Source organism: Salvelinus sp. IW2-2015, linkage group LG32 (genome assembly GCF_002910315.2).
Source record: "Salvelinus sp. IW2-2015 linkage group LG32, ASM291031v2, whole genome shotgun sequence".
Lineage (NCBI taxonomy): Eukaryota > Metazoa > Chordata > Actinopteri > Salmoniformes > Salmonidae > Salvelinus > Salvelinus sp. IW2-2015.
The window spans coordinates 18,889,960-19,017,103 of NC_036871.1; the positions used below are offsets into that span (position 1 = coordinate 18,889,960).

Sequence of the window (127,144 nt, forward strand, 5' to 3'; positions counted from 1 at the left end):
ACAACAAAGTCAAGAAGGTATTGGAGTGGCCATCACAAGCCCTGACCTCAATCCCATAGAAAATATGTGGGCAGAACTGAAAAAGCGTGTGCGAGCAAGGAGGCCTACAAACCTGCCTCAGTAACACCAGCTCTGTCAGGAGGAATGGGCCAAAATTCACCCAACCTATTGTGGGAAGCTTGTGGAAGGCTACCTGCAACGTTTGACCCAAGTTAAACAATTTAAAGGCAATGCTACCAAATACTAATTGAGTGTATGTAAACTTCTGACCCACTGGGAATGTGATGAAAGAAATAAAAGCTGAAATAAATCATTCTCTCTACTATTATTGTGACATTTCACATTCTTAAAATAAAATGTCGATCCTAACTGGCCTAAGACAGGGAATTTTTACTAGGATTAAATGTCAGGAATTGTGAAAAACTGAGTTCTAATATATTTGGCTAAGGTGTATGTAAACTTCCGACTTCAACTGTAGATTGACGCACCGGTGCTTCAATCGACTCTAGGGAGTTTTAACTAAATGCAATCTATTATCTTCTAAAATGTAAGTAGGTACAGTACCAGTCATTCCAGGGTTTTTCTTTATTTTTACTATTTTCTACATTGTAGAATAATAGTTAAGACATCAAAACTATGAAATAACACATATGGAATCATTTAGTAACCCAAAAAGTGTTAAACAAATCAAAATATATTTTATATTTGAGATTCTTCAAAGTAGCCACCCTTTCCCTTGACAGATTTACACTCTTGGCATTCTCTCAAACTGAGATTGGACTATATGTGAAAACACCTTAGGCAGTGTGAAGCAGAGGCAAAAACAAAATCCAGAGCTGCACATTAAAACATACATTTTCGATTGAAAAGTATGTGAACCCTTGGTTTTAAAAACTGGTTGACCCTCCTTTGGCAGCAATAACCTCAACGAAATGTTTTCTGAAGTTGTGGATCAGACCTGCATAACGGTCAGGAGGAATTTTGGACCATTCCTCTTGACAAAACTGTTTCAGTTGAGCAATATTCTTGGGATGTCTGGTGTGAACCACTCTCTTGAGGTCATGCCACAGCATCTCAATCGGGTTGAGGTAAGGAGGTCAGGACTGGGCCACTCCAGAAGGCGTATTGTCTTCTGTTGAAGCCATTCTGTGTTTGATTTACTTCTGTGTTTTGGGTCGTTATCCTGTTGCATCACCCAACTTATGTTGAGCTTCAATTGGCGGACAGATAGCCTTAAATTCTCCTGCAAAATGTCTTGATAAACTTGAGAATTCATTTTTCCGTCAATGATAGCAAGCTGTCCAGGCCCTGAGGCAGCAAAGCAGCTCAAACCATGATGCTCCTTCCACCATACTTTACATTTGGGATGAGGTTTTGATGTTGGTGTGCTGTGCCATTTTTTTTCTCCACAAATAGTGTTGTGATTCGTCTTCACCTCATTAAGCATTCTGCACTGTGATCTTTCAGTCATCTTTGCAGGACGGCCACTCCGAGGGAGAGTAGCAACAGTGCTGAACTTTCTCCATTTATAGACAATTTGTCTTACCGTGGACTGATGAACATCAAGGCTTTTAGAGATACTTTTGTAACCCTTTCCAGCTTTATGCATGTCAACAATTCTTTATCTTGGGTTTTCTGAGATCTCTTTTGTTCAAGGCATGGTTCACATCAGGCAATGCTTCTTGTGAATAGCAAACACAAAATTTGTGAGTGTCTTTTATAGGGCAGGGCAGCTCTAACCAACATCTCCAATCTCGTCTCAATGATTGTACTCCCGGTTAACTGACTCCTGACTCCAATTAGCTTTTGGAGAAGTCATTAGCTTAGGGGTTCACATATATTTTCCAGCCTACACTGTGAATGTTTAAATGATGTATTCAATATAGACAAGAAAAATACAATAATTTGTGTGTTATTAGTTTAAGCAGACTGTGTTTGTCTGTTGTTGTGATTTCGATGAAGATTTTATGACCAATTTATGCATAAATCCAGATAATTCCAAAGGGTTCACATACTTTTTCTTGCCACTGTATATTATGTGACTAAACTCAACAAAAATAAGAGAATGCATTATGAAGCCAAGATGAATGATGGAAAAAAAACTTTGCAGAACTTTAAATTAAATTATGGGCAGAAAGACTTTCAACTCCATATTTCATTGAATCAGATGGCATTTTCATCACAACCATTTGATGTTGAGAATTATTTTAATGATTACTTAATTGGGAAAGTGGGCACACTTAGGCAGGAAATGCCAACAACGAACAGTAAGCCATCATACTCATGCATAAAGAAAAGCATTGAACATTTTGTAAAGTTTTGTAAAGTGTGGGAGAGGGGGAAAAATTGTTATCGATCAATAATGACAAACCTCCTGGCATTGACAACTTAGATGGAAAGCTACTGAGGATGGTAGCTGACTCTATAGCCATTCATATCTTTAATCTGAGCCTAGAGGAAACTCTTTGTCCTCACGCCTGGAGGGAAGCCAAAGTAATTCTGTAAGCAAATGAACAACTTTGAGCATGCTTATAGAGAAGGGCTCTCCAAATGTACTTTACTGACACAAATGACTGATTGGTTGAAACAAATTGACAATAAGAAGATTGTGGGAGCTGTACTGTTAGATTTCAGTGCAACCGTTAATATTATTGACCATAAGTTATGTGTTATGGCTTTTCAACCTCTGCCATATTGTGGATTCAAATCTATTAGAACTGATGGTTTTCTTTAGTGGAAGCTTCTCTAATGTCATACATGTAAAGTGTGGTGTACTGCAGGGCAGCTATCTAGGCCCTCTACTCTTTTCTATTTTTATCAATGACCTGCCACTGGCAATAAACAATACATGTGTGTACATGTATGCTGCTGATACAACCATATACACATCAGAAACCACATAAAATGAAGTCACTGAAACCATTAACAAAGAGTTGCAGTCTATTTTAGAATGGGTGGCCAGTAATAAACTGGTCCTGAACATTTCTAAAACTAGGAGCATTGTATTTGGTACAAATCATTCCCTAAGTTCTAGACCCCCAGCTGAATCAGGTAATGAATGGTGTGGCTGTTGAACAAGTTGAAGAGACTAAATTACTTGGTGTTACCTTAGTCTGTAAACTGTCATGGTCAAAACATGTAGATTCAATGGTTGTAAAGATGGGGAGAGGTCTCTGCTTTTTTGACACCACACTCCAAAAAGTCCTGTAGGCTCTAGTTTTCTTATTTTGATTATTGTCCAGTTGTGTGGTCGAGTGCTGCAAGGAAAGACCTAGTTAAGCTGCAACTGGCCCAGAATATAGTGGCACGTCTTGCTCTTCAATTGTAATCAGAGGGCTAATATAAATACTATGCATGCCAGTCTCTCTGGCTAAGAGTTGCAGAGAGCCTGACTGCATCACCTCTTTTTATAAGAAATATGAACGCGTTGAAAATCCCAAATTCTTTGCATAGTCACTCACCCCACCGGACATGCCACCAGGGATCATTTCACAGTCCCCAAATCCAGAACAAATTCAAGAACGCGGACAGTATTATATACAGTGTATTTCGAAAATATTCAGACACCTTGACTTTTTCCACATTTTCTTACATTACAGCCTTATTCTAAAATTGAATAATTTGTATTTTTCCCTCATCAATCTAAACACAATACCACATAATGATAAAGCTGAAAAATTAACTATCACATTTACATAAGTATTCAGACCCTTTACTCAGCACTCAGTGATTACAGCCTCGAGCTTTCTTGGTTATTTACATTTACATTTTAGTCATTTAGCAGACGCTCTTATCCAGAGCGACTTACAGTAGAGTGCATACATTTTATTACATTTTTATTTATTTATTTATTTTTTACATACTGAGACAAGGATATCCCTACCGGCCAAACCCTCCCTACCGGCCAAACCCTCCCTAACCCGGACGACGCTATGCCAATTGTGCGTCGCCCCACGGATCTCCCGGTTGCGGCCGTCTGCGACAGAGCCTGGGCGCGAACCCAGCCCAGCCTGGGCGCGAACCCAGAGACTCTGGTGACGCAGCTAGCACTGCGATGCAGTGCCCTAGACCACTGCGCCACCCTGGTTATGACACTACAAGCTTAGCCACCTGTATTTGGGAGTTTCTCCCATTCTTCTCTGCAGATCCTCTCAAGTAGCGTTGCTGCATAGCTATTTTCAGGTCTCTCCAGAGATGTTTGATCGGGTTCAAGTCCGGGCTCTGAATGGGCCACTCAAGGACATTCTGAGACTTGTCCCAAAGCATCTCCTGCGTTGTCTTGGCTGTGTGCTTAGGGTTGTTGTCCTGTTGGAAGGTGAACCTTCGCCCCATCTGAGGTCCTGAGCGCTCTGGAGGAGATTTTCATCAAGGATCTCTCTGTACCTTGCACCATTCATCTTTCCCTCGATCCTGGCTAGTCTCCCAGTCCCTGCCGCTTGAAAAACATACCCACAGCATGATGCTGCCACCACCATGCTTCACAGTAGGGGTGGTGCCAGCTTTCCTCCAGACATGACGCTTGGCATTCAGGCCAAAGAGTTCAATCTTGGTTTCATCAGACCAGATATTGTTGTTTCTCATGGTCTGAGAGTCCTTTAGGTGCCTTTTGGCAAACTCCAAGCGGGCTGTCATGTGCCTTTTACTGAGGAGTGGCTTCTGTCTGGCCACTCTACCATAAAGGCCTGATTGGTGGAGTGCTGCAGAGATGGGAGAACCTTCCAGAAGGACAACCATCCCTACAGAGGAACTCTGGAGCTCTGTCAGTGATCATAGGGTTCTTGGTTACCTCCCTGAACAAGGCCATTCTCCCCTGATTGCTCAGTTTGGCAGGGTGGCCAGCTCTAAGAAGAGTCTTGGTGGTTCCAAACTCCTTCCATTTAACAATGGAGGCCACTGTGTTTTTGGGGACCTTCAGTGCCTTGACCCAATCCTGTCTCGGAGCTCTACGGACGATTTCTTTGACCTCATGGCCTGGTTTTTGCTCTGACATGCACTGTCAACTGTGGGACCTTATATAGACAGGTGTGTGCCTTTCCAAATCATGTCCAATCAATTGAATTTACCATAGATGGACTCCAATCAAATTGTGGAAACATCAAGGATGATCAATGGAAACAGGATGCACCTGAGCTCAATTTCAAGTCTCATAGCAAAGGGTCTGAATACTTATCTAAATAAGTTACATTTCTAAAAACCTGTTATCGCTTTGTCATTATGGGGTATTGTGTGAGTATAGTGTTGAGAATTGTTTTATTTAAACCATTTTAGAATAAGGCTGTAATGTAACAAAATGTGGAAAAAGTCAAGGTCTGAATACTTTCCGAATGCACTGTACGTTCCATTTAAACGTGCTTAACTCTGGTCTTAACCGCCCCCCTGATGGAAAAAAAAAAGTTTTTTGCTAACATATGATGGGGGTCCCTGGGCAAGAAAAGGTTTCGTAGTATGGAACATTAAAGGTGCAATATGCAGAAATCGCTCCGCCATTTCCAGGTTGCTAAAATTCAAATAATTTGCCTAATTTCAGTTTGTGACAAAACAAGCAATGTATAGCGTAGAGAATCATTGTACCATCTAAACTGCTGTAAAATATCCTTCCAGCAACCAAAATATTGTATTTCCAGCTGTTTGAAGCTGGTGTACGAAAACCGAAAGTAAAAGATGCAAAAACAAAACTTAAGAACATGAAGCATAGAAATAGCGCACACAGAACAGCTCTTCCGCTTCTTAGACTTGCTTTCAATAAGTGTCGGATCTATAACTCACAATTCTATGAGAATTTGGTGATGTCGCCCAAAAAGTTTACATATTGTAGCTTTAAGGCGAAGCAAAGATTGTTTATTATATTGACCAGATAGTCAAGTGCCGCTCTAACAATAGAAATATGTCCTCAGGTGAGACCCTTCTAGCCAATGAGAGGGCAGATACGCATATGAACAACAAGCCATAGAGATGGATAGGGGACTCATCTTTGTATCTTTGCCATTATAGCAATCGTTGATAGTATGGGCAGCGCCATTGAGGCTATCTCCATTTTGAAGCTGTCAATTTTCTTCATTGGCTGATTGCTCCCAACTCATAGGAATCCCGACTCAGTTTACTACTTTTAAATTATGGAAGTCCTCGATGACAATGTCCATGCTAAAACGGGTTATGTACATGATGTCCGCTATGACAACATGCACAACGCCTATACGTTTTTTTTTCTTTCAAAGTTGTCAAAATGCCACGTGCGTCCACTTTTATCAGTGCATTCGTAACAACCTATCCATTATGGAACTTCTATTTGATCAAGTAAGCCTTACTTAGCAAATTGGCAATTACATTTTAGCACTCATTGACCTCCATACAAAAATTCCTCACTTCGTGGGTCTGTTTTTGTGGAGTAAAACCTCTCTCTTCACCGCTTACTCTCTTGGGAAAGTGGTGATTCTGGGGAAATGAATCAACTCAAGCTAGGAGGAACCCTAGATTGTCAGCAGCATGATAATCTGTGATAGTGGTGTTGCAGTAAGTGTAATAAATGTGGCATAGTAAAGCAGACCTAATTTAAATAGGTGTACGCTGTAAGCTTCACCTTCGTGAAAATAGTGTACAACCTCACTTATGTCTACTCAAGTAGAAAACCAAGGATTGGTCAGTAACATGAAATGTTCGTTCTATTCAGCTTCTCCCTCAGCCCCAACTGAAGCTCACCAACAACCACATTCATGATAACCACGGGTATGGCGTGACCATTCTTGTTCCTGACAATCTGTACAAAGTGAGTGAGGACCTGGAGCAGACAGCCAGTGGGGACAAGAACGAGACAGATCATCTTTCCAAGGCCCTGCAGAAACTCAGCTTGGAGATCACCACCAACAAACTGGAGTACAACACCAAGGGCGATGTAGGCTTGCTGCACAAAATGTGGGTGGATTCCTGAGTCTAGGATTGCAGCGTAAATGTGTTGTACACAATGGTTAAAACAAGTTGAAGTAACCAGACCTTTGACAGGCAATTCACTATTGAATGTAGCTGTTTGCTCAGTATCTTGCCATGTAACAGCTGTTACTACTTAAGTCTATTTTTCTTGTGTTCATGTCCATTTCAATGTAAAGTTAAACGCTTTCTTTATGCACTGGCCCCATAACGTGCACTTTATATGAACAATTAATTAAATCGTTTTTTCAAAATTGTGCTCATTTTTGTACCTTCAGAGGAAATGCAAAGGAAATCTGGCGGTGTTGGAGAAAAGTATTTTATTGAATTGATTTCTTTAATGATCATCTTTAAGTTATAAATCACTGACAAAATGAAGCTCATGAAATATTTAACGCTAACAAATACAAACTAATCCAATGAGTCAGTCTAAAAGATAATACAGAGAATGGATGATCTATATATCAAAGACTTAAAATTGTTCATTTATTATATGTGGGCCAATAACCTTGACTTCAAAGTGGTGGTGGTGGGGGGGGGGGGGGGGGGGGGGGGGGGGGGGTCACACAATGCACAACTAAAACAAAAACATCCTTAGACATTTTTCAAATATTACAGTCAAATAAACAAACATCATATTATGCATTTTTATATACAACATCCAAAAAGTTACATGGTCTAATATCCCTGACACCCCCTGTATCCACCACCTCCACGGTATCCGCCACCACTTCCTCCTCCTCTGTACCCTCCTCCACTTCCATCAAACCTGCCCATTTTAGGAGGACGTGGACCATCGCCAAAACTGATAAAGACAGAAAAACATGTAAACCAGCTGTATTTGGTATTCAAAACAGACATATTTCACTAATGAAAAAAGTTATATGCTGTACTATTACTCACTGAGTGGAGTAGATCATACTGTGCACAAATGTTGATAACCTACACCGAATAAACTAATCCAATAATGCCACTACAAGTATGTATGGTATGTCATGTTTATCGGACTATGGCTGCTAGAGCTTTGGTCAAAAGTAGTGCACTATGTAGTGAAAAGGGTGCCATTTGGGACAGAATCTCGATATTTTCCACCTACCCTGAGCTGAGAGGTCAGTCGTGTTGATCTTACCGTAGATTGTTGACCATGAGGTTAAGCCCGGCTGCGGAGGGCTTGGCGATTTGGCGGATGATGTTGAGCAAACGCTCGTTTGTGGGGTGCAGCTGTCTGATGTACTCAGGGTCTTTGATGACTTCCACAACAAGGGCCTCCATTCCAGCCCTCAATGCAGCCAGCCACGTCATGAGGTATCTTCAGTTTGATCCTGTAAATACAGATGGTGGTTTTATTTGCTTGACCCCACAATTTATGCTTAATCTAAAACCCTTTTTAGTATTCTAAGTAAATATGCAGGAAAAACCATGTTTCCACTATTGCACCACTTTAAAGATGGTAGCTACACTCACCAATCATCCAGCTCAATGATTTCTCCGTTTGATGTGATTTTCTTGGCGGCAAATAAGATCAGCTGGAGTGGGCTGACTAGTGTCATTCCTTTGGCGGAGATGGCTCGAGTCCGGATCTGGGGGAAAACAAAAGACGAGTGGTCATGAATTGTAGCAGTAGTGTTAACGGGTTGCGTGCAGTCAGACTGAATTGTACACCAATTTACAATCATAGATTGTCATCGAACACTGACAGGGTGACCCCGTTAGCTCACATTTAAGTGTATAAATAACCGGTACACAACCTATAGCATAGTAAAACCTATGACACATCAGTATATTCATATTATGTAGACATTGATAACTTTTAATTTGAGATCATACCTTTTCGCTAAAGACAAAGAACAGTGATGGGTAGGTCATGTCCTGGCTGCTGAAAGGGCAGTTGACGGAGCATTTATGGATGAGGGCATTGCGCCCCGCAGTGGTGAGAATCTTCCTCTTCTCCTTGTGGTAGCACACGTTGGGATAGGAGCCGTATGTCAGGAGAGAGATGACCACGTCAAGGTTGTTGTCAGGTCCAACGTTGTTGAACATCTGTCATCAAGCACTCTTATAAAAAGACAAAAAAACAGTAAACTATTTCAGATGTGATTGTAAATGACGCCAATACAGCTACACAAATTGTGTTGTTCACATAGCACCCTATTCCCAATAAAGTGCACTACTTTTGCCCAGGACCCATAGGGCATTTGAGACAGACAATTTACCCTCATGGAAGCCAGAGTTGATGAGGATCTCCTTCAGCTGCACTTTGGCCTCCCAGGTCATCCTCAGTGTGGACATGTTGAGCCTCTTGTGTTCACAGAATCTGGACTCCGCATCCTCACCTCCCATTCTACAATGAAGTTAACAAGCCTTTCTAACCTTCATTTTCCAGGTAGTGAGAGAGAATAGGAGTGTTTCATTCTAATCCATAAGAGGGGATTGGTTGTTTTCTAGATGTACATGTTGCATGTTTATATGAAGCCAGGACTCACCTCACATCGTCCCAAGCCTGGAAGACTGACAGCAGTGCCACGTGGTCTGTGAAGCGGGTGCCAGCATAGTTACGGTGCACGTAGCGCAAGCGCTTGCCATCATTGATGAAGGGCTCTGGGAAGCATGATGCTGCATGAGATGGTGCACACTGCATCTCCAACACTAGAAAGCAGAGCAGAGAAAGCACCAACTACTGAAACCATTTCTCATTGGAAACATAAAACAGTGTATGTGTATAGCGATTTGTCAATATGGAATAGTATCTTAGGGAAGGATTTTACTAAATTCATGCATGACTTCTGATGCAGCACTCACTTGAATATGCAGCCCATAATCATCATCTTTCCCAGCCGTGGCTGGGAACAAATGGTGGAATGGTGGAACAAACTCCCCCACGACGCCAGGTCAGCGGAATCAATCACCACCTTCCGGAGACACCTGAAACCCCACCTCTTTAAGGAATACCTAGGATAGGATAAAGTAATCCTTCTAACCCCCCCCCCCCTTAGMGYTAGATGCACTATTGTAAAGTGGTTGTTCCACTGGACATCATAAGGTGAATGCACCAACTTGTAAGTCGCTCTGGATAAGAGCGTCTGCTAAATGACTTAAATGTAAATGTAAATGTGGCTCGATTGGAAGCTTTGCAAGGAGTCAACTCGTCATTTGTGTCCAAGGCATCCAGTTCTAGTGGAAAAATATTGAAGAACCGTAAATGCCAACACTATTCAAGGTTGTTGGTAATGCTTACAACAATAGGCCTCATTTAGAAATGGAGTAAAAAACGAAATCTATTAAAGCTAGAACCTCAATAGAAACAATAAAGCGGTTACCCCGCCTCTGTTGGAATAAAGCTGATGGATGGGCCTGGAGAAATGTAACCGCTCAAATTCATAGACAGAGCTATGGATGCATCCATGATGTCAACATTATAGTTTTATTCTGTAAGAATCAATGTGTTTAATATACATTCATTTATCAGTCCAAAAATGGATGTAGCAACTAAGGGTTCTAGCTTTAAGGTCAAAGCTAAAATACTAACCTTTCAGTGTGTGTTCTGCCTCGATAACTGCGTCCAGGGGAGGGGGCTCGATGGCCTTGGAAAGGAAATGGCCAATGGATCCTAGTCTCAGCAGCTTGATGCTCAGGGCTACCTCGTGGAGAGGAGTACGGAATATCTCAGGGGTCATATGGGTCTCCAGTCTGGAATGAAGAAAAGGGTAAGCACAGAAGCAGAGGCATACATTCTTCACTTGTGTTTTTCAAATCAAACTCATAGTTTGACATACAAGTAAGGGTAAGAGTGAATAAACAGGGCCCATATCCATAAAGCAGCTCAGAGTTGTAGTGCTGATCAGTTTAGCCTTTTATATCATAATTAATATGTTCACATGGAAGGGGGGACCTGATCCGAGATCAGCACTCCTACTCTGAGAGGCTTTTTGAATACAGGCCCAGACGTTTGGCATCTCTTCAATTCAATGAAGGTTGCGGTTCAGAGACGTACTTGTCAAAGCGTGCTCTGCTACACAGATAAAAGCAGAGGCCAGCCCGGACGCGGCCGGCCCGACTCTTCCTCTGCTCCAGGTTGGTTTTGGAGCCCCAGACCATGGCGTAGTTGGGCATGTTGTTGTGAGACGAGAACAGCTTCACTTTCTGCCTAAGAGAAAACACACCATCATGGGCGGTCATTAGTAGGGTTGAATATTTTGCCGGTATTTTACAAACGTTCCATTCTGAGAATAAATCACTTTTCTCCCAGGTAACCCGGTATTTCCTACCAAAACCGGAAGTGTCATTCAAAAGTATTATAAAGTGGTCCCGTGTGGTTCAGTTGGTAGAGCATGGAGCTTGCAAYGCCAGGGTTGTGGGTTCATTCCCCACGGGGGGACCAGGATGAATATGTATGAACTTTCCAATTTGTAAGTCGCTCTGGATAAGAGCGTCTGCTAAATGACTTAAATGTAAATGTAAATAAAGCATATAAAATTGGCCTGGGTCTGGAGGTTGTTAGAGCTTTGATAGAAAATGTAACCCTGACACTAACTGAGCCATACATTAAATACATTTAATGAGCCCAAGCCCCAAAAATACCAAATGATTGTGCCATTATCTGTCACACGCACGCTACTGCACATTACGCACGACAGAAACATTAAATCCCATAGACGTAGCTAACTACAGTGCATTCGGAAACTATTCAGACCCCTTCACTTTTTCCACATTTTGTTACAGCCGTATTCTAAAATGGATTAAATTGTATTTTTCCCTCATCAATCTACACACAATACCCCTTAACGACAAAGCAAAAACWGTTTTTTTTTCACACTTACATAAGTATTCAGACCCTTTACTCAGTACTTTGTTGAAGCACCTTTGGCTGTGATTACAGCCTCGAGTCTTCTTGGGTATGACTCTACAAACTTGGCACACCTGTATTTGGGGAGTTTATCCCATTCTTATCTTCAGATCCTCTCAAGCTGTCAGGTTGGATGGGGAGGTCTCTCCAGACATGTTTGATCGGGTTCAAGTCCGGGCTCTGGCTGGGCCACTCAAGGACATTGAGAGACTTGTCCCAAAGCCACTCCTGCGTTGTCTTGGCTGTGTGCTTAGCATCATTGTCCTGTTTGGAAGGTTGAATATTCGTTCCAGTTCGGCAAACTCCAATCTGGCTGTCGTGTGGCTTTTACTGAGGAGTGGCTTCTGTCTGTCCACTCTACCATAAAGGCCTGATTGGTGGAGTGCTGCAGAGATGGTTGTCCTTCTGTAATGTTCTCCCATCGGGTACTTGGCCACCTCCCTGACCAAGGCCCTTCTCCCCCGATTGCTCAGTTTGGCAGTGTGGCCAGCTCTAGGAAGTCTTGGTGGTTCCAAACTTCTTCCATTTAACAATGAAGGCCACTGTGTTCTTGGGGACCTTCAATGCTGCAGAATCTTTTGGGTACCCTTCCCCAGATCTATGCCTCGACACAATCCTGTCTCGGAGCTCCACGGACAATTCCTTCGACCTCATGGCTTGGTTTTTGCTCTGACATGCACTGTCAACTGTGGGACCTTATATAAACAGGTGTGTGCCTTTCCAAATCATGTCCAATCAATTGAATTTACCACAGGTGGTCTCCAATCAAGTTGTAGAAATATCAAGGATGATCAAAGGAAACAGGATGCATCTGAGCTCCATTTCAAGTTTCATAGTAAAGGGTATGAATACTTACGTAAATAAGAGTTCGTTTTTTTGTGTGCAATTTTTTCACTCTGTCATTTTGGAGTATTGTGTGTAGATTTAGGGAAAACATTTATTTAACCAATTTTAGAATAAGGCTGTAACGTAACAAAACGTGGAAAAAGTCAATGGGTCTGAATACTTTCGGAAGGCACTGTATATGCTGTCTTGGGTAAATAACTGAAACTAGCTCCAGTAGGCTAATCCTTTTGAGTGGGAACTGTATTACTGTAATGTATTATATGGACTGGAATATGCACATTGTTCAAACCTTGATATAGGAGGGAGAGAACATGTGATTCTGGTGCAGCACATGCGGCCTACCTAGTTAGGCTAGTTTGATTTGAATTTTAAAATATAGTACCAGTCAATTTGATTTTCATTTTGAAATACAGTACCAGTCAAAAGTTTATACACACCTACTCATTCCAGGGTTTTTCTGAATTTTTTACATTGTAGAATAGTGAAGACATCAAAACCATGAACTAACACATATGGAATAGTGTAGTAACCAAAAAATTGTGAAACAAATCAAAATATATTTGAGATTATTCAAAGTAGCCACCCTTTGCCTTGATGACAGCTTTGCACACTCTTGGGATTCTCTCAACCAGCTTAACAGGTGTGCTTTGTTCAAATTTAATTTGTGGAGTTTCTTTCCTTCTTAATGCGTTTGAGCCAATCAGTTGTGTTGTGACAAGGTTGGGGTGGTATACAAAAGATAGCCCTATTTGGTAAAAGACCAAGTCCATATTATGGCAAGAATAGTTAAACTAAGCAAAGAGAAACGACAGTCCATCATTACTTTAAGACATGAAGGTCAGTCAATCCTGAAAATGTCAAGAACTTTGAAAGTTTCTTCAAGTGCAGTCGCAAAAACCATCAAGCGCTATGATGAAACTGGTTCTCATGAGGACCGCCACAAGAAAGGAAGACCCAGAGTTACCTCTGCTGCAGAGGATAAGTTCATTAGTTACCAGCCTCAGAAATTGCATCGCAAATAAATGCTTCACAGAGTTCAAGTAACAGATACATCTTAACATCAACTGTTCAGAGGAGACTGCGTGAATCAGGCCTTCATGGTCGAATTGCTGCAAAGAAACCACTACTAAAGGACACCAATAAGAAAAAGAGCCTTGCTTGGGCCAAGAAACATGAGCATTGGACATTAGACCGGTGGAAATCTGTTCTTTGGTCTGATGAGTCCAAATTTGAGATTTTTTGGTTCCAACCGCTGTGTCATTGTGAGACTCAGAGTAGGTGAACGGATGATCTCCGAATGTGTTGTTCCCGCCGTAATGCATGGAGGAGGTGTGACGGTGTGGGGGTGCTTTGCTGGTGACACTGCCTGTGGTTTATTTAGAATTCAAGGCACACTTAACCAGCATGGCTACCACAGCATTCTGCAGCTATACGCCATCCTATTTCGTTTGTACTTAGTGGGACTATCATTTGTTTTTCAACAGGACAACAACCCAAAACACACCTCCACGCTGTGTAAGTGCTATTTGACCAAGGAGAGTGATGGAGTTGGACTGCAGTGTGAAGGAAAAGCAGCCAACAAGTTGCTTCAGCATATGTGGGAACCCTTCAAGACTGTGGAAAAGCATTCCTCATGAAGCTGGTTGAGAGAATGCCAAGAGTGTGCAAAGCTGTCATCAAGGCAAAGGGTGGCTACTTTGAAGAATCTAAAACACCTTTTTGTTACTACATGATCCATATGCATTATTTCATAGTTTTGATGTCTTCACTATTATTCTACAATGTATAAAAATAGAGATAAAGAAAAACCCTTGGATGAGTAGGTGTGCCCAAAATGTATGTATGTATGTACAGTGGGGCAAAAAAGTATTTAGTCAGCCACCAATTGTGCAAGTTCTCCCACTTAAAAGATGAGAAGGCCTGTAATTTCATCATAGGTACACTTCAACTATGACAGACAAAATGAGAAAAAAAATCCAGAAATCACATTGTAGGATTTTTTATGAATTTATTTGCAAATTATGGTGGAAAATAAGTATTTGGACACCTACAAACAAGCAAGATTTCTGGCTCTCACAGACCTGTAACTTCTTCTTTAAGAGGCTCCTCTGTCCTCCACTCGTTACCTGTATTAATGGCACCTGTTTGAACTTGTTATCAGTATAAAAGACACCTGTCCACAACCTCAAACAGTCACACTCCAAACTCCACTATGGCCAAGACCAAAGAGCTGTCAAAGGACACCAGAAACAAATTGTTGACCTGCACCAGGCTGGGAAGACTGAATCTGCAATAGAGTAAGCAGCTTGGTTTGAAGAAATCAAACTGTGGGAGCAATTATTAGGAAATGGAAGACATACAAGACCACTGATAATCTCCCTCGATCTGGGGCTCCACGCAAGATTTCACCCCGTGGGTCAAAATGATCACAAGAACGGTGAGCAAAAATCCCAGAACCACACAGGGGACCTAGTGAATGACCTGCAGAGAGCTGGGACCAAAGTAACAAAGCCTACCATCAGTAACACACTACGCCGCCAGGGACTCAAATCCTGCAGTGCCAGACGTGTCCCCCTGCTTAAGCCAGTACATGTCAGGCCCGTCTGAAGTTTTCTAGAGAGCATTTGGGATGATCCAGAAGAAGATTGGGAGAATGTCATATGGTCAGATGAAACCAAAATATAACTTTTTGGTAAAAACTCAACTCGTCGTGTTTGGAGGACAAAGAATGCTGAGTTGCATCCAAAGAACACCATACCTACTGAAGCATGGGGGTGGAAACATCATGCTTGGGCTGTTTTCTTGCAAAGGGACCAGGACGACTGATCCGTGTAAAGGAAATATTGAATGGTGAGATTTTGAGTGAAAACCTCCTTCCATCAGCAAGGGCATTGAAGATGAAACGTGCTGGGGTTCGTTCAGCATGACAATGATCCCAAACACACCGCCCGGGCAACGAAGGAGTGGCTTCGTAAGAAGCATTTCAAGGTCCTGGAGTGGCCTAGCCAGTCTCCAGATCTCAACCCCATAGAAAATCTTTGGAGGGAGTTGAAAGTCCGTGTTGCCCAGCAACAGCCTCAAAACATCACTGCTCTAGAGGAGATCTGCATGGAGGAATGGGCCAAAATACCAGCAACAGTGTTATCATTACAATTAGGACCAACAGCATGTATATGGCAGAAACACGGGAGATTTGAGACTAAAATGACGATGCATTTGTTGATATCAATACAAATACCTTGACCAATAGCATTTTTTATGGTAGAACAAGGGACTAGTAGCGAGAATACACACCAAAGTGTGGGTTAATCTCCAGGTGTTTCTGCATGGAGTAGATGAGGTTCCAGCCGGGCAGGAAGATAAGCACGGCCCCGGCCACCTGGAGGGTCTCAATGTACTTCAGCAGGGCCTCCACCAGCCCAAAGGGAGTCTCCTTCTCATTCATCTGGGCCATGGAGCGCTTTGTCTTTGGGGTGTAATCTGGCCCACATATCACATTACAGTCGGCCTGTGACAAACAAGAGGAAGTCAAACATATACAAAGACAACACTTCCATTGAACAAGAAACTGTGGTTAAATGAAATGGTCATCTGTGCTCAATACGGAGGGCAAATTATTGTCCAATACCTCTTCATCTCCTCGTTCCTCATCCTTTCTCTTTCTATCAGTTGGAGGAGGAATAAAATGAGTCATCTGAATGCAATCTTCTAAAAAAGTACTTTGGAAAAGATTGAAACTTTGTTAGAAACACCTTAGACCTGTCCATTACAAGCCCATAAACTAGATGTTAGATTGATTTAAGAAAGTGTGCAAGCTCCATTTGACTGAGCTCTCCTACCTTGTACTGGGAATGTGCGGCCGAACACCTCGATGACGGGGAAGTTGAAATAGTACTCTCTGAACATGGTGGTTTCGATGGTGGCGGACATGAGGATGATGCGCACTTCTGGGTATGTCTGGACCACGTCCTTCAGCACCACCATGAGGAAGTCAGTCTGTGAAAAGTAAACAGTTACTCTATATATAGTACATCGAGGGCTGATTTCCCAGACACAGATCAAGTCTAGTCCTGGACTACAAAGAATTATCAATGTAGATTCTCCATTTAGTGAACCTTTTAGTCCAGGGCTAGGCTCAATCTGTATAAGGGGAAACTGCCCCTAAGGATTCTGATTTTGGGGATCATCAGCTATACGCACATTGAGGTCTCTCTCGTGGTTTTCACCCACAATCACATGGTTGATCCCACGAATACCTGTTTCCAGCTTCCGCAGTAACACACCTAGATATAGAGCAATATAGATCAATTTACGCTACACAGTGCCTTCGGAAAGTATTCAGACTTCCCTTTTTGCACACTTTGTTAAATTACAGCCTTATTCCAAAATGGATTAAATCAAAACTCAGCAATCTACACACAATGCCCCATAATGACAAACCAAAAACAGGTTTTTAGAAATGTTAGCAAATTTATTAAAAAAACAAAAACAGAAATACCTTATTTACATAAGAATTCAGACCCTTTGCTATGAGACTCGAAATTGAGCTCAGGTGCATCCTGTTTCCATTGATCATCCTTGAGATGTTTCTTCAACTTTATTGGAGTCCACCTGTAGCAAATTACATTGATTGGACATGATTTGGAAAGGCACAACTGTCTATATATATATATATACAAAAACCAAGCCATGAGGTCGAAGGAAAAGTCCGTAGAGCTTCGAGACAGGATTGTATCGAGGCACAGATCTGGGGAATGGTACCAAAAATTGTCTGCAGCATTGAAGGTCTCCAAGAACACAGTGGCCTCCATCATTGTTAAATGGAAAAAATTTGGAACCACTAAGACTCTTCCTAGAGCTGTCCGCCCGGCCAAACTGAGCAATCGGGGGAGAAGGGCCTTGRTCAGGGAGGTGACCAAGAACCTGATGCTCACTCTGACAGAGCTCTAGAGTTCCTTTGTGGAGATGGAAGAACCTTTCAGAAGGACAACCATCTCTGCAGCACTCCAGCAATCAGGCCTTTATGGTAGAGTGGCCAGACAGAAGCCACTCCTCAGTAAAAGGCACATGACTGCCCACTTGGAGTTTGCCAAAAGGCACCTACAGACTCAGAACATGAACATTTTTTATATTTTTTTTTACACACCTTTATTTAATCTTTATTTAACTAGGCAAGTCAGTTAAGAACACATTCTTATTTCAATGACGGCCTAGGAACGGTGGGTTAACTGCCTTGTTCAGGGGCAGAACGACAGATTTTTACCTTGTCAGCTCGGGGATTCAATCTTGCAACCTTACAGTTAACTAGTCCAACGCTCTAACCACCTGCCTCTCATTGCACTCCACGAGGAGCCTGCCTGTTACGCGAATGCAGTAAGCCAAGGTAAGTTACTAGCTAGCATTAAACTTATCTTATAAAAAACAATCAATCAATYATAATCACTAGTTAACTACACATGGTTGATGATATTACTAGTTTATCTAGCGTGTCCTGCGTTGCATATAATCGATGCGGTGCGTATTCATGAAAAAGGACTGTCCTTGCTCCAATGTGTACTTAACCATAAACATCAATGCCTTTCTTAAAATCAATACACAGAAGTATATATTTTTAAACCTGCATATTTAGCTAAAAGAAATCCAGGTTAGCAGGCAATATTAACCAGGTGAAATTGTGTCACTTCTCTTGCGTTCATTGCACGCAGAGTCAGKGTATATGCAACAGTTTGRGCYGCCTAATTTGCCAGAATTATACGTAATTATGACATAACATTGAAGGTTGTGCAATGTAACAGGAATATTTAGACTTATGGATGCCACCCGTTAGATAAAATACGGAACGGTTACGTATTTCACTGAAAGAATAAACGTCTTGTTTTCGAGATGATAGTTTCCGGATTCGACCATATTAATGACCTAAGGCTCGTATTTTTGTGTGTTATTATGTTATAATTAAGTCTATGATTTGATAGAGCAGTCTGACTGAGCGATGGTAGGCACCAGCAGGCTCGTAAGCATTCAATTCAAACAGCACTTTCGTGCGTTTTGCCAGCAGCTCTTTGCTGTGCTTCAAGCATTGATTGCGCTGTTTATGACTTCAAGCCCTTCAACTCCCCGAGATTAGGATGGTGTAACCGATGTGAAATGGCTAGCTAGTTAGCGAGGTGTGCGCTAATAGCTTTTCAAACGTCACTCGCTCTGAGACTTGGAGTAGTTATTCCCCTTGCTCTGCATGGATAACGCTGCTTCGAGGGTGGCTGTTGTTGAGGTGTTCCTGGTTCGAGCCCAGGTAGGGGCAAGGAGAGTGATGGAAGCTATACTGTTACACTGGCAATACTAGAGTGCCTATAAGAACACCCAATAGTCAGAGATATATGAAATACAACTTAAACTTAAACGTTAGCTTTCTTACATGGCACATTTTGCACTTTTACTTTCTTCTCCAACACTTTGTTTTTGCATTATTTAAACCAAATTGAACATGTTTCATTATTTATTTGAGGCTAAATTGATTTTATTGATGTATTATATTAAGTTAAAATAAGTGTTCATTCAGTATTATTGTAATTGTCATTATTACAAATAAATACATTTATAAAAAATAAAAAAATAAAAAAAGATTCGGCCGATTAATCGGTATCGGCTTTTTTGGTCCTCCAATAATCGGTGTCGGTATCGGTATTGGCGTTGAAAAATCATAAAAATCATCGGTCAACCTCTAGTCACGTCTGGAGGAAACCTGGCGCCATACCTACGGTGAAGCATGGTGGTGGCAGCATCATGTAGTGGGGATGTTTTTCAGCAGCAGGGACTGGGAGACTAGTCAGGATCGAGGCAAAGATGAATGGAGCAAAGTACAGAAAGATCCTTGATGAAAACCTCCTCCAGGACCTCAGATTGGGGTGAAGGTTCACCTTCCAACAGGACAATGACCCTAAGCACACAGCCAAGACAACGCCGGAGTGGCATCGGGACAAGTCTCTGAATGTCCTTGAGTGGCCTAGCCAGAGCCCGGACTTGAACCCGATCAAATATCTCTTGAAAGACTTGAAAACAGCTGTGCAGCGATGCTCCCCATCCACCTCAGAGCTTAAGAGAATATGCAGAGAAAAATGGGACAAGTCTCTGAATGTCCTTGAGTGGCCTAGCCAGAGCCCGGACTTGAACCCGATCAAATATCTCTTGAAAGACCTGAAACCAGCTGTGCAGCGATGCTCCTCATCCACCTCAGAGCTTAAGAGAATATGCAGAGAAAAATGGGAGAAATTCCCCAAATACAGGTGTGCCAAGCTTGTAGCGTCATACTCAAGAAGACTCGAGGCTGTGATCGCTGCCGAAGGTGCATCAACAACGTACTGAGTAAAGGGTCTGAATGCTTATGTAAATGTAATATTTCCATTTTTTTATTTCTAAAAAAACCTTTTTTGCTTTGTCATTATGGGGTATTGTGCATAGATTGATGAGGGGAAAAAACGATTTAATCCCTTTTAGAATAAGGTTGTAACGTAACAAAATGTGGAAAAAGTCAAGGGTTTGAATACTTTCCGAAGGCACTGTATATTAACATGACAATATCAAAACAATTCAATGTGTCTTCTGCTTAGGGCCGACCCTATTTAGTCGACTGATCGATTGTTTGGTCGATAGGCTGTTGGTCGACCGAGATTTCTTTAGTCGAGCAGTAGCAAAAAATAAAATCATGGTGTACAAGACACCTGTCTGATTCGTGCCCATCTGAGTGGACTGATCCATTGTGTAACCATGGGGATGGTACAGTCCATCAGTCTAAGACATGTGCTACTGAAATTGTATATGGTTATATTATGTAAGAAACGTGAGGAGAGAGTAAACCCCAACTTAATTCTCTGGTATTAATTTTATTTTATTTAGTATCGTTTACACCGTTCCAAATAAGAAAAGGATATATATAACAATAATAATAACCCTAGTTTTTCCCTTGATCTACTTCTTGTTAATATTACTATTACTATCATCATCATCATTATAATAATAAGTAATGTTATTATCATTAGTAAGCTTAAAGCTTAGTATAGCAGCCTTGTATAACCATCGAGCTGTAGGCCTCAGAGCGCGTCCTGTTTAGTATTAATACCGTAACTTACTTAAGCCTATATTTCAATACATATATAGGCTACTGTATCAATCTTTTATTCATTCATGTCATCACACAGTATACGAGTCAATCATGATTTGAAATGCAATCAAGAATTTTATTTTTAAAGTAAAATAAACCGACCATTGAATAATTAGTGTACACAATAAATAGGGCAAAAGCGCTCCATTTCGGATATTGCATTCACAAATGAATGCAACTGTTTTTGATCTTTGCTGTAATAAAGGTTTTACATCAGACTCTCTGGTATGCATTGAATGTATTTGGTGTTTACATTGTTCGAACCGATCAGGAAAATTATATTGTAATCTAACAGCACTTGTTTGGCACAGATAATATGCACGCAGTATTTGCTCCTTACGTCTTTCTTGATCTCCAGTATTTTCCACAACTAGTCAAATTTATTCCACACATCTGACTTCCCTTTACCTCCTGAGCAACCAGTAAACATTCCCCCGTTTTGAGTTTATTTGTCACGTCCTCTGCATCCAATTTTTATGTCACATGTGTTACAGTGTTCAGAGTTTGTTATAACCTATTTATTGATGTAATTATGAAAGGCTAAAAGGTCAGGCCCTATTGGTTACATGCATGAGATGCGTACATGTGTCATGTAAAGAGAGCAAGGCTTGAGGGAATAGGGAATGTTTTTCCGAAACAAATTAGGGATTTCGGTAACAGAACTTTTCAGTCAGAAATGGCTGTAATTATGTTGCAGCTTCAGCAACACGGACAGCGCGATACAAACGGTTGGTGTATCGTGGTGGTCGCTGCAGCAGGGAATAGAGAGAAAAAACAGGTACTAGTCACCCAGTCACTCGCTGTCTGAGCCAGGCCCGGCACAATCAAATCACTTGCGGTCAGACTCCCTCTAGTCATTTGTGTGTCTTAATTATTTCATCAGACAATTTGCTTAAAGCATCAGACAAACAGTGCATATAGTTGATTTGATTAAAACACATAGGATGCGTCTATATATGAAAAAATACACATTTAAACATTTCACAAGAACAGACGACTCTTGGTCGACCAAGATTTTATTTTGTCTGGGACAGCCCTACTTCTGCAATGCTTACATCCAGGCTGTATTTGCTACACACAAACACCTAATGTATGAATGAGAAATGAGGATAAGAGAGATACTTACCAACAGTGCAGAACATGATGCTGGCATGGGGCCATGGAAGGATGGATTCAAAGCGGACACTGTACCCACAGCTCTTACCGACATCCTCTCCTCTCTCGTAGGAAACACGCTCTGCAACAGACACTGCACTGATACGCCGGGGCTTAGGAAGAAGGGAAGGAGGACACTGTGATAAAGCAGTCAGTCATTCAGCCATCTGCACTTTTACATTCTATGTACATTCATGTCACAGAACATGTCCTGGACCTGTGTTTCTGTTTGTAATGTCTTTTAACGTTTACACACTGCCAAACAACATTTCCCAAGGAGACAAAGTCATTATCTTATCACAAACAAGGAAGTCCATGCATATTTAATTTTGAATCTTACCTGGGTTACAATAATGTTACATGCGGACGCCCTCCCACTCTTGATGAACTGATCCAGGATGTACTGGGGAACCTGGGTGGTTTTGCCACAGCCAGTCGCCCCTCGAATGATCACCACTGAGTTACCCTGAACAGCAGACATGATCTCTCTCTCAAAATTCTTCACTGGAAGCCCATCTCGCTCCCCAATGACCTAGGAGACAAGTTTTTGCATGTCAGTCAGACATAACAGACCACCATTTAACACTAAATCAAGATAATAGCAAGTAAATCAAGGCAACAACACCTTCTGTTTGGCTTTGATCTTGTTTCAATTGACAGGTCAGCTCATGTTGGAGGTCAGCGCTGATTTGCTCTGGGGTGCACTAGGGGGAAATGGGAATGATACTTTTAGATGGGATGGCAGGTCCACCATGACAAAATAGACTGCTTTACTTTAGAGAAAGTAAGGACACATTATGAAGAGAATAACCACAGAAAATACAGATATATTGTTGCATTTCTTTTAGTAAACGTACAGCTAGAAACAAGTCTGTCTCACAAATGCTAGTGGGCCCTTTTCAATATTGCTGCTGGTCCAGGGGTTCCAGTTGACTTGCGGAGGGGACCAGGGCACTACCCCGGCCAAGCTCTTTCTCTGGGAGGGCTCAAACAGAGCCATCTTTCCTTGGACTAGGGACACTGGGGTACTTGGATCAGGTGGCTGGGGACAGGCAAATTGTTTAACTCATAATCCTCATATTCAAAGTCATACTCATATCAATCACATACAGTACCTTGCTTTTCTGTGCAACAGGTCGGATACTAATTGAAACTGTATAACGGTAAATAAAGGTCACCATATAAATGAGACTTACTGGAGGTGGAATTACAACACCCAGGGCAATACTCTTTAGCTGATGTTGCAGATCATCCACCACATTCACCTCAAAAGCTTCCAACTGTGAAGACACCAAGGTTCAACCCTAGGTTAAAAAGACTTGCTGCATACTTTGTTGTAACCTTGAGACAGATGTTGAAATAAGGTGAACAAACACAAAGCATACAACATGAAGACGTCGTATTATTAAACAAATGTACTAACTCCAAAAAGTGAAACAATTTTTTTCAGCAGTAAAACACGTTTTTCCCCCTCTTTCTTCTTAGTAATGCCAGTATAAGGCTCAATGACACCCAGATGGTAAAGTTGACGGACGATAGACAGCGCAGAGGACTGGGCCGCCAGCTTCCTGTTAGAGCCATGCTCGCGGGCAATTATCTCTACAAAACAAATTCAAATGTATTTCTTACTCGGTATGTGAAGTCATACTTGTCATCTCCAGAGAGGTACTAAACTATTTTGTCATCGTTTACATTGTTCTCCAGAACTTGGAAATATCGAATATTTCTGAGACTTATCTACAAACATTTAAACAAAGCAGTTTACGTCCGATAGACAATTCAGTTTGAGTTGACTGAAAAAGTCGGTACTTACTTCTACCAAGCTGTCTAACAAATAACTGCATCTCAGCAAAAAAGCTCCTAAAGTAGAAGTGAAAAAATTCCATCATCCATAATGTTACTAAGCCTAATGTATCTAATGTATCTGAATTCAGAATGATGTGTAACTGTCATGCTTTTACAGTTGATAAAACATGTATCAAACATTGGACCAACTGACCTCGGAGCTTGACAAGTCCATTGTCCACTCAGATGAGAACTTGAGGGAGCCAGTATGTTTTTCTGCCAGACTTCAAACAACAATCAACCTTATCACCACAGCCAGACTGTCCCACCCCTAGTGGAACAAGTGACACCAGAAATCAAAACCACACAATACTCTGCCCATTCCATCCCCCATTGTGGATGCAACCATGTGACAACTTTAGTGCAGCCTAAAGGATACCATATGTCATGACAAGTAAGGTTGTGAATTCTGGTATCACATGTCCACTTCTTTTTATATTAAGAATTACTTAGTCCAGTTAAATTCAAATAGTACAATATTGATCCTAGGTATTGGTTGAGGTCATAGAAATCCTATAACTAATTATTGGATTATAGAATCTCTATGGTTGAAGTATAAATAGTTCCAAAATGACTTTGGCGAGATCTCTCAGGTGTTAACCGCACACCCATGAGGGCTCTGTCTACATAGCAGTCCAGCAGAAAAACATACAGTCCACATAACTAATGTATGTCTACGGCTCAGCTCTTTGGTTTGTCATGAATGCGTTGGAGCAATACTCCTGATAAACTAGGTTACTAATGAATCTATAGAAAATCTCAATAACTGAAGGGTTGCATCGTTGCCTGGTGTGGCGGCTGCTCGGCCTCTGACCACAAGGCACTACAGAGGGCCGGGCTTCCTGCCATCCAGGACCTCTGTAGCGGGCGGTGTCAGAAGCCCCCCCCCCCCCACGCTGCTGCTACTACTCTCTGTTATTATCTATGCATAGTCACTTTAATAACTTTACCTACATATACATATTACCTCAATACCGGTGCCCCCGCACATTGTACTGGTACCCGCTATTATATAGCCCCGCTATTGTTATTTACTGCTGCTCTTTAATTACTTGCTATTCTTATCTCTTACTTTTTTAGGTATTTTCTTTAAACTGCATTGTTGGTTAAGGGCTTGTAAGTAAGGGCAACACCTGTTGTATTCGGCCATGTGACAAATACAATTTGATTTGATCACTAGCCAATTGGAACCAGCCTGGTACACCAGAGTTCAGGCTGGTTCCACCAGATAGAAGCACGGTGGCTAGGAAAAACATCCTAGAAAGGCCAAAACCTAGGAAGAAACCTAGAGAGGAACCAGGGGTGCCAACCCCCCCCCCCCCGATTCTTCTCCTTCTGGAAAAACTGGTTCATACGGGCTTTGGCATTCTCTAAAGTCCAGTTGCCATGGAGTCCTGCATTCAGATCTACCTCCTCAGACTCCAGAGTCTTGAACGGGAAAATAAACATGTCAAAGGTTAAAATACAACATGTGTGAAGACCATGACTTACTACAAATGCATTGCCTATTAAATATATTTCAGCATAAACATAGCTAATGATAGACATGAAACCACAACACTTTATAAATATTGTGAATTGACAGGTCCTACCGCCTGTGCCTCTTGCTCATCTCTCTTTGAGTAGTAGTCCTTCAGATTGGCCCCACGATCCCACGGAGCATTGCTGTTTCCAGCACCTCCAGAATAATTGCCTCCACCATCACCTCCCGAATATCCCAAACCAGTGACACCTGGGACTGGTCCAGAAGGTGCATTTGCTGAAGCAACAGTTAAACATCAAGATAAGTTATGACACCATATAAAGAGAGTTCACAAAACAGACTATACAGGCATTTGGTGAAGTCAGCAAGTAGCCTAGTGGTTAGAGCGTTGGGCCAGTAACCGAAAGGTTGCTAGATCAAATCCCAGAGCTGACAAGGTAAAAATCTGTCGTTCTGTCAGAAGAAGTTCTGTCAGTTAACTCACTGTTCCTAGGCCGTCATTGTAAATAACAATGTGTTCTTAACTGACTTGCCTAGTTAAATAACAACTAAAACAATACCTTGCTCAGCTTTCACAACCAGGTGAGGTGGGACAGGTCCACTTGGAGGAAGACTTCCAAAGCTGACGTTGCCTTTATCACCCCCTGCTCCCCCACTGAAGTCAGGTACACTTACCTATAAATATGAAAAGTATTTTTAATACGTTATCACCACACGTGCATGTTTTATCTTGAATGATAAAAAAACATTAGGTGTAATATGTTAATAGCTGACCCCAAGGGCTTGGACTTCAGCTGCATTCATTTCTCCATCTCGGACAAGATAATTGACTAAGTCTCTGGCAGAATTTGCCTGGGCATTCTTCTTATTGGTGGAGTTTCCCATTCCAGTGTAGTTGAATTCCTCAATACGAACTTTGGAAGAGGAACATAGGTCAAAATATGAATGTTATTTACCAGATCATTGCTGATGCAGACACATTTTAAAGAATACAACTGACCTCACACAGAAACTTCTGCCGGTTTTTGTTTCCAGCCCGTCGAATGTCATAGCTGGGTGTAAGTTTCTTCTTCCCACACCAAGCATACAGGAAGTTCTTGATGTCTGCCATGGCGGATTTGTGGGTATCTGTTGGAGCAGGGTTAATTGGCCGTGACTGACCTACAAATAATAATGAGTTTTTTATTGTTCTATGTAAATCAGTCAGTCGGCAGTAGCCTGCAATGTCGAACACTGACTTTATCACTGTCTATTATATTGACCGCTCTAATAATGGAAATATGTGTTCTCAAATATGGAAGGCAGACGAGAGAGGGGGAAGCGAGATCAGGTGGGACCATTCTAGCCAGTCAGAGTACAGATAAACGTGTGAATGGGCACATTGATGAAAGCACCAGAAAATCCAAGCTCAGGATGCTATTTTAGCTAGCTAGTTGACTAACAATATCACCGATGTGGGGACTCTGTTAACGTGTATTCATTTATTCGACGCAGGCTAAATCAAAATGCATGTATAGATAGTTAGGTCAGACCAAAAAAACTTTCTTCAAACGAGCCGGCTAGCAAAAACAAACCATTCAGACGGCAGACATGTCATGAGCACGAACTGGGGCCAGAGAGGAAGAGGAGATAATCGTTGTCTGGGGCGCATACGTGGCTAGGACTACTGGAGACAGCCAGCCAAAGAGAGCCCCCTGGCAGTAGGACCACATAATTAGTCATTAGGATCTATATGGGCAGAACGATGACTAGTTGCCAGACTCAAAATCGCAGACCTAGAGCAATGTGGGTAGCAACCAATGCTGTGGCAGTCTGTCTGTCTAGGCTTAAATCTACCACATTTGATCGGTCATTGAGGCCTTCCAATCAAGCTGACAAGTATTTTTGTCGTACCCTGTTCTACTAACTAGTTCACTAATCAAGTCACATTTTACAAAGTAACAACAACAAAATCTTTATTAAGTGGATTTATGTAACGACTCCACAAATATGCAGTTTGACTTGGACTGAAATAGGTGCCGGTAATCATTTTGGGTGCAAGGAATATTTTAGGTGCAGAAGCTCAAGCAGTAGCACAAGCACTGCCCAAGTCGAGCACTGCAAATATGCATGTGCTTCAGCAGTAGTTGAATTACAAACCATATTAAAAGTCACGAATGCAAAACATCCACAATGTTACAGGCAGTTTTTATTCTCAACAACTGACAGATAAGCTATCATTGACATTCACCAGTTCATAGATTTTTGTGCAACAAAAAAGTGTGAGCCTAGGGGAGGTTGGATGGGTGAGAACACAAAACAAACTCTTAATAAACAGTAGTTATTGACATGAAATAGAAAATTGTACAAAGTCAGGAGGGCTGTCATGTTGAAAATCTTCTCTTGGGATCTTGAAGGCGTGCCAGTAGAAGGTACAGAAATAAATAACATTTGCTATTCTGTGGCAAGGTGGGAGTGAGCAGACACTTTTTTTGAAGATCCAGTAGGCCGTAAGAACCTGAACTCAAAGGCCTATGGTTTCAGCTAACAATGGGCAAGCAGCAGTCCCAATATACTCAAAATCAGCCAATCAAAACCAATGCAACCCCTAGTTTAAGACGACAAAAACAGAAGTTAAAAATATTTTTTTAAAGTAGGGTTAGAAAAACAGTGCATAAAATGTTTTTTTTTGGTTTATTTTGCTATCATGACTATGTTTTTAGAGCTATAACTGCTCACTATGTGCTTATTTATTGAAACAAACCCCATTGATATGTACATCTCAATATATCATCTCTTAATTAGAGAATACTTCAAATCTATTTAAAACTGCATTTGTCTGCATATGGGAATGTCATTTATAAAACAACAATTCGCTATTTCATGACAACAGTTGATCCCCTTGTTCACGTCTTCAAAAGACATGTCTTTCAGTATCATCTCTGTACACAACCAATACAAGATACAAGCTATTTACATTAATATCTAGACATTCTTTGTAGAGCCACAGGTAATTGGTCTGTGTGCATGGAGAGAGTGTGACCATAACACCATCTCACACTGTCCGACTAAATCAGCAGCTGCTGTTTTTGAACTCTCCGTTCTCAGTGATCGACAGTTTTGTGGGGTTGGTTGGCGAGAGGCCGTTGCGCAGGTTCTGCATGCTATAGCGCTCCTTCACCTGTGTCAGGGCACTCATCAGCCGAGAGTTGGCTGCATCCAGGGAGCTTATCCTCTTCTCCTGAAAAAAGAAAGAGAGAAGGGAAAGAGGGAGGGAGTGAGAAAGAGAGGAAAACATTCACTTTACATTGGAGAATGAATTAGCAGGATAAGCTAAAGGATGATTACTACTCTGTAGATGGTGAAATTCAAATATCACAAGTGAAGTCTGAAATATACCTCACTGAAATAGTTTTTGTTTAGCAGCCAAAATTATAGATAAAACAAACTCATATCCAAGCATTGCATCATGTTTGTTTTTAAAACGAAAACATATTTTTTATATATACAGTACCATTCAAAAGATTGGACACACCTACCCATTCCAGGGTTTTTCTTTATTTTTTTAAACTATTTTCTACATTGTAGAATAATAGTGAAAACAAACTATGAACACATATGGAATCAAGTAGTAATCAAAAAACTGTTAAACAAATACAAATATGTTATGAGATTCTTCAAAGTAGCCACTCTTGGCCTTGATGACAGCTTTGCACACTCTTTGCATTCTCTCAACCAGCTTTCTATCATCATGTTAAATGTGCAACCAGAGGGAAAAGAACTCTGGACCACCTTTACTCCACACACAGAGACGCATACAAAGCTCTCCCTCGCCCTCCATTTGGCAAATCTGACCATAATTCCCTCCTCCTGATTCCTGCTTACAAGCAAAAATTAAAGCAGGAAGCACCAGTGACTAGATCACTAAAAAAAGTGGTCAGATGAACCAGATGCTAAGTTACAGGACTGTTTTGCTAGCACAGACTGGAATATGTTCCGGAATTCCTCCAATGGCATTGAGGAGTACACCACATCTGTCATTGGCTTCATCAATAAGTGCATCGATGATGTCGTCTCCACAGTGACCGTACATACATACCCCAACCAGAAGCCATGGATTACAGGCAGCATCCGCACTGAGCTAAAGGCTAGAGCTGCCGCTTTCAAGGAGTGGGACTCTAACCCGGAAGCTTATAAGAAATCCCGCTTTGCCCTCCGACAAAGCATCAATACAGGACTAAGATAGAGTTGTACTACACCGGCTCCGACGCTCGTCGGATGTGGCAGGGCTTGCAAACCATTACAGACGACAAAGGGAAGCACAGCCAGGAGCTGCCCAGTGACACGAGCCTACCAGACGAGCTGAACTACTTCTATGCTCGTTTCGAGGCAAATAACACTGAACCATGCATGAAAGCACCAGCTGTACAGGAAGATTGTGTGATCCCGCTCTCCGCAGCCAATGTGAGTAAGACCTTTAGACAGGTCAACATTCACAAGGCCAGACGGATTACCAGGACGTGTACTGTGAGCATGCTCTGACCAACTGGCAAGTGTCTTCACTAACATTTTCAACCTCTCCTTGTCTGAGTCTGTAATACCAACATGTTTTAAGCAGACCACCATAGTGACTGTGCCCAAGAACACTAAGGTAACCTGCCAAAATGACTACCGAGACGTAGCACTCATGTCTGTAGCCATGAAGTGCTTTGAAAGGCTGGTCATGGCTCACATCAACACCATCATCCCAGAAATCCTAGACCCACTCCAATTTGCATACCACCCAAACAGATCCACAGATGATGCAATCTCTATTGCACTCCACACTGCCCTTTCCCACCTGGAAAAAAGGAACACCTATGTGCGTGCTCAGCCCTCTCCTGTATTCCCTGTTCACTCATGACTGCACGGCCAGGCACGACTCCAACACCATCATTACATTTGCCGATGACCCAACCGACAACAATGAGACAGCCTATAGGGAGGAGGTCAGAGACCTGGCAGTGTGGTGCCAGGACAACAACCTCTCCCTCAACGTGAGCAAGACAAAGGAGATGATTGTGGACTACAGGAAAAAGAGGACCGAGCACGCCCCCATTCTCATCGACGGGGCTGCAGTGGAGCAGGTTGAGAGCTTCAAGTTCCTTGGTGTCCACATCACCAACAAACTAACATGGTCCAAGCACACAAGATAGTCGTGAAGCGGGCACAACAAAACCTATTCCCCCTCAGAAGAAAAAGATTTGGCATGAGTCCTCAAATCCTCAAAAGGTTCTACAGCTGCACCATCGAGAGCATCCTGACTGGTTGCATCACTGCCTGGTATGGCAACTGCTCGGCCTCCGACCGAAAGACACTACAGAGGGTAGTACGGCCCAGTACATCACTGGAGCCAAGCTTCCTGCCATCCATGACCTCTATACCAGGCRRTGTCAGAGGAAGGCCCTAAAAATTGTCAAAGACTCCAGCCACCCTAGTCATTGCCTGTTCTCTCTGCTTCCGCACGGCAAGCGGTACCGGCGCGCCAAGTCTAGGTCCAAGAGGCTTCTTAACAGCTTCTACCCCCGAGCCATAAGACTCCTGAACCTTAGTCAAATGGCTACCCAGACTATTTGTCATCTATGCATAGTCACTTTAATAACTCTACCTACATGTACATACTACCTCAACTAACCAGTGCCCCTGCACATTGACTCTGTACCAGCAGCCCCCTGTATATATTGTTATTTTTTTACTGCTGCTCTTTAATTACTTGTACTTTTCTCTCTTATTCTTATCCATATTGTTTTGAAACTGCACTGTTGGTTAGGGGCTCGTAAGTAAGCATTTCACTGTAAGGTTGTATTTGGCGGTTGTATTTGGCGGTTGTGACTAATACAATTTGATTTGAGGTAGTCACCTGGAATGCATTTCAATTAACAGGTGTGCCTTGTTAAAAATGTATTTATGGAATTTCTTTCCTTAATGTGTTTGAGCCAATCAGTTGTGTTGTGAGAGGGTAGGGTTGGTATACAGAAGATAGCCCTATATGGTAAAAGACCAAGTCCATATTATGGCAAGAACAGCTCAAATAAGCAAAGAGAAATGACAGTTCATCATTACTCATGAAGGTCAGTCAATCCGGAAAATGTCAAGAACTTTGAAAGTTTCTTCAAGTGCAGTCGCAAAAACCATCAAGCGCTATGATGAAACTGGCTCTCATGAGGACCGCCACAGGAAAGGAAGACCCAGAGTTACCTCTGCTGCAGAGCATTAGTTGTCTGCCTCAGAAATTGCAACCCAAATAAATGCTACAGAGTTCAAATAACAGACATCTCAACATCAACTGTTCAGAGGAGAATGCGTGAATCAGGCCTTCATGGTCGAATTGCTGAAAAGAAACCACTACTAAAGGACACCAATAAGAATAAGAGACTTGCTAGGCTCAAAAAACACGAGCAATGGACATTAGACCGGTGGAAATCTGTCCTTTGGTCTGATGAGTCCAAATTTGAGAAATTTGGTTCCAACCGCCGTGTCTTTGTGAGACGCAGAGTRGGTGAACGGAGGATCTCTGCATGTGTGGTTCCCACCGTGAAGCATGGAGGAGGAGGTGTGATAGTGTGGGGGGTGCTTTGCTGGTGACATTGTCAGTGATTTACTTAGAATTCAAGGCACGCTTAACCAGCATAGCTACCACAGCATTCTGCAGCTATACGCCATCCCATCTGGTTTGCACTTAGTGGGACTATCATTTGTTTTTCAACAGGACAATGATCCAACACGCCTCCGGGCTGTCTAAGGGCTATTTGACCAAGAATTCGAGTGATGGAGTGCTGCATCAGATGACCTGGCCTCCACAATCACTCGACCTCAACCCAATTGAGATATATTGGGATGAGTTGGACTGAAGAGTGAAGGAAAAGCAGCCAACCAGTGCTCAGCATACAGCGGCAGGCAAAGTATGTGAACCCTTTGGAAATACCTGGATTTCTGCATAAATTGGTCATAAAATTTGATCTGACCTTCATCTAGGTCACAACAGTAGACAAACACAGTCTGCCTAAACTATTAACACACAAAACAGTTATACATTTTCATGTCTTTATTGAACACACCGTGTAAACATTCACAGTGCAGGGTGGGAAAAGTATGTGAAGCCTTGGATTTAATAACTGGTTGACCCTCCTTTGGCAGCAATAACCTCAACCAAACGTTTTCTGTAGTTGCGGATCAGACCTGCACAACGGTCAGGAGGAATTTTGGACTATTCCTCTTTACACAACTGTTTCAGTTTAGCAATATTTTTGGGATGTCTGGTGTAAACTGCTCGAGGTCATGCCACAGCATCTCAATCGGGTTGAAGTCAGGACTCTGACTGGGCCACTCCAGAAGGTGTATTTTCTTCTGTTGAAGCCATGCTGTTGTTGATTTACTTCTGTGTTTTGGGTCATTGTCCTGTTGAATCACCCAACTTCCGTTGAGCTTCAATTGGTGGACAGATAGCCTAACATTCTTCTGCAAAATATCTTGATAAACTTGGGAATTCATTTTTCCGATGATGATGGCAAGCTGTCCAGACCCTGAGGCAGCAAAGCAGCCCCAAACCATGATGCTCCTTCCACCATACTTTACATTTGGGATGAGGTTTTGATGTTAGTGTGCTGTGCCTTTTTTTCTCCACACATATGTGTTCCTTCCAAACAACTCAACTGTAGTTTCATCGGTCCACATAATATTTTGCCAGTAGCGCTGTGGAACATCCAGGTGCACTTTTGCAAACTTCAGACGTGCAGCAATGGTTTTTTTTGGACAGCAGTGGCTTCTTCCATGGTGTCCTCCCATGAACACCATTCTTGTTTAGTGTTTTACGTATCGGAGACTCGTCAACAGAGATGTTAGCATGTTCCAGAGATTTCTGTAAGTCTTTAGCTGACACTCTAGGAATCGTCTTAACCTCATTGAGCATTCTGCGCTGTGCTCTTGCAGTCATCTTTGCAGGACGGCCACTCCGAGGGAGAGTAGCAACAGTGCTGAACTTTCTCCATTTATAGACAATTTGTCTTACCGTGGACTGATGAACATCAAGGCTTTTAGAGATACTTTTGTAACCCTTTCCAGCATGTCAACAATTCTTTATCTTGGTTCTTCTGAGATCTCTTTTGTTCGAGGCATGGTTCACATCAGGCAATGCTTCTTGTGAATAGCAAACACAAATTTTGAGAGTGTTTTTTCTAGGGCAGGGCAGCTCTAACCAACATCTCCAATCTTGTCTCAATGATTGTACTCCTGGTTAGCTGACTCCTGATCCAATTAGCTTTTGGAGAAGTCATTAGCCTAGGGGTTCACATATATTTTCCAACCTACACTGTGAATGTTTAAATGATGTATTCAATATAGACAAGAAAAATACAATCACTTGTGTTATTAGGTTAAAAACACTATGTGTGTCTATTGTTGTGACTTAGATGAAGATCAGATCAAATTTGATGACCAATTTATTCAGGTAATTCCAAAGGATTCGCATACTTTTTCTTGCCACTGTATGTGGGAACTCCTTCAAGACTGTTGGAAAAGCATTCCTCATGAAGCTGGTTGAGAGAATGCTAAGTGTGTGCAAAGCTGTCATCAATGCAAAGGGTGGCTACTTTGAACAATCTAAAATATATTTTGAATTGTTTAACAATTTTTTGGTTACTACATGATTCCATGTGTGTTATTTCATAGTTTTTATGTCTTCACTATTATTCTACAATGTAGAAAATAGTAAAAATAAAGAAAAACCCTTGAATGAGTAGGTGTCCAAACTTTTGACTAGTACTGTATCTATCCATTCACAAGGCCTACATGTCAATAGTGGCATGGCTTTCAACTGAAAACAATTGTACATTTATATTGTGTAAACACATTATTTGTATTCAACTATCATTTCATTGTTTTACTGAAATCCCAATTCTATGTCTAACCCTTGGACTGAACTATCCTCTACACTATGTATTTGATTGTTCTCCCCAATGACCACCACTGTGATGCCATCCTAGATGGAGGAAAACTGATTCAGTTTGCTCTCCTTGAAATCAGCAACAAAATAAAGTTGTGTCACCAGCCATGGGCAACCTCATCTAGCCAGGTCATGGCACTGTTCCTGCAGAACTGAGTGAGAGGAGGGAAAGGGAAATGGGTTTTTGGGAGTGACAGTAGCTAAATTAGGAAGGCAGGGTGAAAAGCAGCCAAAGCTATCATCTGCTAAGAGCGCAACTCACAACACACATTCCTGGAGAAACAGAAATGTTGAACATCAATGTAGCTGCTTAATATTTACAGCCCTAATTCCATCTCGTGACAGACATTCTCATACTATAATATTGTTGATTATTAGCTATGAGCGCCACTTTGTGTCTGAGATGATATTGACATCGGACATGGAGAAACATTAAGTGTAGCAGCAGGGGCGTACTCAAACTGCAAAAGTAATGAAAATGTATTAGATGATGTTTTATATTTATATAGTGACTGATGAGGAAATCCAAAAGCAATGCCAAACAACAACAGCATCCTCTAGTCTGCACACGAATAAGGACTAATTTGGCAGGGAGGGCAGGAATGGGTGTCAAGTGTGGTTGCGCTCATACAAGGCTTGCCGGCATTTTCCAAAACCTGAGGACTGACTGGTTTACTTGCCTGCTTGGATTACCTCTGTTGCTTTATTGACCTGGAATTCAGTGGAACATAGTGATAGTGAGCACGTCAACAGGTTCTCTGCTCCAATACAGAGTACAAGAACTCCATCCCCCTCCAAAGCTTGAAAAGTGTTGTTTGGATGGGATTATAGAATTAACTGCATGTCAAGTCTATACTTTTATATTTAGTGTCAATTATATCACCCCTGACCAAAAGATAACATTGTAAAGAAAGTAGACATTTTTAAAAGTCAAAGCATTTAAAATATGTATTTTGATGGAGCAATAATAGTTAACATTGATCCTATTTTTTTCTCCCCTTTCCCTGCTTGGTATTGAAGATCTGTTGACGTAAAGTATGACCTTCTCAAAGAGTGTTCAGAGGCAACGAGCTGATAAACAGGCCCTGTTAAAAGCCCAAAAAGCGAGAGCAAATGTTATGTGCCTCTAGTGAGACTATCTATGGCATTTCCAGGTTGCTCTGAAAAGCTGCCAAGGATATAAGACAATGGTAAGCAACCCCAAATGTAAGACTGAATGAATCGGTTTCCATGGAGAGTAGAAGATTCATTCATAAGGGGATGGTCTGAGTATTGGATTTATTCAAGCCCTACACAGAGTACAGACAAAATATGTGTAGCGTTTTCTGTTACTATACCTGTGCATCAATGATCTTCTGCTTGGCATCTATGACAGCCTGCATCTCTGCATGGTCTCTCTTCAGCTCCTCCTCAACAGCAATTAACCTGTGAGTGACAGAGCATTGCCATTTCAGACGCATACAAACCAAAAGGGGAGATCATAGGCTGCACCTCAAATGGTAGACCCTGGTCAAAGGCAGTGCACTATACAATGCATTTGGAAAGTATTTAGTCCCCTTCCCCTTTTCCACATTTTGTTACTTTACAACCTTATTCTAAAATTGATTAAATAGTTTTTTCCCCTCATCAATCTACACACAATAACCCATAATGGCAGAGCAAAACCAGGTTTTTAGAAATGTTTGCAAATATATCAATAAAGTCCCCTCCCGGAAATAACACATTTACATAACTATTCAGACCCTTTACTTAGTACTTTGTTGACGCACCTTTGGCAGCAATTACAGCCTCTAGTCTTCCTGGTTATGACACTACAAGCTTGGCACACATGTATTTGGGGAGTTTCTCCCATTCTTCTCTGCAGATCCCCTCAAGCTCTGTCAGGTCGGATGGGGAGTGTCGCTGCACAGCTATTTTCAGGTATCTCCAGAGATGTTTGATCGGGTTCAAGTCCAGGCTCTTGCTGGGCCAATCAAGGATATTCAGAGACTTGTCCCGAAGCCAGGGTCGTTGTCCTGTTGGAAGGTGAACTGTCGCCCCAGTCTGAGGTCCTAAGCAAGTTTTCATCAAGGATCTGCTCCGTTCATCTTTCCCTCGATCCTGACTAGTCTCCCTGCCGCTGAAAAACATCCCCACAGCATGCTTCAGCTTAGGGATGGTGCCATGTTTCCTGCAGATGTGACGCTTGGCATTCAGGCTTGAGAGTGCTTTTGGTGCCTTTTGGCAAACTCCAAGCGGGCTGTCATGTGCCTTTTACTGAGGAGTGGCTTCCGTCTGGCCACAAAGGCCTGATTGGTTGAGTGCTGCAGAGATGGTTGTCCTTCTGGAAGGTTCTCCCATCTCCACAGAGGAACTCTGGAGCTCTGTCAGAGTGACCATCGGGTTCTTGGTCACCTCCCTGACCAAGGCCCTTCTCCCCGATTGTACAGTTTGGCCGGGTGGCCAGCTCTAGGAAGAGTCTTGTTGGTGCCAAACCTTTTAAGAATGATGGCGGTCTTGGTGGTTCCAGACCTTTTAATAATGATGGAGGCCACTGTGTTCTTGGGGACCTTCAATGCTGCAGAGATATTTTGGTACCCTTTCCCAGATCTGTGCCTATCATGTCTCGGAGCTCTACGGACAATTCCTTCGACCTCATGGCTTGGTTTTTGCTCTGACATGCACTGTCAACTGTGGGACCTTTTATAGACAGGTTTGTGCCTTTCCAAATCATGTCCAATCAATTGAATTTACCACAGGTGGACTCCAATCAAGTTGTAGAAACATCTCAAGGATGATCAATGGAAACAGGATGCACCTGAGCTCAATTTCGAGTCTCATAGCAAAGGGTCTGAATACCTATGTAAATAAGGTATTTCTAAAAACCTGTTTTTGCTTTGTCATTATGGGGTATTGTGTGTAGATTGATGAGGAATAAAATAATTTTATTCATTTTAGAATAAGGCTGTAACAAAATGTGGAAAAAGTCAGGGTTTGAATACTTTCCGAATGCACTGTATATAGGGAATAGGGTGCCATTTGGGACAACAATAAAAGACACTATAGGCACGCCATTAAGTAGTCAATCTGTGATTTTGCTTCCATTCAATCATTAATTCATTCATTCATTCAAAGGAATTCCGACTGGAGTATGGGCTGTTTTACGCAAAGTCATCCAGAGGGTGCCTAGTAATGCCTACCTGCAGATGATGCTCTTCATCTGGTTGTCCTTCTCCTCCTGCTGCCGCCGCAGCCTCTCCTCGCTGTCCTCCAGGCGGGACTTGTACTCCATCAGCAGTTTCTGCATCTGCTGCTCCTGGGCCAGCAGACGTCTCTCGTACTCCTCCAGACACCGACTAGACACTCGCAGGCGCTCCTTCAGCTTGGAGATCTCCTGTTCATACTAGCGGGAGAGAGGCGAGAAAAACAGAGATAGAGGGAAAGAGAAAGAGAGGGAAAGTGAGAGAGAGGGAAAGAGAGAAAGTGAGTGGGAGGGGATGATCGTGTTAGTCATGACTAAGACTATCTCTGTCTGTCTACACTGGCTTAAGCAGGCTGATGTGTTGACTTGGATGATTAGGAAGAAGTCAGTCATTTAACTTGGAAATATTTTGGCCATCAAACCTTCATTGACTGTAACTCTGGCTGTGTCTTTACCTTCTTGGCGTGCCTGCTGTCTTCCCTGCTCTGATCTGCTGGGGCCGTCTCGTCCTCGAACTGGCCGTTATTCAGTACCCACGCCGCTGTCCTCTCTACCGGTGACATGGTGACTGGCTCTACCGGCGACGCCACCTGCACCACCACAGATACATGTATGTCAATCAAATCTACCCTGAGTGCCTTTGGCCACACTTTATTTCTTGATAATAATAATAACAGATATTATATAGGGGTGTCGGAGCGGAATGTGTGTGAATCTAAGTGTAGTTCTGTATGCCAGACCAGTACCTGCGGTGGCGTCTGCTGCTTGGCAACGCTCCTGACGGGGGGCACAGGGCTCTCCATGGAGCAGGTGGACTGTTGGTGTGAGCGGCCTCCTGTGCCTGGCTGGGCCTGGATGGGGATAGGCATGGGCTCTGTGTTGATGGAGCTGCTGCTGCGCAGAGAGGCGCTGTGGGGCGGGGAGCGGGGCAGGGAGCGAGGCGTCCGGGCCCCACCACTCCCCCCGCTGCGGCTCTGCTGCTCCACCCTCACGATGTGGGCCGTGCTGCTTTGCCTGGGCACTGCCACAGCGTGGGCTCCTCTGTGGTGGTCTGGCGGGTTGTGGCGGCGCGGCGTGGAGCAGTCTTCGCTCTGCGTGCTCCGCCGGCTGAACTCCTCCAGACTGCTATTGGACGGGACCCTGCCCCCTTTCCCCCCCTGGCTCCCGCCTCCAAACTCAACCTCCGAGTTGCTGTGGCTGCGGGAGCTATCGGTGCTCAGGTTCTCAGAGCTGGAGTCCGGCTGCAGGGAGTGCACTGAGTGGGAGTGGACCGAGTGTGTTGTGGAGTGTACTGCTGTGTGTTGTTGTTGTGTCTGGTTGCTAAGGTGATAGACAGGGTTCTGGAAAGACAGGGGCTGGAGGCTCCTCTGATGGCTGAGGGAAGGGTGCAGGGGCCGACGCACCTGGGGTGCACTCTGGGGGAGGTTGTCCTGTAACGAGGGCTTCTGGTGGAGGGCTTGGTGTGACTGTGAGGTGGTAGCCTGGTGGGGGTGTCCGATAGAGAGCTGGGAGCCCACCCTGCTCAGCTTGGGGGGAGCATCGTGGAGGAGGGGTCCCTTGCCACTCTGGACCATGTGAGAGTCCTGAAGGTCCACCAGGGAAATGCTGCGTCCGTTGGGCAGGAGGTTTTCTCTCTCCTCCTTGTCTGAGAAGCTCATGCTATGGCCGGACGACTGCTGGCCCAGGAGAGGGTGCTTCCCCCGGTGAAGGCCGTTTGTAACATGCTCTTGGACTGGGGACTTGATTCTGCCAACCTCACTGCAAGACGTGGACAGTAAACATACAACACATTAACAGAGAGTTCCGAAACCAAAGCTAGGACCAGACCAAGAACATGGGTACATCCCAAATGGCATCCTATTCCATATGTAGCGCACTACTTTTGAACAGGGCCCATAGGGGTCTGGTAAAAATTAGTGCACTATAAATGACTAGGAAATAGGGTTCCATTTGGGACTCACTACATGAAATGTAAGCTACCGTCTTTTCAAGTTTAACTCAAATGTTCCTTTAGCAACAATGTTTACGCTGATTCACTTTAAAGCCGGAAAACCCTCCATCTCGGATTCCCTCATTACCTCTACAACCGCTAAAAATAGGAAGTCTCTAGCTGCAGCTTTATTTAGAAAGATCCTAGCAGCAAGTCATCTCCCAAGTCAATACACCATGAAACAACCCATCTATATAAAATGCATGAGCACACCAACAGCTTTCAACCTCTAGGATAACTGGCACAAAATCACCAGATGAAACAGCCTTTGAAAATAACTACACCACAGAATTAGGCCATGCATGGCTGGGTGGTGATTGGCAATACCATTGCTGCAGTTGTGACCAATTTGGAGCACTACCTGTCAGCCGGATCTTCAAATATCCTCTGCAGGCCTGAGGGGACGCTGCCGCTGATGTTGTGTGAGGAGCTGTAGTCCTGGAAGCGTCGGAGCTGCTGCTGGATGGGTGTGGGGCTAGACAGAGAGCGGGCTATGTCCCCCAGGATGCGGGGCAGGGGGCCCAGCTTGGCTACGGTCGCCTGCAGGAAGGAATTTTCACCCTGGGTTGCATGTTACCAAGACAAGGGGCAGCAGCACCAGGCCACATCACCCAGCATTGTAGAATGAGGATGGCAGAAGGTTTGGAGGGCGGAGGATTGATGGGTTGGATTTGTTGGTTGGTTGGCAATGAGAGGCACCATAATGCATTGGTATTGGCGGGACAGCATAACCATGAAGACACCAAGTGTGTGTGTCGGGTGGAGTGGAAAAGGGGAAAGGGGTGGGCGTAGAGGCAAAAGGAAAGAAAGTAGATACATAAGAGGAAAAAACATAAGGAAATGAATAAGTTTGGGGTAAAAAATGTAAACACATGCCACTAAATAACAGACATTCCAAACACAGCGAACATGCATCAAGGGCAAACTAATACATAAGGTTGTGAGGTAAGATGCAGGAAGGATTTAAATGGATGCTGTAAAACAACTAGGGTTCACAGAACATTTGTGCAGAGGGGTGTAAATAACGCAGTAGAATAAACATGCATTAAAATAAACTGATGTACAGTGCAGGAGCCTTGCGGGATTAAGGTTAGGGGGAGTGGTGGGAACAGTGAACGAGTGGGTGATGTTACCCTGCTTCAAAACTTTTGGACTCGACAGACATTAAGGAACATCCTAGTGAAAGAAATGTGGGGTAAAAACATCCTGGACAGTAATAATTAAGTTTCCCTCTTCTCATAAAGTCATTAACTAACCCTTTAGCTACGGCACGGCAGGCTTGAGATGTAAGTCAATGTGGTGTAAGCTGATTACAGACTTGTCCTAACGCCACTTAATATTATTAGACCATTGCACAGGATTATGTCACAGTGATCTTATTAGACCCATCTACCCACATTTCATCCAGAAAAACATTATTACACTCAGCATTATTCAGAATCATACATTTGTGCATTTAGATTCATAGCAGCTGTAAAAAAAAAAATCCAAGCCTGCAAATGTAGTAGTCAAACAGATTAGGGAAAGAAAGATCTTTGTCAGGATAACACACAATCAGATGGGCAGACCCAAACCCACTACACACCACTGCAAGTTATCATTTGCAGCAGAGCCTCTTAACTCAACAGAAACCTACTAAGGGCCACAATTAGGAGCCTTAGCATCTCATTAAAGTACAGCGCTTTCCATTTAATCTTTAGGCTTACACAAGATATGCATGTGTCCCAAATTGCACTACATTCCCTATGTAATGCCTTATGGGCCCTGCTCAAAAGTAGTTCACAATAAAGGGAACAGGATGCCATTTGAGATGCAAATGATGTTTTTACAACATCTGTTAACATAAGTATCATTGCTTCCCACTCCAAGGTCTTCCTTACCTTGTCCAACTGGGACACCACGTCCCACAGGAGCGAGTGGAGGACAGACAGCTCTCGGCCAAGGTCGATGTAACCTTCGAATCCTGGCGTGTTGGAGATGGTCTCTGGGTTGGAGATCTCCGTGAGGAAACGCATCATACCTGCCCATTCGTGCTCCAGGAAGTCGTTCATGAATGCCATGTACTCCTCTTTGTTGCCAAACCTTGGACACGGACAATAACAAGCGTTCATATGATGCACTTTCTACTTAGGGTGACATGCTTTGATTGTCTTGTCAATTTGCAAAGGTGAAATTCTAAACAAAATGCTACCTTATTCCCTATACAGAACCAGGGCCTGGTCAAAAGTAATGTACTATAGGGTGCCGTTTACACACGTAGCCGTGATCTACCATACCACCAGCAACAGGCGAAACCTACTTGGCGAAGTTGGCCAGGTTCTGAATGACCTTGGCGATGAGGGTGAGGGTACGGGAAGTGCGGTCGTCGGGGTACTCCTGCATGAGGCTGAAGAGTGAGGGGGACATGATGGCGGGACAGAGGAAGCGGAGGAACAAGGAGGCGCTGATGAGGCGCTTGCTAATGTCCTGGTTCCCTCGGGTCAGACACTGCTGCTTCCACGCTGCAAACACCTCCTTTAGCTCCCGCGGGAACACACTAGGGAGGCAGAGGGAAGAGTCAGTGTAGTGGAGATTATTTGGAATCACAAGCTCATGAGTTAGCCCTGCCTGCTAGTGTAACACTCGGCCCAAGAGGGAATGTCCTCTTGGTTAAGATGCTGGTTTCCCGAGTGTGACGACCATGGTGTGAATCAGACAAAATGCACATGCACCACCAGGTGGCAGCATGCACTTTACATCATCACTAAATTGAAGCCAAGCCAGACATGCTGTACCATCCATCTCTATCTCTTTCAGAACAACAATACTAAACAAGTACCCCAAATCTGTGTTTCAAGTTCCGCAGTGCTGCAGATATTCTTCTATATTCACATAATGTCATAGCTACCCATTTACAAGGCGCTGGGGCTTGCCTTAAGTGGAGGCAAGTCAAGGCCCTCTGGCTATGTGGCTCAGGGCCATTGACCTTAAGAAGCAGGGTATGTGGCTTTAGGCTTCACAGTGCTGAGGGGCTGATCTCACCAGTAGGAGTTGATGATCTTGCAGAAGGCCAGCTCGCAGCACATCTTCAGGTTGCTCTGGTGCTCAGGGAGTTCACTACTGGAGCACTTCCCTGGGTCCACCTCACAGTTCTCATCTGACTCATACAACGCTTTGATGAACTCTCCTACAGTACCCAGGAGAAAACACAGACCGGGTTGAAGAACAGTAATACGGCATTGCCAAAAACCCATGGAATAGTTTGAAAACCTTCCAATTCAGCAATCAATAAAATGCCATACATCAAGAGCTTCCACTGAATTTAAAGTGGAACATAAGAACATTTATATCATCATGTCAGATGTCTTCTATAATAAACCCTGCCCTCTCACCTAGTGCGTCATGAAGGTACTTCTGTCCCACCAGTTTGAGGTACTCCTCTATGGCCTTGGTGGCCAGAGTGTTCTCTCTGAAGATCAAGACGTCGTGGTCTGCACAGCGGTCCACCTCGGACATCACTAGATCTGTCAGGAAGTCCTGGGGAGGAGGAGAGGGAACTTTGATTACTGAGAAATACTGCAGTACGGTACTTAATGTACTAATGTGGGCAAATAGGGGGAAGTTATGGTCAGTGTTGGGAGGGAGGCACAGTGGCAGACAATGTTATGAAAAATATGAAGTAGTCTATACAGAGCAGAGATGGAGTTTCTAAAGTGTATGTATTACCTTGGCCCGTCCGGTGCTCTGTAGGATGTGAACCAGGGCACAGGCCATCTCCTCCTTGTTCTTCACACTGATCACCGGCTCCAGAACAGAACACAGCATGGTGTAGTTGTTAGTGATGAACTCTGCAAACTCCTTATACTGCTCCATGGGCAGGATGGAGATGGTCTGGAAGCGGGACTTGATCCGGATTGACGGCCCTCCTCCTTTGCCCTTGCTGGTGGTGGGGGTGCTGACAGGGTACCACTTCTCCACAAACTGCCTCCCCGTCACCCCCCCGATGGGGATGTTGACCAGGCCCACGTAGTTGTTCTTGTCCTTCTTCTTCTTCTTGTCCACGTCCTTGTAGATGTGCACGGTGATGCTACGGACAGACGGCAGGCTGTAGAACTCAAAGTGTTCCCCCCAGAACAGGCAGTCAGCCCGGGTTTTGCTGGTGGTACGGGCATATAGAATATCATCCAGGCACAGTTCACAGAAGTACTTCTTCTTGGGAGGCAGGTCCTTGGCTTCGATGATCCATAGCCGGAGGACATTCTCAGTCCGTCGGCAGTTATCCTGGGAAGACATTTTTCTTTTTCTTTAACCTTTATTTAACTAGGCAAGTCAGTTAAGAACAAATTCTTATTTTACAATGATGGCCTACCGGGGAACAGTGGGTTGGTTAACTGCCTTGTTCAGGGGCAGAATAACAGATTTTTACCTTGTCAGCTCGGGGATTCGATCCAGCAACCTTTCGCTTACTGGCCCAACACTCTAACCACTAGGCTACCTGCCGCCCCAATGAGGGGGGAACAGTGACACTAAACTGACATTGTTAAGAAGATGAAATTGAAAAGAACAAGAAGTGAAGTTAAGGAGGACATTGTAGCATTAACTAGCATTAGGACAATGTAAAGGGCATCAATATGTCTATGTCCCAATTGGCACCCTATTTCCTACATAGTGCACTACTTTTGAAGGGAATATGGTGCAATTTGGGATGCAAACCTATGTCTCTGGTCTCACCTTGTTTGGCTGGACCGTCCTCCTCAGGTTCTCCATCCATTTGTCTCTCTCTGAGGCTGAGGAGCAGCTGAAACACTTACTTCCTCCTGAGTAGGTCACCTGGAGAAGACAGAGACAGAAGCATGAGGAGCATAACAAACAAGGTCTTCTATGCATTATATCACCTGTGATTTTATCAAAGACAAAGAGCATACAGTAAAATTGTTCTGTAACGAAATGTAAAAATATAGCCTTGTTAAACCAGTAAGCTAAATGATACAAGTAATATAATAATTAGCAATTTGTCAGTGTGCTCTTTTCACTATGCATCATCAGGATTGTGATCTTCCATTACTTGCTAAAAGCTTTGAAGTAGTACTTCAAAGTAGTCGAACAGGACTAACTACTGTTTAGACTTACCTCGAAGCAGAACTCCTGTCCCAATATGCTACTGTGGAGAGGTTTGACATAGACATCTTCCTCCATTCCCAGATCCAGGGCTTCTACTGCACTGCCCGGGCTGAGCAGGGACTCGTGGGAACACGATTCCTTTAACTTAGGAAGCCCTCGGGATCTGAAAGACAAAAACATGGCAGTCGGTTACAGTTTACAACATAACTTCTTCATTCAGAGCATTCAAAGCATGGCAGAGTAACCTGCTCCAAGGCTCTAAATCCTAAAATGAGTAAAAAGACCTTGGGCTCCTCCACTGACTGGTTGTATTATTCACTAGGTATACCACAGAAAGGAAATGGCCACTAACACAACACAGAAAGTTGGAGGACAATGAAAAAGTAATATACTGTAGCCCAGTGGTTATCAACTGGTTTTGCCTCGGGATCCAAATTGAACCAGGTTGTCTCAGTCACGACCAAATATTTGCATCATGAAAAAGAAAATCGCCAAAATACAATCTGGAACTATTTTTAATGCTATATTGATAGTAAATAATGTTACAATTATATGACAAGGGTACAAAATTCCCACCTCTTTCATTGTCAATAATAAAATGTTGCCCATATTCTTGATGAAGAATGTTAATAAACTCACTGGTTTGAGACCACAAAATCAACTAAAATAGCACTGCTAATAGCAGTATATTAAAAATACTGTGATTGAAGAAAAGTTGTTCAGAGATCATTGTAAAAAAATGTAGGTTCATTATAATGTCTACACACTTTCTACCAGGTTTAAGTCATTCAAGTTGAGATTGGAGATTATCATTTTTTTGGGACACCCGTGAACCACTCAAAACATCCCGACCCACCAGTTGAGAATCGATGCTGTCGCCTACATGTGATCCCAAAACTCAACACAACCAGCAGTTGTCTTTCCGTAAGGAATTCAAGCTTTTTCCGTACTATTCCAGCATCTAACCACTCACTAGTACATTTCAGGAAGCAGGAATACCTACGAAAAACATCTAAACAGGCACTTGAAGGAATATCCCCAGAGCATCTCTCCCTGTTGCTCAATACATTCCCTTTGGGACGGTTCTCTTCTCTTCTCGGTTCTAGTTCGCTGTCCTTGGTTCTACTGCCTCTACCATACAATCGCAACTCTTCATTCTACCCCCATGAAATGCTGAAAAGTGAAGAAGGACCAGCAGCTCCAATGCCCTTCGCTCTTCCTTGCTGCAGATTCCCTTTGATTCACAGATGGTAAACAGGGACCTGGGCTGGCCAATCCATTGGCCCCTTGGGCCAGTTTCCATAGGGATGCCCCTACAAAGACTTGACTCTCTAGAGCAGCAGCAGAGGATGACAGAGGGAGGATGGGCTGCTGTGCTCACAAACACCTTGGACAAAACAACCTGGGCTTTCCATCAGAGCACAACACTACAGGTAGTGGAGGGGAATGGAAGTCACTGGCTGAAGGTGTTGTTTAGCAAAGGACTGTATGCGTTCCAACTGGCAAACCATTCATTTGAATGTTCAAAATGCAACAATATCAAAATGCTTTATGCGTTTATACATGATCATTGAAAATACATAACACAAAAACATACCCTTACGTAATAGCCACATGGTAGGAGAGGGGGACATTAGTCAAAGGATAAAAATCACTGACAAATGTGTAGCAAAGTAACATAACGTCATTATCCTGATAGCATGCTGAGAAAACAAACTGTCTGTCTGTTGTTTTAGGCCATGCAATGGCCTGGCAAATAGTCTTCATTAATTATGTGGCCCATGTCTGGGTTAAAGCGTCATGGCCTACATACAACTATAAAACAACATTCTACCTACCTACCTCACTGGCCAAGCATTAGAGCTAGGCAATATAGACAACAATTAAAACCGTGATAAATTGCCTGAATTGATGCGATAATGATACATTTATAACAATATGCACCCGTTTTTTAAAAATGATTCTTTAAACAACTACTACTAGTTTGACGGTTGTAGCCATCAATTGTCCCATTAACAACCACCCATATTATCAACCTTATTTCACATCAAACTTGACATTTGTCTAGTATAGGCTACTTATCGTAATGAACGATATCAGCAAAATGCCTGCGATAAGTGATCGGTATGGTCGGTGTCGATCATTTTCGGTTTATCATCCAAGCTCTACCAAGTGTCACAATACCATTCTTCATTATTTATCAACTTATCTCCTTACAGGACAGTGCTTCTTGCATGAAGATGACCTATACCTACCATGGTTGTGTTCCAAATGGCACCTCTATTATTCCCTTTCCCATAGGGCTCTGCTCAAAAGCAGTGGACTATTTAGAAGACAAAAATGTATATATGTTTTATTGTCACATACACGGGATAGGTGCAGTGAAATGTGTTGTTTTACAGGGTCAGCCATAGTAGTACAGTGCCCCAGGAGCAAATTCGGAAATTCAAAACTTGCTCACCTTATCGACTTAGGTATTCGAACCAGCAACCTTTCGGTAAGTGGTCCAACTTTCTAACCACTAGGCAGAATAGGGTCCCATTTGGAACACACCCCACATCTCAGATTTGTAACATGTTTACAAAACATGATTGCTTGAGTTCCCCATATACAAAGGGAAGCCATTTTCTTCATGTTATCTTGCTTGTAAAGTGTCACAACAAAGTTATCAACCAGGTAGTCTTTAGACTGTTATTTTGAAGAACAGAAGCTTATAAAGGGGATCACACAAAATCCCACACACAAGGGAGTGGGATGTGCTGATGCCTACCCATTGGAACAAGTAATATGAGTAGCAACAGAGAGAGAAAGCAGACACCTCTGTCTTCTTCTTTCAGGTCTGCAGCCGCCTCGCTAATTACTAGCACACATCCATCCATTGTGACTGTGTCTTCTGCAGAGGGCATATGTGCCCCCGTAATCTCCTGGCATCAGCCACTTTAACATACCTAGCCAACTGAATTATGTAAACCCAGATTAAGGATTTGGGCAGAAACAGATCTGCCCTCTCAATACAGCGATGGATGCCACAGATGCATACATACAACACTGCTACTTATGTGATTCACAACCTGGGTATTTATTCAGATCTGTAGCTGTGCGTCACAGTTAGGCTAAAGTCGTAAACACATTGTGGGCGGTAAGGTCATTTGTTGTGCTTAGAGCTGTCTCATAACACTGTTTATGAGAATATGCGAAATACGCTTTTAATACGCTTTACGCTTCACAATCAGTGTTTATATCAGTACCAAAGTGGATAACTAGCCTACATACTGAAATTCATCGCAGAGCACTTGTGGTGAAAAAGCTAACACTTGAGTAAATTTCTGAGGGAGTCTGATCTCTTTAAAAACCTGCTGCTGCCCCCCATCCTCAAAGTCATTTGAAAGCTAATCAGATCGCCTGTCTGAACGCCAGCCCTCACCATGTCCACTGCATTAGGATAGAAACCTGATACGTCTAATGGGAGGAAGGATAGGAACTTACTCGGCTGTGACCAGGTCCTTGAATTAACTAAATGCTGCCATATGATTCTGAACTGGTAGTACTTTGAAGCAGAATCACATACAATTCAACCTGGCATGATATTGCATGTTGTAACTGCAGTTAATTTCTATAATTCAACTGGTCTCAGCAAACTGGATGCAGTCTATCACAGTGCCATCCGTTTTGTTACCAAAGCCCCTTATACCACCCACCACTGCGACCTGTATGCTCTARTCGGCTGGCCCTCGCTACATATTCGTCGCCAGACCCACTGGCTCCAGGTCATCTATAAGTCTATGCTAGGTAAAGCGCCGACTTATCTCAGCTCACTGGTCACGATAACGACACCCACCCGTAGCAGGCGCTCCAGCAGGTATATCTCACTGGTCATCCCCAAAGCCAACACCTCCTTTGGCCGCCTTTCCTTCCAGTTCTCTGCTGCCAGTGACTGGAACGAATTGCAAAAATCGCTGAAGCTGGAGACTTATATTTCCCTCACTAACTTTAAACATCAGCTATCTGAGCAGCTAACCTGATCGCTGCAACTGTACATAGTCCATCTGTAAATAGCCCACCCAATCTACCTACCTCATCCCCATATTGTTTTTATTTACTTTTTTGCTCTTTTGCACACCAGTATCTCTACTTGCACATCATCATCTGCTCATTTATCACTCCAGTGTCCAGTGTTAATCTGCTAAATTGTAATTATTTCGCTACTATGGCCTATTTATTGCCTACCTCCTCACGCCATTTACACACATTGTGTTATTGACTGTACGCTTGTTTATTCCATGTGTAACTCTGTTGTTGTTTGTGTCGCACTGCTTTGCTTTATCTTGGCCAGGTCGCAATTGTAAATGAGAACTTGTTCTCAACTAGCTTACCTGGTTAAATAAAAGGTGAATATATTTTTTTTTTTTTTTTAAATCACATTTTACAGCAGAGGAAACATGACCCATCTACATGACCCATCTATAAACGAAAGACAGGATTACCACCAATTAGATCATTATAAATGTAGCAAACAATGCGTTGGTCATTCAGCTCAGCATTCTTTAAGTAGGAGACATGCTGTCCACAGAACTAGAATGAGTTCTAGAATGAGTTCTCATTCTATTTCTATGATGCTGCCCTACCTGAAGTGCAGCGACTTGGGCAGGTGGGAATTCCTGGCCCTCCTTAAGAGTGAAGAGGAGGCGCTGGTCGCCATGGTGGCCATGCTGATGCTGTAGTATGGTCCTTACTGGGAGTCACTCACATTAGCTAACCATGGCAGAGAGAGGCTGCATCTCCACCTCACTCTGCCCATTATCACTGGCTACTGCTGGCTCTAATGCCTCTAAAGTCCACTTTCACTACTCTGGCTCACGGGGCAGGCAGACGTCATCCACGTGGGCGTACAGCCCTACACAGTGACAGATGTCATGTCAGCCTGAGCAAAGCTCGACAGTACTATATGCACGTAGCCTACCAGCTACCCGCTCAGCCACTAGCATAGATAGATACAGTACTTCTCTATGGCCGCTAGCCTGTTCATCACTAGCTCTGTAGGTTACAATCTGCACAGAACAGTCAGAGTGAGTGAGTGAGTATCTGTGTAGTGGTAGAAGCTGCATATTTTGCCTGGCGCACGGAGCTGCATATCAACACAGTCGGCACGGCCCTCGGCAGGCAGCAAAGGGCCCAGCATGGGGAAGACCCCCCCTCAGAGCAAAGGGGAAGCCCGTCAGGCAGGSCACTGTCTGCTGTCCCTCCGCCCCCCTCCTCAGAACAAAACTATTCAGCAAACTCACTGCAGCGTTGAGAACCCCAAATATATCAACATTAGCCCACTGTTCAGACCAGGAGGAAGTGCACTGTGGATTACAATTGTCTTGGTCTCACATGCATGGATACAACAACGCCTAATTGTCCTATTATATTGACCGTATGCGAGGGAGGGAAGAAAGCAGTTAGGCTTACAGTAAGGCCATTATTTCACATGCTTATAATCCTGGAATCAAAGACAGATCTCAGAATAGCACTCAGGACTGATAATGGCTGGGAACATAATGTAAGATGTGGCTATCTTCTTAAAAGCCTGTACAACCCCCCCCCCGCCTCTCTTCCACATTTTAATATCTACAATATCAGCTATACTTTGGTGGTGAAATATGAATAACCAAATGATGATCAGTAGATAGGCCTAAATCCACTCCGAGAGGCAGAATTAAGAAAAGAGATGTGAATTCAGTTCCTTGGTATTAAAACATAAAACAAATATGGAAGGAGATAATTGAACAGCCTACCTTTCATTTTCTGAAGGTCTCAGGGAGGGCAGTCTGAAGCTGGTGTTACGGTCCAGTTTGGTCTGACTCTTCGTCCGCTTTATGGATCCCTTCAGTCGTTTGCTGAAAAACCCCTGAAAGACACAACAGAAGAAATTACCTTCAGGAGAAGTGCTACACTCAGAGACGCACATTTGTTAGTTTGTATGGCTGTCTCTACTGTGGGCATCAGCAGGTGTTGCAACTAGTCTGTCTGCATTGGGAGAGCTGCTGTACCAATGAATGGCTAATGTGTCACACCGGTCATAAACTCTGTCAGCTCAGAATTTCTAACAAATGTTGTGTAATGTGTAGCCTACATAGAACGAGAATGAAGTTTTGTACAACACTATCACTGTCTTAGACTTTTGTTTGCTCATTTTGTGATATAGTAACTACAGTGTGACTGACCAGCTGACCACAATGACCAAGTTGGGGAGTGAATTCCATTGTCATGCTCTGGTGACACATAGGAAACTGAACAGCGTGTCTGGTAGTGTATTGTGAAATAACCCCAGTCAGACGGAATACTATGACGAGGTCACATTGAAACCAATAGGGGTCTTGAGTCAGAGCTGAGACAGGGGTGTATTCAGTGACCTTTTAACCCAGTATTACTCACATCTAACACCCAATCACTTCCTTGAGCTTTTTCTGCTTCATTTACAGTGAAGGCTGAGATATCAAATTAAACATGATCTGGATATATAGTGGGGCAAAAAAGTATTTAGTCAGCAACCAATTGTGCAAGTTCTCCCACTTAAAGAGATGAGAGAGGCCTGTAATTTTCATCATAGGTACACTTCAACTATGACAGACAAAATGAGAAAAAAAATCCAGAAAATCACATTGTAGGATTTTTTATGAATTTATTTGCAAATTATGGTGGAAAATAAGTATTTGGTCAATAACAAAAGTTTATCTCAATATACCCTTTGTTGGCAATGACAGAGGTCAAACGTTTTCTGTAAGCCTTCACAAGGTTTTCACACACTGTTGCTAGTATTTTGGCCCATTCCTCCATGCAGATCTCCTCTAGAGCAGTGATGTTTTGGGGCTGTTGCTGGCGACACGGACTTTCAACTCCCTCCAAAGATTTTCTATGGGTTGAGATCTGGAGACTGGCTAGGCCACTCCAGGACCTTGAAATGCTTCTTACGAAGCCACTCCTTCGTTGCCCGGGCGGTGTGTTTGGGATCATTGTCATGCTGAAAGACCCAGCCACGTTTCATCTTCAATGCCCTTGCTGATGGAAGGAGGTTTTCACTCAAATCTCACGATACATGGCCCCATTCATTCTTTCCTTTACACGGATCAGTCGTCCTGGTCCTTTGCAGAAAAACAGCCCCAAAGCATGATGTTTCCACCCCCATGCTTCACAGTAGGTATGGTGTTCTTTGGATGCAACTCAGCATTCTTTGTCCTCCAAACACGACGAGTTGAGTTTTTACCAAAAAGTTATATTTTGGTTTCATCTGACCATATGACATTCTCCCAATCTTCTTCTGGATCATCCAAATGCTCTCTAGCAAACTTCAGACGGGCCTGGACATGTACTGGCTTAAGCAGGGGGACATGTCTGGCACTGCCAGGATTTGAGTCCCTGGCGGCGTAGTGTGTTACTGATGGTAGGCTTTGTTACTTTGGTCCCAGCTCTCTGCAGGTCATTCACTAGGTCCCCCGTGTGGTTCTGGGATTTTTGCTCATCGTTCTTGTGATCATTTTCACCCCACGGGGTGAGATCTAGCGTGGAGCCCCAGATCGAGGGAGATTATCAGTGGTCTTGTATGTCTTCCATTTCCTAATAATTGCTCCACAGTTGATTTCTTCAACCAAGCTGCTTACCTATTGCAGATTCAGTCTTCCCAGCCTGGTGCAGGTCTACAATTTTGTTTCTGGTGTCCTTTGACAGCTCTTTGGTCTTGGCCATAGTGGAGTTTGGAGTGTGACTGTTTGAGGTTGTGGACAGGTGTCTTTTATACTGATAACAAGTTCAAACAGGTGCCATTAATGCAGGTAACGAGTGGAGGACAGAGCCTCTTAAAGAAGAAGTTACAGGTCTGTGAGAGCCAGAAATCTTGCTTGTTTGTAGGTGACCAAATACTTATTTCCACCATAATTTGCAAATAAATTCATTATAAATCCTACAATGTGATTTTCTGGATTATTTTCTTCATTTTGTCTGTCATAGTTGAAGTGTACCTATGATGAAAATTACAGGCCTCTCTCATCTTTTTAAGTGGGAGAACTTGCACAATTAGTGGCTGACTAAATACTTTTTTGCCCCACTGTATATATATGCAATTGTTGTTCTTTTATGACTTAATTCAATGGTTGAAAGAAGAAACTTGTAACTTTGAAATTATTCATAGCCAGATATTGTATATCTTGGAGTAGTGTATAATGCTTACCCTGGCCTGTATATTGACATAGGATATGGTAATGCAACACAGAGTACATATTGTGACCTCTGACAGTGAGAGAGTATTGCTAAGTCTGCACAGGAAAGCCATGTTACTTATTAGCAAAGCTGCAATAAACTCTAGGAAGTGCACTCCACTATAATTAGGTGTTGATATGCTTTGTAAAATTATTCACAATGAGGAGAGGTAGAGAGAAATAAAACATTTTACGTCCACAGAGAGGACAGGTACAGGAAGTCTGTCAGCTTTTTGTCATTCTCATTCACCTTGGCAGTGTGGAGGAGGTGAGTTTCAAACAGCTCATTTTCAGTCAGAGACAATAACAGCACAAACCTCTCCCCTCTGCTCCCATGGGTGCCTGAATTTATAAAGCCTGTCGTGTCAGCACAAGCTGACGGCAGTCATCACTTTGACTTGGTCCACAACCAGCACCTGGTTGGGGGATGTTACAGTAGATAGAAGCTACTCAATAGTGAGGGCTAAGAGTGCCAGGGATCTAGACGTCTCTAATTAGAAGTACTGATCTAGACTCAGTGTTGCCTTTTAGATCATAATGAATAAGATTACACAGACCTGATCCTATCAGCACTCCCACTCTGAGAGACACACTGAATCTCTCTTACTTGAAACAGCCAGGTTACACCATTGGGAACATTGTGGTGGAAAAAGTACCCAATTGTCAAAGTATAGATACCTTAATAGAAAGTTACTCAAGTAAAAGTGAAAGTCAGCCAGTAAAATACTACTTGACCAAAAGTCTAAAAGTATTTGGTTTTAAATATACTTAAGTATCAAATGTAAAAAATAATTTTTAATTCCTTATATTAATCAAATCAAAATGTATTTGTCACATGCACCGAATAAAACAGGTGCAGACCTTACCGTGAAATGCTTACTTTCAAACTCTTAACCAACAATGCCGTTTTAAGAAAAATAGAGTTCAGAAAATATTTACTAAATAAACTAAAGTATCACAAAATAACAATAACGAGGCTACAGTATATAGAGAGGGTACAGGTACCTAGTCCATGTGCTGGAGAACAGGTTAGTGGAGGTAATTGAGGTAATATGTACACGTTGGTAGGGGTAAAGGGGCAAAGCAGACGGCACCATTTTCTTGTTTTTAAAAGTCATGGACAGCCAGGCCACACTCAAACACTAGGGCATTATTTACAAAAGATGCATTTGTGTTAAGTCAGTTTGCCAGAGGCAGTAGGGATGATCACGTGTTCTCTTGATAAGTGCATGAATTGGACCATTTTCCTGTCCTGCTAAGCATTCAAAATGTAACAAGTACTTTTGGTTGTGAGGGAAAATGTATGGAGTAAAAAGTACAATATTTTCTTTAGGAATGTAGTGGAGTACAAGTTGTCAAAAATGTAAATAATAAAGTACAGATACCCCCCAAAAAACTACATTAGTCGTATTTTTACTTTACACCACTGGGAACATTCCCATATTGCTGTGCAGGTAAAATAGCTTGTCTATAGAAACGGACAAAGATTTAAGCAGACAAACATGAGTCACCTACCCACTAGTGGAAGTAGGCTAGACCCTTTGGTGAATCTAAAAAAACATGACATTGAAAAAAATGTAAGCTATCAGAGACCTTTTTAAAAGTAGAAGTTTTTCTTCAAATGTAGAAGTTGTTCTTCATCTATCCTTAACAAAATCTTCTAAAAGCGTAACAAGAAGCCCTATAACAGGCCAGAAATATGAGTAACGGTGATGCATGGCCCAATTCTTTTGCCTATAAATATCACCAAAAGCATGTCTCTGAGTTTTCGCAGTCCTTTGAGGCACACTCCCACATAGTCTCTGATTAGCAAGCATAAATTTTCATATATATATCTCCCATAACACACTTCCATATTTACTTCACAACAACTGCACAGAGTTGGTTCTAGACTTCAAGTCCACGTCTGAGAATGTGAAAAATGCTGATGCATTATGCGAGAAGCTATAGTAAGGTAAGATTTAGCTAGATAAACCCACAGAGTTCCTATTAAATGAGTTCTATGTGTAATTTTATGGATAATCCCTCCTTAGGCCAACACAATAATGACAAGTACTGCTTCACTTTGAGGAGGAGACCAGAATGACATGAATCAGAATGGAGCTCTATGAGAGACGTGGTGGTATAACAGAGAGGGCGGCAGGTAGTCTAGCGGTTAAGAGCGTTGGGCCAGTAAACTAATCCCCGATCCGGCAAGGTGGAAAAATTGGATGTTCTGCCCTTGAGCAAAGCAGTTAACCCCCAACAACAACAGCTCCCTGGGCACCGATGACGTGGATGTCGATTAAGGCAGCCCTTCGCACCTCTCTGATTCAGAAGGGTTGGGTTAAATGCAGAAGACACATTTCGGTTGAATGCATTCAGTTGTGCAACTGACCAAGTATCCCCTTTTCCCTTTCAATAACAAGGTTGAAGCACCCTATTCCCTGCATAGTGCAGGGTCTAAATTACTGCATTACAGTGCATTCAGAAAGGATTCGCGTTCCTTGACTACAAAGTGGGATTAAAATGTATTTAATTGTTATTTTTTGTCATCGATCTACAAAAGATATATGAAAAATAAAACACCAATTTATCTGGATTACGTAAGTATTCAACCCCTAAGTCAATAGATGTTAGAGAGTCACCTTTGGCAGCGAGCTTTCCACACCTAGGTTGTACAATATTTGCACATCATTATTTTTGTTGTGTTGGATTTGCCCCAAACATAACACTTTGTATTCAGGACATAAAGTTAATTTTCCAAATGTTTTACAGTTTTACTTTAGTGTCTTGTTGGAAATGGGATGCATGTTCTCAAATATTTTTATTCTGTACCGCCTTTATTCTTTTCACTCTTTCATTTAGGTTAGTATTGTGGATTAACTACAATGTTGTTGATCCATCCTCAGTTTCTCCGATCACGGCCTCATGGTGAAATCCTTGAGTGGTTTCAAATCAAATCAAATTTTATTGGTCACATGCGCTGAATACAACTTTACAGTGAAATGCTTACTTACGAGCCCATTCCCAACAGTGAAGAGTTAAAAATTAAGAAAAATATATATAATTGCTAAATAAAAAAGGAAATAGTAACACAAAAAAATAACGAGGCTATATACAAGGAGTACCAGTACTGAGTCAATGTGAAGGGGTATGAGGTAATTGCCGTAATACAGCATTTACATGTGGGTAAAAGTGACTAGGATATACATTATAATAAACAGGGCAGCAGAAGCATATGTGAAGTGTGAAAGAATCTGTGTGAGTGTGGCGTCAATATGCATGTGTGTGTGTGAGTGTATGTATTATGTGTGAGTGTGTAGGTAGTGTCACGTCTGCTCCCGCTCTTCCCCCCCCCCCCTGGCGCTTGAGGGCGCCAGGCTGCCCTGCATCACGCACGCCTATCATCCATTAAGCAACACCTGCCTTCCCTCGTCACGCGCATCAGCGATATTGGACTCACTCATCATCTGTTATTACTTCCCCTATATTTGTCAGTTCCCCAGCTCTGTTACCCGCTTCTGCATTGTTTTTTGTTCGTGTTACTCGTTTGCTGACGGTGTTCCTGTCTCGTTCCATGTCTGTTGTTTATTAAATGTTTTACTTCCCGTACCTGCTTCGTCTCTTCAGCGTCGATCCGTGTGACAGAATGCAGAAGCCATCACACGAAGCATCGGGGAGTACTGGCGTTCCGGTTGGTATGATGGCATCGGCTCTGGATCGCCACCGATAGAACCGGGGGTGCCTAGCCAGCTCGCTGGGCTTCCACGCCCTAGCTGGTTTGAGAGGTTTCCTTGCCCCGGATGGCGCCCATCCCACGTCGGGCCTCAGCCAGATAGTCAGTTTTTGTTTGCCCAGCAGGTCCAGGAGTTTTTTTTGTTTTTGTTTTTGTTGGTGACGTCGGGGTGGATTCCGCTGCCGATGGAACCGGGGGTGCCTAAACCAGCCCGTCAGGCATCCACGCCCTGGCTGGCTCGAGAGGTTTCGTTGCCTCGGTTGACACCTGGACTCACTCATCACCTGTTATTACCTCCCCTATATTTGTCAGTTCCCCAGCTCTGTTCCCCGCTTCTGCATTGTTTTTTGTTTATGTTACTCGTTTGCTGATGCTGTTCCTGTCTCGTTCCATGTCCGTTGTTTATTAAATGTTTTACTTCCCGTACCTGCTTCGTCTCTCCAGCGTCATTCCATGTGACAGGTAGAGTCTAGTGAGTGTGCATACTGTAGAGCCAGTGCAAGGGAGTCAGACCAAAACAATTAAGATAAATATATTAAATAAATAATAGAGCGGGTCAATGTAAATTGTCCGGGAAGCCATTTGATTAACTGTTCAGCAGTCTAATGGCTTGGGGGTAGAAGCTGTCCGGGTGCCTTTTGGTCAGACTTGGCACTCCCCTACTGCTTGCTCTACAGTAGCAGAGAGAACATTCTATGACTTGGGCGGCTGGAGTCTGACAATTGTTAGGGTCTTCCTCTGACAGTGCCTGGTATAGAGGTCCTGAGTGGCAGGGAGTTTGACCCAAGTAATGTACTGGGCCGTACGCACTACCCTCTGTAGCGCCTTGCAGTCAGATGCCGAGCAGTTGCCATACCAAACCGTGATGCAGCCAGTGAAGATGGTCTCAATGGTGCAGCTGTAGAGCCTTTTGAGGATCTGAGGACCCATGTCAATTATTTTCAGCCTTTTGAAGGGCAAGAGGCATTGTCGTACCTTCTTCACGACTGTGTTTGGACCATTATAGGTCCTTAGTGGTGTGGACACCAAGGAACTTTAAGCTCTCGACCCGCTCCACTACAGTCCCGTCGATGTGAATGGGGACATGTTCGCCCTCCATTTCCTGTAGTCCACAACAAGCTCCTTTGTATTGCCCATGTTGAGATAGAGGTTGTAGTCCTGGCACCACACTGCCAGGTCTTCGACCTCTTCCCTATAGACCGTCTCATCGTCATCGGTGAGCAAACTTAATGATGGTGTTGGAGTCGTGCGTGGCCACGCAGTAGTGGGTGAACATGGAGTACAGAAGGGGACTGAGCACGCACCCGAGGAGCCCCCCGTGTTGAAGGTCAGCGTGGCGGATGTGTAGTTTCGAACTTCACCACCTGGGGGCGGCACGTCAGGAAGACCAGGATCCAGCTGCAGAGGGAGGTGTTCAGTCCCAGGGTCCTGAGTTTAGTGATGAGTTTGGAGGGAACTATGGTGTTGGACGCTGAGCTGTAGTCAATGAACGGCATTCTCACATAGGTGTCCCTTTTGTCCAGGTGGGAAAGGGCAGTGTGGAGTGCTGTTGGGGTGCTATGTGAATTTGAAGTGGCTCCAGGGTTTCTGGGATGATGGTGTTGTGAGCCATGACCAGACTTTCAAAGCATTTCATGGCTACAGATGTGAGTGCTACGGGGCAGTAGTCGTTTAGACAGGTTACCTTGGCGTTCTTGGGCACAGGGACTATGGTGGTTTGCTTGAAACATGTAGGTATTACAGACTGGGTCAGAGAGAGGATGAAAATTTCAGTGAAGACACTTGCCAGCTAGTTAGCGCATGCTCTGAGTACACGTCCTGGTAATTAGTCTGGTCCTGCGGCCTTGTGAATGTTATCCTGTTTAAAGATCTTACATCAGCTACGGAGAGCGTGATCATACAGTTGTTTGGAACAGCTGGTACTCTCACGCATAGTTCAGTGTTGCTTGCCTCGAAGCGAGCATAGAAGACATTTCGCTCGGCTAGTAGACTTCCGTCACTGGGCAGCTCTCTGCTTGGTTTCCCTTTGTAATCCGGGATGGTTTGCAAGCCCTGCCACATCCAACGAGCGTCAGCGCCGGTGTAGTAGGATTCGAACTTAGTACTGTATTGACACTTTTTAATGTCAACATCGGATTGTGATGGTAAATAGACAGCTATTTTAAATTACAGATGAAAACTCTTGGTAAATAGTATGGTGTACAGCTTACCATGAGGTACTCTAACTCAGAATAGCAGAACCTTAATATTGGAGATCGTGCACCAGATGTTGTTAATAAAGAGACACACACCACCACCCCTGATCTTACCGGACTTTGACGTTCTGTCCTGCCGGTGCAAAGAAAAAACAACTAGATTGATATTATCCATGTCCTAGGATGGAATAGGAAGACCATGTTTAAAGCGGAGAGTTTTACCACTGACTGAGCTGCTGAAAGCCCATGGCCATCAATGGGGCTTTGGGGAGTTTTAACTGAAATAAAGTCTAATCAAGTACAGAGAGGGTTGGGTCTGCAGTCTGCCCATATGCTTCAAATAAGGGAAAGACTTCTAGATAGCAAAATAATATAAAATAGCAAAATAATACAAAACGGCAACAAATATTAATGGCTTCCTAATTGCTTCCAACATAACAGTTATTGTACGTCAAACTGTACAAAGAGGCTTAAAATGTCTAATGTGTGCGTTTTTTTCTGAGAGGTTTGTTATAAAGCAAAAGACAAGTTTTCGTTGGACATCCGTGTATATTGGACAATAAACATATTTTCTAATCATAACAATAGCACTCACCGGTACTTTGAAGGGAGATGAGTTGGGTACGTCCAGGGATATGTTCTTCTCTGAATTCCCCAGGCCTGAGATACTCCGCCTCCTGGGGGACCTCTCAGCAGACACTTCTGTGGACAACAGACAGAGAGAGAACGAGAGTGAGCTGGAGTAAGATAGAGCGATTAGACAGGACAGACAAGAGGAGTGAGTCTGCACTTTACTCCACTAACTCAATACTACTCAATCAATCTAGCTAGCTGCCTTGGACTGGGGGAGGTTGAGTTATATGAACACAGATTCTGCCACATTCGGGAGAGGGAGCCAGAGTGATGGGTGTACAAGCTGTTGACAATATCTAGATCACCAAGGAAGAGACTGAGGTGGGCTGTATCGAGCAAGCAATTACCTCAGGCCACAGGCTGCCACGAGTCTGTGTTGTGGTCCCCAAAAGACAAGCTATAGCATTGAATTAATGCACTAACTCAAGTAAAAAATGTAAAATAAATCTCAGAATGCTATTCAGAGGGGTTTGTAATTCATTGACATTGAGGTTCCTGCTATAAGGTCACATAGTGTTATTTGCTTCCCTGTAATCCTCTGTGAACATTCTGGATGATAAAATAAAAACATGACAATATTAATCTATTTCTCTGTAGAAGATTTTATTTTTGGTCTGTTCTGACAAACTATTCTGTCTCTTCCAGTAAGCTCAGTAAGGTTATGGCTATGTGTGTCAAGGATGAGGATGGACTCAACCCACATTTCATTTTCCCTCCAGTGGTCTCAGWTTACAGTGGCAGGGCAGGGCCATTATCATGGGACTCCAGCTGCCAGCTGCTAGGCCCCAGTAAGGCTGGGCACCGGAGTGTCAGCTCAGCCTAGCCTCCTGGAGCAGAGCTGCCCTCAACTGAAAAACACCACAATTTCTCATCCCTGAGTCTATGTCCCAAATGGCACCTTAATACCTATATCAGGAGTCAGAAACAGGCTGCCTATGGGCTAAAAAATACAAAAGTCACCAGGAATTCAGGACCTAAGACTGGGGCGAAGGTTCACCTTCCAACAAGACAACGACCCTAAGCACACAGCCAAGACAACGCAGGAGTAGCTTCAGGACAAGTCTCTGAATGTCCATGAGTGGCCCAGCCAGAGCCCGAACTTGAACCCGATCGAACATCTCTGGAGAGACCTGAAAACAGCTGTGCAGCAACGCTCCCCATCCAACCTAACAGAGCATGAGATGATTTACAGAGTAGAATTGGAGAAACTCCCCAAATACAGGTGTGCCAAGCTTGTAGAGTCATACCCAAGAAGACACGAGGCTGTAATCGCTGCCAAAGGTGCTTCAACAAAGTACTGAGTAAAGGGTCTGAATACTTATGTAAATGTGATATTTTATTTATTATTTTGGCAACATTTTCTAAAACCTGTTTTTGCTTTGCCGTTATGGGGTATTGTGTGTAGATTGATGAGGGGGGGGGGGAACGATGTAATCCAAACAATTTCATCCATTTTAGAATAAGGTTGTAAAGTACATTTTTGGGGCAAAGTCAAGGGGTCTGAATACTTTCCGAATGCACTATATACTTGTCATTTTTGGTCAATGATCTACACAATATACCTTGATTAGATGAGTATTCAACCCCCTGAGTCAATAAATGTTAGAAACACCTTTGGCAGCGATTACAGCTGTTGTCTTTTTGGGTAAGTCTCTAAGAGCTTTGCACACCTGTATTGTGCAATATTTGCCCATTCTTTTCAAAATTCTTAAAGCTCTGTCAAGGTGTTGGGGATCATGGCTAGACAGCAATTTTCAAGTCTTGCCATAGATTTTCAAACAGATTTAAGTCAAACCTGTAACTTGTTCACTCAGGAACAATCACCATCTTCTTGGTAAGCAACTCCAGTGTAGATTGTACTTTGTGTTGTAGGTTATTGTCCTTCTGAAAGGTGAATTCCTCTCCCAGTGTCTGTTGTAAAGCAGGTTTTCCTGTAGGATTTTGCTTGTGCTTAGCTCAATCCTGTTTCTTTTTATCCTGAAAAACTCCCCAGTCTTTGCCGATGTCAAGCATACCAATACCATGATGCAGCCACCACCATACTTGAAAATAAAGAGGCAGTTACTCAGTGATGCGTGTGCCTCAAACATAACACTTTGCACTTAGTCCAAAAAGTGTATTCCTTTGCAGTGTTTTTTTGCAGTATTACTTTAGTGCCTTGTTGTATACATATGCATGTTTCTGAATATTTTAGTTCTGTATATTTGTATTCTTTTCACTCTGTCATTTTGGTCATTATTGTGGAGTCACTACAATGTTGTTGATCCTTACTCAGTTTTCTCCCATCACAGCCATTGAACTCTATAGCTGTTTTACCATCACCAATGGCCTCATGGTGACATCCGTAAGCAGTTTCCTTCCTGTCCTGCAGCTCAGTTCAGAATCTTCGATGTGTCTGGGTGGTTTAATACATCATCCACAGCATAATTATTAGCTTGACCATGCTTAAAGATATATTCAATGCCTGATTTGCTACTGTTACCCATCTACCTACAACTGCCTTTCTTTATAAACTTTTGAAAAGCTCCCTGGTCTTTGTAATTGAATCTGTGCTTGGAATTCAATACTTGACTGAGGGACCTTACAGATGTACTGTATGTATGGGGGACAAAGGAAGGAATAGTCATTCAAAAATCATGTCAACCCCTATTATTTAGTCCAAATATCTTAAGTGATTTGTTAAGACACATATTACTTCAGAACTAATTTAGGCTTGCCTAACAAAGGGGGTGACTACTTATTCAACGACTATTTTAGTTATTAAATTTGTAAACATTTCTCGAGTTTTATTTTCACTGACATTATGGAGTATTTTGTCTAGATCAATGAAAAAATGACAAATAAAATCTATTTCAATCCCACTTTGTAACAGTTCACGGGAGGTGTAGACTCTATATAGACACTGTATGTGTAATCAATGTATGAAATTTATATTTTCAAATACAAATCTCTTTTTGCGCTTAGTTGTGGTCAATTTGCAGTGTCCAAATTATAATTATGTTCCGGCCCCCCGACCATCCGTTTCGCCAAAAATTAGACCCATGGCTGAATCTATATTTGAACAAAAATATAAACGCAACAAATTCATTGATTAATACTGTGTTACAATTCATATGAGGAAATCAGTCAATTGAAATAAATTCATTAGGTCCTAATCTATATTTTTGTAAAGTGTAGTTTCCTACCCAACTTATATAGTGCACTACTTTTGACCAATGTCCTGGTCAAAAGCAATGCAATATATAGGGAATACAGGGCCATTTAGAACACATTCCTAGACTTCCACAGCCAGTTCTGCTGCTGCTGCAGCTGTATACCAGACTACCGTCTGCCTTAGCAATGCTTCACAGAGCAAAGAAAGCCACGTCTTCCAAATACAGATGTCCCAAACTCTCCGTCACATTGAGATCGCTGGCCGATATCCAGGGAGCTATTGATTGGAAGCTAAATTTAGCCCCTTGAGGATAAGCCCTGTGCGACATGAATGCAGCCTGTGCTGTGAAAGAAGAAGCCAGAACCATTTAATGCCTTGTAAAGAAAACTACTTTTACCGGACAAGATAATGAACTGAGAACGTCTAGGCTAGAGCAACACCCGCATTTCAGACAGGTTGTGAGACACTGCTTGCAGCAGTCAGCTATTAAAAAGGCTACTTTGCAAAGTGCTATATCAAGTTCTTCCTCAGATACTGTCCTCTTGGCACCCCTGGCAGTAGCTCGGTTGGTCTTATAAACATTGCATGCATCATAATTCAGAGCCTAACATGCATAGCATGCATTTATTTGTAAGCTACAGTACTAGTCAAAAGTTTGGACACACCTACTCATTCAAGGGATTTTCTTTATTTTCTACATTGTACAATAATAGTGAAGACATCAAAACTATGAAATAACACATATGGAATCATGTAGTAACCAAAACAGTGTTAAGCAAATCAAAATATATTTTATCATCTTTGAGATTCTTCAAAGTAGCCACCCTTTGCCTTGATGACAGCTTTGCACACTCTTGGCATTCTCTCGTCCAGCTTCACATGGAATGCTTTTCCAACAGTCTTGAAGGAGTTCCCACATATGCTGAGCACTTGTTGGCTGCTTTTCCTTTACTCTGCGTTCCAACTCATCCCAAACCATCTCAATTGGGTTGAGGTCGGGTGATTGTGGAGGCCAGGTCATCTGATGCAGCACTCCATCACTGTTATTATTGGTCAAATTGCCCTTACACAGCCTGGGAGGTGTGTTTTGGGTCATTGTCCTCTTGAAAAACAAATGATAGTGGGACTAAGCGCAAACACGATGGGATGGCGTATCGCTACAAAATGCTGTGGTAGCCATGCTGGTTAAGTGTACCTTGAATTCTAAATAAATCACTGACAGTGTCACCAGCAAAGCACCATCACACCTCCTCCTCCTCCTCCATGCTTCACTGTAGGAACCACACATGAGGAGATACTCCATTCACATACTCTGCATCTAATAAAGACATTGCGGTTGGAACCAAAAATCAAACATTTGGACTCATTAGACCAAAGGACAGATTTCCACAGGTCTAATGTACATTGCTCGTGTTTCTTTGCCCAAGCAAGTCTTTTCTTCTTATTGGCGTCCTTTACTAGTGGTTTCTTTGCAGCAATTTGACCATGAAGACCTGATTCACAAAGTCTCCTCTGAACAGTTGATGTTGAGATGTGTCTGTTACTTGAACTCTGTGAAACATTTATTTGGGCTGCAATTTCTGAGGCTGGTAACTTTAATGAATCATTCCTCTGCAGCAGAGGTAACTCTGGGTCTTCCTTTCCTGTGGCGGTCCTCATGAGAGCCAGTTTCATCATAGCGCTTGATGGTTTTTGCGACTGCACTTGAAGAAACTTTCAAAGTTCTTGACATTTTCAGGATTGACTGACCTTCATGAGTAATGATGGACTGTCGTTTCTCTTTGCTTATTTGAGCGGATCTTGCCATAATATGGACTTGGTCTTTTACCAAATAGGTCTATCTTCTGTATATCACCCCTACCTTGCCACAACACAACTGATTGGCTCAAACACATTAAGAAGGAAAGAAATTCCAGAAATTAACTTTTAACAAGCCACACCTGTTAATTGAAATCCATTCCAGGTGACTACATCATGAAGCTGGCTGAGAGAATGCCACTTTTTTGGTTACTACATGATTCCATGTGTGTCATTTCATAGTTTTGATGTCTTCACTATGATTCTACAATATAGAAAATAGTAAAAATATGAGTAGGTGTCCAAACTTTTGACTGGTACTGTACTTGTGTGCTGCTATAGCCCTTTGCTTTAGCTACAGTCAAGGAGTTAGCTAAATATTTTCATAAATAAACTGATAAAACACCCATGCAAATGTACTATGTACACATGCCAACAGAAAGGAACGAGGTTGGTAGCTAGCTAAGTGTGTCACTGTAGAAAAGTATTTATAAACAAAAAAATCCAGCCTCTTAAAAGTTTAGTTCATTTTCGTTTTATTATCTATACAATAGGCTATCATTGATTTTGGGCCAATAGGTCTGACATATTACCTCTTTCAATGAGCTTTCCATTTTGGTAGAGTTATTTTGCCTAAAAACCTTTAGGCCTACCTATAGAAAAAATACATGTTTTGTTTCATGATCTAGCCTTGTTTATCATTAATATTGGAATAATTGGCTATCATAATTCATGTTACTGCTAGGCTATATATCAAATTCATTTGAATGAATGTTTTTGCATWTTCCAAATGCAATAATCTTTTTTCTTATGAGAGTTTATGTCTGCTTGTTTACATGTTTTCAACTACATTTGAGGTTTGGTCCAACAGAATCGGTCATAAGGAAATTGAAACATTATTTTACTGTAAAAGAGTTGAAGTTAACCTTTCTAACGATACCCTTTTTTTGTCTCAACTCCTCAAATTGTGTGCAGAGAAGACACTACTAAAACAGGAGTATCAATGAACATTGATTCTGGAAAATGAATGCTCAGCTCGTTGCGCGTGGCATTGAAGTAATATGTACCGCTAGCAGCATTTAAGTCAAAGACCTATACTAGCTGTCTAGTCTGTTTATAAATGTACAATAGGCATAAAAACACAATTATATAAAGAATTAGCAAATCGTTCTTATTTTGAGAAATAAGGTAGGCCACTTGATTTCAAYATCTGAACAAAGTGKACAGGCTARCATGCTKTTCAWASAGTTGGAGAMRGACAGAAGGGAGTGTTCATAACAATTCAACTGTTCTGCCTTGTTAGCTAGCAAATAGATCCAAGTTGGCTAAACTTGAAATATAAAGATTTGCTGGCTGGCTACTCACTAGCATGTGGGCTTGTGCTTGAGGAATTGTTTATGAGACCTGTGTTAATTTTCTATAATGCCTGCTACAAAAAGTATGTCATTATTAGTGAATGTGCATTATGCATGGTTCTGGTAACATTTAACAAAAATTGCATTTTCATAGACGGACTTGAAAGCCAGGTCAGTGATTATTGCAAAAAATAATAACATTATGAGTGAGGCTTATATTTAGCCTAATTTCACACACCCTGAATTCATTACATTATTACTGACTGTTTGAAATGCAGTGTATTTGACATTTAAATTGTAAAACGTTTATTTTGAGATTTGTAAAACAAATAATTGATATACAGTGAAATTCTGATACATTAAAATATTTTTTAAAAGCAGATTTTTAGGCCATGTAGCCCAGCCCTAATTCATGTTTTCCATATGACAATAAAAATGAATTCACATGACAATTAAAGTAATTGAAATGTATTATCACGCCGATTGAGGAGTATATAAAAATGTAGGCTACATGTCTAATTAGGCGTATATCCGTTACTTTGTGCGTCTAGGTTTATTGTGGTGCCAATTTAAGGTAGGCTATCATTAGGCTAATTAAGCTTTCATTTGTATTTATAGAAAATGAGACGCAACAGCAACGCACTTTGCAGGAGAAAGACAMATTCCAAGATTACTTTTCTGCCCGTAAAGTCCCAGCAGTGTCGCAGGAGAAAAAGAGGTAATTCAATGAGGTTTTCTTTGAAATTGTTCACTTGGACTATGGGCCCGTAACAAAAAGGGAGAACGGGAAGGGATGTGGTACTTTCAAGTGCATCACAACCAGGCTACACACTGCCTTGCTTATAGTACGGTCCGAGACACCCTCATGTCTCATGCCCTCAAAGAAATGGAAGCCAAGCTGAGAGACCTATTGCAACTAGGTGATGGTTTCGTTCTGTCAACGGACATTTGGATTAGCAGAAGGGGACAGTTTACTGGGGATTGTCGGCAGTTTCATTGAAGGAAAATATAAATGCCACACGGTGTTGTTGTATGTGCTCACAGCTCAAGGACACCACACATCAAAGGCCATTTACCAGAAATATGAAAGTATCCTGAGGAACTGGAACGTGCAGCGACAGGTGAACATCCAGCAAGCGGTGACTGACAGCGTAAGCAACATGGTCAAGGCCTTCAACTTACCTGGTTTTGAGGAGATCAATGATGATGGACAGGAGGAAGATGAGGCATCCGACACGGAAGAGGGCGCGCCACCTGGGCTCTCAGTTCCAAACTGACCATATAGCCAACAACGTGGACATGATGGTAAACCACTACTTCAAAGTCAAGTCTCCATTTACAGTGCCCAATTCACATGCTTCAGCTCGCAATGAAGGATTCCTTTAACATATATGATGGGGTTAGTGGACAGATCCAGAAAGTGGGGAAACTTGTGAAAAGCATTAGGAAGTGTACATTGAACACAGAGGAAAGGGACAGATTGGGGGTGCGTCCCACATCAGTCTGCATGACAAGATGGAACAGCCAATTACGCATGATTGAATCTGTGTTAAAGATGTTCGAAAGACACCCCTTGTGGCAAAACAAACTGAAGTCTACCTTCGACGATGCAAAACTCACCTTAAACGAAGTGCGTCGCCTACAGGTCCTGGCCGAGGTTCTGACACCACTATCTGACCTCAGAAAGAGTTGGCGACCCTGGGCATGATTCTCCCTGCCGTGTCTGGAATAAATAAACTGTTGACTACTGTGTCTGTCCATAGACATTGCTGCTTTTGTAGAAACCCCATCAGATACCGTTTCTACTCGGTACAGGCGGTACTAGAATGATAAACATCTTGTCTAGCCGCTGTCCTGGACCCCAGGTTTAAAAGTTAGTGGGTGATAAGGGATGAACTGGTGTGTAATCTCTTGGAGAGATCAGACCTCTTTGTGAAGGAAACCGAGGCTATCAACGCTCCTCTGGCAGGTGCATCTGCCATACCAGTAGCACCAGCAGTACCTATCCCTGCCCCTTAGCAAAACAAAGTGCCCAAAAGACCTTGCATGTTCAGCTTCTACTTCATTCAGCAGCAGCGGCCCTCTATAGACAAGAAAGAAGAGGTAGAGGAGTACCTAACGGCCGTGAGAAGCAATGCAGACGAGGATGTGGAAAGACAACTCCGTATCCCTTCCCCCACCTGGCAAGAGTGGCCCGAAGGGTGTTTAGCATCCCCAGTGGTTCTGCAGAGTGTATTCTCCACTGCTGGCACCATCGCATGAGACTGAATCCAGAGACTCTGGCCAAACTTCTAAAAGTTCATTCAAAAAGGCACTGAGCCTAATAAGTAGGGTGTTCACCCATAAAATGATGAATTAATTCAAGGTTTATACAAATATGTCCATTCAATAGAARAAAAAAAAAACAATATTCTAAATGTTTCAAACATATACTGTTAAAAAGTTAGATGATTTTCTCTGAGAATTTAGCATGTTTAGAGTTAATGTAATTGACATTAATTTCATAGCACCCTCTTGAATTGCCCTGTTTTTCTCTACATTCTAGAGGAGTGAGTGAATTGAATAAGACAAAATGTTGTTTAAATGTTGAGCGCTTAATGTTCCTGACAGCCTATTGTGTCACACTTGCAAATGCTTCACAATTAATTTATTTGTAGACTAAAGCCTTGAAATAATAGGCTAATGATATAGCCTAAATAATAAAATATTTGTTCCTTCTTAGACTACCCGTTTTGGCTTCTGACCTATTTAGTGTTTATATACAGATTAATATGTAGCCTATTTAAATGATGACCGCTTCTTACAGTCACATTTTCATGTTTATTAAAATAATTTAAATTAAAATCAAATGGTTTGTTTCAATACTTCCAATCAAAATGGTAGGTCCATGTAGTCTCAAATCAAATGGTAGGTCCATGTAGTCTCAAATCAAATGGTAGGTCCATGTAGTCTCAAATCAAATGGTAGGTNCTCAAATCAAATGGTAGGTCCATGTAGTCTCAAATCAAATGGTAGGTCCATGTAGTCTCAAATCAAATGGTAGGTCCATGTAGTCTCAAATCAAAATGGTAGGTCCATGTAGTCTCAAATCAAATGGTAGGTCCATGTAGTCTCAAATCAAAATGGTAGGTCCATGTAGTCTCAAATCGATGGGTGTCGGTGAAATTGTGATTTTAAACAAAAGGATGAATTGAGAGGTTTTTTTCCTTTGAGCAAGGAGCATGTTTTAACGGTAGGAAAGGACATTGAGCGCCTTGTGCACCGCCCTGTGAGCGGGATTTCAGACTCTCAACTCCACTTACTCTGATTCAGAGGAGACTGAGCTCTCTGGCTGGGGAAGAGAGACACCTATCAAACTTAATGCTTACTACTACATCCTTACTACTTAATAAAACTATGGACATTGACAAACAGCACAAAGTAAAGATGATCAAAGTTACGCACATCTTCAGTTCAGTGTTCGTGAAAGATAGTAGCAAACCCATCATATGGAGCATTGCATGTATACAGTACAGACCCTAAATGAAAATAAACAGACAAACTTCAGAACCGAACATAACAGCTTTTTAACAATGATGCTCTGCGCATATGGGAATTAAGCATGAATAATCAACTTAATTTCAAACAATAGAGTCTATAGAAAAAAGACAGGAGTGAGTCAGTACCTCGGTCACAGCTGTTCCCCATCATCTGAGGAGGAGATGAACAGGGTTAGCCTGCATCCGATTGGCTAAACACAGAACATCACCATCAGCAAACGAGGTGAAGTCATTTCCCTTTTAACTGTTCATCTTCTACAGTACTATGAAGCCATCCCAATGATCTCAGTTTTCTTTCAAGATCATCCCAGGATCTCCGTTTTCTTAATGAACTAGTTTTGTTCCTGCAGTCTGGCATCCCACCTATTTCTCCCTGAAATAGCGCTCCATGCTTCTCCTGGTCCCCCTCTCGCTCCCCTTCTCTCTTGGAGTCTCCCTCTGCTATCTACCTCCCTCGTCTTCTTCCTTTCCCTATCACACTCACTCTCTCCTCTTGGCAGCAATTCTAACCTTCACTTCATCAGACTCCTTTTTGGCATGCCAGCAGCGGAAGAGATTTTACCGCATTTATTCAATCAATTGCTGTAACTGCACTCCACCGTTCCTCTCAACAGAACAGAACAGTACTTCCCTCTTCAGTTGCGCTCCCTCCCTCCCCCCTCCCTCCCTCCCTCTCTCTGTGTACTGAAGCATCTGCTGGACTGCTACTGCAGCTGAAATGCAGCCTCACTGCTGGAACCACAGGACATACAGGACAAATCTAGAGCCACGCTTTAAGGCTAATTACAAAAACACTTGCTGCCTTAGTAGACTGATGTAGGACACAACCCTGGGGGCTTTCTCATCTTTGTGTGTGAGGGACAAGGGTGGGGGAGGGGAACAAAAAAAATATTAGCCCCCTGTACAAGACAATCCTTATCGTCAGTCGGAAATGGCAATTTCCAAAATTGGAAGATTTGCCACAAGCTACAGTGAATCAGAAAATAAGAAATATCCACTATTTAGGGCTAACTGCAAGATCCAGTCAGATTTCTCCTTATACACAAAAAAATGACAAAGACTGAGTTCGTGTTCATTTACAAAGTTACTATGCAGCAATCCACACAGATAAAACTCCAGACACTTGCTAAAAAGCTGTTCTTTGAACGATCCCTCATTAGTCCAAAAACTCAGTGGTAAGAAATATGCAGTGGTTGGGAGAGACACCTAGGTAAAACAACAATGAACACAATACAGATTTGTGGATCAGCAATCCCCGGTAATAGTATTTGAACAGTGCAGCAGTGCCTTGTCCTCTACCTCAGAGGTTTAGTGCATATTCGTCTGCATAATTTTGCTACATTGTTGACCATTGTGCAGCATGTGACAACACTGAATGTTACTTAAACTGCAGAATTATCCTCAGGGAATATGATTTCTATCGTCATTATCCTGCAGTAGCACCAATGGTGTGGGCGTTGTGAGTTAATCAAGAACTTAGGGCTGGGCTAAGTTAAATAACACCCCCAAGTACTTCTAAATATGAATTATTGATGATCACCATCCACACTTCATATCAGATATCGCAAGCACAATGAAGTGGTGAGTGGCCAATGGAGCCCACAAACAAGGATGTTTGCATCAAGTTGCATCAAATTAATTGTGATCTATTGAAAACATATGATGTTCAATAGCATGCATGCTACATTGTGATATCTTAACCCCTTATTTTTGGAAATAATGGAGCGCCTTGGAGAAACAGCATACATATAGCCTACTATATCAGCTATTGTGCATGCTAACAAGGAGGATCTAAACTCACTTTTGCCTTTTAGATTATAGGCTAATGAATGGACCTGATCCTAGATCCCCACTCCTACTCTGAGATGCTTTATGAATACGAGCCCAGATGATTAGGCTAGCAGCTACCTGGTATAAAGGGGGTTCTGGTAGGAACCAGCAAGCATCACTTCTAATTACAGCGACGGCCTAATTTCACCACGTGGCAGGCAATGCATTTTAACCCTGCGCTTATCTTTTAACACGATATCGATTTCAGGAAGGCCTGCACCGGATCAATTGTTTAACTGGATTTTCTGGAACAGATGCAGCAGGAGGTGTCTCAAATGGTAACATATTCCCTATATAGTGCGTTACTTTTGATGGGCCCTGGTCAAAAGTAGTGCACTATTTAGGGAATAAATAGGGTGCCATTTGGAACTGGACCATGTTGTCTGCAGGACGGGCCCCACCAGACTGCCTGACAACTGCTTGTCTCATCACTAGCTCCTGTATACAGCCCTGAGTAGTGACCTTGACATACTGTGCTAGATAAAGGCTGGATTGGAAAACACTGACAGCCAGTCAGCGAAGAAGGAATTGATACATCATTTGACAGAATGCCACTGTAACAATTTATAGATAGGCATGTATCATGTTCATTCATGATATTGTTTGGATGATGCTGAAAGAAAGAAAAATATGAATGATTTGGGTGATGAAAAATCCATTGAAAACAGAGATTTCAAGTGGAGTTGAGGATCTACTACAGAACAGCAGCTTTAGGGTAATTTTAGAAAGGATTATAGGGGCAGCCTTCATAGAAATGAATTTCCTAATACAAAAACTTGCAACCTCAGTGTTGGTCGTCCACAGATGTCACAACAAGGGGRAAAAACACAGTTGGTACATAGAAAGCTTGTTACACAGGCAACATGGTGGTGTGGGAACGAGTGTATATTTTGTGAAGTGAAGGCATATCAATGGTAAGGCGTGATGCAAACGGAAACTGTGTGAAGAATGTGTGGAATGTGAAATACACTCTGTTCCATTCACTGTCCAATCATGAACCAGAACAGACACACCTGCACTGGAAGGTCAGCACAGGGGCACGTGGCGAAACAATGTTTGCCTTATGACAAGCAAAACCTACGAACAAATAAAAGTGCGAAGAGCTTTATACCAGGGCTATTTAACTGGGGGTATTGCAAGGGGTCTGCAATTTATATATTTTTTTATTTCAATGTATTTATGAAGAGCGCAATCAACAGAATAAAATGATTTGTAATGACATACCTACAGTAGAAAAAAAAATTCTTTCTAATGATCAACTTTATTTCTCAACTTCTAATATTGAGCAAATTACAAGCACTGGGGTATCTGACATAGGCTTTGAAAAAGCATCCGCGAATAGGCTACGAATACGGCAAGTGCCGCTGGCTGCTGGTAAGCTTTCTTGACTTGAACATGAATTTTTGCCGACACATGGCTCACCTTTGTTTAACCAGCTAAAAAGCTGCGCATAGCAAAAATGTGTTTGGAGTTACCTTTCTAGCTAATAGCACAGTTTACACTTCCTCTTCCAATTATATTGTGGGGAGGTCAAAAGAATGAAAAACGATCTACCAAATCTATTCATTGATTATTTCTCCTTGCTATTATCATTCACCTGATAAGACAGCAAGTATTTTGCTAACGTCTACTATATGACCAAAAGTACATGGATACATGCTCGAACATCTCATTCCAAAATCATGGGCATTAATATGGAGTTGGTCCCCCCTTTGCTGCTATAACAGCCTCCACTCTTCTGGGAAGACTTTCCACTAGATGTCGGAACATTGCTGTGGGGACTTTATACCATTCAGCCATAAGTGCATTAGTGAGGTCGGGCACTGATGTTGGGCAATTAGGCCTGGCTCGCAGTCAGCATTCCAATTAATCCCAAAGGTGTTCAATGGGGTTGAGGTCAGGGCTCTGTGCAGGCCAGTCAAGTTCTTCCACACTGATATCGACAAACCTGTATGGACCTCGCTTTGTGCACGGAGACATTGTCATGCTGAAACAGGAATGGGCCTTCACCGAATTGTTGCCACACAGTTGGAAGCACAGAATCGTCTAGAATGTCATTGTATGCTGTGGCATTAAGATTTCCCTTCACTGGAACTAAGGAACAAAGGGACTTAGCCCGAACCATGAAAACAGCCCCAGATCATTATTCCTCCTCCACCAAACTTTACAGTTGGCACTATGCATTGGGGCAGGTAGCGTTCTCCTGGCATCCGCCAAACGCAGATTCATCCATCAGACTGCCAGATGGTGAAGCGTGATTCATCACTCCAGAGAATGCGTTTCCAATGCTCCAGAGTCCAATGGCGGCGAGCTTTACACCACTCCAGCTGACGCTTTGCATTGCGCATGTTGATCTTAGGCTTGTGTGTGGCTGGTCGGCCAAAGAAAACCATGAAGTTTTCCGAAGAACAGTTCTTGTGCTGATGATGCTTTCAGAGGCAGTTTGGAACTCGGTAGTGTGTTGCAACCAAGGACAGATTATTTTTATGTGCTACGCGCTTGTGTGGCCTACCATTTCGCGGATGAGCCGTTGTTGCTCCTAGACGTTTCCACTTCACAATAATAGCACTTATAGTTGACCGGGGCAGAAATTTGAAGAACTGACTAGTTGGAAAGGTGGCATTCTATGATGGTGCCACATTGAAAGTAACTGAGGTCTTCAGTAAGGCCAATCTACTGCCAATGTTTGTCTATGGAGATTGCATAGCTGTGTGCTCGGTTTTAAACACCTGTCAGCAACGGACCCCTACAAATCAGCCGGGCTAGATAATCTGGACCCTTTCTTTCTAAAATTATCGGCTGAAATTGTTGCCACCCCTATTACTAGCCTGGTCAACCTCTCTTTCGTGTCATTTGAGATTCCCAAAGATTGGACAGCAGCTACGGTCATCCCCCTCTTCAAAGGGGGGGGACACTCTTGACCCAAACTGCTACAGACCTATATGTATCCTACCCTGCGTTACTAAGGTCTTCGAAGGCCAAGTCAACAAACAGATTACCGACCATTTCGAATCCCACCATACCTTCTCCGCTATGCAATCTGGTTTCAGAGCTGGTCATGGGTGCACCTCAGCCACGCTCAAGGTCCTAAACGATATCTTAACCGCCATCGATAAGAAACAATACTGTGCAGCCGTATTCATTGACCTGGCCAAGGYTTTCGACTCTGTCAATCACCACATCCTCATCGGCAGACTCGACAGCCTTGGTTTCTCAAATGATTGCCTCGCCTAGTTCACCAACTACTTCTCTGATAGAGTTCAGTGTGTCAAATCGGAGGGTCTGTTGTCCGGGCCTCTGGCAGTCTCTATGGGGGTGCCACAGGGTTCAATTCTTGGACCGACTCTCTTCTCTGTATACATCAATGATGTTGCTCTTGCTGCTGGTGAGTCCTTGATCCACCTCTACGCAGACGACACCATTCTGTATACTTCTGGCCCTTCTTTGRACACTGTGTTAACAACCCTCCAGGCGAGCTTCAATGCCATACAACTAACTCTCYTTCCGTGGCCTCCAATTGCTCTTAAATACAAGTAAAACTAAATGCATGCTCTTCAACCGATCGCTGCCTGCACCTGCCCGCCTGTCCAACATCACTACTCTGGAYGGCTCTGACTTAGAATATGTGRACAACTACAAATACCTAGGTGTCTGGTTAGACTGTAAACTCTCCTYCCAGACTCACATCAAACATCTCCAATCCAAAGTTAAATCTAGAATTGGCTTCCTATTCCGCAACAAAGCATCCTTCACTCATGCTGCCAAACATACCCTTGTAAAACTGRCCATCGTACCAATCCTCGACTTCGGTGATGTCATTTACAAAATAGCCTCCAATACCCTACTCAACAAATTGGATGCAGTCTATCACAGTGCCATCCGTTTTGTCACCAAAGCCCCATATACTACCCACCACTGCAACCTGTACGCTCTCGTTGGCTGGCCCTCGCTTCATACTCTTCGCCAAACCCACTGGCTCCAGGTCATCTACAAGACCCTGCTAGGTAAAGTCCCCCCTCATCTCAGCTCGCTGGTCACCATAGCAGCGTCCACCTGTAGCACGCGCTCCAGCAGGTATATCTCTCTGGTCACCCCCAAAACCAATTCTTCCATTGGCCGCCTCTCCTTACAGTTCTCTGCTGCCAATGACTGGAACGAACTACAAAAATCTCAAACTAGAAACACTTATCTCCCTCACTAGCTTTAAGCACCAGCTGTCAGAGCAGCTCACAGATTACTGCACCTGTACATAGCCCATCTATAATTTAGCCCAAACAACTACCTCTTTCCCTACTGTATTTATTTATTTATTTAGCTCCTTTGCACCCCATTATTTCTATCTCTACTTTGCACATTCTTCCACTGCAAATCAACCATTCCAGTGTTTTAATTGCTATATTCTATTTACTTCGCCACCATGGCCTTTTTTTTGCCTTCACCTCCCTTCTCACCTCACTTGCTCACATTGTATATAGACTTATTTTTCTACTGTATTATTRACTGTATGTTTGTTTTACTCCATGTGTAACTCTGTGTTGTTGTATGTGTCGAACTGCTTTGCTTTATCTTGGCCAGGTCGCAATTGTAAATGAGAACTTGTTCTCAACTTGCCTACCTGGTTAAATAATGGTGAAATAAAAATAAAATGGGTGTGGCTGAAATAGACAAATCCACTAATTTGAAGGGGTGTCCACATACTTTTGTATAGTGTATGGTGGGGGGTCCCTGGGTCACCGGTTTGCCTGGGAGGGGGTCCCTGGTCAAGGAAATGTTGAAAAACCCTGCTCTATACAAAAACACTGAATGCCTCAAGTAAGGTAAAGACAGGGGGRAAAAATACAGTAATGAGCCACTGTTGGCAACTTCTTTGTGTCACAGCATCACTGGTGTCATCATGCACTGTATCTAGAATTAATCTATTCAGATAAGGGAAGTTTCAGAAAACCCATAAAACATGTCCCAACATGTATGCCATGAAATCATCCTCATCAGAAACCATTGACACTGCCACTTGTTCTGAATGACGCAATGCAATGTATCCATTGTCCAACTGTACAACTATACAAGGAATTCCTATCAACTCATGGAACCAGTTATATGTCCAGGTAACAAAGCAATGCTCTTGACTTTATCCACTGTTACATAACCGTTTCCATGCCCTGTCTATTTTCACATGAATGCTTTGTGGCAGGTACTGACACTTCTCTGTAATGACATTTTCTTCAAAAAATAAATGTGCAAATTAAAAATGTGCAAACAAAAAATGTGCATAAATGTGCAAATTAAAAATGTCCAACTCTGGCAACAAAAGACAGTAAACATTGGGTGTGAGCAGAGTAATCAACCGAAATGTAATTACAGAGAAGTGTTTTCCTCAAGGAGAGAATGTAAGTAAAAGAGTTGTGACAGAGTTGACAGATGCTATAGGCTGTAATAAGTTCTATTTGGCAAATATATTTCATAACGATCATAAACAACCTTTTGATTGACAAACTAAGTGAAGTAATGAGATTATCATTGATATTTCTACAGTATTCGGAGGCAATCTCCATTCTCCACACATACCTATGGAAAAGCAACGACCTAAGGACAGCTGTGGTCAAACCCAGACAGTGTTCAACATTTTGGCTAACTATAACTGCCACAATGTATCAGTTAGATAAGGGCAGCGAAGTGCAAGGAACCGGAAMAATTTATTCACATATGTTCCCAACTAGATGACAATAACCATTGTTTATTATGTTCAAGTTATGGATGGCAGATAACAATAACCTTGGAGAATAGATATTAAATTATTTGAGCGGTTGCGTGGCCCCAATTTCACATGCTTGTCAACATGCTAAAGTAACAGCGTTTTTACATATCGCCAAATTATGTTACATTGTATCTTACAACAAGGATATAACATAGGCATAGCCTAAATGTTTCTGACCAAAGACTAGACAAATTGATGGAACATCCAAACAAATTCATAGGTGTTGTTTCGAGTGGCAAAGAGTAACAGGTTGCGCTTGGAAAAGTTATTTTTGTACAAACTCTACAGTACAGATGGTCCTCCTGAGTAGCAGCCCAAGAGCTATCACACAATTGCTCTTTGTATTCTATTGTTTGGCAAGTAAAAAATATTAATTAAAACGACTTGAACTTACCCCATATGTATTCCATAGTTTACAATCCAGAAATCACATTTYGCTGAAAATATACCAAKCAATTTCACAAGATCCTGGTGCTCGCTTTCTATCTCGTCCTGGCTGTTATTTTGACTTCTTTCAAGACATGCAGGAATGCAGAAAAGCCTGCGCCAAAGCCGGTCAAACCTACACACCCTCTCTCTTCTCTAGTCTTTTGAAATGAACAATATAATAGCAGCCCTTCCACATGCGTCCTCAAGACGAATCGTCGTACATACCCGTCAGAGCGAAGCCTCTGCCCCTCAGTCGCCTCAGTAAAAGGGGGGTGTGTGGCAAATGATAAGGCAATTATTTACGGTTGATTGTACAAATTGATGTCAATACGTGTGTKGCCCTGCAGAAACGTCAAGTCAAAATTCCTCCATTCAAGAGTGAAAAGCTGTCCTCGTCTGTTAACTTTCACACGCATATCATAACCTTCACATATCAGTCATCGATGCAGCAACCTCAGGTTTCAGCTGACCAAGCGACCTGTATTGTATTAACCCTCTTACTACAAGGTTACAGGTGGAGTACAGGAAAAGTCTGTGAAATAGTTGAATTCAAATACTGTTGTATACAAACCTTGGAGGGTACGAACGCACCCAATGCACTGAGATTTATGACTTGTAACCAAAAATGTCACTAATTTCCCTCTAAAAATGCCAGTCAGTGTCATGTGTCACAAAAACTGGTCATCAAAAAAATGCCAATGGTGGAGGAATATAACAACATGGTGGCAAAGTTATTATTTCCCTAGTAGAATAAACCTTAACAAAATAGGCTATGTCCCCGGAGCTCTATTAAAATGTGCATCTCTCAACACCATATTTAGAAAACAAAAAGACAATATTAAAGGAAGAAGACTGCATTCATCTCAGAAAGTTTAATATTTTTCTGTTTGCTCTACATGTCAATCAAAATGATAGTTGAATAGAATACCAGTATTGGTCTAAAACCCAGTATTGCAGACACTTTGTCAAACAAGAGTATAGATTAACATATAAATAAGGCCCTCTCCCCTGGTTGAGGGCTGGACAGAAAACATTAAGATGGTCATCACGGGTGGATGACTCCCTGAGTTACAGTGGCTGCATCTCAAATGGCACCCCATTCCCTATATAGTGAACAACTTTTAACCATATAGGGGACAGTGTGCCATTTGGGATGTACGCCCATGTTCATCCTCATTCCTCTACCCATCAGCTGCAGTCACAAAACAACCAGCCCAAAAGACCCCTTCCCTGTTCCCACTGACCCCCAGCCCAGCATCCCTCCAGCCAGCGGCCGCACCCCCGCAGATTCCCCCAGTGAATGCCCTGGCTGAGAAAAGCCCACATCAAGACCGCAGGGTCAGCCATGCTACTCAGACCCTGTGAGATGGAGCAATAGACTGGACACAGGGTACATTGTCCCTGATACATTCCCAAAGACACCGACTCTACAGAGCATTTCCCGGCCTATGGACGGCAGTAGTAGAACGCAAACACTAACTGGCATAAATTAAATGAAACCCTCATGAAAACAGACACTGAACATAGCGGTCATTTTGTTATTATTACAACTTGTAATTTTGTTCCTTTTGGGAGCTTACAGCTGTTTCTCACTGACCAGGCAGGGAAGAGGTCAGAAGCAGTCCACATACTCATCATAGAGAATTAAGTTACTTCAGTTGATACTAATCTTGCTGCTGCAGCTCTGTCGTATTTTCTAAAAAGCTCTGCTGTAGTTATGTAACGGGCACTGCTGGCAGTTTTTTATCCACTCAACAGATGCGTTTGTGCCATTGTTCTTCATACTTACAGACTGCTTCTTTGTCGCAGGGTGTATTACGAACGAGGGATACATGGATAGTGATCAACCATCATTCAGATAAATAATTTCAAGGTTTCTCTACGGTCCTGAGCCAATGGAGAGAAGATAAAAAAAATTGCAGACTAGTTTAATTATTGTTGCAGCAGTTAGTAATGTTCAGATGTGTCTGTACGCATTTTAAAAACTATAAGTCCTCACACAGAACTGCATACAAATAACATTTATTTATTAATTCATTCTTTTATATAATCAACTATGGCGGAAGGCCTCTGTCTATAATGAATTTACTGTGTGCGGCATATCCTCTCATTAAAGCTAACAAAAATCTGTATCCCAAATGGCAATCTATTCCCTATTTAGTGCACTACTTCAACCAGGGCTCTGGTCAAAAGATGTGCTCTGGTCCAAGTAGTGCACTAAATAGGGTGAATTGTGGGATGCATCCAAAGTCTTCCTCTCCCACTCTAGTCAGTGCATCGGTGTAACAGATTGGTAATTATACTGAAAAAAAATGTAAACGCAACAATGATTTTATTGAGTTACAGTTCAAATAAGGAAATCGGTCAATTGAAATACATTTATTAGGCCCTAATCTATGGATTTAACAGGATTGGGCASGGGAGCAGCCATGGGCGGGCCTAGGAGGGCATAGGCCAACCCATTTGGGAGCCAGGCCCAGCCACTGGGGAGTCAGGCCCAGCCAATCAGAATTCATTTTTCAGACAGAAATACTCCTCAGTTTCATCAGCTGTCTGGGTGGCTGGACTCAGATGATCCCACAGGCAAAGAAGACGGATGTGGAGGTCCTGGGCTGCCGTGGTTACACGAGGTAACTGGTTGGACATTCTGCCAAAATCACTAAAACAAAGTGGGAGGCGGCTTTTGGTAGAGAAATGAACATTCAATTCTCTGGAGACAGCGGTGGACATTCCTGCAGTCAGCATGCCAATTGCACATTCCCTCAAAACATCTGTGGCATTGTGTTGTATGACAAAACTGCACATTTTAGAGTGGCCTTTTAAATATGAAAAATAATTAAAGAGTAGCAGTAAAATAACAATAGCGAGGCTATATACATGGGGTACCAGTACAGAGTCAACGTGCGGGGGGCACCGGTTAGTCGAGGTAATTGAGGTAATATGTACATGTAGGTAGAGTTAAAGTGACTCTGCATAGATAATAACCAGAGAGTAGCAGCAGCGTAAATGAGGGAGGGGGGACACAACGCAAATAGTCTGGGTAGGCATTTGATTAGCTGTTCRGGAGTCTCATGGCTTGGGGGTAGACGCTGCTAAGAAGCCTTTTGGACACAGACTTGGCGCTCCGGTACCGCTTGCCGTGCAGTATAAGAGAGAATAGTCTATGAATAGGGTGGCTGGAGTCTTCGACAATTTTTAGGGCCTTCCTCTGACACCGCCTGGTATAGAGGTCCTGGATGGCAGGAAGCTTGGCCCCAGTGATGTACTGGGCCGTACGCACTACCCTCTGTAGTGCCTTGCGGTCGGAGGACGAGCAGTTGCCATACCAGGCACTGATGCAACCAGTCAGTATGCGCTCAATGGTGCAGCTGTAGAACTTTGAGGAACTGAGGACCCATGCCAGATCTTTTCAGTCTCCTGAGGGGGAATAAGACTTTGTCGTGCCCTCTTCACGACTGTCTTGGTGTGTTCGGGCCATGTAGGTTTGTTGGTGATGTGGACACCAAGGAACTTGAAGCTCTCAACCTGCTCCACTACAGCCCCGTCGATGAGAATGGGGGCGTGCTGGGTCTTCCTTTTCCTGTAGTCCACAAATATCTCTATTGTGTTGATCACGTTGAGGGAGAGGTTGTGGCACCACACAGCCAGAAAAACATTCTCACGCAGGTGTTTCTTTTGTCCAGGTGGGAAAGGGCACTGTGGAGTGCAATAGAGATTGCATCATCTGTGGATCTGTTGGGGTATGCAAATTGGGAGTGGCTCTATGGTTTCTGGGATGATGGTGTTGATGTGAGCCATGACCAGCCTTCCAAAGCACTTCATGGCTACAGACGTGAGTGCTAAGGATCGGTAGTCATTTAGGCAGGCTACCTTAGTATTCTTAGGCATAGGGACTATACAGATCCTCTCAAGCTCTGTCAGATTGGAGGGTGAGCGACGCGGCACAGCTATTTTCAGGTCTCTCCAGAGATGTTCGATCAGGTTCAAGTCCGGGCTCTGGCTGGGCCACTCAAGGACATTCAGAGACCCTTCCTGCTTTGTCTTGGTTGTGTGCTTAGGGCCGTTGTCCTGTTGGAAGATGAACCTTCGCCCCAGTCGGTGGTCCTGAGCACCCTGGAGCAGGTTTTCATAAGGATTTCTTTGTACTTTGCTCCGTTCATCTTTCCCTCGATCCTGACTATTGTCTCCCAGTCCCTGCAGATGTCCTGCAAAAACATCCCCATAGCATGATGCTGCCAACACCATGCTTCACTGGAGGTATGGTGCCAGGTTTCCTCCAGACGTGACGCTTGGCATTCAGGCCAAAGAGTTCAATCTTAGTTTCATCAGACCAGAGAATCTTGTTTCTCATGGTCAGAGTCCTTTAGGTGCCAAATGGCAAACTCTAAGCGGGCTGCTCTAGGAAGAGTCTTGGTGGTTCCAAACTCCTTCCATTTAAGAATGATAGAAGCAACTGTGTTCTTGGAGACATACAATGCTGCAGATAATTTTTCGTACCATTCACAAGATCTATGCCTCGACACAATCCTGTCTCGGAGCTTTAGGGACCATTTATTTRACCTCATAGCTTGGTTTTTGCTCTGACATGCTCTGTCAACTGTGGGACCTTATATAGACAGGTGTGTGCCTTTCCAAATAATTTCCAATCAATTGAATTTACCACAGGTCGACTCTAATCAAGTTGTAGAAACATCTCAAGGATGATCAACGGAAACAGGATGCCTGAGCTCAATTTTGAGTCTCATAGCAACGGGTATGAATACTTACATAAATAAGGTATCTGTTATTCATTTTTTATACATTTGAAAAATATTCTAAAAACCTGTTTTCGCTTTCTCATTATGTCGATTGATGAGGATTTTTTTTTTATTCAATCCATTTTAGAATAAGGCTGTAACGTAACAAAATATGGAAAAAGGGAAGGGGTCTGAACACTTTCCAAATGTATATGTATATGCTTCCTCCTCTCCTATTCAGTCTGTGGCAGTCTTACCTAGAATGGAGGCGCCCTCTGCCTGGAACTCTGGGAACTGTCCCTCTGATGGAACACTGACTGTCCGACGCAGGCTCCTGCWCTTTGACGACTCTGTAGGATTATCAACCACCTCACCTGGCATCTGAAAAATCACACAGAGGGAAAAAAACGGAAGCATTTTAAGTAGGGCATCATCAGCAAATCTATTATTTTCATTTCTATAGTACGTATACCGAATAAGTAATAGTCTCCCTAGTAGCCTAGAACCATGATCAGCCTGGGACATATATACAATATTAAGGTCTTCTCTTTAAATGTAAATGTTTCCTGCACACACAGAAGACGGGATAGATTTTTAGAGATAAGATGTCAGACTCAGCCCCCTCACTATCCAAATCCTTGCTTTGTTCCTCTGAAATGGTGTGTGTACATGGTGGTATAAGGGGGGTAGTATTACGAGGAACTTTACTCACCACTTCCTCTTTATTGAGCAGGATGAGCTGGCTATCAGTCAGGATGCAGTACTTCCTCTCCCACATACTGGTCTCGGAGTAGGGCGACTGGCCGCAGGAAAAGTGGTGTGTGGGTGGTCCCTTCACATCTGCACAGAGGGGAGAAGAAAGACACCTCAGGAGGGAGTAAGCAGCACAGAAGATCTCACTGTAAATCAGGAAGATACTAAACTTTAAAAAGTTAAGGAACGGGTTATAATGAACATTCTCTTCACCCTTTCAACTTTACTTTATACACCACCTTTTGTATGCAATGATAGGATGCCATACTGAAGTGAACTGCTTTTTGGGCTATGCCTCATTTTGACTGATCAAAGTCTGCTGCCTAACAGAAAATAGATCATCACGAGACACAGCTGTATTGTTGATCCCACTGACAGAGGAACCAGCATTAGGTAGGAAATGGAATTAGCACCAACTCTGTTGAGTCCAGAGAAAATAAGGTGAAGTCATCACAGCTTGTCTGTAGAGGGCAGAGTTGTCCTCTGCAACAAAGAATGGATTTCACGCTGTCAGGCTACTGCATGTTATTACAGGCCTTCAATTACATCCTATATAGATTAATTTAATATTGATTATATGGGGGGGGGGTATTAAATATAACTAAGCCTACATTATCCACTGACATGCAAAACTGGAAAAGGTGAATCCATACCTTGTCATACAATAAAGGAATACCTAGGATAGGTATTCTTTAAGGAATACCTAGGATAGGATAAAGTAATCCTTCTAACCCCCCCCCCTTAGAGTTAGATGCACTATTGTAAAGTGGTTGTTCCACTGGACATCATAAGGTGAATGCACCAACTTGTAAGTCGCTCTGGATAAGAGCGTCTGCTAAATGACTTAAATGTAAATGTAAATAAAAAAAACATTGCCGTGTGTGGAGTTTAATCCCCTTGCCCAAGAAATAATGTATTATCATCATACCTGAAACCAAGCTTGATAGCCTACCTAACCTAGCAATATAATTATTGCAAAAGTATGTGAATGGTGATTGGCTGAAAGCCGTGGGATATTTGTACTGTTCGAATTACGTTGGTAACTAGTTTATAATAACAATAAGGCACCTCGGGGGTTTGTGGTATATCCGCGTTGCGTCATGCATAAGAACAGCCCTTAGACATGGTATCTTGGCCATATACCACACCTCCTCGGGCTTTATTGCTTCATTCATTCACAGCTGTCTGTCAACCCATCAATATGTGATGGAGGTGCACTGCCTTGTGTCCATTAACTACCTCACTGCTCCTACAGGATGTCTTCTGCAGGATGTGACCTTTTCCCTACTGATGAGATGGTTCCGTCACAAAGGGCGCACTGTTCCCTATATAGTGCACTACTTTTGACCAGGGTCCATAATGCACTATATAGGGAATAGGGTGGTATTTGGGATGCAACCAATGTTTTAGGAGGCAGCCAATGTTTTAGGAGGCAGCAGACACAGCAGGCAGGCAATTATAGTTGATGAGGTCATTGCAAGCCAAAGGGGGCTTTTTGGGATGAAATATTAAAGTGTTGTATTCAAGGTTCATCAACCCACCGGGTGCATCTGCCTGATGATAGGCTAGCTGTCTGGTTGGTGCAGGGTAGTTGTGGAATAAGAGAGCATAGGTCATGCCCCCATGTCACCAAGCATAAGTGGGAAGGGCTATAGGTCTATAGGTGACCCTTCAGGCGTAATCAATCTCCTTTGACTAACAAGGTTGAGTCCAAAGGAGGCCCTATTCCCAGAGGTTCATGTACTACCTCGCGATCGGTCACTGTCAGCGTCCCAAATGGCACCCTATTCCTTATATAGTGTAGTGCATTATGTAGGGATTAGGGTACCATTTGGGAGACCAATGCTGCCCCTCCCCCCTCCATGTTAACTGGCCACAACCCTGTAATGTACTCCAATAGCAATAAGTAGTGCTGAACAATAGGACAGAGTGCAATGACGAGGGCTGATAGCAAATAGTTTTTTACAACGCCGGCTCACCAAACACGGATGTAATGACAGAGTAAACAGACATGTTTTTAGAGTGTCTGACTAGAGATGGTAATGTGCCGCAGCACTGTGTTGGAGCCTGCTCCACACACACACACACACGGAATATAGAAGACGTGGGCGAGGGGGGAACGTAATCCAGAGATGGCGTAGGCTGCTTTGAATAGGATGGTTGGCTGCATGTATTCATTGTTTATGTTCAACATATGGCTATGTGAGCTGAGAGCTCAAATTAGACACTCTGTGCCAGTTGACTAATTGACTGGGGAGGAGTGAACAGCACAGCTCCTTTTGAATCTGGCCAACTTTCCCATACACAGATTACAGTTATATTTTTTTCTTTCAGACATGCGGTACAATTTATCACTCATCATTTCCGAAATACAGGGACTTCAAGTTATTTTGAGACAAAAGAATGAACTAAACTTGAGTGTGTCATCACTGGAACATCTGTCATTAAATCTTCAATACTGAAAAGAATAAAACTGCATCCACCRATGTTTTCCCCATCCCATGATAGCACTGTAGTCTATACAGAGAAGAAATGTACCCGTTACCAGATAWTTCTGTATGCATATTGAATCATGTACCACAAAGGTTCACTGCCTCAACACCCAAGAGAACAGAATCTTCTCTCACCTGCTACTCTTCAAATGTAGGTAGCTACTGTGTGAAATTGCCACTTTTCTCAAGGGAATTCAAGAAGGCCACAAATTCCACAAAATAGCCTCACCTAAGCAGGAGTAAAAAACTAATTGGAGTATTCTGTTTTTCTCCTGTAAGAATATCCAACTACCACGTCCACAGAAACCCTTACACTCGCCACTAACTATGCCTAATTACCAACGGTCTATTGACAGGCTGCATCAGCCAACAGGCTGTATCATAACCGGCCGTGATTGGGAGTCCCATAGGGCGGTGCACAATTGGCCCAGCGTTGTCCGGGTTTGGCCGGTGTAGGCCGTCAATGTAAATAAGAATTTGTTCTTAACTTACTTGCCAAGTTAAATAAAGGTTACATAAAAAAATATATATTTAAGGTAGATGTGACCATTTAGTCAGAAGACCGCTGTTGCAAATTCATCTCACTATATAACTCACCTATGCTTGACTGCAGAAGCTTGTTGGCCTGGTTGGTTTAAGACCATTTGCTATCTGATGACCCCATCCCATTTTCAGGACTGAGGTCTTTGACCAGAGGCAGAGCAAGTACTTCAGAGACGACTCAAACAGGCATAATTTGATTTGATTTGCACTCATAAAGCCGTAGAATATCCAAGAAATATGAATTATATAAGCCATGTCAATGTGATTAACACCAGCAAAACTGTAGGCTAGCAAAGACGGATTCCCAGACACAGGATGGGCCCTAAACCGAGTCCTGGACTAAAAAGCACTTTCAATGAAGAATCTCCACAGCATGCTTTTGTCCAGGACTAGGCTTAATCTGTGCCTGGGATATCAGACCCCAAAAAATGTAACGCATTTGGGGGTTTATAAGGTGATGGGGACTTGTACTGTGCTCAGAGTTGTGTGGGTGCAACAAAGCAGTTAATTCAATGAGAGAACAGGAAACACGTTCCCCCTCACTTAACATCCCTCCTGGAAACAGACCGACGSAGGGCTTAAGGTCCTATATCTGTCACTGACACTTTGACAGTTACAGTAAGTTCAATGAAAAGCATTAACGATCAGAGCCACTTTTATGGCACATTTCCATCCAGGATTAACCGAAAAGGCTCAGATTTGACTGCTTCCATCTACGTGGGCCGGTACCAGTGTCTCACTTGGGCCATGGCTCCAGAGGACATGCTCTCACTTGGGGCCAAAGACAGGCCACTGGTACTTTTCACCTTGCATTTGCATAACAATGGCTAACTCTGAACTTTAACACCTTCTCACAAAGCAACTGCGTTGATTGAGTTTGTTGATTCTGCTCTTCACAATTCCTCACTGTCAGTCCTAGCTATGGAAACAATTTCCCTAGTATAACATAAGGGTGTATACACTAGTGGAACACTGAAGTTACAGTCAAAAAGCAGCAAGAGTCAACTTCTCTAGACCAGAGAGAAGTCTCTCTGTGTGTGTGTGTGTCTGTGTGTGTGTGTGTCTGTGTGTGATTGCTGCCTGGCCTAAGTGAGCGTCAGGAGAAAAGAAATGGAGACAAATCATCAGACCAGCTCAGAGGGAATGCTTTTTGTTATTGAGTAATGAGGTCGTCACTGTGTGGGTGTCCTCGAGTTTAGCCCCCATACTGCCATATGCTTGTTTGTGAGGCATACGGGTCTGAAAACAATTAGCAGCGAAGTCTTGCCAGCTGGAAGTTAAAGAACGTTGCCAGTTTGTGACCCGGAGGGGGTCAAAGCAAAGTACACAAATAGCGGCAACAGTGAGAGAAACAGAGGTCCTCTGACTGGGTGTGTGTCTACAATACATGTGTGAAAGACAGAAAGAGAGGACAGCGAGGGAGAGAGATAATGTGTGACTGGAACTAAGGCAACTGGCACTTGTGGCATCTATGAATACTCTGGTCAGTCCTCAACCAGGCAGAGATGTCCAGCTGCAGGCCCAGTCCACATGGCCAGGGAGAAACCCAACCCTCCAGAGGCCTGTYTGGAATGTCTGAGAACCAGGGTGAGGTTCTGCCACCTGTCCAGGGTGGGGTTTCAGGGGCATGCTTTGGTTGCTAATCACTGCCAATACAGGATAGATCCTCCTCAACACACACACATACATACATACAGACCAGGGTTTCCGTTATCTGGTAATAGCTGGCTTTTGGGCTATAAAAATGAGAAAAGACGATTGCCAATTGTCCAGGAGAAGAAAAAAATAAATTTGTGGAAAATAATGCTTTTTAGCCTTTTCATTGATGGAAATACATTTGCCTGGTCATGCTTATCGTTCTAAAGGTTCATTTGCATAATTTAGTGGAATTAAATTGCCATGTGTGTAGACCAAAGTATTTTTGTAATGCATCTTATTTAATCACACGCGTACAGCATACAGATAGTCTTTAAGCAGAAAATCTGTCAGACAGCGCGAGAGCTGCAGCAGCATCTCAAACAAAGGAAGGCAGGCTTCACCTCATACGACCCTTTGCAATGACCTGGAGGCAGTAGGCTATGCAATTAGAAAAATAAATACTTCATTGTTTGAAACCTGAACTCTTTTAATACATATTATGAGGCATGTCTTACCTTGCTTCAAAGTAGCCTATTAGATCTCCTCTCTCAACATTTCTAATGGATATTTTTATCTGTCACATGAAACTGCGCACACGTGCAGTGCCCTTTTTTGACAACGAATTCCTGCTAATTGCATTATGGAACAACTGCCTACTGCTTTGTGTGCATTGCTGCACTATAATGTGAAGAAATTGTTTATTATTATTATTATTTTTTTTTTTACCGTTATTTTACCAGGTAAGTTGACTGAGAACACGTTCTCATTTGCAGCAACGACCTGGGGAATAGTTACAGGGGAGAGGAGGGGGATGAATGAGCCAATTGTAAACTTATCATCAACATTTTAAGCAAAACGTTCTGATCTGTTGCATCAGACTCATAACTTTTTAACATGTTGTTTATGTAGCATAGGCCTACTGGTTGTATGAATTTGGGATCCATCTTCCCACAACTGTCCCARAGTCTATTTCTTTCTTGACAAGCTGACTTACAGAATAGGTAAACTTTTCTACTATGGGGGATAGTAAATTGGCATAGGCTAGTGATTTTACTGTTCGTTACTCATCTTGTTGACTGAGGAAAAGTAAAACTGCACATCCGAATTCGGTAAGAAGGACCGCACATTGTTGCATCCTTGACTTGCAAGTTCTATTAATATGAATTACCATATAACCTAAATGGGATTTCTATCATTCTGAGCACCGTGGGTGGACACCCTAATCAGGTCACGCACCCAATGCATATGGGTCCGGCAGATTTCCCAAATTTCCGAAAAAATGTCCTCATTTTCCTAACTGAAACCCTGACACAGACACACAGACATTCACACACACAGACCTATTTGTAACGCAGTCGGCATATAGGATCTTGAACTTCTCCTTTGCGGCTCAAACTAGAGAATTCACTTCTATTTTCCCAGGAAAAAGCTTAAAGGCAAATATGGTTTCTCGTGAAAAAAAAAAGTTAGTTCAGTTTTGACCTCTCCAGAAGTAGACTATAAGCCTACTGAATTTGCTTACGGCTGTGATTAAAAACAGGGAAGTAGCAGCTGTTTGGAAATCTTAAATATGGTGGGGAATATTCTGCCAAATTACCACAGTGCTCACGCAGTGTTTTCTTTCTGAGGGGGGAAACTGTTTGGAGGCATTTACCACTTGTTTAAAGACGTCTATAAAACAACGTCCTTTATCTCACCACGCCGAATAACATAACACAATTATCACKTGGGACATAAACCTACATTTTAGGCTGCAACCGGTAAAAGCGTAATACATTTCGCCACCCTTAATTCCCATAGTGTTTGCTGCCAGGTGGGTCCACACCCAGAGCCTCTACTACATAGGGCAATAAAGGATGCTGTGTGTGCGCCAACAATCTTAACCTCAAGCCCTACGCAGACAGAGACCAACCTATACCTATTTGTAAGCAATAGCCAGGTCGCTGTGGCAACCAGTAAATAAAACMAGCTCCTCCAATGACAATGGCCTGACATCTCCTTTATCCAGAAAACCTGGCCAACAGGTGGGGAGAGAGGGAGGAAAGAGAGGAGGGTTTAGAATACAAAACAGACACAAACAGAGAAAGGTGTGGTACTGAAACTGACCTACTGTACACAGCTACACGCACGCAGTCTGTCACTAAAGAAAAAAAGAAAACTCACCACAAAATTGGGAATAGGATATAATAGCTGTATTGTTCTCCCTATATTACAGGGGCTTAACTACAATAGCTAAATGCAGGCCTTTGTATCCCAGAAGACAAAAGCAAGCTATTCAAGAACATTGCATATTAACAACAGTAATTGGTAGCTGGAGCGATAGAGTGGAGCCTGACTCAAAAGGAAGAAATTATTGCAATTAACTGATTGGCGCGTGAATGTGGCCCCTTCTTTATTGAATTGTGTGGCATTCCTGCTGTAAGCCATGTGGGACCACAGAGAGGAGGTGATTCAGGGTTTTCTGTTATGCTTTCTTAGTATAGAGGGCTATCTGTAATCACAGTAAGGTGTTCTCTCTCTCTGACCAGCTGCTCCCTGAAGGGGGTAGGAAGACACTAGACAGACTAGGGTTGCGTCTCTATTCCCTATGGGCCCTGGTCATAGGGTGCCATTTGGGACGTACCTTATATACTGCTGCTTTTCCCAAAGATAAAATATGATAAGGCAGCATAGGCCATAAAGATAAATCATTGTTCATCTCTATGGCATAGGTTACTAGGTGAGCTTCATGAAAATACATTTCCTTTTAGAGGAGTCAAGTGATTCAAGACTGAGCGTTGAGGCCTCAGTTCTAGCCACAAACTCACCCCTGCCTCACAATCACCACGAAAAGATACCTAGAGCCCAGTGCTTTTTATAATAATTTGCACAAGTGTCATTTTTTAGATAATTGCACAAAACATGTTTTTTATTTAACTAGGCAAGTCAGTTAAGAAAAAAARTATTATTTACAATGCCGGCCTACACCGGCAAAACCAGGACGACGCTGAGCCAATTGTGCGCCGCCTATGGGACTCCCAATCACAGCCGGTTGTGATACAGCCTGGATTTGAACSAGGATGTCTGAAGTGACGCCTCTAGCACTGAGATGCAGTGCATTAGACCGCTGTGCCACTCTGGAGGCCAATACAGAGGATAGATGTATATGTGAATGAATGTATGACCATCTGAGCATAAACAACTTATCTCGGTAAAGCAGTGGCACTCCATTTCTAATCAGGCATGCATGAGTAAAGGAACATGACAGGAATTCAGCTGGCTTAAATGCTGACATTCACAATTGAGATGGGCATGTTCATGCACCATAAAAAGTCCTAAAAATAAGTCCCATTCCATTCTATTAAATGCACAGCGCTACTGGAGTGAGTGAAATTGTTTTACAAGCTCAGCCCACAGACATGCCTGGATACATTTGTTATTTTTTATTTAACCTTTACTTAATTAGGCAAGTCAGTTAAGAACAAATTCTTATTTACAATGATGGCCTACCCCGGCTAAACCCGTACGACGCTGGGCCAATTGTGCACCGCCCTATGGTACTCCCAATCACGGCTGGATGTGATACAGCCTGGAATCGAACCAGGGACTGTAGTGACACCTCTTGCACTGAGATGCCATAGACTGCTACGCCACTAATTGGAAAGTTCACACGTTTATAAAATGTGAARATATATACAGTTGAAGTCTGAATTTTACATACACTTAGGTTGGAGTCATTAAAACTTGTTTTTCAACGACTCCACATATTTCTTGTTAACAAACTATAGCTATGGCAAGTCGGTTTGGACATCTCCTTTGTGCATGACAGAAGGAATTTTTCCAACAATTGTTTACAGAGAGATTATTTCACTTATAATTAATTCACTGTATCACAATTCCAGTGGGTCAGAAGTTTACATACACTAAGTTCACTGTGTTTTAAACAGCTTGGAAAATTCCAGAAAATGATGTCATGGCTTTAAAAGCTTCTGATAGGCTAACTGACATCATTTGAGTCAATAGGAAGTGTACCTGTGGATGTATTTCAAGGCCTACCTTCAAACTCAGTGCCTCTTGCTTGACATCATGGCAAAATCAAAAGAAATCAGCCAAGACCTCAGAAAATAAATTGTTGACCTCCACAAGTCTGGTTCATCCTTGGGAGCAATTTCCAAACGCCTGAAGGTACCACGTTCATCTGTACAAACAATAGTATGCAAGTATAAACACCATGGGACCACGGAGCCGTCATACCGCTCAGGAAGGAGACGCGATCTGTCTCCTAGAGATGAACGTACTTTGGTGCGAAAAGTGCAAATCAATCCCAGAACAGCAGCAAAGGACCTTGTGGAGATGCTGGAGGAAACGGGTACAAGTATCTATATCCACAGTAAAACGAGTCCATATCGACATAACCTGAAAGGCCGCTCAGCAAGGAAGAAGCCATGTGGCATTATGGCATTTTCCACCATAATTTGCAAATAAATTCATTACAAATCCTACAATGTGATTTTCTGGATTTYTTTTTCTCATTTTGTCTGTCATAGTTGAAGTGTACMTATGATGAAAATTACAGGCCTCTCTCATCTTTCTAAGTGGGAGAACTTGCACAATTGGTGGCTGACTAAATACTTTTTTGCCCCACTGTATACATTTAAAAAAAGTCTACATTAGTCCTACCTACATAGCCATAGGTACCTCATGGGACAAGTATTTCTAGCTGTCCAAAAACAGTCACAATAAATAATTTGTATTCAGTGCAGGACGATGGGGATAAATGCTCTTTGTTCCTGTGGTGAGCTCACTCCAGAACTCAATGACATTGTTAAATATTTAAATACGCTGCCATCAGTGAGGATTCTCAAATTTGCATGGGCTTCTTTTTTCCTTGTTGCAAAAGGGTCAACCCTACGTGCTTGGAGCATGGAAAGGGGTGGAGTCTCTGAGGTCGAAGGTGAGGGATAATGTGTGCATCCCAAATGGCACACTATATAGTGCACTACTTTTGAACAGGGCCCATAAGAAATGACATTGGGTGATTCTCTATCACGTCAAGCCTATAACCTATTAGATAAGCATAGGTTAATCGTTCAGTTTAGAGGTGTGCAGACAGACACACAAGCTTATCTCACATAACCATCAAGCACGTTGTGCATATCTGACACACAAATTCTTCCCTTTTTCAGAACAGTGGTCCATCACAACAGATGTCTCTTTTAATACGTAAAGCCCCCCCTACCAGGCCTCATTCCGGTAGATGCCCCAAATTAAATGCAAAGCTACGGTTAGTTTTCCCAGGACTAGGATGCAAACGTTGGCCCGAGCTTTGAAAGGTTAATGAGCTCTTAGGTGCTGCTGCCACATTCTTTTTGTTATAGCATGGTCCATTTATTTGCAGAGGGGCATTTGCATACGAAAGGAGGGGTATGCCTTTTCCCCTCCGCATTCAGCAGGCTCTGTTTTTATGAGCACTCACAGAGCAACCAACCTTTGAAATGTAATATTTTGGGGTGGAAGATGCGCAAGGCAATCTAATTTAGGTTCATCACAGAACAGGCGGTAGGCATGAGACTAACTGAACACTTTTAGTTCAGGCACATGGAAGCATACGGTTTTCATTGTCCTCCAATTAGGATTCGTTTCAATTCATTTTCAGAGAGAAGCCTCAGCTGACTGCTTGGAGTGAGAAATGTAGGCAGGCCTGAGGGAAGTTCTGTGAATCTACAATGAGGAAGCCCACGTTGCTTACTCTATCAAGGAGAAGTGAAACATCAAATGGAGAGCATTGTGGTTTCATGTCATAATGAGCTTTCAGTTACAGGCTAGTACAGCAGGCTCCATGGAGGCTTCCTTATACTTATGTTGATGTGTTTGAGAACACTGCTGCATAATGAGGATGATTACCACTCAGACAACACCCTCCCCCCTCTCCTCAATAAACTAAACATGTTACAAATACACAGGGAAGCCATTTTTGTGACAGAGTAAATTGTCCACAGGGCCTAGTGGCCTACACCTTCAGACYCTTAGAAAAAGTAGGAAGTAGGAATCTTAGACCACAGTGTAGTGAGACTTAAAGCTAGGGCTACAAAAGCTAGGGTGTCCAATCAAAAACACACCTTTAGACCAATGGGTAAAATAATGTTAATTGTGTAGATAATCCTCTAAGAAAACCAATGGTCCAAACCTCATATCACCATCATAATCCGTTCAAAAGTATTTTCATATTTTAGTGCACGCTTCACATATGAATTTGAAATTCTTTTTACTTTTATTTTTTACAAAAACAAGCATCTGTGTGAAATTCCAGGCTTTTTATTTTCAAAGCTTTTTTTAATTCAGCTCGTGTCACGATAACTTTGCTTTTTGCGACACGCGGAAACAACTTTGAAGACGACGACCACAAAATGTAAAATCCTCAAAAGAGAAACCTGCACCACTATGTCAACAGAGCTCAATGCTTATTATCGGATGTATTACTTTATTATATCCAACTTTTTGGATATAATGTTAATGACMTGTTAAAGAAAGACCCTACTGAACAATTCAGAACATGAATAACCACATTTGTCTTGGTAAAATGCATTTTATAACATAAGGAAGTGAAATTTAAATCACCAAAGTGTGTTTTCCCCTACAAAAGCCAATGTAGCACATCAGTGATCACCAAGTTCTAACCAACCCTACAACATTTCTTTTTGACGAAATCTGGCCCCAATGTTCCCTTATGACTCATTTCAGGAACATGAAATAGAAGAACGTCAAACCACGGTTCAATAAGCATTGTCATTTCTGCTCTTGAATTACAGTTGGCCTAAATGCATGTGTGACCTGAGCATACACACTGCAGATGTGCTGTGAGGTGAAAGATATCAGCGAATGTTTCCATTCATTTCAGCATGACAAATCACCAGGGCTATCATGCACCGCTCAATTCTCATACACTGATGGGAAATAAAACACAATGGTTCTTCAGATCAGAAACGATCTAGCAATTTTCAGGGAAGATATTTCTTCCTTTTCATGTTGGTTGCCAGGAATAGGAGGACAAAATGCATTCATTCTTTTTTGAGCCTCAGAATATTACATGTCATGTGATAGTTAAGTTGGAAAATTCAATTAGCATTAACCTCCAGCAAAAAATGTTCATACACCCTGCTCTTTGGTTGAGCATTACAGGATTTGAGTCAATTCAATTGTGAATATCTACTCCTTTATTGGAAAAGCAGGCCAAAGGCAGATCCCTTACTATCGATTAGCAGCAGACTCCTCCCCACAGCACAGAGGAAAGATCTGAAAATGCACAGTAGTCCCTTGTAGCTCAGTTGGCAGAGCATGGCTCTGTATGAAAATGTATGCACTMACTACTGCAAGTCACTCTGGTTAATGGTATCTTCTAAATGACTAAAATGTACACACTTGTATTGCAGTAAATAATAGCAACAGAAATCTAAATTGGGCACTATTAGGCCTACTTGGAACAGCAGTTAAAAATAATTGCACCGTTTTAAACGCTTTAGGCCAACTAATAATTATGGTATTACCCATGTAATGTATTAGACTTTCATAAATAAATATACTAAAAATAAACAGTAAACTCAAATGAGCTGTACCTGCAGAATAATTGTCCCCGTGTCATTCTAAAGAGGATGGACAGAGAGGGAGAGAGTGAGAGTGTGAGTGAGAGCTCTCCTACCAGGCACTTGGTTCTCAGGGTCAGGCTCATCCTTGATGCTGAGAATCCTACTGATCCTCTGTGATACAGAGGAGAACAGGCCGTGGACAAAGGGGACATTTTGCTCCTCCTCGTCTAAGCGCACCTTCCTGACCGCAGTCTGCTTTGTGCTGCTGCCAGCCCCTGGCTCTGACACAGACCTGTGGTAGGGAATCAGGGAGAGCAGAGACCGCAGCCTCCCCTGCCCACTGTGCTGCTCCACAGGTCCGGTAGTGCTGGTGGTGGTAGTCCTCCTAGGTAGACTCAATACCCTGAGGTGGATAGGTTCCATTACGATGTGATCATTACTGTCCAACCTCGGCACGTTTGGTATTTTAGGTGTCAGCCTGGCAGAGGTCCTCCACTCGTAGCCGTTCAGTGGCTGCTCAGAAGAGGACAAGGAGTGCTGCTTCAGCCAGCGCGTTCTGTAATGGTGCCAGTGGTAAGAACCCTCCATGCCAAACTGAGGTGGTTTCGGACCGGAATGTCTGCTGTGCTCTGGAAACTTTCTCGGTAGACTCATAATCAAATGTAAACCTAAAAGCTTTCAGATGAAGGCCACCATCGAACGGCTGCTGAACCTGATGGTTGGTTGACAGCTTTGTAATATTTTAACTGACTACAGCGACCATTTCTTTGTGTAGYAGTAATGTTCCCTATTTGAGTAGTCGGTTTCAGGTCTGAGAGTTCAGTATCTTGCTTACTGGCTGACTGTAGCCTTCCTGAGAGGAAGTGGGGTGTCAGAAGTATACGTAAGCTTCMTTAGACGCTCCAATCAGATGCTATTATACTGTAGGCCTCAGGTTGTGGTTTTCCGTATCAACAGTCAAGATATTTTTTTTAGAGATCGGACTTGGAGATCTTGTTAAAAGATGGAAAGGACTGTTTGTTGTCATTACTGCCCCATGATATGAATATACATTTTTCATAGATGTCACAAACACTCGAAGACTAGGCAATGTTTCTCTATCAGATGTTCCAACAAAATATTGCATTACGTACATTGTGTAACTTCCACTGTCAGCATAACAGTCTAGACAGCATAAATAGGCCACAATACTGCTGCAAACCATTTGCTACAAAACACATTATGTAGGCTAAATTAAATTAGACCTCTGCCATTCACTGGAGTCCTTCACACATTTAAAATGTAAGTGTGAAGAAGACCTCCAGAGGGGTTTTTAGTTGTACGGCATAATTAACCAACGTTACACTTGAGAGCAAAAGAAAAAAACATTATGCCTTTTGACATTTCAAGTACACCTAATTTAAAAACAGGAGATGGAGCATTAGTAAGTAATTCAAACAATTTATGATTGTCAAGGGAGTGCCATTAACTCCGAGGAACTGGAGGGGGTGCCATTAACTCTGGGGAACATAACAGTATCCATGATGGGGACTGTGTGTCAATGGATGCTGAGGTAGCTTAGCGCATACACTCATCGAGTTAAGAGCAAAAAGTGCAGCACTGGCAATTCCACAGTGAAGTGGTCCTGAACATGGAAAATGTTTTGATTGCACATCTTCTCATGGGTATACTTCCTATTCAATACCCATTACTAGCATTCACAAAATGTTGGTTATTTGAGTCATTCCTCAAATATCAATCATAACATCCATTCAACCCAGCCATTGTGGTATTTTCCATCATCAACTACCACATGACGTAGACCATGTGGCTTATATGTCACTCACTCGGCTGCCGGCCACCCCTAACAGAATGGCATGGTGTCATAAATATTCATGTGTCCTGCTAAATGCGGTGCCCTGGCTGGGCCCCAGTCTGTGATCTGAGAGGAAATGGGAGAGGAGTCCCACTGGGGGCTAGCTACAGGCCATAGTCACTCCTGCCTGCCTTTGTCATCAGGGCTTATTGGAGTGCACATCCTTATCAGGGACAGAAATGGAGGGAGCACAACTTGAAACCCACCACAGCAAGACTGATGATTGAAAACCTTGATATGGATGCTTTAGTTTTAGAAGAAAGAAAAGCATGGCTGTGTCACAAGTGGCACAATATTTCCTTAAGCACTACTTTTGACCAGAGCCCTACAGAATTTCAAAAGTATATAGCCTACAGAAACTGGTTCAGTTATGGCCTAAAATAAATGTGTTCATATGCGAAGAATATTGTAACCTAGGCCTATATACATTTGTTCATATAGGCAGAATATTGTATATAAATTAATTAATATGGTTATATAAAGGCTGAAGGCTAAAAACAGCCTATACTATATATTGGCCTATATCTAGTTTCTGTAATATATTTTCATTTTAAATATTGTATTTGCATTTTATCTAATTTTCACACCATCCATCAACACCAACCAATCACTATAAAACAAAAAGGCTTAATTTATAAACAAAAAGGCTTAGCAAAATACAAAAAAATGATTGGGMAAGTATGCCTAACACATTTAATTAAGTATGACCTAAAACTAGAACCGTCTTTTAGGCATCATGGGAATGTAACATTAATACATTCTAATTACGTTTTAGCTGTCCAAAATTGTGTGACATAAAAAAACTTTTTGTTCCTTGTATTAATGGCAGTTTTTGCCTTTCAATATAATTATCTTTCTAAATTAGACATTGAACCCCGTTAAAAAAAAATCATCAGCTGATTAATTTTTGTTGGTGTTTTTTCAAACCCATCTACAGTGGGGAGAACAAGTATTTGACACACTGCCGATTTTGCAGGTTTTCCTACTTACAAAGCATGTAGAGGTCTGTAATTTTTATCATAGGTACACTTCAACTGTGAGACGGAATCTAAAACAAAAATCCAGAAAATCACATTGTATGATTTTTAAGTAATTAATTTGGAGGAGTGGGCCAAAATCCCTGCTGCAGTGTGTGCAAACCTGGTCAAGAACTACAGGAAACGTATGATCTCTGTAATTGCAAACAAAGGTTTCTGTACCAAATATTAAGTTCTGCTTTYCTGATGTATCAAATACTTATGTCATGCAATAAAATGCAAATTAATTACTTAAAAATCATACAATGTGATTTTCTGGATTTTTGTTTTAGATTCCGTCTCACAGTTGAAGTGTACCTATGATAAAAATTACAGACCTCTACATGCTTTGTAAGTAGGAAAACCTGCAAAATCGGCAGTGTATCAAATACTTCTTCTCCCCACTGTATATACACACACACACAACACCCCATAATGACAAAATGAAAACATGTTTTAGAAATTTCATTTTGTCAAATGTATTGACAATGAAATACAGAAATATCTAATATCTAATATCTAATTTATCTAATTCACACCCCTGAGTTAATACTTTATAGAAGCACCTTTAGCAGCGATGAGTCTGAGTCTTTGTSGGTAAGTCTCAGAGCTTTCCACACCTGGACTTTGCAACATTAGATGTATTTATTTATTTTGTATTATTCTTCAAGCTCTGTCAAATTGGTTGTTGATCGTTGATAGACAACCATTTTCAGGTCTTGCCATAGATTTTCAAACTGATTAAAGTCAAAACTGTAATTCAGCCACACCAGAACATTCACTGTCTTCTCAGTAAGCAACTCTAGTGTAGATTTGGCCTTGTGTTTTGGGTTATTTTCCTGCTAAAAAGTGAATTAATCTCCCAGTGGAAAGCAGACTGAACCAGGTTTTCCTCTCGGATTTTGCCTGTGCTTAGCTCCATTCCGTTTCTTTTTTATCCTGATAAACTCCCCAGTCCTTAAAGATTATAAGCAAACCCATAGGGCTCCCGAGTGGCACAGCAGTCTGTGATCAAGAGTCCCATAGGGTGGCGCACAATTGGCCCAGCGTCGTCCGGGTTGGGGGAGGGTTTGGCCGGGGTAGGCCTTAACTGACTTGCCTAGTTAAATAAAGGTTAAATAAAAACATAATGCAGCCACCACTATGCTTGAAAATATGGAGAGTGGTACTCAGTAATATGTTGTGTTGGATTTGCCCCAAACATAGCACTTTGTATGAAGAAAAAAAGTGAATTGCTTTGCCCCATTTTTTGCAGTATTACTAACATTGGTTAAAAAAAATAACTGAAAAATAAAACACTAATACAGCGCATTCGGAAAAATATTCAGACCCCCTTCGCTTTTTCCACATTTTGTTACAGCCTTATCCTAAAATGGATTAAATACATGTTTTTCGTCATCAATCTACACACAACACGCCATAAGACAAAGCGAAAGAGGTATAGAAATGTTAGCAAATGTATTAAAAATAAAAAACAGAAATACCATATTTAAATAAGTATTCAGACCCTTTGCTATTAGGCTCGAAATTGATCTTAGGTGCATCCTGTTTCCATTGGTCATCCTTGAGATGTTTCGACAACTACATTACAGTCCACCTGTGGTAAATTCAATTGATTGGACATGATTTGGAAAGGCACACACACACCTGTCTATATAAAAGGTCCCACAGTAGACAGTGCATGTCAGAGCAAAAACCAAGCCATGAGGTTGAATAAATTGTTCGTAGAGCTCCGAGACAGCACTGTGTCGAGGCACAGATCCGGGTACCAAAAGGTGTAAACAGCATTGAAGGTCCCTAAGACCACAGTGGCTTCCATCATTCATAAACGGAAGAAGTTGGGAACCACCAAGACTCTTCCTGGAGCTGGCCACCCGGCCAAACTGAGCAATCGGGGGAGAAGGGTCTTGGTCAGGGAGGTGACCAAGAACCCGATGGTCACTCTGACAGAGCTCCAGAGTTCCTCTGTGGAGATGGGAGAACCTTCCAGAAGGACAACCATCTCTACAGCACTCCACCAATCAGGTCTTAGAGTGGCAAGATGGAAGCCACTCAGTAAAACGCACGACAGCCCGCTTGGAGTTTGCCAAAAGGCACCTAAAGCACTCTCAAACCATGAGAAACAATATTCTCTGGTCTGATGAAACCAAGATTGAACTCTTTGGCCTGAATGCCAAGCGTCATGTCTGGAGTGTGGCAACATCCCTACGGTGAAGCATGGTGGTGGCAGCATCGTGCTGTGGGGATGTTTTTCAGCGGCAGGGACTGGGAGACTAGTCAGGATCGAGGGAAAGATGAGCGGAGGAAAGTACAGAAAGATCCTTGATGAAAACTTGCGCTCAGGACCAGAGCGCTCAGGACCTCAGACTGGGGCTAAGGTTCACCTTCCAACAGGACAATGACCTTACGCACACAGCGAAGACAATGCAGGAGTGGCTTTGAGTCAAGTCTCTCAATGTTTTTGAGTGGCCCAGTCACAGCCCATTACGACCAGGAATACGACTTTCCTGAAGAGGATCCTCTGTTTGGCCTACCACCCAGGACAATGGATCGGATCCCAGCCGGCGACCCAAAAGAACGGCGCCGTAGAAGGGGCAGACGGAGCGGTCTTCTGGTCAGGCTCTGTAGACTGGCTCATCGCGCACCGCTCCCGAGCATACTACTCGCCAATGTCCAGTCTCTTGACAACAAGGTAGACGAAATCCGAGCAGCGTAGCATTCCAGAGAGACATTAGAGACTGTAACGTTCTTTGTTTCATGGAAACATGGCTCACTCGAGACACGCTATCTGAGTCGGTACAGCCACCTGGTTTCTTCACGCAGACAGAAACAAGCATCTCTCTGGTAAGAAGAAGGGCGGGGGTGTATGCCTTGTGATTAACAAGACGTGGTGTGATCATAACAACATACAGGAACTCAAGCMCGTTTGTTCACCTGACTTAGAATTCCTCACAATCAAATTCCGACCGCATTATCTACCAAGAGAATTCTCTTCGATCATAATCACAGACGTGTATATTCCGCCCCAAGCAGACACATCGACGGCCATGAAAGAACTTCATTCAACTCTATGTAAACGGGAAACCACATATCCTGAGGCTGCATTTATTGTAGCTGGGATTTTAACAAGGCTAATCTGAATCTATCAGCATATCGATTGTGCTACCAGGGCTGGCAAAACCCTAGATCACTGTTATTCTAACTTCCACGACGCATATAAGGCCCTCCCCCGCCCTCCCTTCGGAAAAGCTGACCACGACTCCATTTTGTTGCTCCCAGCCTATAGACAGAAACTAAAACAGGAAGCACCCGCRCTCATGTCTGTTCAACGCTGGTCCGACCAATCAGATTTCAAGATTGCTTCGATCACGTGCTGGGATATGTTCCGCATTGCGGCGAACAACAACATTGACGATTTGGTGAGCGAGTATATTAGCAAGTGCATCGGTGATGTTGTACCCACAGCGTCTAAAACATTCCCCAACCAGAAACCATGGATTGATGGCAGCATTCGCGCAAAACTGAAAGCGCGAACCACTGCTTTTAATCAGGGCAAGGTGACCGGAAACATGACCGAATACAGTGTAGCTATTCCCTCCGCAAGGCAATCAAACAAGCTAAGCATCAGTATAGAGACAAAGTGGAGTCGCAATTTAACAGCTCAGACACGAGAGGTATGTGGCAGGGTCAACAGTCAATCACGGACTACAAAAGAACAGCACCGTCGTGGACCACGATGCCTTGCTCCCAGACAGACTAAACAACTTTTTTGCTCGCTTTGAGGACAATACAGTGCCACTGACACGGCCCVCTACCAAAACCTGCGGGCTCTCCCTCACTRTAACCAACGTGACTAAAAGATTTAAACGTGTTAACCCTCGCAAGGCTGCAGGCCCAGACGGCATCCCTAGCCGCGTCCTCAGAGCATGCGCAGACCAGCTGAATGGTGTGTTTACAGACATATTCAATCAATCCTTATCCCAGTCTGCTGTTCCCACATGCTTCAAGACGGCCACCATTGCTCCTGTTCCAAAGAAAGCGAAGGTAACTGAGCTAAATGACTACCGCCCTGTAGCACTCACTTCCGTCATCATGAAGTGCTTTGAGAGACTAGTCAAGGACCATATCACCTCCACCCTAACTGACACCCTAGACCCACTCCAATTTGCTTACCGCCCCAATAGGTCCACAGATGACGCCATCACACTGCCCTAACCCATCTGGTCCTGGACTTCCTGACGGGCCGCCCCCAGGTGGTGAGGGTAGGTAACAACATCTCCACCCCGCTGATCCTCAACACTGGGTCCCCACAAGGGTGCGTTCTCAGCCCTCTCCTGTACTCCCTGTTCACCCATGACTGTGTGGCCATGCACGCCTCCAACTCAATCATCAAGTTTGCGGACGACACTACAGTGGTAGGCTTGATTACCAACAACGACGAGACGGCCTACAGGGAGGAGGTGAGGGCCCTCGGAGTGTGGTGTCAGGAAAATAACCTCACACTCAATGTCAACAAAACAAAGGAGATGATCGTGGACTTCAGGAAACAGCAGAGGGAGCAGCCCCCTATCTACATCGACGGGACAGTAGCGGAGAGGGTGGAAAGTTTTAAGTTCCTCGGCGTACACATCACGGACAAACTGAAATGGTCCACCCACACAGACAGCGTGGTGAAGAAGGCGCAGCAGCGCCTCTTCAACCTCAGGAGGCTGAAGAAATTCAGCTTGTCACCAAAAACTTCTCACAAACTTTCACAGATGCACAATCGAGAGCATCCTTTCGGGCTGTATCACCGCCTGGTACGGCAACTGCTCTGCCCATAACCGTAAGGCTCTCCAGAGGGTAGTGAGGTCTGCACAACGCATCACCGGGTGCAAACTACCTGCCCTCCAGGACACCTACACCACCCGATGTCAYAGGAAGGCCAAAAAGATCATCAAGGACAACAACCACCCTAACCACTGCCTGTTCACCCCGCTATCATCCAGAAGGTGAAGTCAGTACAGGTGCATCAAAGCGGGGACCAAGAGACTGAAAAACAGCTTCTATTTCAAGGCCATCAGACTGTTAAAAACCATCACTAACATTGAGTGGCTGCTGCCAACATACTGACTCAACTCTAGCCACTTTAATAATGGAAAAATGTATGTAATCAATTTATCACTAGCCACTTTATATAATGCTTACATACCCTACATTACTCATCTCATATGTATATGCTGTACGCTATACCATCTACTGCATCTTGCCATCTTGATGTAATGTATCACTAGCYACTTTAAACAATGACACTTTATATAATGTATTCATACCCTACATTACTCATCTCATATGTATATACTGTACTCTATACCATCTACTGCGTCTTGCCTATGCCGTTCGGGCATCACTTATTCATATATTTTTATGTACATATTCATTCCTTTACACTTGTGTGTATAAGGTAGTTGTTGTGAAATTGTTAGGTTATATTACTTGTTAGATATTGCTGCATGATTGGAACTAGAAGCACAAGCATTTCGCTACACTCGCATTAACATCTGCTAACCATGTGTATGTGACAAATACATTTGATTTGATTTTGACTTGATCCCACTCAAACAAATACGTGTGTGTGGGTGAGTGAGTGAGTGAGTAAGTGAGCGTTGTCCAGATTGTTTTCACAGTCTTGCTTTGACCACCAGACGACAGAAAGAAAAAAACGTAATAACAGTATACCAGTGGAAGGGAGGACAGTAGCAGGKGACCCAACTGTGGTTTGTAGCTACCAATTCAAATGCAGTAATTCCCACGATTGAGTTTTAATAACTTAATTCATAAACAAACTTGATATATATATATATWTWTTTTTTAAACTAACTAGTTGGTAGCTCTACATTTACTTGTTACTTCTGTGAACTTTCATTATCCTCCATTATCCTTCCAAAGCATATACATGTAATTAGTCAGCTGCTATCTTTGCAAGCAAACATTAGCTTCGTTAGGTTACATTAGCTAACCTTTAGCTAGCTCACTAAATAACTACTGCAGAGGCTAATTTGACTGTACTGTATGTGTTCTATTTACATTTTAGAGTCCGATTCCACCAACATCTGCAGAGGCATCAACATCAAGCTTGAGCAAATAAATATACTGGAGCTACGCATAAACATGGTCCGTGTCTTATTGTCATAGTTGGTGGTTACACAATTAGGCTACAACATCCCATGGCGCCGGAAGAAATGGAAGCCGTTTTACGGGCGACTAACTAATTGTGCTATTATGTGGGGGGCTTTTCACGTTATTTGTAACTTATTTTGTACATAACGTTTCCGCCACTGTATCTTTTGGCAAAAAAAAGAGCTTCTGGAAATCAGGACAGYGATCACTCACCTCGGATTAGACAAAGGTTCTTTCTTCAAAAAGCAGGACGCACAGGATGTACTTCAGACACCCGACAAGGCCAAAATCSCAGACATTAGCAAGAGAAAGAGACGCAGGTATAGAGGACACAGGGCGGGGTGCAAGGATCCGTGGATGGCGAGTGGGAAACCTGCCCTTACCATCAATATTAAGTAGAGTATCTCATGATAAGCTGTAGACCACACTAATTGCCAAGAGAGTTTTCACCTATATTTTTCGTGGCTGTTGATTTACCACCACAGACGGACGCTGGCACTAAGACCGCACTGAGTCAGCTGTATAAGGAAATAAGCAAACAGGAAACCGCTCACCCAGAGGCAGCAGTCCTAGTGGCCAGGGACTTTAATGCAGGGAAACTTAAATCAGTTTTCCAGAATTTCTATCAGCATGATAAAAGTGCAACATGAGGGAGAAAAAAATTATAGATCACCTTTACTCCACACACAGAGACAGATACAAAGCTCTCCCTCGCCCTCCATTAGGAAAATCTGACCAAAATTCTATCCTCCTGATTCCTGCTCACCAGAGCACCAGTGACTCGGTCTATAAAAAAGTGGTCACATGAAGCAGATGCTAAACTACAGGACTGTTTTGCTAGCACAGACTGGAATATGTTCCGGGATTCTTCCGATGCCATTGAGGAGTACACCACATCAGTCACTGGCTTTATCAATAAGTGCATCGAGGACGTCATCCCCACAGTGACTGTACGTACATACATACCCAAACCAGAAGCCATGGATTACAGGCAACATTAGCACTGAGCTAAAGGTTTGAGCTGCCGCATTTAAGGAGCGGGACTCTAACCCAGAAGCTTATAAGAAATCCTATTATGCCCGCAGACGAACCATCAAACAGGCAAAGCGCCGATACAGGACTAAGATTGAATCGTAATACACCGGCTCCGACGCTCGTCGGATGTGGCAGGGCCTGCAAACTATTACAGACTACTTAGGGACTCTGCACAGTGACACCAGCCTACAAGATGAGCTAAATCACTTCTATGCTCGCTTCTAGGCAAGCAACAATAAGGAATGCATGAGAGCATCAGCTGTTCCGGACGACTGCTTGATCATGCTCTCCGTAGCCGACATGAGTAAGACCTTTAAACATGTCAACATTCACAAGGCCGCTGGGCCAGACGAATTACCAGGACGTGTGCTCCGGGCATGTGCTGACCAACTGGCAGGTGTCTTCACTGACATTTTCAACATGTCCCTGATTGAGTGTAAAACCAACATGCTTCAAGCAGACCACCATAGTCCCTGTGCCCAAGAGCACAAAGGTAACCTGCCTAAATGACTACAGACCCGTAGCACTCACATCCATAGCCATGAAGTGCTTTGAAAGGCTGGTAATGGCTCACATCAACACCATTATCCCAGAAACCCTAGACCCACTCCAATGTGCATACAGCCCAAACAGATCCTCAGACGACGGAATCTCTATTGCACTCCACACTGCCTTTTCTCACCTGGACAAAAGGAACACCTACATGAGAAAGCTATTCATTGACTACAGCTCAGCGTTCAACACGCTCAGCGTTCAACACGCTCAGCGTTCAACACCATAGTGCCCTCAAAGCTCATCACTAAGCTAAGGACCCTGGGACTAAACACCTCCCTCTGCAACTGGATCCTGGACTTCCTGATGGGCCGCCCCCAGGTTGTGAGGGTAGGTAGCAACACATCTGCCACGCTGATCCTCAACACAGGGGCCCCTCAGGGGTGCGTGCTCAGTCCCCTCCTGTACTCCCTGTTCACCCCCGACTCACCCTCCCTGTTCACCCCCACCACCATCATTAAGTTTGCCGACGACACAACAGTGGTAGGCCTGATCACCGACAATGATGAGACAGCCTATAGGGAGGAGGTCAGAGACCTGGCCGGGTGGTGCCAGAATAACAACCTATCCCTCAACGTGATCAAGACAAAGGAGATGACTGTGGACTACAGGAAAAAGGAGGACCGAGCACACCCCCATTCTCATCAACAGGGCTGTAGTGGAGCAGGTTGACAGCTTCAAGTTCCTTGGTGTCCACATCACCAACAAACTAGAATGGTCCAAACACACCAAGACACTCGTGAAGAGGRCATGACAAAACTATTCCCCCTCAGGAGACTGAAGAGATTTGGCATGGGTCCTCAGATCCTCAAAAAGTTCTACAGCTGAAACATCGAGAGCATCCTGACTGGCTGCATCACTGCCTGGTACAGCAACTGCTCGATAAATCAAGAGGTAATTACTTGCCTCAATAACAATATAAAAACGATATAAAAATGTTTAGATTCATTTTCGATAATGTCGATATAGAATAATTATGTACAGCAGTCCATTTCTTCTCTGACGCAGCAGGAACGTGTGGAGAAGTGACAATATGCACGTGGAGAGGTATACGCCCACTAAAAACCACTCAGCACCTCGAGTGATGGGATAGCCACTATTAACCACGAAAAATGTGTGATGTAGGCGAAAAGTGGCAGTGATAGCCATGGAGAAGGAGCAGCTTCCAACGAAGAAATTATTCATAAAAAGGGTTCAACCCTCTCAGTTATTTGGAAGTGGTTTGGCTTTTTGAAATACGACAAAGAGCAGAGCAATGTTCGGTGCAAATTGTGCAGTAGACAGGTGGCTACCAAGTTTGGTATTACAACAAACATTTTTCACCATCTGGAACATGCAGAAAGTTTTAGTTTGTGCCACGGTATTGATAAACGCCCCTCAAGCACCAGCCAATCTAGGCATGTTCGCCCGACGCAGTCAACTGACAGCGTTTATGCTCTACGAGCAAACATCGAAAAGACATCACAATTTCTATTATGCATTGCATTGCTAAGGACATGCTACCAATTAGCACAGTCGAAAATGAAGGTTAAGAGGCTTATCAATTTAAATTGACTACAGGTACGTACGTACTCCCTGGCCGCAAACATGTCACACACTCCGCACTGCCTAAACTCTACGCCAAGTGTAGGAAAAAAGTTGAGGAACAGCTCAAGACAGATTTGACATATTTTGCTACAGAGTGGGTAGAGACAAACGGGTGGATAGAGCAATTGGAGTGTGTAAGAAAGTGGTAGATGCCTTTTCCTATTCGTTGAAAAAGAAGAGACCTGGCAGTTGCTCAAAAAGAACACAACCTACCCCAGCACAAGTTGGTGACAGAGTCGCCTACCAGGTGGGGATCACGTCAAAAGATGGTGCAAAGCGTATTGGAGCAGGAGAAGCCATTTCACAGGTCTTGTCCAGTGACAAGAAGACCCGGCACTTAGCTCCCACCTATACAGATGTTCTTGAGTCCATCAACCAGGCATTGACCCCACTCCTAGAATTCACAGATGCTCTGTCTGGTGAGTCTTATGTCAGTGTGTCTTACCTGAAGCCAGTACTACACAGAGGTCATGAAACCTGATGGTGAAACAGAGCTCATCAAAACCATCAAAACGATAGTCATGGACTATCTGAATGAGAAATATGATGACCTCCTGAACATAGCCTCATTGGTCGACCCTCGGTTTAAAACACATTACATCAAAGAGGAGAAGGTGGGCCACATAAAAGCGAGAGCTGTCTCAGAGATGGTCAATGAGGGACATGAAAACCMAAGCCCAGCACAGGGAGACATTGCTGCTGCTGCTTCACCACAACTGCCAGCTAAAAAGAGAAAGTCACTGGGCAGTATTTTCAAAAAGCCATGCTCCACCACCACAGGTCTTACTGAAATCCAGCTGGTAGAAAAGTAACTCAGCTGCTACATTCAGTCTCTTGATGCTGACAGTGACACCAATCCTTGGTGGAAGATCCACCAAAAAAAGACTTTCCCAAAGTCAGCCACCTGGCAAAGCGCTACCTGTGCATTCCTGTGACCTGCTCCCCCTCAGAGCGTGTTTTTAGCACAGGTGGCAACCTAGTGACCTTCCATAGGGCAACYTYAAAGCCAGAGAACATAGACAGACTTGTCTTTCTTGCTTGTAACTTGTAAGACAACAACTACACCAACTTCAACTGTGATGTGCCATTAGGCTAACAGTTATAATGCATATTGACTTGCACCATTTTATTTTTGTACTTCTTGCTCATGACTTAAGGGTTTACAGCTTTAAAAAAGTTGATGTTATTTGTGACTTCTAACAATAAATAAGAAACATAACAAATATGTACCGTTAAAACATTATTTGATTAATCTCGTGATAATTATCGTTATCAAATTAAATRTATATATATATTGTGATAATTGATTTGCCATATCGTCCAGCCCTAGTTGTGTGTACGGCCCAGTACATCACTGGGGCTAAGCTGCCTGCCAACCAGGACCTCTACAGAGGTGTCAGAAGAAGGCCCTAAAAATTGTCAAAGACCCCAGCCACCCCAGTTATATACTGTTCTCTCTGCTTCCGCATGGCAAGCGGTACCGGAGCACCAAGTCTAAGTTCAAAAGGCTTCTCAACAGCTTCTACCCCCAAGCCATAAGACTCCCGAACAGCTAATCAAATGGCTACCCGGACTATTTGCATTGTGTCCCACCACCCCAACCTCTCTTTTACGCTGCTGCTACTCTCTGTTTATCATCTATGCATAGTCACTTTAACTATACCTACATGTACATATTAACTCAATTAGCCCGACTAACTGGTGTCCCCGCACATTGACTCTGTACCGGTACTGTTATTTTCACCGTTTAAAAATAAATTCTTTACTTATCTATTGTTTACCTAATACCCATTTTCTTCTTAAAAATTGCACTGTTGATTAGGGCTTGTAAGCATTTCACTGTAATATCTACACCTGTTGTTTTCGGCGCATGTGATAAATGAACTTTGATTTCTACTGTTGTTCTCTCTGTACTATGCAGGCTTAGTTGATTGTTCATGCAAAGCTTTAAGTYTAAATTTGAGAAAATTTGATATTAGTAAGGAGAAGATGGTGTGGGTGACTGACTGGTGTCTTCTGAGGGTGGGTATCGTGTGTGAAGGTTAGTATGCATGATCTATTGACATAAAAAATACAAAATCACCAATACACTAAACTATCTACAAGACCAGTGCTAAACTTTCTACAAGACTTTTCACACCCTTGCAGTCAGTTCTTCGGCATGGGGGAGAGGGGTAGTTAGTATACTCTTCTAGCCTACTCACTATTGTTCGCAGTGCTTGTCTACTCACCAGTACAACTGTAGGTCCTCATACACAACAATACACGACTAGACGGTCGACAAGTCAAGCCCCCCTCAAACTTTTCACATCTTCGCTAACAGCCCATCTCAATGCCCCATTATTGACTGAGTGTAACAAAACGCATACCGGTCTACTGTACCCTTTTATTTGTTTACAGATGAACATGGTTTATTGTATGGTTACACATCCTCATGATCAGTCTTCATGTCTTTCCAGGAGACTTGCAGTATACAAATCTTCTGCAAGCGGTCGAAGCAGTGGGTGGTGAAGAAAGTGTCCGAGAGGCTAGTCCACCTGGCTGGAGTGCAGAAAAGACCAGACACAGTTGTCTTCAAGGAGCCAGAGTCACAGCCCCCCAAACCAAACATCCCTGCCAACACTGCCACAGTGCCAAAGCCTGCTGAACCAGCTGCCATTAGCCAACACAAGAAGAGGTTCACCAGCTGAAGAACATTCTGGAACTTGTCTGGAACCTTCAACCAACACAACATCCATATTCAGTTAGATTGCTCACAACTGCACTGTGGTATAGATACTGCTAGCTGTTGTACATACTGTATATAAATGGTGTTTTATATAATATTTGTACTGACAAGTGACTAAATGATTCCAGCTGCATCAGAAACCAATAAAGTGTTGACTTCAACTCAGACACACCGGTAGGGTTGTCAAACATTTGCCTGCCGACAGTACTTAGCACCCACCTCTGAACAGAGTGTCGGCAGTCAATCTCTTTTGTGTATTCACACAGCAAAGTCGTCAGCCACTCAGCCTTGTTAAAATACTCCAAACCAGAATGTGGCAGTAGCGTTGTATTGTACCAGAATGTGGCAGTATTAAGGGTAAATACTGTCTCTGATCTGGTGCACAGGAAAAAGGACATTGGGCTGCTGGAATGGCTTTATCCAATGGCCACATTGATGTCTTTATTCAGCCCTGTCCTGGCGGAAATCAGGACTGTACCCAGGACCTATGAGAGCATGAACACCGCCCGATCTAAAAATAGCACCTTGCCATTAAAAAGGGCAATAAATCAGACCATGAATAACAGTGCGCGAAGGGGGGGGGGGGTGTATAGGGTGACAAAGCATTGAACATCCCCCTGCAAAATACTAATGTCTGTGTTTCAAATGGCACCAGGGCTATGGTCAAAAGTAATGCACTACAGGCCTATAGGAAAGGAGTGTTCAAATCTTACTCTGAGGTCCGGAGTACTGCTGGTTCTCTGATAAAACCAGCAGTATGGTATGGTATTTGACACCCCAACCAGCCAAGAGCTGTTAAATTATTTCATTTCATGAGAGGAAACATGGCTTAATGCTGTTATAATAACGCTAAATAGTTGCGTATAATGATTATCTCATCACTGGAATTCAACAGCTTAGCTACACCAAAGGGACTACAAAACAAAAAAAGGGGTCTGAGAAAACAGCAACTCAATCAGTACACAAAACTAGCTCAAGTCATTCTCTTAACACACAATCAGCCTAGGTTCCTAACCTGTGTGTTCTTCCAATCACCAGGATGATAAAAAAAATGAAATAGACAAGTGCTTATTTTTTTAAACAGCACAGGTTAGTTTCTTGTTTTGTTTTTCAGAGGGGAAGGAAACCCTGCTCCCCATCCCAACCCCCTAATGACAGCATGGCTGCTTTGATGCAAGCTGGGGTGGGACAGAAGAACACAGGGAACTTTTCATTTCCTCCTCTGATCTGCCTCTGCTGAGCCATTGTAGGGTTGTTGGGAGGGAGGACATACAATGATAGACGTAGACCTAATCTCCCTCTTCTCCCCATYACTCTTCTGTAGACACAACTTCATTTCAAACCTGTTATGGTGCTGCACAGCTGTTTACCTCGTTTCTAGATAGCACAACACTTATGCAGMATTGACCTTGGATTGGTGAATGAGGAGGTTTAGAGCTGTCCAATTCCAGTTCTGAAGGCCTGAAACACTTCTTCTGGTCTTTGTTTCTACGTGGTAGTGTCCCAGGTCTGAATTAGTCCCTTATTAAAAGGAGAGGATGGAAACCAGGAGTGTTTCGGCCCTCCACGACCGACCTTGAACAGCCCTGGTTTAGAGAGAGGATTAATCTTCCAGTGCAGGAAGCATTTTCTCCTTTGTTAAAGATGACCAATAAACCATGTCTCCTGTCTCCAAGAGAGAAAGGTTTCCTCACAGTGACACACAACCAAAGTGTGAGGTTCATATCTAGCCTATTAGCCTAGGCAGCCTACCAATAAACCTTCTATATCATATAAAATGTAACCTGAATTTGTAATGAGCGGCAGGAGGAAGGGAAAAAGAAATAAGAGGTTCAGCCAAAATATTATTTCAAATGGCATGGTGACTTGGCAAGGTACTAAAAAAAAAAGAAGAACATTCATGATAGGGGTGTTAAGATGACAGATCCAATCCTCCATGTAGACACAAGGCCTATACATCCTTGTGTGGTGTGTCATGTGTGAATAAGCTGGGRAAAAAACAAGGCAGACTCCCACAGTCCCCATCCAATATGAATAAGAAAACCTCTCGGGCTGCAGCCTATAACCTGGCCCCAGTTAACAGGCTCCTACCATACAATCAGAAGGTTCTCTCAAACGCTGCCAAATATCCTTAAGCCCTTCACAGTTGCCAAGTTGCCTGCTGCTACAAAACAAACTGAAAATAGCCACCCTGCCCTGCACTCCTGACCATTAAGCAGGATTTTCAACAGCCATTTATTTCTGCTTCACTTTCTCTTGGCAAGCCTGCTTCGCTTTGCAGAGCACTGAGTGGTGGTGTGCAATTGAAAAACCATTCAGTCATTTTATGTGTAGAGTGAAACAGTCAGTGTAAATAACTCACAAAGAGGAAATGTTCACAGGCGGATTAGGCTATATCATGTCATAATATTTTGGAGTTCCTGGGCTTGTTTTTCAACAAACATCGACAAAGCAGTGGAGAAGAAAGACGCAGATGCATGCTTAGCTACGATCTTCTTTCAGTAGTAGGATGGTTGAAGACCATGTCTGTCATTCATGAGACACCGAGGGTCTGCTGTAAAGCCATCTAGATGAGCTTGACACCATTAAAAAACACTATTCAGTGTGTTATTCGGGACTTTTACCATTGAAAACCCTGCGAGGCCATAGTACTGAAACCCTTAGAACTGATGTCGCCTAATAGTTTGCTTGTTCACCAAACACACACAGGGGCAGTTTCCTGGACACAGATTGAATTGTGAGGATGACCACAAAGCATTTTCACCATGAGCAAAAACTCCTGGTTTTCACCCAAAGTCACAAAGAAAAWGTTGTGACACTTTCGATAAACACAAGAGACCAGCAAAATGGGGGGAAAAAGGGCAGTAGCGGGAACAGCGGCATTTAGTGGGCAAAACCTGGTACTTGCACTTCATTTATGGGGAGAATGTAAGCGACATCAATGGCAGATATCTCTGGATTTTTTTATATATATTTTTTTACATAACCAAATTCACTGAGAATACATAAGATAGTAAAAGCTGCAAAGAAAATATTCCAYGTCGCAGCTTAATATAACTTGTCAAACAGAGAACTGATACTGTATACWGGCCATTGCGGTGGGCGTGGTGTGAGGTTTCGGGGTCCGTGGATGGCGTTTGATAATTTTATGGGATTCTTCATCTTAAATCATTGTTAAGCAGTTTTTATGCAAATCGGATGTTGGGTACTATATTTATTGAATATTATATGAATCCTATAAATTGAAATGGCCAATTCTCAGAGATCAAATTATATTTCAACAAAATAATGTTGCGGAAATCCTTATCTGTTTTGCCCTACAGAAACAATTGCAGAACAATCTGAGATGGTGGGTGTCGAAATCCTCTTTCTTCTGCTTTTTGAGGTGTGATTTTTTTTTATTCAGTCCCTGTTTATTTATTGTTTTGAATAACAGGCAGTATTGAATGAAAGACAAAGGTCTAGACGTAGGCTATTCCATCTCTCCTATCCCTTAACCACCTTTGGAGCTGTGAGATGAATCGGGGCAAAGGTTTGAATCTTCAGTGCAGTAGTACGATGAGGCACATCCTGGAAGACTAAAGCGTCTGTTGTTCATTCAACACTGCTCATGTTGCAGTTTTACATAGAGGGATCTTTTATGACATGTTCACCTCAGTCAAACCCTAAATACACCCGCATAGCCACGACATCCATCATTGACGCAGACAGCCCTCTGTGTTGCCTGTGCACAACTGGAACGTTTACGTTTTCACTTGCATTGATGCCAATGGAGGACATAGAAAACGGTGGTTCAGATACAAATGGTCGACTTATTTAGAAGATGTGCAATGCAGCCTAGGTCTGAGTCTAAGCCTCGCTGTAGTGCATTTCCAGATTCACTCCAAGACAACTTGTTCATTTGATTTCAGAACTAAGAAAAAAACATTTAGGCTTCATGTTCCCCCWAAGCTGAGCATGTGTGTGGCCGCACACCTCCGCCAGGACTGCCTCGCAGAGATGCAACAAACCAAAAACAATCTACATTTGCAAGATTGAGTCTGATTTTGTTTTAAGCAGAGCCAGAGCTCATCAGAGTAAAATTCWATTGACGAGCAGTCTATCAATCACCCGTCAATGGATGCGCTTCTCAGATCATAGCACATTTTACATTATAAGCTAGTTAGCGAGTTATTAGTCCAGTTATAGATAAGTACAGTCGGAAAGTATTCAGACCCCTTAACTTTTTCCAAATTTATTTAAGTTACAGCCTTATTCTAAAATGCATTAAATTGTTTTTTCCCCCTCAATCTACACACAATACCCCATAATGACGAAGCAAAAACAGTTTGACATTTTTGTATCCAAAATAAAAAACTGAAATATCACATTTATATAAGTATTCAGACCCTTTACTCAGTACTTTGTTGAAGCACCTTTGGCAGCGATTACAGCCTCAAGTCTTCTTGGGTATGACACTGCAAGCTTGGCACACCTGTATTTAGGGAGGATCTCCGATTCTTCTCTGCAGATCCTCTCAAGCTCTGTCAGGTTGGATGGGGAGCATGGCTACACAGCTATTTTCAGATCTCTCCAGAGATGTTTGATTGTGTTCAAGTCTGGAATCTGGCTGGGCCACTCAAGGACATTGAGAGACGTGTCCCGAAGCCACTCCTGCGTTGTATTGGTTGTGTGCTTAGGGTCGTTGTCCTGTTGGAAGGTGAACCTTCGCCCCCGTCTGAGGTCCTGACCGCCGTGGAGCAGGTTTTCATCAAGGATCTCTGTACTTTTCTCAGTTCATCTTTCCCTCGATCCTGACTGGTCTCCCAGTCCCTGCCGCTGAAAAACATCCCCACAGTACGATGCTGCACCACAGTGCTCCACCGTAGGGATGGTGCCAGGTATCCTCCAGACGTGACGCTTGGCATTCAGGCAAAAGAGTTCAATCTTGGTTTCATCAGACCAGAGAATCTTGTTTCTCATGGGTCTGAGAGTCCTTTAAGTGCCTTTTGGCAAACTCAAAGTGGGCTGTCAAGTGCCTTTTACTGAGGAGTGGCTTACGTCTGGCCACTCTACCATAAAGGCCTGATTARTGGAGTGCTGCAGAGATGGTTGTCCTTCTGGAAGGTTCTCCCATCTCCACAGAGGAACTCCGGAGCTTTATCAGACTGACCAAGTTCTTGGTCACCTCCCTGACCAAGGCCCTTCCCCCCAATGGCTCAGTTTGGACAGGGGGCCAGCTCTAGGAAGAGTCTTGGTGGTTCCAAACTCCTATTTAATAATGATGGAGGCCACTGTGTTCTTGTGGACCTTCAATGCTGCAGAAATGTTTGGGTACCCTTCCCCAGAGCTGTGCCTCGACACTATCCTGTCTCGGAGCTCTACGGACAATTCCTTTGACCTCATGGCTTGGTTATTGCTTTGACATACACTGTCAACTGTGGGACCTTATATAGACAGGTGTGTGTCTTTCCAAATCATGTCCAATCAATTTAATTTACCATAGGTGGACTCTAATCAAGTTGTAGAAACGTCTCAAGGATCAATGTAAACAGGATGCACTTGAGCTCAATTTTTAGTCTCATAGCAAAGGGTCTGAAAACATATGCAAACAAGGTATCTATTTGACATTTTAATTACATTTGCAAAAAAACATAAAACCTGTTTTTGCTTTGTCATTATGGGGTATTGTGGGTAGATTAAATACAATGTTCTCCTCATCAATCAATTTTAGAATAAGGCTGTAATGTAACAAAGTTTGGAAAATGTCAAGGGGTCTGAATACTTTCCAAATGCACTGTATATATTGGTCAGCAATGGGGGAATTACTGCTTCCTACAGGAGCACAAAACTTGCACATTTCAAGCAATCTTTGAAAAGCGAGTCAGGTAAAAAGCTTGTTAATATTTAAGGGGCAGTGTTGTATTTTGAAACAGGCTTAAATACGCAAAAAAGCCAATAGTCAGAGGTTAGCCTACATTGTCTAGTTTTCTGTATGGTAATAATAATGATTTGTACTTTGTAAAGTGGTTTCTTGCATCATACAACAATACAATGCAATTTGCAGTCACCTATTTGGCCCATGGTGTTACATGAATTAATGTCATGCCCGGCATAGTCTAAAAAGGGTTTTAAAAGTCTCATGATGAATGTAGGCTTGCATTGAACACCACATAGCTTTTCATTTCTATGATATAGCCTATTTTCATGTGAAAATGATATTGGATTTTCTCTATTGRTTTTCTTGGTAGGCCACTCCTACATTATGCTCAAATACTATAGCCACAATAGCCTATTGGCTACAGGCTAACACAAACTTAGACAGGTACAGCCTCAGTTCACGGTAAACGCGCACTGGAAGTGGCACAGAATTCAAATTTCCATTCATAAGACTTGAAATTTGCTCAGTGCCAAAAGAAATTAGCGGGAACATTGTTAACGGCCTATCACAGACAGAACAATGAGACAGATATTTCACTGGATGTATAAATGTTTTGCATCCGCTTGGCGTTCCCACTCACTCCCAAATATCGTAGTGAGATGAAGCCCACTGGCGGGCAGTGGGAGAAGATGAAACGAGATGGATTTTGGACAACATTCTGCAAATTTTCTCATCGATTAAACATTTGATCTCAATACAGTTCTGTTCCCAAAACTAGAATCTGCTATAAACAGAGTGGAATAAGGTTTGTAAACTTTACTCGTTGCAAAAGTTTGAAAAGCAAATTGCATTGTTTAGAAGGAGTGCAAAGGCAAATTGAGTTACTGCACACGCGCACTTCACAGGCGTTCCCTAACGGAAATAAGCAGATGATGCTAGAACGCACCAATAGGATCTCGCAAGCTCGTGCTTGGCTCTGCCCCCCCTCCTTACTTGTTCTGCCCACTATGGCTCATTTGTTCCCATTGGAAATGGACAGGCTGGCTGTCCTTCAAAGATCTGGAATTGGATCTAAAACAGGATGGGAACTTCCTGTGTTTTCAGGTAACGCCTGGAATCCCAGAATGTTGTCGTGCAGCCAATTAGTCTTTGTGTCGAAGAAATGGGTRGAGGATTTGTAGATACCTGCCTTTATCTGCAGTCAAACACAGAGAGGCCGTCAACCACTGGTCTTCTATGAATGGGAATATAACTGTCTAAAACAGTAGGCCATACAAGCAAATTGCACCTCTATGGATAATGTGGACTACTGAGGACAAACTATGGCAGTAATGGGATTGGTTTATGATTTCAATTTCATTGACTGGATTTAGGCCATTGCCTAAACTGATAGTTAGGGTGGGTTAGAAAAAAAACGATTCTGTATTGTTAGAGGACAGGGATKATAAAATCTGTGTTTAACCCTAAACTACAGCTAGAGATTTATGATATTGTAATAATTCACTACCAAGCCTACTTCCTTAAATGAGGCATGGATGATTTGAATAGGAGTATGAGGGCACTGATAAACCCTTTCTTCGGTCTTCCTTCTTCAGTCAAATTTTAATAGGCTTATGCACAATGCCCTTTCTCTGGCTAATGCACTTTGTCAATGTTTTCAAAGGATTCAAGCAGGGCACCACAATCCTTATTAATGGGACATAATCCTAATCCGTATGGTGCTATGTTTGATATTCAAGGACAGACAGTCGGATCAAGTCTTGCTTTGAGTAACACAAACTAATGCATAGGATCTGAAATCTAGGCTATGCCTACTTTAACATGTATTCCCATAACTGGAAATTGTAATTGTTGTTCTGAGGGTTTACTACCCAAATTGAAGAAATTGTATACAGCTGCTATGGTGACCCTGAGCACCATATGAGAAGCAGCCATGACAACCACTCTTTCAGCCAGAATTGAACTAAAATTGCCAGCTCAGCCAACAAGCAAGAACTAGGAGCATAAATGTTCTACCATACCTTGCCATTTTGTCATTCCACTGTGGCTGAACACTGGATACTCATTCAACACCAAATAATTGCTAAATAGCCCAAAAAGTCAAATGAATCCCCAATTTGAATCCCCACTTGTCATCTCCCGTCTGGATTACTGCAACTCGCTGTTGGCTGGGCTCCCTGCCTGTGCCATTAAACCCCTACAACTCATCCAGAACGCCGCAKCCCGTCTGGTGTTCAACYTTCCCAAGTTCTCTCACGTCACCCCGCTCCTCCGCTCTCTCCACTGGCTTCCAGTTGAAGCTCGCATCCGCTACAAGACCATGGTGCTTGCCTACGGAGCTGTGAGGGGAACGGCACMTCCGTACCTTCAGGCTCTGATCAGGCCCTACACCCAAACAAGGGCACTGCGTTCATCCACCTCTGGCCTGCTCRCCTCCCTACCTCTGAGGAAGTACAGTTCCCGCTCAGCCCAGTCAAAACTGTTCGCTGCTCTGGCACCCCAATGGTGGAACAAACTCCCTCACGACGCCAGGTCAGCGGAGTCAATCACCACCTTCCGGAGACACCTGAAACCCCACCTCTTTAAGGAATACCTAGGATAGGATAAAGTAATCCTCCTAACCCCCCCCCCTCCCCCTTAAAAGAGTTAGATGCACTATTGTAAAGTGGTTGTTCCACTGGATATCATAAGGTGAATGCACCAATTTGTAAGTCGCTCTGGATAAGAGCGTCTGCTAAATGACTTAAATGTAAATGTAAATGTAATTTCCCAGTTCAACCAATGTAATTGAGAATGTTGCCTACTTTCTGAAGAAGAAAAAAAGGCAAAGTTCACTTAAAAATGTAGATAATTTATGGCCTTTGGTTACATGTCTGGAACTTAATGACAAAACACTAAGAGAAGACAGGGTTTTTTTCTTACTGGAAAAACATGGGCATTGGGATCAGCTGGCCGGCATCCTTATTGAGTTATTTCAGCGTTGGAACGCAGTGACGTTGGAACACTGGTGCCTGCTGCTCTGGAATCCTGGCCACTGAGGTCATTCACAGAATTGTCTGCTTACATCACAGCTCCGGCGAGTCATTTGAAAAAGGTAGGGGAGAGGAGGAGGGAAGTGGAGGCAAACATCCTGAGTGTGCTAGGACTCAGAAACAGAGCTGCTGCTGTCCATGGGCCACAGTACAATCACACTATTCACTGCAGCTACAGTAGGCTAGTCACTCGCCTGCTCTAAAACCAAAGTTCTCCAGAGCAAAACAAACAAATCTTAAACTCACCTACGCACTCAACAGTTCACACTTTCAATTTGAAATACAAAAAATCGTGGCTTTTTTTTTTATAGCCACAACGATTAAAACAATGTTAGCCTAAAGCAAAAATCTGAACAGTAACACCCTCTCAATATTTCAGCACATTTGACATCATCATCATAAATCAGACATCACGTAGCAGTTAAGATTTATTAATGGTCTACTAAATATGGTGTCAACTGACCCCTTAACATCAAGTGACTTTCCCAGGATATTAACAAATAAAACTAAAAATAGGCCTGGCAGAACATTCCCAGGAGTCCCTCGAGAACAACTTCATCCATAGAAAACATAACTGTATACTGAGGTCAAAATGTTCTATTTTTATTAAGAAAACAGCTCTCTTCCGGTCACTCTGCAAGTGGGCAGCAGAATTGCATATTAACAAGACACTGTCAACAACATTCTCCTTCTGTTCTCCATTGTATCACTCTTTCCTCTGGAGGTTCAATAATAATCTTTGAGAGAGGATCAAAAAATAGATAGAAATCAATCCAGTCTTAGAGTTCAATTACCCAAAGCTACTCTAGGTAGCTTATAACATGACCAAGGAAATGCAAAGCCAATGTAGGCCTTAGAGTAWTTTCAAACATCAAAAATGGTTGCAAACATCAAGAGAAATTTAAACAGAATGCAATCCAATCTTAACACATACAATAAGAAAAAACAGTAGTGGAAAGCAAAGGACATTCTGTCCAAGCACAATATTATTGAGCTATCCCTTTCCATTCATTGAAGTGAGCTACATGACAACAATCCCTGCCAACATGACTACAGGATGTAGGCTACAAAGACACATCAGTTCAAATTTAGCCAGCATTCTTACATAAAACCCTTGCTGTAAAGCCAAGCTATCTATAAATAGCATTTCCATTTAGCAATCTTAAATCATTAATGACAGTAAATTAACACCAGCTGAAAGCAGTTACTAATCTTCCTCGAACACACAAGATATGATCACAAGTCACAACCATATTGCATTTTTTCAGAGGAAAACTCCCATCCATCACCTCTATTCCTACTGCTCCTCATCCAGACCCAACAACAGGATCTGACTTATTCATGTAGATACATAATATGAGAGCCTCTGAAGTCCCCACTACTACTGGTGGCAGCAGGATGAATTTTCCCCTGATAATATGGAGGTGTTTTAATTAACAGCTCTTTCGGTCTATGTGTAGCCTATGATGTGGCTTGGGAACTAAGCATGCCAAGTATTGAATATGATCTACTACTCAGCCCAATAATGTCATCTGAATTGAAGGCATGTCAAGAAAAATAAATGACCTTCATATATCTTTGGTTGTTGCCATATTTCATTGTGTTGACATGTGATGTACATGAAAATGAAATGAATGAAAATGTGCTTTTCATGTCTTCTGAACTTGACATTTGTGTTCTTGTCACTAAAATACGTAATTCAAACCCTCCATGACTCACCCTAGACAAATATTAAATAAAGTTGTTAGTTAGATATCCTTCTGTTGGATGGTAAATATTTACCAATGCAATGGCAAACACTCTAAATACTGTGATGTTGGCAATAGGGTCAAGCAATTATGTAATACTATGATGTCTATGGTTGGTTACATGGCTCGTTCCCTCAAGCCATGTAGCCTAACGTTACCCTTCTATGTGACAGAAGAACTTGGTTACAGTGGTCCCATTTTTTTCCAACCAACGACACTGGTGTTATGGCAACTTTGGAATAAGATTTGAGATGTCAAAACCAAAACGCATATATCCTCTCATCTCAGTGCACTGGTTACCTAAACATCTTTGAAAATGTATGTCCATCTCACCATATACGCGCACCCATCCTTGTTGCTGGCATAAAGAATCCACCAGGATTCGGTCCAGCAATGGATCCAAGGAAAGCAGCCCCCCATGAAGAGAATCCACGTTGCCTATGGCTGAGTCGGTCTCCATACTATAAATCACCTTTCCAATAACTTCCAGGTAGAAACAGAGTCCAAAACTGAGAAGTCCACGACGTAATCGTCAAAGGGAAACAATAACGTTACCAAAATGTAACTGCTGGGAAGTTAGCTTTATGACAACAACAAAAAAATCACGTTTAACCGGGCTAAGTTCTCACACGTTTACTAGCTAACCCAAGCTATTTCATTGTTTGGCACAAGCCGTTCTGGCTAGACGAAAGCCCTACCATAATTTTTTATCTCCCAGACTGCTGCGGGATAGCAATCAACATTGTAAACCCTGGGTAGCTGTCTGTGTAGTCTAGAATCAATTGTTTTTTTTAGCTATGGCTAGCTACGCTGTTGACATTGTCTCTGCTCAGAGATCAGAGGTGGAGTGCTGCTCCAACAGGACCACGCGCAGAAAAAGTCCCGAATGTCTAGTACGCTCCCCTGTTATTCCAAGCAATTGTGTAGGTAACTAAATATTAAGTTTGTGTGGCCATGGCGTCAATTATTCGCCCATTCTTGAATACTCGAAGCAGCACTCACGAGGTTGGGTTTCTCTTCACTCTTCCACGGGGATCAAAAATCCTTTTCACATTTAAATCCAAACCAATGTACCATTTCTATCACATGCCAGCGCAAGATTCTAGGGATTCAGGAGAGAGCAGCGGATCGCAGAGAGAATCGTTTACGCATGGGTTCAAAGGGGCCGTGCCCTTCTGTCAGATTCCACAAACTAGAAGAAAAATTCCTACGCAACTATGATGTACTATATGTATCATACACATATATTTTTTATAATGATTAGAAATATTTTAACTGGACTCCAATGGCACCGACTTAAATAGTATTTACATTGCAGATATACAGTTGAAGTCGGAAGTTTACGTACACCTTAGCCAAATACATTTAATCTCAGTTCTTCACAATTCCTGACATTTAATCAGAGTAAAAATTCCCTGTTTTAGGTCAGTTAGGATCACCACCTTATTTTAAGAATGTAAAATGTCAGAATAAAAGTAGAAAGAATTACTTATTTCAGATTTAATTGCTTTCATCACATTCCAAGTGGGTCAGAAGTTTACATACACTCAATTAGTATTTTGTAGCATTGCCTTCAAAATTGTTTAACTTGGGTCAAACGTTGCAGGTAGCCTTCCACAAGCTTCCCACAATAAGTTGTGTAAATTTTGGCCCATTCCTCCTGACAAAGCTAGTGGTACGGAGTCAGGTTTGTAGGCCTCCTTGCTCGCAAACGCCTCTTCAGTTCTGCTCGTGTAACGGATGTGAAATGGCTAGCTAGTTAGCGGGTACGCGCTAATAGCTTTTCAATCGGTTACGTCACTTGCTCTGAGACTTGAAGTAGGGTTTCCCCTTGCTCTGCAAGGGCCGCGGCTTTTGTGGAGCGATGGGTAACGACGCTTCGTGGGTGACTGTTGTTGATGTGTGCAGAGGGTCCCTGGTTCGCGCCCGGGTCTGGGCGAGGGGACGGTTTAAAGTTATACTGTTACACTCGCATATTGAGGTCAGGGCTTTGTGATGGCCATTCCAATACCTTAACTTTGTTGTCCTTAAGCCATTTTGCCACAACTTTGGAAGTATGCTTGGGGTCAATGTCCATTTGGAAGACCCATTTGCGACCAAGCTTTAACTTCCTGACTGATGTCTTGAGATGTTGCTTCAATATAGCAACAATTTTCCTACCTCATGATGCCATCTATTTTATGAAGTGCACCAGACCCTCCTGCAGCAAAGCAACATGATGCTGCAACCCCTGTGCTTCACGGTTGGGATGGTGTTCTTCAGCTTGCAAGCGTCACCCTTTATCCTCCAAACATAACAATGGTCATTATGGCCAAACAGTTCTATTTTTGTTTCATCAGACCAGAGGACATTTCTCCAAAAAGTATGATCTTCGTCCCCATGTGCAGTTGCAAACCGTAGTCTGGCTTTTTTTGTGGCAGTTTTAGAGCAGTGGTTAATTCCTTGCTGAGCGGCCTTTCAGGTTATGTAGACATATGACTCGTTTTACTGTGGATATAGATACTTTTGTACCTATTTCCTCCAGCATCTTCACGGTCCTTTGCTGTTGTTCTGGGATTGATTTGCACTTTTCGCACCAAAGTACGTTCATCTCTAGGAGACAGAACACGTCTCCTTCCTGAGCAGTATGACAGCTGCGTGGTTCCATGGTGTTTATACTTGCGTACTATTGTTTATACAGATGAACGTGGTACCTTCAGGCGTTCGGAAAGGATGAACCGACTTGTGGAGTTCTACAATTTTTTTTCTGAGGTCTTGGCTGATTTCTTTTGATTTTCCCATGATGTCAAGCAAGAGGAACTGAGTTTGAAGGTAGGCCTTGAAATACATCCACAGGTACACCTCCAATTGACTCAAATGATGTAATAGCCTATCAGAAGCTTCTAAAGCCATGACATCATTTTCTGGAATTTTCCAAGCTGTTTAAAGGCACAGTCATACTTAGTGTATGTAAACTTCTGACCCACTGGAATTGTGATACAGTGAATTATAAGTTAAATAATCTGTCTGTAAACAATTGTTGGAATAATTACTTGTGTCATGCACAAAGTAGATGTCCTAACCGACTTGCCAAAACTATAGTTTGTTAACAAGAAATGTGTGGAGTGGTTGAAAAACAAGTTTTAATGACTCCAACCTAAGTGTATGTAACCTTCCGACTTCAACTGTATGTCTGATGTAGACTCTAATTTAATAGATTTTTTAAGTAATATAAAAAAAAAAACTGGGGCAGACATTCATTTTCTATTTGATACATTTAATTGATACCTAATGGACTTATTTGATCGTCATTTAAAATGTGCTTGAAGTTTTTTTTTTTTTAAATGTCACTTGAAGTTTTCTTCAAGTGAGGGAAACTACCATACCTCATAATAAATGTTATTGCTAGTTTTATAATTTGTCAATACATTACATAAATACTACCTTTCAGCATGTCTTGAAACACAAAGTGATTTTCTCTCTCATTAAGACTCAGGCTTCTCATAACACAGAACTTTGTATTATGTCTCCGCCCTGTGGTAAGTATAGTTCTCAGTCTGTTGATAATTAAATCTCAAAACACTAAATCCAGTCATCAACCCAGTCATATTAATTTCCATCATCTGCTAACTTGCAAAGACAATGCRCACATAATACACGATGGTGGTTCTGATATTTTATTATTTAAAATATTTTGATAGAACATGCAATGATGGACAAATTCCACTTTGGTCAGTTTAACAGTTTTAGACCTTCTCTGGACTATTTGTGAGCATATTTGATTGTGACACATTCTCTATCTCCAGTTTTTGCTTTCTTTAGCTGTGGCTTCAGCTGCAAATAGAAATAGCAATGAATCACTCTCATGCCACAGATATTCAGTCAGTGGTATAGAAGTGGGTAGCATAGGTTAAGAAGATTATGCATAATGGGTTGTGTAGATAAGGGGCACACTCTTTTCACACCACTTCAATACAGCTACGAACAGAAGTGATTTTCGTAGCAGGTTAGGTTGCCATAACTCTTTTCCTAACCTTAACCTTCTCCTAACCTGCTACGTTAATTGTCCTAACCTGTTACGTTAATTATTCTAATCTGTTAAAGTAATTGTCCTAAACTGCTACGTTAATTCTTCTAACCTGCTGCGTAAACTCTCCTGACCTGCTACGAAAAATTCACTTCCAGTCGTAGCTTGTATCGAAGTGGCGTGAAATTAGTTTTTCTCGTGTAGATAAAAGGACATAGTAAAATTACGTTTGCAAAAAAAGAAAATATACAAAAGAGGTAGACTTGAATTACGATCATACTCAAATCAAATCAAATTGTATTGGTCACATGCCCCGAATACAACAGGTGTAGACTTTACCGTGAAATGCTTACTTACGAGCCCATTCCCAACAATGCACAGTTAAAAACTAAGGCAAATATTTACTCAATAAAAAAGGAAATAGTAACAATAAAATAACGAGGCTTATACAAGGAGTACTGATGCTGAGTCATTGTGCAGGGCTACAAGGTAGTTGAGGTAATTGAGGTAATACAGTACGTATGTAGGTAGGGTTAAAATTGACTAGGCAATCAGGTTATATTATAAACAGAGTAGCAGCAGTATATGTAAAGAGTGTGAAAATGTGTCTATGTGTGTGTGGTGTAAGCATGAGTGTGTGTGGTGTGTGTGTGTGTGGTTGTGTGTGTGTGTGTGTGTGTGTGTGTGTGTGTGTTGTGTGTGTGTGTGTGTGTGTGTGTGTGTGTGTGTGTGTGTGTGTGGTGTGGTGTGGTGTATGTGTGTGTGTGTGTGGAGTGTCAGTGTAGTATATGTGCTTAGAGTAAGCGCAAAAAAATAAAGATACAACAATTCATAGTAATAATGGGGGTCAATGTAAATAGTCCAGGTAGCCATTTAATTAACTGTTTAGCAGTCTTATGGCTTGGGGGTAGAAACTGTTCAGGAGCCTTTTGGTCCCAGGCTTACCGATTTGGTACCGCTTGCCATGCGGTAGCAAAGAGAACAGTCTATGACTTGGGTGGCTGGAGTCTTTGACAATTTTTAGGGCCTTCCTCTGACACCGACTGGTATAGAGGTCCGGGACGGCTCGGAGTTCGGCTCCAGTGATGTACTGGGCCATACGCAGTACCCTCTGTAGCGCCTTGCGGTCGGATGCGGAGCAGTTGCCATACCAAGCAATGATGAAGCCAGTCAAGTTGCTATCAATTGTGCAGCTGTAGAACATTTTGAGGATCTGAGCCCCCATGACACATATTTTCAGCCTCCTGAGGGGAAGAGGCATAGTTGTGCCCTCTTCACGACTGTGTTGGTGTGTTTGGACCATGACAGGTCCTTAGTGATGTGGACACTGAGGAACTTGAAGCTCTCGACCCGCTACAGCTTCATCGATGTGAATGAGGGCRGGTTCAGCCCTGTGTTTTAYGTAGTCCACGATGATCTCCTTTGCCTTGCTCACGTTGAGAGAGGTCTCTGACCTCTTCCCTCTAGGCTGTCTCTTCGTTGTGATCAGGCCTACCACTGTCGTGTCGTCTGTAAACTTAATGATAGTGTTGGAGTTGTGTGGGGCCACACAGTTGTGGGTGAACAGGGAGTACAGGAGGGGAYTGAGCACGCACCCCTGAGGGGCCTTAGCTTAGTGATGAGCTTGGAGGGCACTATGGTGTTGAACGCTGAGCTGTAGTCAATGAACAGCATTCTCACGTAGGTGTTCCTTTTGTCCAGATGGGAGAGATTGCATCATCTGTGGATTTGTTGGGCCGGTATGTGAATTGGAGTGGGTCTAGGGTTTCTGGGATGATCGTGTAGATGTGAGCCATGACCAGCGTTTCGAAGCATTTCATGGCTACAGATGTGAGTGCTACGTGGCGGTAGTTATTTTGACCGGTTACCTTGGCATTCTCAATAGTCATTCTCACGTTGAGTCGTGAGCTTGGACAGAATGGGTATAATAATGTCCTGAAGACATTGCCCAATTAAGTCCTGGAAAGATGGGTTCTTGGCATTCTGGATCCAATCCGACTTCGCTGAGCAGGTGTTTGTACATATGTTCTAAGTGGCAAGAAAACAATTACTTCATTTTAGTAGGTGTAAAAAAAACAAGAGTGAGAGGTATCTACTCGGAGTATAATAGTTTAGAGTTGATGTATTTGTGTTACCTTATCCTGATGGTTGAGTTTTCCTTGAACCATTTCTGGGTCATCAATGGTGTCTCTCACATGTGTTATATATGACTTCAAGTCCTGCTTATCCTCTGGAGTGAGTGAATAATTCTATTTTTACATGCACATACTATGAAAGGAAGTTTCTCTCATCTCTCTCACTCACACACACACACACACACACACACACACACACACACACACACACACACACACACACACACACACAAGTGAGAGAGATGAGAGAAACTTCCTTTCATAGTATGTGCATGTAAAATAGAATTATTCACTCACTCCAGAGGATAAGCAGGACTTGAAGTCATATATAAACATGTGAGAGACACCATTGATGACCCAGAAATGGTTCAAGGAAAACTCAACCATCAGGATAGGTAACACAAATACATCAACTCTAAACTATTATACTCCGAGTAGATACCTCTCACTCTTGTTTTTTTTACACCTACTAAAATGAAGTAATTGTTTTCTTGCCACTTAGAACATATGTACAAACACCTGCTCAGCGAAGTCGGATTGGATCCAGAATGCAAGAAACCATCTTTCCAGGACTTAATTGGGCAATGTAC

General features: G+C 42.7%; 1 protein-coding gene, 1 long non-coding RNA gene and 1 pseudogene across 8 annotated transcripts; all 3 read right to left on the minus strand.

Moving 5' to 3' along the window:
- Positions 1–7,462: 7,462 nt before the first annotated feature.
- LOC111956997 (ATP-dependent RNA helicase A-like) lies at positions 7,463–24,640 on the minus strand (annotated as a pseudogene).
- Positions 24,641–24,648: 8 nt separating this feature from the next.
- Positions 24,649–26,878, minus strand: LOC139023471 (uncharacterized). Its single transcript, XR_011474590.1, has 4 exons — positions 26,249–26,878; positions 26,023–26,162; positions 25,809–25,923; positions 24,649–25,524 (listed from the first exon to the last, which is right to left on the minus strand). It is a non-coding gene; the product is annotated as an uncharacterized lncRNA (long non-coding RNA).
- A 538-nt stretch (positions 26,879–27,416) lies between these two features.
- On the minus strand, positions 27,417–121,531 carry LOC111956723 (ras GTPase-activating protein nGAP). 7 transcript variants are annotated; one of them, XM_023977270.1, is made up of 18 exons: positions 120,747–121,531; positions 82,566–82,693; positions 82,111–82,234; positions 59,221–59,327; positions 50,256–50,368; positions 44,488–44,641; positions 44,089–44,187; positions 43,084–43,638; positions 42,750–42,894; positions 42,400–42,544; positions 41,678–41,914; positions 41,259–41,460; positions 39,740–39,939; positions 38,135–39,146; positions 37,844–37,978; positions 37,387–37,589; positions 35,545–35,632; positions 27,417–28,468 (listed from the first exon to the last, which is right to left on the minus strand). In XM_023977270.1, exons 1-18 carry the CDS (start codon positions 120,871–120,873, stop codon positions 28,301–28,303), a joined length of 3,942 nt encoding a protein of 1,313 aa, XP_023833038.1. In that variant the 5' UTR covers positions 120,874–121,531; the 3' UTR covers positions 27,417–28,300. The 7 variants fall into 7 exon arrangements, with proteins under 7 accessions (XP_023833038.1, XP_070292926.1, XP_023833035.1 ...); XM_070436825.1 differs by having other exon boundaries at positions 121,416–121,528; XM_023977267.2 differs by lacking the exon at positions 120,747–121,531 and adding an exon at positions 94,955–95,658 and having other exon boundaries at positions 39,740–39,918.
- Positions 121,532–127,144: the final 5,613 nt, after the last annotated feature.